This window comes from Pseudonaja textilis, chromosome 4 (genome assembly GCF_049901715.1).
Source record: "Pseudonaja textilis isolate UNSWEBS1 chromosome 4, rPseTex1.2, whole genome shotgun sequence".
Taxonomy (NCBI): domain Eukaryota; kingdom Metazoa; phylum Chordata; class Lepidosauria; order Squamata; family Elapidae; genus Pseudonaja; species Pseudonaja textilis.
The window spans coordinates 56542865-56687043 of NC_141993.1; the positions used below are offsets into that span (position 1 = coordinate 56542865).

A 144179-nucleotide genomic window follows, 5' to 3' on the forward strand; every position below is an offset into this window, starting at 1 on the left:
CATTGCCACCATATCTGTGCAGTAACTTTTGTTTTGTTTTGCTTTGTTTTTACAAACAAAATGGCCTTCTAACTTGGCAACCTAGGTGTTCATTTGCTTGCATGTGCCTTTTGCTATAACTTTCCTTGGCAAAAACTAGTTTATTCTGTGACCTCAAGTTCCCTTCTTCCCCAGCTCTCTGCTTTCATGGATTTTCTTCTTCAAGCTGGATAGGTTTTATTTTTGCTGTTGTAAGGGTAATAAATAAAGAAATGTAGTAAAATATATTATAACCTTAAGTAGAGAGTTACTCTATAGGCATTTCTTATCCTGCTGTTGTAGAAAATATTTCTTTAATCTTTCATGTGTTGTAAAACAAGTAATAACACATGCCTGCAATTAGTTACATTTCTCTCATATGAAGACACATCATATGACACATCATATGAAGACATATCTAAATCAATCTGAATCCATCTGGTTTATGTTTCACCACCCCCCCACCCCCCCACCCCCCGAGAATGAAATTTACCTCTCTGGGAATGCAATCTCCTCCATCCGGAGGAAACTACACCTTTTTGAAGTATGTTGTTAATAGCCTTCTTAAATGGTCAATTGTGATCAATTAGCAGGACAATAGGAGAAGGGATAATGAAAGATAAATAGTGCCAGGAGGACATTTGCCTTTTGCAGGAAAGATGTAAATCTAAGTTAGAGTGTTTTACAGTGCAGTTACTCTACTTGTAAGGATCTTAAAGGTATAGGAAGACTCTACTTGCTGTATAGGCTTTGTAACTTTCCTCACATATCTATCTTGTGTGTATGCAAGGAAAGGTGTTACCCTAACCTTATTGATCAATTTAAGTTAGATGTTGTTCTTTAGAACCTCTGCTTAAGTTCATTTTTGGCACATTGTGATCTTAAGTTATAGCCAAATACACTCTGATTATTGCACCTCTTACTCATACGACTGCATAGCAAAGGTGGTATTCAACCGGTTTGCACCTATTCGGGAGAACCGGTAGTGGTGATTTGGCATGGGTCGCAGAACTGGTGGTGACCCCTGGCTGGCCACGCCCCTGAACCGGGTCACCCGGTCGCCCGCTTGTCTTGGTTGCTCTCCTAGCTTTCCATACCACATGGTGGCCATGGCGCAGCTCGGGTGGATATCCCAGGGCTGCTGCATATGTGCACTGCATGTGCAGCTGCTACACATGCAGTGTGTGCCTGCCCGCCCTCCTGGAGCACGTTTTCTTCCTTCTCCCGGCGGCAGACACGCCTTTTCCAGCCCAGCCCAGCCCAGCCCAGCCAGCCAGCAGGTGGGTGGGCGGATATCCTGGGGCTTCTCACGCCCCCCCTTGTTGCAAATGCCGGAAGCAGCCCCTCAGGCCGGCTGAGCCGGGAGCCACCATTCCCAGGTATCTACTCGCCCATGCTTGGTCAACGCCTCTTCACTTTGCCTGAAGCAGCTGGTCCTGCCCCTCACCCTCCTCTCCCTCACCTGGCCTGAGAAGGTAAGGGCAACAGCAGGGGATAGCGAAGCAGCCGGGTCCCTATCTTCCCCTCTCTCTTCCCCATTCTCTGTGTCTCTGTGTGTGTGCCGGTTGCGAGTGGAGGAGGAGAAGGGTTGCCTGAAGGGACTGGCTGAACAAGGATCACCAGCTGCGCTGGAAGCATCTCATTGATTTCCATTTAATATCACCGGTGCCTCCAGCTGCACAGAGGCAGACGCACGTATGGGCTTGCCATTCCCACATACCCACCCCCATCCGCACGTGGTGACCCTACCCCTCCAATGAGGGAGAAGGCTGCGTTTTTGCTTCAGCCCACCCCCGTCACTGAATTTTGCCGCCTCTTCCTCCTTGGTGGCAACCGATTATGGGACCTCTATTTCCTCAAGTGCCAGCCTCAGTGTTACTCACTGAAAGGGGGGGGGGGGAAACACACACACACAGAGCCAAACCAGCGGCAGTCTCAGTAGTAGTCCTGGTAGCAGCAGCGGTGGTGGTTTCTGGGCAGGACTCACCCTGCCCCCAGCCATCAGCCACCCTGAGCTAAAGAAGCTGGCTGCATCGGGGGAGTCGACCAGCTGAGCGCGCAAAACAAGGAGCCTCAGACAGTTCTCCTTCGTCCTCTTCCCGTCCTCTTTCAGGGGCTTCCCACCCACCGCTCTGCTTGCTGTGTGCGTGGGTCTGGCCAGCTGGTTTTCCTACGCTGTCTTCCCCTCAGCAATTCCATTCAGCACTCGCTTCCTCTCAGCCCTCCACCCCCCCACACACACACCTGCTAAATCCCCCACCCCGCCTCAGGTCATGAAAGAGATGAGTGAAGGAAAAGGGGGTGGGACTGATGCTGCAGAAGACACCACCCGCAAAGGCAGAAAAGGCCTGGAAAGAATGTAAAGAGCTTTTGCGCTCTCTCGCTTCTGAGCCCTATCACCCGCAAATCCCTCCTCCTTGCCTCTTCTTCTTCCCCCAGCCCTGCCAGTGTAGTCTGCAAATCCCCCCCACCTTCCACTCCATGCTGCAAAGCTTGACAGCCCCACAAACGCTGCAGAGCTCCACCTCGCAGCATATTGCAAAGCTCAACCTCTCTCTCACTGCACCACCCCGAACGCCATCGCTCACCGTGCTCCACACGACAACCAGCAGAAAGCAAGTCAATGCAGTTTTCTTCCTCCATCAGGTTAGGGAGAGGAGGGGAAACCTTCCACTTGGGTGGTTCGCGCGCTGTGGAAACTCCTCTGTTCGCTGCTTGCACGAGTGATCGCCAAGCTATTACATCTGACTCACCTCACGGAGGGCTATTCTGCCCGGGTTTCTGCAACTCTGTAGGTAGTTATTCAGCTATAAAATGTACTCTGCCCATGAACAAAGGGCCTGTTTTTATTTATTCTGGGAGTTTTCTATCCTGTTAGAGAAACGTGTCCACGTTTGTCTCTGTGAAAACTAAACCTCCAACTGCTCCACTCAATTCTTCATTTGCCAAAATCTCCTCATTGATAAAATGTTCTCCCTCCTTTCCATTAAGCCCTGCAGAAGCCACTCCAATAATGCTGTTATTAATAACTCAGCTCTATGGAGTGGATCTATCACCCTCCTTGTGGCAACCTATTGCAATGCCATTATCTCTGCTCTCTTTAAGTACCCATTCCTAAAGTGTAAATACCCTGCGGTAAGAGAATAAGCATGCACAGCAGATGTCAAAAAAGGCTCCTGGGTCGTCCCTTTCCATTTCTCTTCCAATGTATGCACATCACCCTCCTCCCGGACCTGCCACAGCCACCAGTTGCAAGACGAGGAGAAGGGTCGCCTGAAGGGACTGTCTGAACAAGGATTGCCACACTGGAAGCGTCCCTTCAGGTGACCTTTCTCCTCATCCTTCTCCTCCTCGCATGTGCATGCCACCCTCCTGGACCCACCATGGCCGCCGGTCACGAGTGGAGGAGGAGAAGGGTTGCCCAAAGGGACTGGCTGAAGAAGGATCGCCAGCCATGCTGGAAGCATCCTTTGAAAGTAGCAAAGAGTGCTTGGCCCAGCCACGGCTTTGAGAGAGAGAGAGAGAGAGACAGACAGACAGACACTGACACAGAGAGAGTGAGAGCGAGAGCGAGAGAGTAGGGAAGAGAGAGGGGAAGATAAGGAGAGGGGCAGAGAGAGAGAGAGATGCAGAGGAGGGAGAGACTCATAGAGAGAGACACACACAGAGAGGGGGAAAAGAGAGAGAGAGAAAGAGAGGGAAAGAGAAAAAGAGGAAATGAGAGAGGAAGGGAGAGAGACAAGAAAGAAAAGAAAGAGAAAAGAGAAAGAAAGAAAAAAGAGAAAGGAAGCAAAAGGAAGAAAAGGGATAGACAAAGAAAGGGAGAGGTGGAAGGAAGGGACAAAAAAGAAAAAGAAAGAAAGAGGGGAGGGAGGGAGGAGACCATGAATGAGATATATGGATGGGTAGATAAATACATGGAAGGAGGGAGGGAGGAGAAAAAAAAGGAGAGGAAGGAAAGACACAAACCCTGGCTTCAGAAGACTCTTTGAAGCACACAGCAATCTAGGGCTGGCCTGCAAGGGATCTCGGAGGTCATCTAGTCCAAACCCCTCCTCCATTCTGTAAGGATCTCCAGCAGAAGATCCTTACAGAATCATAGAATAGCAGGGTTAGAAGTAAGTGTGTGTATGGCTGTCAAAACTCCAAAACAGGTCAAGTAGCTCTGGGGAGATCAGTCATAAATTAGAACACTTGCTAAGCAACTGGCCATTAAGCGAGGACCACTTGTATTTGGTTTGCTGGTCACATGGTCACCTGGCCACGCCCACCCACATGGCCACAAAGACATGCCCACCCAGTCACATGGCTACAAACCCATGCCCATCTGGTCATGTGACCATAAAGCCATGTCCATCTGGTCATGTGACCAAGCCATGCCCACACAGTCACATGACCACCAAGCCACACCCACAAATTAAGCCACACCCACAGAACCGGCAGTTAAAAAAAATTGAATCCACCACTGCTGCATGGCTTTGAAAACCAACAAATTGAGGTTTATTTACACTTTTACACCCGTGTACACAAATGGCTTTTTAAAGGGGGAAGATTCCAAGAATTAGATTTTAGACTAGGTATTTGCTATCCATCCAATAAGGGGTGGGAGGAGACCTGGATGGAGGTCTGCATTGGAAAATAATTAAGGGTTAGACAGTTAGTCACAAAGCCAATAATATGTTGCAAAACCACCACAGGCAAAATGAATTGCTCTGAGAGACATTTATCATTTCTAAGCAGGAAAAGTATGGTGCTCGCCTACAGAGACCAAAAAGAATAAGGCATTTTTAGGGTTTGCTCTTTTTTGGATGACAACCTCTACTATCTATTCATATTTGTTTGCAAGAAAGAAACATCTCATTTCATTCAATTCCATACTTTATAGCCATGATGGCGAACATATGGCATGAGAGCCCCAGCCAAACTTACCGACACTGCGCATGTGTGCACCTCCCAGCTCATGTTTTGCCCATTTAAGGCTGTTTTCATCCTCCCAGAAGCTTGAGGGAAGCTTCTGCAGCCTCGGGAGGCCGAAAAATGGGCCTTCCAGAAATACCAGAAGTGCCTAAATGAGCCCATTTTCAGCCTGCTGAAGGTTCTCTCAAGCCTCCAGGTAGGCGAAAACAGCCTCTCCCGGGCTCCAGAGGCTGAAAACAGGCACTTCCAGTATTTCCGGAAGGCCCGTTTTTTGGGCTCCAGAGGCTGCAGAGGCTTCCCTTGAGCCTCTGGGAGGGTGAAAACAGCCTCAAATGGGCTGAAAATCAGCTGGGAGGCATGCGCATGCACAGTGTAGGTAAGGGGGTGGGGCGGGGGTGTTGCGTGTGCATGCAAAGGGCACACCATCATGCATGCGTGCACTTTTGACACACCACAACAAAAAAGGTTTACCATCATTGCTTTATAGTGTAGGAAGGTACCCCCTCCCCAGATTAAAATATTCCACAAAACAAGAAAAAAGGAGAAAAATTTCCTTAACAAAGGCAGAGAGCCTCAGTCTTTCTTCCACTAAAACTGCCTGCTGGCAAAGCTTAAGGAAACTTAAGTTTCATTCAAAACAATATATACATTGTAAAACCAGACTTGGCTAAAGAGATCTCCAAATATTCAGCAGAATAGGCTAGGAAAGTACACATTTTCATGCAGATGATGACATTAAAAAAAAGGCCAAACTATATAAAAACTCACTAACTCACAACTCCAGTTTGCTGTCTCCAGAAACATTTACAGTTGTCACTGCTGTTATTACGCCAATAAACCTCCTTTCCAATTGTAATTTGCTTAAAAAAAATTTTTTCCCTTTGCCTGAATCTCTATCCTAGTTTGGAATAAGACATGGATTGGCTTTCACCTCAATCAATAGCTTTATATTCAGGTTTCCAAATTACAGTTGCTGAATTCACATTAACAAGGTATGCCCACAAAAATAAAATTTCTTTTTTGAATTTTGGGAATAAACCGGGTTCACATGGAATAAATTGTGGAACCACAAATTACCCCAGCTATTTCAAACTAGTAAGGTATGGTGTGAGCCCAAATAATATTTTTTCTTCTGAGTATTTTTGTCTCTCTCATTTTCTAAGAAAGAAGCAAAATAAAATGAAATTCAGTATTTTCAGTATTCAGTATTTTCATTTTCAGTGAAAATGCTGAAAAGGTTCTTCTGCAGTTGAGCCCAGAAGATGGCACTATGTAACAAATTCTTTTTTCGTTTAATGTATGCAAGATTTTCTAGCTAGTCAAATTCTAAATGAATCATTAACAGACTCTGTATGGAGGAATTAAGAATGCTACTAATTGCCACTTTCTTAAATTTAATCAGATTTTAACTGGAGAGAGACAGAAGAGGTCACTGAATGAGTGTGAGTGTGTGTGTGTGTGTGTGTATACAAATGGCAAATGGCAGTCTATGGCTTATGCCAACTTAAGGCAAGACTAGCTAGCAATAAAAAAATACTGATTCTGTTCATACAGCCACCAAAACAAGTAGGTGGACTTTTTAAGATCCACCTCTCTGAGAAGAAAAACAATTCCTCCTTATCTCTGAACAGCTTGGGCTAATTTCAATGGTGTTGGTTCCTTTCTTGGGCTGCATTAATCAAATCATGTGCCAAATCCAAAAGACACAGGATGATGTAAGTGCTTCTGTTTTATTTTATCCCCATAAAAACATCTTGCTTATTGGTTACAAGGAGGATCTTCTGATATATTTTTAGCACAAAGTGCCATTGCATAACTGACGGTGCAAAAACTGAAACCTGTCGACTGAGATGAAAAACAGATTGAAATATTTATGGATGATGAAAACTGAGTCTGGGGATATTTGCAGAGCTATTTCTCATTACAACACATTAATAAGGGAAAGTCTTAAGTTAATGCAAAGATATGACCTTTTATGTGGATTAGTGACGGATGGGCATTTCTCTTGCATGCAGTGTATTGTCCTTCCCCCCCCCCCCACCCCATCAGCTTTCATCAGACACAGCTAGTAACTGCTTTATTTATTTATTTATTATTTATTATTTATTTATTTATTTATTTATTTCAGGTACTCTATCTAATGCCTATTCTGAGAGAATAGATCCTCATATAGTAACCAAAGGTTTTCTTTGTTTGTTTCTTCTTACTTGGAACTGTCAGTGTTGAAGTCAGGATTTCCATTTCCATACAAGAAAAATGAAAGGAACAATTTCTCTAAATTGGATCATTGTCCTTACGTTAGGGTAGCCACTTTGCCAGCTTCCTTCTGAAAGTGAGGGAAGAGGAAAATTTGCCACTGAAGCAGCACTTTTTTTATTAACTTACATTTATTCTATCTGAGTGATGAGAAAAAAGAAAACCTTGGAGTTGTATGGGTAGTCTTAGAGCTAGTAAAGTATAGTTTACTGAATCTTCAGGATTTTGATTCTGTGTATTTGAACTTGGAACACCACCTCCTTTGGTGACATGAGGAAGATGCAAAATTCTTATCTATTTTTGCCTTTATATTAATATCTTTCATTATATATATGTAAGTGCCCATTTTCCAAAAGGTTATGGGCAGATTATAGGCTGATATTTTTTTTTGGTTTGGCCAAGAGTTACATCATCTTGAATGATATATCGGGGCTATCAAGACTGCCTTCAAAACAGACAGAAAAATAGCAGCCATCCTAAGAAACCCCAAAAATAAAATTGACCTGGAAAACCAAGGCATATATGAAGTCCCTGTGCATCATGCCCGGCCACATACATTGGACAGACCAACAGAAGAATAAGTACCCGCCTGGATGAACCCAAAAATGCAGTAAAAAAGCTGGAACACACTTTCTCACTAGTCCAACACATGAAAGCCACAGGTCATAGCATCGACTCCAATGGCACCAAAATCCTAGCCACTATAGAAAACCCCAGCCACAGAATTATCAGAGAAGCCATAGAGATTGAAAAAAGACCTGAAAGCATGAATAGAAGAGATGACTCCACCAGACTGTCGATTATCTGGAAGCCTGCACTCTCAAACAACAAAAATCTCCACACCACAAGCCAGGCAAACACCTGGGCACAAACAGACTCTCCCTGATACCTCCAACTCAAACACACCCCAACCAGGCACCCAGATGAAACCTAGCTTCCTAATAAATGATAGCCATCCATTTACTCGGAGCCAAGCTGCACTAAAAGCCTCCAATACAGGAAACGCAATGTTGCCAGCCGATCAAGACAAAAAAAGCTACAAAACAGACAGCAGATATTAGAAACATCAATCAAGCAGAACACAGCAAACTCCAAGACCAATAAACACAGACCAAGACTCTCAACCAATCAGGATAGAGAAAAAACCATTCTGGCACAGCAGTAGGCTAGCACCAAATTTAAAACAGAAACGGCTGTGAAAGTCTGACTCACAAATGAACACTAAACAGAAGCCAGATGATGGCAGATGAGATTCTGCCAAAATGTTGCTACAACTTTAAAAGCACAACTATAATGACATGAGAAAATACTCAAACAAATCTGAATACCATACATGCAAGTACACACGAAAACTTAAGAAAAATATATATATATATATACGCATGCATGCATGCATGCATGCATGGATGTATATGCATATGTATATGTATGTATGCATGTATTATATATATACACACACACACACACACACACATACATATACATGCATACATACATACGTACGTACATACATACATACATATATATATATATATGGTCAACTCAAGTATGTATCAACATGTATGTTGGCAAACATATCTAATATTTTCTATTAACTTCACATTCTATTCTATCTATATGTATTCATTTATAAATTTCAGTTGCACAAATAAATTCATCCAGGCACCCAATGATATTGTTGTGCATGACATCTCAGTACAGTCATGTACTGTTTGACCTTAACTGCAGTTTCTATGGGCCTCATGGTAGGCATTTACCAGTACAGAAACAATGTTTAATGTACAATTTAGATCTGTGACAATGGGAGAAATTGGTTAAGACTGGTGTGTGGAACAGGCAGAAAGGATTGTTATCACATTTCAGAACAGTCAGTTATAATTCTTTTTAATCAAATGGGTAACATAATGCAAGTCTTTTGAGCATTCAAACTAGGACATAATCTCTAACCACCTCAGTCTATCAGAATCTCTGACGCCTTTCTCAATCATATCTCCTTAACCTGCAATAAACTTGTTTCCATTGGCACCAAATATAATAATTAAGTGTTAAAAGGGGCTTTTGAGATAAACCTTCAAATCAACAGATTCTTCCTGGAACCCAGATAGAAATTAAAAACTGCAGGCTGGCCCTTTTGTTCTCTTCTGCTTGGCACTGTTTTATGTTTATACTGTTCATCACTTCCCATTCAAAACATATACCAGGGTAGCTGAAATTAAACAATGCAGGTGAAACTCGAAAAATTAGAATATCGTGCAAAAGTTCATTTATTTCAGTAATGCAACTTAAAAGGTGAAACTAATATATGAGATAGACTCATTACAGGCAAAGCAAGATAGTTCATGATTTGTCATAATGTGATGATTATGGCTTACAGCTCATGAAAACCCCAAATCTACAATCTCAGAACATTAGAATATTACATGCAATCAATAAAACAAGGATTGTACAAAGACCAATATCGGACTTATACTCTGAAAAGTATAAGCATTCATATGTACTCAGTACTTGGTTTGGGCCCCTTTTGCAGCAATTACTGCCTCAATGCGGCGTGGAATGGAAACTATCAGCCTGTGGCACTGCTGAGGTGTTATGGAAGAGCAGGATACTTAATAGAGGCCTTCAGCTCTTCTGCATTGTTCGGTCTCATGTCTCTCATCTTTCTCTTGGCAATGCCCCATAGATTCTCTATGGGGTTCGGGTCAGGCGAGTTTGCTGGCCAATCAAGCACAGTAATCCCATGGTCATTGAACCAGGTTTTGGTGCTTTTGGCAGTGTGGGCAGATGCCAAGTCCTGCTGGAAAATGAAGTCAGCATCCCCATAAGCTTGTCTGTGGAAGGAAGCATGAAGTGCTCCAAAACCTCCTAGTAGGCAGCTGCATTGACCCTAGACTTAATGAAGCACAGTGGACCAACACCAGCAGATGACATCGCTCCCCAAATCAACACAAGACTGTGGAAACTTCACACTGGACTTCAACCATCTTGCAGAGTGTGCCACTCCATTCTTCCTCCAGACTCTGGGTCCTTGGTTTCCAAATGAAATGCAAAAGTTGCTCTCATCAGAAAAGAGGACTTTAGACCATTGAGCAACAGACCAGGTCTGTTTTTCTTTAGCCCGGGTAAGACGCTTCTGATGTTTGTTGTTCAGGAGTGGCTTGACAAGAGGAATACGACATTTGAAGCCCATGTCCAGGATCCATCTGTGTGTGGTGGCTCTTGATGCACTGACTCCAGCCTCAGTCCACTCCTTGTGAAAATCCCCAACACTTTTGAATGGCCTTTTCCTGACAATCCTCTCCAGGCTGCGGTCATCCCTGCTGATCGTGCACTCTTTTCTTCCACACTTTTCCCTTCCACATAACTTTCTGTTAATGTACTTCGATACAGCACTTTGGGAACATCCAACTTCTTTTGCAATTACCTTTTGAGGCTTTCCCTCTTTATGGAGGGTGTCAGTGATGGTTTTCTCCACAACTGTCAGGTCAGCAGTCTTTCCCATGATTGTGATTCCTACTGAACCAGACTGAGAGACCATTTAAAGGCTCAGGAACTCTTTGCAGGTGTTATGGCTTAATTAGCTGATTAGAGTGGGACACTTTGAGCCTAGAATATTGAACCTTTTCACAATATTCTAATTTTCTGAGATTGTGGATTTGGGGTTTTCATGAGCTGTAAGCCATAATCATCTCAATTATGACAAATCACAGCTTGAACTATTTTGCTTTGCCTGTAATGAGTCTATCTCATATATTAGTTTCACCTTTTAAGTTGCATTACTGAAATAAATGAACTTTTGCACGATATTCTAATTTTTTGAGTTTCACCAGTAAGTATTGGGAACAGCCATATTTTACCTCTGTTTTTAATTACTTATTTAAAACATTTACAGGTAGTCCTTGACTTACAACAATTCACTTAGTGACTGAAGTTACAATGGCACTAAAAAAAGTGACTTACCGTTTTCCTACTTATGACCATTGCAGCATCCCCATGGTCACATGATTAAAAGTCATATGCTTGGCAACTGACTCATACTTATGACGATTGCAATGTCCTGCAATCATGTGGTACCCTTTCGCGGCATTCTGCCAAGCAAACTCAATGGGGAAGCCAGATTCACTTAAGAACCAGGTTATAACTTAACCACTGCAGTTATTCACTTAACAACTGTGGCAAGAAAAGTCGTAAAATGGGGCAAAATTCACTTAATAAATGTTTCACTAAGCAACAGAAATGTTGAACTCAATTGTGGTAATTAAATCGAGGACTACCTGTACTGACATGAAAGTGGTCCACATCCGAATTTAATTAGAGCTTACTGAATATAAAGCTATGTTTATGCATAGTACTATATGAATGTTGAAAAAGTAATCCCTGCTCTGAGTTCACAGTCAAGGAAGAGAAGGAAAACAGAGGGAAAGCAAAAATATGTTAAAAACAGGAGAAATGTATTGACTAGAGCTGGGGTGTCAAACTTGTGTCAAACTTGGGCTGGATGCGTTACATGTAGGCCATGCCCACCCCAGGTCCACAAAAGCAAAAAACATCACGATATGTCACAATATGTCACGTAATGTGATCAAGTTTGACACCCATGGACTAAAACTTCAGGAAAATAGTGAAACTGATGGATGTTGTGATTTTGGGGGGGTAGGAATGTGGAGAGTATGTTTTTCCTAAAAATGCTTTTCTCTCTACTTCCAATTCCAGGTTGCCAAAGTCTTGCTAGGTGGGACATTCCACTTTACCATCCTTCAGAATCCTGTTCTTCATTTACTTCTTACAATGCCCCCCCCCCCCGCTTCATTAAAGCCAGAAGTTTAAAGAATTTATCAATCAGACATCCCTGTTTTATAATGCCATAGACAATGACAGCCATTATGTCAAGAATCTAATGGCATTTGATTTTGGTTATAATCACAATGGAAACTTTTCAATAGAGAATATTCAATTAATATTCAGTTAGAACCACTGAAGCAGAATTTGATTTAGTTCTCCTCTCAGAATATTTTGCTGAGTCCATGATGATATTGAAGGAAATCTTGTGCTGGGTCTTGGATGATGTCATATCATTCCCCCTTCACTCGCGTCATCACAGTGTCATCACATGACATATCAGGACTTTTTTCCCCTTCACTAAACCAGGTGTGGACGTGGCCAGCATGTGATGCATCTGGCCCATGGGCTGGGAGTTTGACAGCCCTGCTCTTAACCAAAGAGATAATATTATCAAATCTCAGCTTTCAAAAGATTCTGTAGATAAATGAAAGAGCCGGAATAAGCTAGACTGGGAACTCTATATGCGTTTCAACAAGACTTTTTGGGGAAAACATATATTTACATATTGGCAAGGAATGTATCAAGCAGGAAGTGAAGGTATTGCAGAGAAGCAGAAACAGCTGGCAATGATCTGCCTTCAAAACGGTGATAGTGTATCTCCAATAGAAGATTAGAGACCAGGCATTAGTCCCACTGCAATATACCAGTGCAAACATTTTTCGTTGGAACTTGAACTGGATAAGGCAATAAGAAGATGTGCCTGTGCATGGTGACTCCTGCACTTTAGTCACTTCCTGTATAAGAAGTAGTTCCTCAATAAAGTTTTGAAGTTTAGCAAGCCTGCTTATTTCTTCAGACCATAGAAGTGTAGGACAGGTTAAACATGGTAGGACTGATTCCCAATTCATGACACCATCAAGACTGTAGACCTGATCTGAACGAGGAGAAATGACCAGTTAGAAAACATACCCAGTCATAGCATTAAATTTTCTTTTTCTATTATCATGAATCTTTAGTTCCAGATGAGAAAAGATCTCACTTTTCAGGTCTACCCAGCCTGCTTCTCTAAGTTGCCAGCACAATTCCTGAATCCCTAAGGATTTCCTTCTTCATTATAATTACACTTTTAAGTATTGATAGGAGGGGGGAAAAGACAAGCAAAGTTTGGATTGTCACACCAAGCAACAACTGAGATCCCCACATATAACTTACAAATTTATAAAATAAAAGTAAGTATTTTTCCACATACCTAAAAGTCTCTAATGCTGAGCATTGTCACCTAATTTTCTGTGGCTCAGTACTTTACAGAATTTCTCATTATTTGTAGCTGATAATGCCAATATATATTGATCTCTTTACAATCAACAAGAATCCTATAGTTGGAATAATGAGATTGCCGAAACCAACAGATCTATTTTTAAAAAATGATGCTTTGAAGGAAATACCAGTTAAGAGCTCTCAGCTCTAGGTATCTTTTATCACTGTATTGTTTAACATTTGACCAAGGATTTTTCATACATCATCAAAAAAGGATCTTGGAGAATATGGCACAATTGCATTGTATCTGAAATTTGTATAACAAGAAATCAGAAATGATAGCCACATTATTGCGAGCATCAGATAGGGATAACTGCATTAAAGAAACCTAGATTGCTGCTTGTATTAATTAAATTTCAAGAAGAGCCTGAAAAGAAGGCCCATATAACATTTCATCTCATGTAACATTTTACTTTTTCATAGGAAATTACAAGTACAATTTCACATCAAATATTTATTAATATATTTGTTCAGATTTCACTATTTATTTCAAGCCATACCTATGCCATACCATAAAGATATTTATCTGTTCCAAAGCATGCCATATAGTTTGACGAACATCCCCACTATTTTCCTCAGAAGATGGCCTGAACATAAAGCATTAAAGTCCTATTCCATAATGAATGCATGCCTTTGTAACAATTGATGAAAGGCTGTTATTTCATGCATCTAATAGTACACTCTTCATCAGCTTTCTGCTGATTAATATGTTGGACTAGAACTCCCACAATTAAAAATCATAGTACACATTTCATGCTGGCTAGAAATTATGGGAATTGAAATTTGACACACCTAGAAGGTTCCAGTTTTGGGAACATCATAATATCATGCGAACTGCCCTTTCAAAGCCTCATTTACCATTTACACAGAAAAGTAGCTTTTGCCTCCAATCCAGCAGTGTTAACCCTTTGTGCTCCATTCAGTTAATCAGTCCAGAACTGCTGTTCTTCTTCTCTGTTTTTGTCTGTCTCTCTTCAACAACAGAGTTCGACATTACTTTCCCTTTAAATACTCTGTATTTTTTCTTCTGACTATAAAGCAGGTTTGTCTGGAAGAAGCGTGGAATATTTCCTTGATATACAAGGAGGGCTAACAGCATTCCTGCAGGGAAAAAACAGCAACAGGAAAATTTTATCTATTTGATTTGCTGTGATTTATGTCAGAAAAGTATCTTTTTCTCTTTTAAGGCAAGAATGAGTAGGAATCAAGATGGCACAGGTTACAGAACAGTGACATGCTGAATGATGAACTGGAAGATAACCTAACCTAGTCTGCTGCTCATTACAATGGAAGATGCTATCCTAGTATCATTGTTGAAATAAGAGTCGGGTACCAGTTCAGTTTGTTTCTAGACACAGAGTGGAAAGGAGAGTATTTTTTTTCACAGACAATAATGTGTTTAAGCCAGCCTTGGAAAAAATATGAATAAATTTTTTATTCAGCAGGTTCTAACCAGGGAATGCATCTTTTTCTCTTTGTGCAAACTTATACAATTGCCAGCACAGATTCTGCTGAAACCTCAAAGGATTTATTAAAAAGAAAAAGCTAGTAAAAAAAAAAGTCTGCATGGTTGCTTCAAGTATTTTTCTCACACTGGAACAAAAGAAGAGCAAGCCCACAAAAACTCAAATAAGAAAAATGGATTTTTGTTCTGCCATATCCACTTTTTTAAAAAATCTGTATGTTTTCCTTTGGTTCTATGTTTGAAAGTCTTCCTTTAACAGCATTTTAACAATTAAGAAGCAATAATATTTAAAAGGATTATGGGAGCAGAATAATAATACTAATACTTAATTAGCATGTTTCTGCTAATTCAATGGAAAAAAAATGTGATTGTGACCAGGAAATGGAGAAATGGAGAGATGGGAAAAGTAGATCAATCTGCGGGTAAATGTGTTCCCAATTCTGGCAAGGATCCCTGCAGTAAGTTTTCTTTTCATGTTGATAGTTGCGGCTGTTCCATAACTATGCATTTCTATTGGAGCTTAACTTTCACCTTTCACAAGATATGCTGCTATAGAAGGACAGAATTAAGCTTCTGTATGGTTACAATTTAACTTAAAGTTATATATTTAACTTGTTTAATGCAGTACTTTCAATCAATTCAGGACTGGCTTCCAACTATTGCCAGTACCGCAATAATTTTAATTTGTCTTAATGATATCTTATTTTGATTCCAGAATTATCTCCATATTTTTTGTTATTAAAACATATGCCAATTTATTTCCATAAGGGAAAATGGAACTACTTCCTGTTTCCTAGTTAATTAAAATTATTCTTTTTTTCCCCTTAACCTATATAAGCTTTCCTAGGTTGGTGAATAATTTGTTTTCGTTAACCAACATGGATTAAGCAAATCTCAGACAATTGTTAAGCACATCTCTCACCACTCACCCTGTCGGCCATCCCATCCCTGGGACACTCACAAAATATTTAGGAAATCAGCCACTTATCATTGCATCTCTCTCTGCCATTGATCCTGCCATCCTATTGTGATTCTGTAGCATGTTAGCCTTGATTGGCAGCAAGAGGAAGAGGGGGAACTGCAGGAGGGCAGGAACCAATTTAGACATGCCTGCTGACTGCTGGCCAAGACATATCTGGAGCTAAAAACAGCAGAGGTAGCACATTGGAAGATGTAGATACAGATTGAGCCACCCTGGCGATCTGGAAAGCCTGTCTCAGCTTTCAGGAAGCCCAGTGCAGGACATAAGGCTGGAAGGAGAAGGGCGAGGTCAGGGGTCTTGTAGTTTGTTCTGCTCTACTTTGACTTCAAACTGCTTTGATGCACAGAAGCAAGAATACAGAGGAAAGGTGCAGCTCTACCACTATGAGAAGGGGATAAAATGCAACGTGGCCCCAGGTATTCATGCTAGTGGAAGGAAGGAAGATCACCTGGCTGGGCACTATAGCAGGCGGGGCACAATTTCACCACCAGCTTCTCCATTGACTTTGCTTGTTGGAAGCTGACAATAAAGGTAGCAAATCGTGATCACCTGAGTGCAGAATGCTGCAACAGCCGGAACTTTGTGGTTCCGTTGTAAGTACCACTCATTTAGAGCTATTGTAAGTTTGAATATTCACCGAACAAGTGAAATTAAGTGAAGATTACCTGCTTGAAATTGGCTTGAAATTGGCCGTTCCTTCAAATGACCCTTAATATTCTATTACAAGAACTGTTGCAACTCTTAAAGTCTTTGGGAAGAGTCTCACCTGAGATAGGTGCCAGCCAATAAACTTGCATATACTCCAGTAAACTGTTTCCTGAGCAGGAAAAGGTCATAGCAGAGGCCAAGGCGGGGTTAAAAAAGGCACCTGTGACAGGTGCAGCTGCAGCAGAGGAAAAGCAAACAGTTTAATCCATCTATTCTTCTTAGTTTGGCATATGCAGGAACATGTGCCCCAATTAATCAGATTCAATATGTTCAAGTTGGAACAAAAGTTAAAAGACAGGAGGAATCCACCCTAACTACTGAATATTTCCTTCTTTCAGGTGTTTCTTTAAAGGAACAGCGTCTGGTAGCAGTATGTCAGTCTAGAGAAGGGGTATTAAATTTGCGATTACACATTGCCACATGACATATTGCAACATTTTCCCCCTTAGCTAAACCAGGGGTGGGCATGGCCAGTGCATCTGGCCCACAGGCTGCAAGTCTGACACCCCTGATCTAGAGCATCATTTCTCAACCTCAGCAACTTTAAAATGTATGGAATCAACTCCCACAATTCCCCAGTAAACATTCCAGCAATTGAAGTCCATACATCTTAAAATTGCTGAGATTGAGAAGCATTGATCTAGGTGTGTGTGATTTTAACACATCTGCTCTTATTTGGGATTCCCATTTTACCACCACCTGGCAAGAATTCAACAATACAATGGATACTCACGTACATCCCCCTCAAAGAGCAACATCCCAATACTCAGTTGTTTAGCACAAATGCCATCTTATTTTGCATATCTACCAGGAAAATAATTAGAAGCAAATATTTATGATTGCATACATTCAAATTGGATTTAAAAAATGAATAAAATATGTTCAGGTAGCTGGAGGACAACCTTTTAATCTATATTTAGAAAAGCAACCAACCTTAAAAACAAATATCATTTAAATGTTATGTGAAATAAAATATTCATCTAAAAAATATCTCACCTGTCTTGTTTTCTTAATTCTGTGATGTCCTATATATTAAACAATTAAGACTCACTTCCACATTGCTCAGAGTCATACAAATACCATACTGCACATCACACAAAAATTTACAGCAACAATTATTTCCCAGATGCAATACAAAAATTATAGGAGTCATGAGCCCACTTGGTGTCAGGTGCAAGAATCCGGGAATAGGAGTACTACATGTTTATTACATGCTACCTATACAACAAGAATCTGATCTACTAATAGTCAAACCAAATTGGCAGTAGATAAGGTCATAGGAATTCACTCTGTGTGTGTCTCTGACTGTGTGGAGTAGACTTGGGTCTCTGGTAGGAGTGCAGCAGCTCCAAACTGATGGTGTGTTTGATCCCACCTTTGGGCTCAACCCGCTCATTTCTTAACACTTGGCTTAAGATATAGGTTTAAGAGCCTTGTGCATGTTCTCCTATGTGTTTCCAACATTTAATTGATGCTGGAATCGGGCCACATTTCTACAGACATTTGCATGCAGCTCTGCATGTCGGCTTCTTAATCATCTTTGAGAGCTCCCTGACCATGTTCACTTTGCAATACAATTTTTCAACTTCATGATTATCAGGCAAGGGATATAAAATTTTGCAACATATTTTCCTCATATTAAGACTTTGATTGACTTCAAGAGAAGTTTGAAATGAAACGAGGCATTTTGTGAAAATATACGCCTACAGAAAAATCTGTTTACTCTGCCTAGGTAGACCCTTTTTAGCTGCTGATTATTATACCAATATTTTATAACTGGTTGTTAGATTCAATGATTTGTCATCTTAGTCACTGTAAGATCCAGTCAACAATACTCCTCCCCCATTTGTTTGGCCACACTAAACTGTTGGCAGATTAATAAATTAAAAAGCAATCAGCATGCCAGTGAGCTAAAAGTTTAAAGAATTTATTAAGCAAAGAATACCAAAATAAATAACTTTAACTTCAAAGTAGAATATTAATGAAAAGTAGCCATACCCAAAGAAATAAAACACAACACAGTAACATTCAAGAGGAGTGCAAATAGAAACAAAATCTCCCACTCTTAATTTAAGAGTTACAGACATTTCCCAGATAATTCCATCTAGCATATAGCACCTTTGCTAGGTGGTTGTAGAGTGAGGTTCATCTGGAAGGGTGATTTAGCTTTACCTCCTAGATGATCATTTCTATTCAGAAGTGTATTCCCAAATCCTGCTATATGTCCTTAAAAGATTCCATCATCCATGGATAGAGATTGGAAACACACCTGCCCATGCCACTCTAGGTCCCTACACCAGACACCTAACCTCACAATCAAGAATGTAAGATTATACTATTGTTTAAACGTCTTTTATCTCAGTATATAGAGTACATTGTGTCAGTATACTGTGTCTGTGCTATCCCCTACTGCAGATTGTATGTATGAAGGTGTTTGACCCTAGATAAACATATATCCTATCATACTCTAGGGTTCTAGCCTATGAAATCACAGCTCTGCTTTTGAAAATAGATGTTTATTTCCACATTGCTGATTCATCCTATACCTTGCAGTTGCTGATCATTATTATATATTCAAGTTGCAATAAAGGCAAGATAACTTTAGCACCATGAATATTTAGATTATCCTTGTCAACCTGCTACATTACAGAAGGGCTAGAGCTTCAGTTTCCAGAATTTACTTCAGGAAATGCAGTAACCATCATCACTGGAGGGCATCAGTTTGGGGAAAGTTGGACTGAAAACAACTAAACAAGAGAGTCTAAAATGGCATGACAAGCTATCTCTGGAAATCAAGGATCCAAGAAGAGATTGATAGTTATAATAGAGGGATGAGAGGTCTGAACTGAAAATTTAATCAAGGAAATTTAATACATAATTGAAGAAATGCAGAACATTCAGGCAGATGTGGACAACAGCAGTGTAAATAAAAAAGTAGATGACAAAAAGTTTATACCTGAAAGCGGAATCATCACAGCTGGCAGCTTTTGGCAGCCAGGAGATTATTCAATTTTTACTGCTCTTTGATAACAATGTCAAATACAATGTAAATTGATAAATTGAACAAAACAGTGATTATTTAATGCTTTGTTCCTATCAGGCTCTTACTGTCTGTTTTTAATTGAACTGGACCACTTCATTCTTCTAGATTCTGTTTTGTTCTGCCATAAGGACAGAGGGTCAAAAGCAGCAATACTGCATCAATATGAAACCTTAAGAGGATAATTTGGAAGAATACACAATTTTCACTAAGTAGGTCATTATAGTAAAAAAATAATTAGCATTTCTAGTGAATACTTCAAGATTTGTTTCCATTTTTCATCACTTCTGAAGTAGGAAAGGCAAGTTATAATAATCACGTTGATGTACATAGAATGTAAGCACTGAAACATATTAAATTGAATGCCATAGGTATGTAGAAACACTGCAAGTATTAAACAGTTGTTTTAGTTTCTCAATGTACATGAAGGCAAGATTGGATAGCAATCCTTACCTGTATAGGTCAAGGCAGTGATACTGAGAGCCACAATAGGAACTCTGTACATGGGAGAGCAGGTGTGAAGCTTGAGAATAATTAACTGGAAAAGAAAGGAACCCATGGCTTCTACAAAAATGCCCTGGGAGATAGACGTATTGAGAGATGAGCTGCAATCCTGGGCCATTAAGTTCTGGATCATATGGAAGTGAGTAAATTCCTTGGACCAGTACTTCTTGGTAAAAGCACAAGCTGCTTCCATCCCTAGAAACTGAGCCAAAATTTTAACAATACTGCCTACAAAAGAACAATCCAAAGCTAGAAATTCCTGAAGTGAAATTACAGGGTTGGCAGCAGTTCCATCAAAAAAGGCCCCATGAGCTAAGAAGATTACAAATAAGAGAGTCAGGCTCACATCTGGGCCAAAGCCACCACCCCATGGGCCAATCTCCCTTAGCATCTTCAATTCAAGGTAGCAAGCACATATCTGGAAGGAACTGGCCAATTCACCAGCAAGACAAAAATACACCTTAGATGGAAAAATTCTCTTGAAGAATCGCCTAGCAAATTCACAAAGAGTTACAACTGAGAAGAAAAAAATGATTGAGACATTCAGTCCAGACATTCTGAGAAATACACTGGAGAGGTATTAGTTCTAACTCAAAAAAATAATCTTCACTGCATGAAAGAGAGGGGAGGAGAAACTGTTAAGTCTTCCCTTAAAAGCATATTTAAGCAAACGTGGCATAGTTTGATAGGTACCAGGTTAATAGGATCACAGAAATGTCTGGGAAAATGAACGTATTTAGCACCATGAAGAAACTGGCTCAGATAAAGAATGTTGCTCCCTTATCACTTTGCAACTACTCTAACCAGAATTTCACCTTTGCTCTTCTTTTCCAGTAAACTTCACATAAGCCTTTTTCCATCCCTAGAAACCCCACTAAGCCTTTCCCTCTAAGAAAAAGCATTAATAAGCTGCAGCTTGGAATTGGTTCAGAAACCAGTGAAACCAGCAGGTGACTCCCAGGGCAAAGCAGCTGAGATTCTTGAATTCAAAAGCTTACTCTATCTCAATAACTGTCTAGAGAGAATGGCTTTTCCTACTGTTGTTGTCAATTGCCTTCAAGTCAATGTTGCTTCATGGCAGCCCTGAGTCTAGACAGTTGTCTTGAAGTGTTCAATCTTCAGTTATCACATTATCAGAGTGAATAAAACCATTATCATGGTTTTTATTGTTCCAATCATAACATTACAAGTTTTTCCTTCTGCATTTTCCTTCAACTTCAACATATCAAGCATGTTTTTACTAGAGCGATCTTTATCTTTCCATACATCCAAAATGTGAAAGTTATCATCTTTATCATTTGAACTCTTTAAGGCTAAAAACTTAGTTATCCACACTATGCTTCACCAAATTTTCAAAATCAGCCTTTCTCTTCACTTTTCCTATAAGGCTTTAAAATCATCTCCATTGCTATCAATGGATGCTAGTTTAAAGTTTCATTGCTATGGAAGGGAAATTCCAGATTGATTTTATTTATTGTTAGAGTTCACCATCTCGCCAAGATGACACTAAATAGCTTACAGATCTTTCTTGTCACTGTGTTGACTTCTCTACTACAATATTTCCTCAACTTGTTTCAGAACTTAAAATATCCTTAACATCATTCTTCACATAAATTACATATTGTGGGTTATAGGGATGGCCACACTCACTTTGAAGTAGTTCACTTAATTTCTGAATAAAACACTATTTTGGAAAAGATAACCCAAGACCAGAGTCTTGTCCTGCTAATATGGTCTTTCCAATTTATGGCTTAATGTTTTTGAATTTACTGAAACTACTCAATGTAGCTACTTAGCTGCAGTGTAATCCCATAATCTGATAGACAAAACCACATACGTTTTCATACAGATCAGAGCTGCCTGTCTAGTTAGTGCTGTCTTTACTAGCTGAACTAAGCACCTTCTCTTTCCATAGAGATCTTCAGGACCAACCACCACCATGACAGAGTATCAAGTATAACACAATCTCAATGTTCTCCTGGCTTCAGCCATTTTATCAGAGAAACCATGACATGTATTTTGTTTTCCATTTCTTTGTGTAACTATTGATGATGACTACGTTCAGACTGAGAAACAAGTTAATACTGGGTCATAAATACAGGTAGGCCTCAACTTACAACCACAATTGAGCCCAAAATTTATCTTGCTAAGTGAGACAGTTAGGTGAGTTTTGCCCCATTTTACATTTTTACCACAGTTGTTAAGTGAATCACAGCATTTTAAGTTAGTAATATGATTAAGTGAATCTGGCTTCCCCATTGACTTTGCTTATCAGAAGGTTGCAAAAGGTGATTGTGACCCGGAGAGACTGCAACCCTCATAAATGAATCAATTGCAGTGTCTGAACTTGATCATGTGACCATGGAGATGCTGCAATGGATGTGTAAAAATTGTCCTAACTCATTTTTTTCATTGTCATTGTAACTTTGAACAGTCACTATTGTAAATTGAGGGCTACTGTAATTCTACAGCCTTAAGTCAATGATCAGTTTGAGGTACTGTCAATTTCATGTAAAACAGATTAAAAATTATATTTGGCACTGGTAATGGTAGCCAGTCAGGATCCCTATCCACTACCATTTTGTTTTATGTCATCTATATTTTTTGTTTTAAATGCCTCCCAGTCTAAAGTTTCTGAGCTTCTTAAAGTGTAGTTATTAGCATAAAATTAATGACATTAATATTGACCTTGATCAAATTTGTAACAGTATTGCTTTCATTATCAAAAAAAATAAGTGTAGTAAATGTGGTGTCCCACTAGCACTTCTTTCAAAGGTAACAGCAATCCATAATCAGTTCCAGAATCATCTAAAATATTAAATAGGCAGTGATAGTTCATTGGTATAGGAAAATACTGAATTAACATTCAATTAGTATTGTCAGTTATTAGTTGGTTTGTGATCAACAGATTCAGTCGTATTTTTCACTCTTCTAACATGTTTATAGCTGATTTTCTAGAGGAATTAAGCAGACAAAGAATGGTCCAGAAAAAAAGCTCTAATCATTAGCACCAAGATGCTTCAGATGGTGCATTTCCATGGAAGCTTTGAAGATAAATGATAATTACATTGCAAGTATGCTCCAATGAATCACCAAAGCCATACACAAGTAAATACAAATGTTTTCTGATTGATTTATTATTTAATCTAGGTGTTGGGTGAGAAGAAAGAGATCTGGCAATCATTTTAAAAATGTTTATTTCTAGCCCTGAAAGAATCATTAAACACAGGCAATACAGTAGTTAATATTGTGGTAACATTAAATAACAAAATGGGATTAAATTATACAAAACTTGAGGACAATTTAAAAAATTAAAAGCTTGCATTATTTTCATCTCCATCTGACAAGGAAAGGAACAAATAAAGAAATCATTAATTCCAGCTACAAAAACAAATTCTTCAACACTTAATAGAAAAGTTAATTGACTCCAACTGTTCCAGAGTGTGCATATGATGACCATTTAACTGGATGTAATTTCAAATGATGGATGACTCCAACCCAAATCAAACATGCTTCACTTTATGCTAAGTGGGAGGGAGGGAGAATAAGAGCTCATCATTCCAGATAAGCTTGCTTTAATGAAATATGTTCTTTCTCATTACCGTATCACACCATCAAACATACATGACAATCTTGCCTAACATCCAAAAGCTGATTTAGTTACTTGATGAAAATGATGAGTTCTGTTTATGAACTCATACACTCATGAACATTTGTCACCCCAGTTTTAATAATACATAGCTATCCAAAATATCCTCTCTTCAGCAACCTCCACAAAACAGAATTTTGATTTAGAAAATTGCAGGTATTGTGTGCTTTAAAGATGGACAGTTTTAAATTTTAATCTGGTTCAATGTTTTAAATTGACCAAAAATACTTATGTTTCAGAAATATGTACCTCATGACTGAATGAAGCAGCCAATATTTATTCTCTTTATTTCTGAAAATCTGATTAATGTAAATTTTCTACTTCTGTGTCTGAAACAAGTTACAAATGTTCAATCCAAAGTATACAAATTACAAACCAAACATTGTTGCTTTATTTATCTAATGGAATGTTCCCATCAATTCATTTCTATCCTTTTTAATGGAACAATGGGCACAAAAATTAGATGATTATATAAGCTATATATTACATTTTAGGAATATCAAATAGACACAATTTGGAGTACTTGAATACCTTGAGGCAAAGTAATGTGTACAACGTACTTCAATTCCTGTGTTAATTGTAAGAAACTTTGAGTGATTTGAAAAACATTGTTAAAATTCAGTTCATTATTTACTAAAATCCATGTTATTAAGGTGACAATAAAAGTTAAGAATTTTAAGTATTCAGAAAAGAACTACATTTTCATATTATTATAAAAAACACTAAAACATACATATCCACAGAAGCCTTCATTTCTACATATTCCATTGCCAGCAACAGACAAACACCCAATAAAAAATTAAATTAACTGGAAGTTTTAATGTCTTAAAAATTTATCAATATAAGATCAAATTATTTTAACTTCCATATTAACATTGAAAGTCATTTTTAAAAGAAAGAACTGGATTTAAAATACATCTCAGACTAGGATATCACACCTTCTTGGACCAAACCAAAGCATGTTCAAAATATTCTGAAAATAAATAGACTGGTTTGTTACACAATTTTCTGAGTAATACTTCTGACAAGATATGGATGTACAAGTGTCATATTGTTTTAATTGCATTAATAAGGCATTGCTGGTATCAATCAGAAAGCAAAAACGTTCCAAGGTGAATAGGAATTAGAGCCCTTTGTACTACTGTGGATCAAAACCTACAACATGGCCAGCAGCCATTTTACAATACCTTCATCATGATCTTCTGATATGAAAATTATTCACAAATAGAAAAAGGGCTTTAAGCACTGACCATGAGAAAAGTTACAAGAGGCAGCTTTTTAATTAGGGCTTTTAGAAGCTCTCCCAAAAATACTATCTAGGAATGCAAGAAAGCTAGAGCACCAAATTAAACAATGTCTTATATTATTATTTGGCACATTATCATTCAGAAATGTTTTATCAAGGTCACAAAAAATACAGTGATTTTAAATTTGAGCAATGTGAGATTCCAAATCTTGCCCCATTTAACCAGATGTTGGCTTAATTTTATAAATCTAATCAGTTTCTTTTATCATGAGGCACTTTATCTGATTTTCTCCTTAATAGTAAAGTTTTTCAAAAGGAAGAATAACCAAGACAAAGTTTCTTAGTCACTCACAAGACAATTCCAATAATTTTGAACCTAAATTATTCCCTCTCCCATTTTTATCTAAAATAGCACTTCCGGTGTTCTGAGGCTTTAGTCAGCTGAATCGTATAAAAGTCTTGGATCTTTTGCAAATCTTCTGGGTCTTTTATTAGTAGAAATAGTATGAATATATATATATATATATAGAGAGAGAGAGAGAGAGAGAGAGAGAGAGAGAGAGAAAGAGAAAGAGAAAGAAAGAAACCTCTAATACTTAGTCCTGACAATTTCAAATTTGCTTTGAAGAGAAAATGTACAACATATACAAAATGTATTTAATACAAAGAAAGGTAATTTTAAAAATCAGAAGGCACCAACATCCCTTTAAAAAAGTTACCAATCAGCCTATATAGGCAAGGGACAAATGGAAGACAATTCACAGGAGTGGGGTTTTCTCCCCAACCTCAAAGGATGGTTTCATTACTGAAAAGAAAATACTTTTCCCATTACCCAGCAGGCATTTGGCCTCCAACAGCGAGAGGCATCTTTCCCTTATTTTACAAAGTCCATGCACAAATTTCTACATCCAGTTGTGCTGAGCTGCTTTCTTTCCACTCTGTCTTCTGTTCTTTGTTTCAGAACTGTTACGGAATAGTTACAATCCCCAGGTATCTGGATGGTTAACATAAGAAGGCATATACCTAACTGCATATTAAAAGGAGAAAGAGGATCTTTCACATTTCTATCTGTCTTAAGTAACTCAAACGTTCCCATGCTTTGAATTACTGCCTAGCAAAGGAAACCTAAGGTGAAAAAGGGTCAGCACATTACAGTAATACCTCCCTCTAAAAGCTTGAATCAATTATTCAAGTATTGCAAATGTTCAAATCAGAGCACAGATGGGAACTGGTACAGCAAAGTCACTGAAAAACAACTCATTGGCACAGCAAAATATTGAGTTGTCTATAGAAGTGGTAAAAAGGCCAGTGATTCAGTTTATAACTTCTTCAAGACTTGCAGAAAAGTTCACTATTATCACCATTTTTCTTCTCTTTTATCTTAGAGCTGAGGTGAATTTTTTCCCTTCTGCAGACTTTCAACATCTCTAACAAGAGCAACAACTTGTATATTATAGGAAGATTTAAACAAGAAACAAAGCAGACAAACAAACAAAACCAGGAATGATGAAGGTCACAATAGCAATGCTAGCGATTACTCTTCATGGCTTCTTTGGCCGCTAGAATCAATGGTGTCAAACTTGACAAAGGTTTTGCCAGTTTCAAGAAAGGATGCTAATGGAAAGAGAAACAGGAAGTTTTAATGGATAGATATTTCAAAATACCATTTCAAAAGAAACACTTTGAAAACAATCCAAAAATGAAATTATACACAAACATGGTAATGATAAGAATATATTAAAAGAAAGGAGAAGCATGAAACCTTGGGGAAGTTTCAGTACTCAAGACATTAAGTCACAGAAGTAACTCCATAGATGGATATTACAATGAAGGAAAATCCACCATTTCTTTACCAGAATATTTAAATAATTATAATTTTAACTACCTTACTATGCTATGAATAGAGATAATTCTATCCTAAGGAATTCCACTGACGTAAGTGTAGATGTCATCCTTCTATATACAATAGTGACTATTCTTAGCTGTACCTTTACAAGCATCTAGGAAGATTATGTAATTGTCTTCCTTTCTCCCCTTCATGACAATTTTCATGCATTAGCAATGTGAACCCTGCATCTATATGTTAAAGACAGGCTTTTAATTTCAGTTTAAGTTGAAGTGGAAAACGAACAAGTGGAGGTATAGAACATCCTGATACAATCACACAATCTTATAGTACTTAAGCCAGAAGGGTGGGGATTCTGCAATTATCTGTTTTCCACTGGTTTACTATATGGCATTTACTATCTTGATGCATACAAAAGGAATAGAAAGATTCTATCTAAATATCCAAGAATTTTAAGAAAAGCAGTACTTGTTCCCAAGAAATCAGGTTGGGAAATTCCCCTTATTGAATGTACTTTGTTTATATTTAACATTCTTCTTAACTTACAACACTTTAGTTCCTTTACCTGTAGTAGTTCTTTGGCTGATCCTCTTTTCTCTACATCCATTTCCAAACAACTATTTAAAAAGTCACGGAATATTGGAGTCAGCTTCTCTGGGCTCTGCAGCTCTGGGGTGCCATTAGTTGCTATTAAATATAATGCCTGTAAAGAAAAAAACCTTGAGCATTAATAAATCAAAAGCTGATAAAAGGTTTTTTTGTTTTGTTTTTGTCACATACAATTTGAAGAGACATGAAAATTATTCAGTCTTGGTAGTCTGGTAGTCTCCTATGGCAGCGGTCTCCAATCTTGGCCACATTAAGATTTGTGGACTTCAACTCCCAGAATTCTCTAGCCAGCTATACTATGATGCCTGGGGAATTCTGGGAGTTGAAGTCCACAAGTCTTAAAGTGGCCAAGGTTGAATACCCCTGTTCTATCATGTATTTCCCATGTTTAATATATTTCAGAAAATCCTGGTTTTCTTAAAAGCTGACCCTAGCCCTATTTTGGATTTTGGAGGTCACCCAGTACCTTGGAATACTACAACTCTTTTATTCACTCATTACATTCTTTTACACATCCACTCCCCTTGATTCTTTTAAATAGATTAGTCTGAGCCTGTGATATTTGGGAGTTACCTGCGGAAACCACTTTGTGTGTTATGGGAAGGCAGGGCTGTAAGCTAGTAGCTCTGTCCTCATTAGTAATCTATGAAAGTATGGCACAATAACAAGCAAGCTCTATGCCTCAGCTTAACTTAACTTTCTCTAAAAATCGCCAACTCATCTCCATGACCAACTTAATCAGGAAACAGAAAACAAGAAATAAAATGGGTGATCCCATTTAATTTTCTGCCTCTGTCCAACCCATCCCATTCGTTCAAGAAAACATTCTTAGTGAGGGTCATGAGAATAATAACAGTTCTACATCTCTATTCTGCAACTTTTTCAGTTTTTTAAAAATATTTTATCAAAGTTCATGTAATTTGATTGAGATGTGCTATAAAAATAAGAATACATTTTCAGAGAATGGCTAAAATCTATTTAGTCTGTGTTAGACTATAATACTAAATGTCCCTAAGCTTTACTACTAGCAAACTATATGCAAACTTTCCCCTCGTAAGGGATCATACAGTTTTGGTTTTTTTGCTGCATTGTGAGATAAGTTTTGTTATAGTACTTACCCTCAAAGGGTTTTCATTGAGATATGGAGGTTCACCTTCAACCATTTCAATAGCCATAATACCTAAAGACCAGATATCCACCTTAGGACCGTAAGCCTTCCGTGTGACCACTTCAGGAGCCATCCAATATGGTGTTCCAACCATTGTACTACGTTTGCTTTGCTCTGGAGTTATCTGAGCACAAAACCCAAAGTCAGCTGCAGAGGAAAAAGAAAAAAAAGGGGGGGGGAGCAAACATGACTTAAATATATCTCTGAAGTCATTTTTGACATCTTTATCATCCCAATTATCCTGAACAAAGAGCTCTTTTATGCTCAGTCAGGTAGTCCTGCACTTGTAACCACAACTGGGATGAGAATTCCTATTATTAACCACGGGGGGGGGGGGGTTAAGTGAATCACACCCAGTTTTACAATTTTTGCCATGGTTGTTAAGCAAATCATTACAGTTATAAAATGAATCACATGGTCATGTGAATCCAGTGTCCCCATTGACTTTGCTTGTTGGAAGCCAGCTGGGAAGGTCACAAAATGGTGATTATGTAACCCTGGGATGCTGCGACCATCATAAATACATGCTGATTGTCAAGCCCCAAAATTTCTATTATGTGACTGTGGGGATGCTGCAATGATCCTGAGTGCAAAAACCAGTCATAAGTCATCTTCTTCAATGGTACTATAACTCTGAATGACTGCTAAATGAATTGTTGTAAATAGAGGACTACCTGCATTGCTTCTTCAAACACTGAATTTTAAGAGTGAAGACCCCTGAAAACTCTAGGATGGAACAACAGTCATACTATAATATTATGCTTGACCCAACATTAATTTGAAATTAAGAATGTTCCTAATGTTTTGCACATCACATTTAAGCACTCACATTTAAAAAATAAATACTAATATTAAAATAATATGGTGATTTCATTTAGACAGGAAATAGGCAAATTTTGAAAGAAATTTCCAAAAAAAGTACATTATTCTTGTCAAGCAGATTTGATCAAGGTATTGATTTATCCTTAGGAAAAAAGAACCTTATAATATTATGTTTTAGGTGCAAATTGAAAAGGACGGAGCCTTATGCAATTGAGAAGGAACATCACGAAAGGGTTAGAAAGTATAAAAGTGGTGATGATGTTAATAAGCAATACATATTCCAACAGAAATATATTACTTTTTGTTCATTCATGTTTGGGGGTATGTCTGTTTTAATTATGACTTAATCTATACATCAGCTGTAATATAGAATTAAAAACAAATTTTGATGAATTCAATGGAATGGTATGGTCCCTGAAGAATTCCTAAAAATAAAAAAAAAAAGCCAGCATAGAAAGCATAGAAAAACTGCATGTTTCAATCATATAATCAACTTTAGTACATTAACATTTCTTAAATATACATGTAAACAGAAGGGATAGTACAAATTCCAAATTTTATAACTGCAATATGTACTTGCAGTTTATCTTTCCCACAACACTATAATTGTTTGGACTACAAGTTTTGTTTCAGATGCAGCAATATAAAATACTAAAAATGTTCAGAATTCTTATCATTGACCATCCATAACCATGACAACATATATAGTCTAAACTTATCTCTTCAATTTAAATTTTCTGAGTCAAAATTATATATTTTCTTATTTTATAAAAAAAGACTTGATAGGTTTTAAATACTGCTTTTGCTTATTAATATTGCAATGCATTTGTTAAAATGACTGTACCAACACAAATCCTGTTCAGCTTTGTACTTCCTTGTTTTTGAAGCATTGGATGACATTTTAAAATAGGAAGGGAAGGAAATGTCCACAGGACTGGCTGACTGAATCATTTCATTGTTAATCTAATCAAGGTTGCCACCTACTGGCTTAAAAATGAAAACTTAATGGTGATATGAAGTTTAATATTACTTTTATAATGTGAATGCTGGAGCTATCATGTACTTACTCAGCTTAACTGAACCATCCATTCCCAAAAGCACATTGTCACTTTTAATATCTCTGTGAATCACCTGGTTGGCATGTAGGAATTCCAGTGCCTGCAAACACTGTATGAAGATAATTGAAAGGTTTATTGTCTACACAAATTCAAAATTAATATTTGGCTAATTGAGTTATCTCAATAGCTAAACTAGCCTCACTTAAAGACCATAATTGACATCGGCAACTTCACTGCTAAGTGATATGGTCATTAAGTGAAATATCACGCAATCACATCGGACTTATAGCAGTTCCACTGCAGCCATTAAAGGAATTATCCATATTCATTGAGCTATTACTGCAACTTTCAATTTTACTGCCAGATTCTCCATTTGCTTTGCTTTGTCAGAAGTAAATGATCACAAATGCAATCACATTACCTTGGGAGGGCTGCAATGGTTGCAGCTTCAAAGGGTTATTAAACATTGCAGTCATTATCTGTATCCTCCAGAGCCTTTAAGTATTTGACATTTACTTAAGCAAAAAAATAAAAAAAACACAAAAAACCCCAAATGTTTCCAAAAATTCTTACACAATTTCAGAAATTAAATTTGAAATGAAACCACAATTCTTTTTGCTAGGTATTATCCCAGAACATATAAATAAAAATACAGTAAACTTAAACTCAGAGAATATGCAGAAATGGCAAAATTAATACAATATATACATTACAGTAGTTTAACTAAATTTAAATAGGATTGGCTTCCCTATATACCGGTTTCCCCGACAATAAGACCCAGTCTTATTCTCTCTTTGGCTTAAAAATAAGCACTTGGCCTTATTTTGGGGGTGGGTTTTTCTGTTTTACGTGTAGAAAGCGGTGGGGGCTGACAGGAATGGGAGCACAGCTACTGCTAGCCCCACTCTCTCTGACCCACTATCTGCTTGTCCGCTGCGACGGGCTCAGCTGTCGGCATACCCCAGCCTTCACTATGCCAGGCAGCAGGACCCCAGCACAGCGGCCTAGAGTAGCATTGCCAAGAGGGTGAAGAGCCCACGCCAAGGCCAGCAGCAGCATGGGCAGCAACTTAGCCGTTTTTTAAGACTTGTGGATTTCAACTCCCAGAACTCCCTATAGCCCCTGCCCTTTTTCTGCCGATCGTCCTTTTCTTGTGTTAAGACGCGTGGAGGGAGGCATTAAAAGTTAACATTTTGGAAATGTTACCTTCTGAGGTCTCCCAGTGCAATGCTCTGCCGCAGCTTTGGAGCAAGCCTCTCTACCTTCCCTGCGCAGGATTGCAAGACTAGAGGCTTCGGATAAACCATTTTTGGGGTGTGTGTCTGTGCAGGACTCCTCAAGGAAAGGACGATTGACAAGAAAATGGGGGGGGGATTTCCCTGCTGATCGTCCTTTCCTTGGGAGCCCTGCACAGACATCCATCTCAAAAATGCTCCATTCGAAGCCTTGTCTTGCAATCCTGCGCAGGTAAATTGGAGGTTTGCTCTGAAGCTGTGGCAGAAGGTTGAACAGGGAGGCCTCCACAGGTTACACTGAGTTGTACGTCTTGCTCAAGTAAGAGGGGTACAGGCTGGGGGCTTGGCAGCCAGGGAATATGGGGTTTTGAAGTGCAAAGGAGGAAGGGGCAATCTGTCCCTCCCTCCTCCGTCCTGCTGCAGGGCTGCCACAGAGCTCGCACAGGGCAGCACGACTGCTGGCGAAGGGGACCATGGCAGGCCAGCAACGGGAAAGGTGCTCTGGAGATCTGGGCCAAGTTGCCCCACACCATACAGGAGCAGCACAGTCAGGAAGGCGATGAGACCCCACAAGACCAGCAGCAGCAGGTCCAGCAGCTGGACAGAGGCAGCGGGGGAGCTGATTCCAATGTGCTGCACAGCTTTCTGCCTCACTGAAGCATCAGCCCAATCAAGACCTGAGCTCCAGGTCTGCTGGAGCACAAACCATGGTCACCACCTGCTCCAGAGCTACAAGGTGAGCTGTGGGAGAGGGATCCTCGGCTACGAGGTTGCTTGGCACCATGGGCAGGGCTGGGGCTGGCAAGAGTGTGCCAGAAACACCTCCAGGCGCCCAGAGAGTCAGAATGAGAGGCAGCTCTCCATGTACTTTTGTCTGATATGATCAATCTTTTATTAATGTTAGACATTAATTGAGTAACTTTATATATAAAGTTATATATATTGTCAGGATTCCGACAAATTTAAAAACTTAAATTTAAAACTAGAACATACTAAAGAACACAACTTGTTCTAAAGGAGAAATTACACCTCTTAAAAGCATCCACACTTACTAGAAAGTTGGAATGACCGAATTTGATGATGCTATACAATGCTACTTACAAATGGTCCTTGCATTTATGACAGTTGCAGCATCAAATGCAATCATGCAATCACAATCCAGACACTCACTGACTGATTCATGTCTACAATGTTGCAGTGTCCCACCATCATGTGATCAATATATGTGACCTTTACTGCCAGATTTTAACAAGCATAGACAATGAAATATTTGGTAGGAGGTTGCAAATGGAATGACCGAATTTGATGATGCTATACAATGCTACTTACAAATGGTCCTTGCATTTATGACAGTTGCAGCATCAAATGCAATCATGCAATCACAATCCAGACACTCACTGACTGATTCATGTCTACAATGTTGCAGTGTCCCACCATCATGTGATCAATATATGTGACCTTTACTGCCAGATTTTAACAAGCATAGACAATGAAATATTTGGTAGGAGGTTGCAAATGGGGACCAGATAACATTGTGTTTAGTGGCAAGCAGCATGGGATTCACTTAATAATAGCAGCTAGAACTTACTAGCCACGTCGCTAAGCAATGTGGTCACATGATATTACATCACATTGTTTAGCAACCAAAATTCTGGTTCCAATTACTGTTGTTAAGTGAGAATTATGGGAAAGGTGTGAGGACCACCTGCTCAATAAAGATGGTGAAATGCTAACAGGTGAAAAAAAAAGTAATTAAACTCTTTATTTGTCTCAATCTTCTCCAGTAAAACAATAGACTTCATTAGGCACCGTGGAAAGCAGAAGAAGCAAAAATGAAGTTAGAGACTGCCAGAAACACAGTCATGGAGTATCTATTTTCTGTAAATAGTTTAATACTCTAAGGACAAATGAGTTGCATATTATTAAAATCATTAAGATTCCCAAGAAATTCATAAAAAGAGCAAACTGTAAGCACCCTGAATACAACACAATAATTACCAATAGTATGAATTTGTCCTCAACAATCTTGCCAGATTAATCTTTCCTTGTATTTTAAATGAGGTAATTTTCTAACTAAATTTTGGGAGAGCTCTAGAGATAATAAATCTTCCTTTCAGCAAATCATTTGACAAAGTATCCCATGAGATTCTGGTTAATGTGTGCTAGTTATATAAGTCAATTAAATAAGATATATAGCTAGTTTAAAATTTTCATTGTTGGTGAGCTACTAATCCACACTATTATTTACTCCCATTAACACAGAATTGATAGCCAGTTTCTAGATTCAGAAGTTATTTTTTTATCCAAGATATGTTTCCTCAGCATTTACATTCAGGAAATCAATCAATCAATATAATAATTTATATTTCCCAAATAATTAATTGTAATTAAACATATCTCTTCCCTTAATCACCCACCTCTCTACAGACAGCAGCAATCTGCGCCTCATCCATACAAGTCTCTGTAACTACATCGGTAAGGGATCCACCGGCCAGATACTCCATTACAACAAAAAGTTCATCTCCAACCAGGTAACTGAGGACAGAAAATCAACATTAAATTTCAACCCAGTGAAACAATTGTTTGAAGTTAGATTGAGAAAAGAAGCTAAAGTAAATATACAATATAAATTCATTAGTACTGGAGCTATACATTGTGCAAGTCCTGCATTAGTTACCTATTGGCTTCTGAATACAGTTTCAAATACTAGTTTTAACCTAGACTAGACAGGGCATTTATCTATCCTGGGTTGGGGAAAAAGCAACAAAAAGTCAATTATCGCACAAAGGTGGAGAAAAGGATGCAAGATATAAACCCTGGATCTAATACACAGAATGGCCTGGATTACTGGAGTCAACAGCATCCTTGGGAATGGAGAGGTGGTAAAGAGAATGACAAAAACATGATTACACCCTCAAAATGCAAGTTCCACCCTTTCTGTTTGTGTATCATAACAACATATCCATGTATGAAAAGGGTAGATCTTGCAGTGCAGCACTGACAAAAGGAGCAAGAGCCTGAAAATGTCCACAGCTAGAATCTAACTATCATCTTCAAGTAGCTTGATTTTTTTTTAAATTAAGGCTTCTTTGCCTACACTAAAAACAAGTTATCTATGCAAGAAATGACCTTGACTGTTCTACTGTACAGTTCAAAGTTCATTTTGAGAAACCCAGATTGATCTAATGGTTAAGGCACCAGACTAGAAAGCAGGAGACTGTGAGTTTAAGTTTTATCTTAGGCATTTCACTCCAGCTGTTTGACTTGGAGCCAGTCACTCTCTATCAGCCCAATTCATCTCATTCGGTTGTTTTGTGGGGGAAATAGGAGGATGGTTTGTTGGATACATTTGCCGCCTTGACTTATTTGTAAAAATAATAAAGGCAGAATACAAATTACACAAATTAAATAAATAAATACATTTAAGTCAAAGATCAGTATAGAACAAAACAATCAACAAACTGAAACCAACAGGGAAAGTTAGATATAAAAGCTAAAGGATTGGAGCAGAATATTATTACCACTATTATCAGTATAAAATATGCCTGAAGAGCAGGGGTGTCAAGCTAAAGGCATACAGTCTGGATCCAGCCCATGGGTGCTTAGATCTGGCTGGCAGGGCTGCCGTGGAAACAGCAAACAACCGGCCCGCAGTGCCTCTGCCAGCGAAAACAGAGCTTGGGGGGACCTTGAGAGGGTTGCAGGAGGCCAGCACAGCCAAAACGGAGCTCAGGAGCCCATTTTCTCTGGCTCAGTACTCAAGCCACCACAGGCACCCCCGACATGAATGAGGATGAGCTGGCCACCCCCCCTGCCCCCCCCCCAAGTTTGACACCCCTGGTCTAGAGCTAAGAAACAGAATGAAATTTGTTTAAAACTAAAATTATAAGACAGACATGTCTGTGTAATTTAGTGTTATTCAAGGATTAGCCAGATTGCACTATATTGAAGAATGTGGCAGTCAATCATCTTGGATCTTATCTTGTTGACACCATAAAGAGGTCAGCAATCTAGGGAGCTAGAAGTCCCTTTAATCCAAAGAAGAGTTTTTGTATACAGAAGGTTTCAGATAAGGGGAAATTTTAATATTTATGTAAAACTCTTACTATAGTAAAATATGACAATAAATACAATAGTACTTGTATCACAAAGACACAATCTAGCAGCATATGGACTATTTTTGTATCTACTTTCAAGAATGACTTTTCTACTGTTAGTTTCTGACATCCAGTGTGAGAGAAACAAGTATACATATTATACTATTATCTATCTATTTGTCAGTTAATTAGTCAGTCAGTCAATCAGTCACAATATATCTTGGATCTTTCTCTCACATCATAACAGATTTCTTAATATTTTCTAGTCATAAACGTGGAAGGTACCACATCACCTTTTGAAGATGACCTTGTCTGGTCTCAGATACTTTTACTACATCTTGGAAACTTCAATCCTCATAGTACCTTTTGTCAAGGCAGTTAAGTGCCCAGATCATTCAGCTGTTGCCTGATTATCAGTCACATATCTGTGTTAATCCTCTTGCAAATATAATTAATTAATTTTATTAAGTAACTCTTACACATAACAATTATTAAATAAAATAACAGAAATGAAGGCAAGTAAGAATCACCACAAAATCTGGATTCTTCCCTGTCCACTAATCATTACCACCCACAGCCCAGGAAGATTATAATTTAAAACATTATATTATTTTTTGCAATGGATTATATTCTTTGTAACCAACTTTAGAAAAAATTGTGATCCTAGAAGATAGGACACAAATAATTATACTGTATTAATGGTAGCAATAATAGTCTTTTGTAGAAAGTAAGTAATGATTACTGCATAAAAATCTTCATTATCAAAAATTGTTGTTGTTTACTATGGTGACTTGTTTTAAAATACAAGTATAATTGCAAAATAGTACTAACGACTCAAGTAAAATGTTTCTTATTTGGAATTATGAAGTTATATATTAATTTTTATGTATGTCTATAATTTAAGACATATAACATATTGGTATTTCAAGAATGCAAAAACAGACAAAATAAGACATGGCCAAAGCTTTAAATTTTGATCCTGGCTTAAACTTAACTTTCCATTAGCTACATGTTGTACTTAGTTACCTGTCTAGAAAATTGACTATGTTTGGGTTCTTCAACTCTTTCATTACCAAAATTTCATTGATAATCAACTCCTTTTTGGGTTGTTTCTGTAGATTTATTTGTTTTATAGCAACCTGAAAAGTAAAGAAAGAAATCAGAAGCTGATATTCAAATAGAGGCAATTTGTATACAATCTGTGGTTTCTGCATGTTTAAGCTAAATTAATGGAGAAAATCTAGACTAAGTTAAACACAATAACCATTTGGTTCCATCGTGAGGATAGACTGAATAAACTGAAAATTATACCCCTTATAGGCATATAAATACAACCAAAATAAATAATTAGTAATACAAAGAGGGATAAACTTCTCATTTTGAAGTCAATGATTGTAGCCCTGATTCTAGATAAACAAGTCAAACTACAATGAGATTACAATGTCAGAATAGAAAATAATTTTAATAGAACCCTGAGATTCTAGACCTACAGTAGTTACCAACTTTTTCTCATGAACTATGAACTGATCTAAATTGCTCTCATAATTATTAAGAATCAATAACTTTATGCGATATAATTTACTTCTAATTACTGTTGCTGAAACAGAACTGGAAAACCTCCCTTAGCTATTCTAAAAAAGCCAGAAATTTAGCAGTAAATCCCATTTCATCAAGTTTCATTGTATTTTATAAATTTTCACCGAGTTCCACAGTATATCCAAATGAATATCAGCTTTGAATCTGTTCTTACCTCCTGTCCTGTCGCAACATCTATTGCAATGAAAACGGTACCAGAAGCCCTAAGAAAACCAAATATGCAATTAGTTGTAATATTTCAGGTATTTAACATGCATGTGCATGAACAGGCAAAGCTTTGTATTTCCTGGAAGATATCATTGTATTTAAAGACAAATGAGGTGGGATTAAATCATAAACTAATTTACAATAAGATCAATAGTTACACCAAATAACATAGAAAAAACTAAAGCTTTCATTTTACGGAAAGAAAGAATAAAATCACCTGGACAAAATTTATAGCCTGCATATTTGGACTTAGAATAAACTCTCTATTCTTTTCCACAGGAGGGAGAAAAAGCTCATTCTGAAGTTAGACAGGAAAGAAATGATAAGCTGCTTGGAATTTCCTTTTTCATTACGTAAATTGTGTATAGTACAGCACATTAATAATTGTTTTATGGTTTATATTTTGTTGGATATCTGGTTTGATTTATATGCTGATTTTCACTCGTACCAACACATATGTATGTTAAGATAACATAATTTAATTAATTATGCATAGCGTATTTATGAATACTTACCCCTGTCCTATTTTTTCATATCTGGTATATTTTTTCTTGGGATCTCCTATACTAACAATTGTTCCTAAAAGGAAATTATAACATTATAAGTAAACTAAAAATAGTATCAGATCCAAAGCAGTGACACAAACAATATTGATTTGTGATTAAATTAGAAGTCAATATTTTCTCTTGTAATGGCTTGGATTCAAAATTTCTATGTTTAATGAAAACATTCCTGTTTCACATAAAGCACTATTTTTAAATTGTACCAATATATCTCTTTATCTCCAGAACACAAAGGTAGTTCAAAGGCAGGACAACCTCCTCTATTTATTAGCACTAATTCTGCTTTCTTCAATACAGTGGTTATTGAATTCATCCCTTATAATGTATGCAGACAACCAACAGGTCATCTGCAGTCTCACAATTTTTCAGCAAAGCATTAGAAAGCCATTCCTTATCTCTTTTAATGAACAACTGTATCCCAGGAAATAGATCACAATTTTTCCAATTTCACTCAGAAAAATTATCTTGAAAGGAGGGGTAGTCACTGGGAAATGAAGGGAAATAAAATTCCCCAGTACCGAGTAACTCTGATTATCAACATGCCATTTCTAACGATGAAGTTCTGAAATCAGTGTGTCAGGAAATGGATTATGGAAAAAAGCTCTTTTTCTCTATTATTTCAATATGCAAAAGCAAAGACCTAGGTGCATAAGCACTCCCTACTTTACATTGTTTAGCAAGCATTTTTGAATCCAGTGCAGCCCCCAAACCAAGCATTGACTGGACTTCGTTATTTTACAAATATCTTTTTAAGACGATATGCAACATTCAGAAAACAAGTTTTATCTACAATACAATTGACAATGAAGGGAAATGTATATGCTAAGGAAATAATTATTCTAACAAATGAAGTTTATTGTTGTCACTGTTTGATTTTCGAACAGGTGAGGATTATTTTCTTCAGGACCTTTCAATATTCATCAGATACAACATAATTAATACTATTTGCTAAAGCAACTTTCTTTCCATCCAAATGATCTGCAAATGAGGCCTTGTTAGGACTTCAGATTCTGAATTTTAAAGCTGTTCTTCCATTTATTATTTAACACCAATTAACACAACATTCCCAGTGTGTGGTTGCACAAGAAAATCCACTCTGTATTTGTGCAAAAAGTCAAAATCAAACATATACAAAAGGTTAACTCATTAGTTGGCAGCACCCAAACTCTGTTGTTTGGTCTCAAAAAACTAAGTACCATCTGGGGTACTTAAACTGGGGTATCTAAAGTAACATCCCAGAAGGAAGCAGTGCAAAGAAAATTGCCCAGAAAATTACATGGTTGTATTCATGTAGTTACTAGGAATCAATCAACTCATAAAAATTATGCAATATATATTGTTTTGAGATTATCAGTATCTTATTTGTATGACGATCAAATTCCTACTTACGTAATCTTTCTGTGATTTCTTCATCTGACATCTTGTTTTTCTTTTTCTGTTTATCAGCAAATTTAGCACTGTCACTTGCATCGCCAGATGGTGCTGGGATAGGCTCTATTACTGATCGTGTATAAACCTTAACAAACAAGATCATGGTTGTAATCCCATAGTATTTTAACATCTTTTTTTTTTCCAAGTTCAACTACCATATAGCCATCATTGTATAGCTTTGTAACTATTTGAATTTGCAGATTAACACTAAAGTTTGATCTATAATTATTATAAAAATTGGAGCCTTCATTTTCCCCCCAAGAAAGTGTCATGTAATTAATCCAGATTTTAGTCTCTGAATGTGTTCCATGATTCTATATGAAAGATAAAACTAGGGCAACCATTAAACTAGGAAGTTGACAAGCATCCCAGAAGACCAAATCATTTCTATACTGTTGGCAAGAAAGCTGCATGGATTTCTCCACACAGTGACCATGAGTTCAGCTTGATTCTAATATGACTTTGCCTTTTATGAGAATAAAGAAAGATTGCTCTGCATTATCTGGTGCACTGTAACACTACTACAGGTAGTCCTCGACTTACAATCACAACTGGGACTGAAATTTTGGTCGCTCAGCAAGGAGGTCGTTAAATTAGTCATCACATGACTGGACCTGGTTTTACAATCATTTTTACATCTGTCATTAAGTAAATCTCGTGGTTGTTAAGAAAATTCAGCTTCCCTAATTGACTTTGTCTTTCGAGAACTGGCTGGGTAGATCACAAATCACAATCACATGACTACAAGACACTGCAACCATTGTAAATGTGAGACAATTGTCAAATGCCTGAATTACAACCATGTTACGACGAGGGTAATACAATGGTCATAACTTCAAGAGTGGATCAACAATCACTTTTCTTAAAGCCACTGTAAGTTTGGACTGTCATTAAAGAAATTGTTGTAAGTTGAGGAGTTCCTGTCTTTTGCATATTTTGATCTATAAACTATCATCCTCTGTAAATATGGTGGCAATTATTCAAGTTATGTTTTGCCCTTAACAGCCAAATACACTAACAAAGTAAAATCAAATCACTTTTCTGATAACTAATTCAGATGGGGAGTGCTGACCAATACAGAAGAAAATTAAGTTGCTAAGAGACAAAGAGAGATAAGAACTTTTTGGAAGTTTAAAAAATACTGGTTTTAAAACAGAAACAGACCTATTAAGATGGCAACTACATGCAAGAAGTAGGCCTCATTAATCAATACTAATTATGAACCCTTCTCTGAAAGTACTAAACAGTTTTATTTTACTGTAAATCACAGTGAACAATAACATTACAAAAGGAGTCTGGCTAAAAGCAACAGATTTAAGTAACCAAGATCATTTGGTTAGAGAGAGATTTGAACAATACTTCCTCAAATTGTAGAAAAAACTGCAAAAAAACTCTGCTATGCATTAAGTAATGAAAATGAAATAAAACTTCTCACCGATTTTGTATGATCTGGTCTTGGAGCAATAACTGGAGGAATAACTTCCTCTTCCTCTTCCGTTGCTGTTGAAGGCTCTGACCTTTTTGCATTAGGCTATAAATTAGAGATTAAAAAAAAACAAATGTGAAAAATAAGTGAACAGAACTATAAACAATTTATTTATTTATGAGGCCTATTTAAATATTTGTTCATTATAAAAAGTATATGTAGTTGAAAATACTGCATGTAGTCCTCAACTTATATCCACAATTTTGGTTGCTAAGCAAAGTGGCTGTTAATGAATCGTGTCCAAATTTATGGCTTTTTTGCCACCATTGTTAAGCAAATCACAGCAGTTGTTAAACCAATCATGAGCTCATTAAGTGAATCTCAGTTCCCCCATTAACTTTCTCAGAAGCTGGCTGGGAAGGTCATAAATGGTGATCACTTGGTCTCAGAACTGTGCAACTGTCATAAATATGTACAGTTTGCCAAGTGCCTGAATTCTGATCCCATGACCCATGATTATGTCATGGTCATAAGTGTAAGGATTGGTCATAAGTCAGATTTTTCTGTGCTGCTATAACTCTGAACAGTTTATAAATGAATAGTTGTAAGTCAAGGACTACCTTTATATTAGAGTGCAATATACCATTTATTATTCCCATATGAAATGTGGGCACAATATTATTGTTGCACTTCATGCCTGGGTAGAGAGAACACAGAATTCAAGATACATTTATCTAAGTTATGCAATCTATATGCCAAAAACCAATATGCATAATTTATCCAATAAGGACTTGTGAACAAAGGGGCATATGTAAGATGCCACAGAATTTGAACTCCGAAACATCAGTGGCAACTGAAATCTGAAAGAGGAAATTAGGGTACGTGGATTTAAATCATCATGCTGGGCTTTTATTTTTGCAGAAGCTAAAAGCTGATATTGCCACCTATCAAGAAACCATCTAACCTTCCCTTTCCCCAAGTTATCTCTCTCCCTTTCCACTGAGCTTTTGTATGAGGCAACAAGGCAAAACACTGTTCGTACCCTCTACAAAAGATTAATTTATAAAAGAGATCCCACTTTTCTTTTGCTTTTGTTGAATTAATTTGTGAAATTTTAACATATAAAAATAGTTTCTCATCAAATGATCTTGAAAACACTACTGATGAATTGAACCTCTAAAATGAATGAAATTATCTCTGATAACTAAGTAGGATGAAACACAAAATATCTGAAGCCCATTAAAATTACTGTAGAGCAGGCTTTCAATTACATAAAAGGAAACATAATGGAAATGTACTTACTGCTATTGCTCCCGAAAGAAAGCCATCCTTATCTAGAAAAAAATTAATGTGAACAAAAAAATTGAAGTATTAATGCAGAAATGATAACACTCATAAAATGTAGTGAGATGATACACACCTTGTTCCAAAGAGAGTTCTGAACTAATTGAAATAAGGAGCCAAGTCTAGCTTTTAGTTCTATTCCAGTACAATGTGCTTGCAGTAAAAAAAAAGCCCTACTTGATCCAACTATTTTTAAAGAAGCAAAACATCTGAAATATGAGGAATGAAACTCATATTCTCTCTCCTACACTTTTAGAACAATGTATCTAGCAAACTGTTGCCTGAAGAAATCAAACACAAATTCATATTGTTTCCATTTCATGATACTATCGCCTTTAGTCTCCAGGGAAATTAAAAGTATTTCATATTTTATGCACAATTAAAAAGTAAATCTTAGCTGTACTTCAAGTTTATATTTAATGAAGTGCATTTTGGGCTGCCCTTCCTTTGTTAATTGAAAGGACAAAGTTGATCTGCAAACCATGTGCTGTTTCTAAATGTTAGAACTGAGTATGTTTAGCCTACAGAATAAAGGGCTGAACAGAGGTATGTTATCAGTCTTCAAATAACTGAGGAGCTATTACACAAAAAAGGAAGTAAGCTATTCTCCGTTGCCCTAGAATCAGAATCAGACCAGAATTAATCGATTAAAACTCCAAGAAAGAAGATTCAAGTTAGATCTTTACAGACATTTCTTGACCATACAAGTTGCAGCATCAAGTAATGCGTTCTCCTTCACTAGAGATATTCAAAGCCTGGATAGTCAGTGAACTATCTAGTGGAATGTACACTGATCAGGACTCTGGTCTAAATGATGTCTAAGGTCCATTACAATGCTAAGAGTCTATGACAAATCATAGAGTTAAAATCACCCTTAAATCATGCATGGAGCTAGTAACTTTAGTCTTTAGATGGGCAGAGATCCCTACTTTAAATAAAAACAAACTCACATCAGCAATTGGTCTCTTCTTTCTCAAATGCCCTTCCAATTCTTTAAATGGGTAATAATTCATATGCCAATTGCTAAAATCATCTCTCCAAACCAGCTGCACAGTTCTGGCAAAAGATACAGCTAAATTAAAAAATTGCAGACATATGCTACGTTCATTTTCTGAAACACTCACTCCCTAATTATTTCCAAAATGTTAGAAAGCTCTGTTACACATAGATTTGCTCATTTATACCTCAGTTCTTTAATAATGAGTTTAAAGTGCCCTGTGAGTTAGCCCAAAGACATACCTGTAGCAGAAAAACTCAAATATTTCTGTTTTGCTGTGTCTTTAGAATCATAGAATTTCAAAACATCTAATACAGCCTGGGGATTTTTTTTCTGTTCTAATTTTGTGATGTTAGACGTCTGTAGCAGCCTAGCCCACTGCTCTGGCATTCCCTGGGGGAGGGAAATACAAATTCATGTATTTTAACACTGAAATACAGAAATTATTCTATCATATCATATATCATCTCAAATGATAAATCTCCTTGGAATAGTTTACTTGCATAAAGGTACCAAATACATGACTAATCTTTAGGGAAGAGGAAGAAGTATTTACTGAAATGTTTTAGTTTTGAGATATACAGTATTTTAGTTCTGAGATATACTCTTGTAAAAAAAAAGGGTAAGAAGTTTTAAGCATTAATTTCATACTTCCCAGGGCACATTGCATAGAGACAAATTTAATATACTTACAGTGAATTCCCCAGTAACTGCATCAAAGCCAACATGAATAGTATGTTCAAAATCTGATGGGGGAGAAATCTCAGGTCTCTCTTTTTCCTTTTTCCTACTCCCTATCAGGAAAAGAAAGCATATTTAGTTTCAGAATGGAGTCACCCTTTCTGAAGTTCAACTGTTTTGAAGTTTTAATAAACCTGCCGGTAACATTTAAAACATTATATACAGAAAATTGTCATAAATGAACTCACTTTTAATTCTAATATCTATGAATCAAAACATTTTGCTTCAAAAATATAAATGAATTATGCTTGTAGGACCTTAATTTTTTCTATATTTTATTAAGAAATGCAAAAAACAAAGCTTGCATTAAAAAAGCAACCAATGTCACCTGAAATCCTGACAGAAGCTATTAGTTTGTTGAGTGAAATTTGAAATTTGAGTGGGGGGGGGGGGAGACAGACAGGTGGCAATGGAGAGATTTGGTCATGTAAAGACATAGATAGATAGTTCCAGGTTTAGCAAACCTGGAAAGCAACAGCTCTCTCTTTGTAAAACTTTTGCAAGCATTTACTGAAAGCTGTTTACAAACTGAGTGATGAAAGAAGTTGTTATTAAAGCAATAATGCTCACTGGCTACAAAAGACGTGGTTATGCCCAATAATTAAAGATATTGAAATGTCTGTTAAATCTCAAAAATGGTCAAAATTGAGAAGGGGTGTTTCCGTGGGTGTAACTCTTGATGACCAGGGCAGTGACATGGAGGAAAATGGAACAGAAAACAATATGCCATGTGAGTAATCTTCTGGCCCTTACTGCTCTTAGACAGATATTACCGATATCATACATAAGACCTCCAATATTCCAAATAGTCATTCCTGAGACAGTTAAACTCAGACTAGGGAAAAATCCACAGACAAGAATATACTCATAGAACAATCATGTACATTAAAGAATTCAATCTGTATTAATAAAATGCCTTACCAAGGCAACTTCAACCCCTCTCAGTCACATGACTTGGGAATCCTTATTGGCTAATGAAGCAATTTATATGAGGGCTTCAAGGATTCCTGTTTGCAAAAGATTAGAAAACCTTGGGAGAACATGAGGCTTTTAACAAATTTGCCATGAAGCTCATCTGATTTAACACTGCTGAAAGAAATTCTATCTATTTCAAATGATATACTGATGTTTACCAATTAGCCAATTTATTATCTTCATTCTCTACACATTTCTATTGTTTTGTTGACGAAGATTTCATTATATTTATTTTTGTAGATTGTTATTAACATCTAGACTTTCTATATTAAATCGGCAGTCATATACATTTCCTACCTACATGAATACATAAAACATTTTAGGCTCCATCAACAGTGTTTCCAAATCATGGAATTATAGTTCCACTTTATTTTGCACTGATCATATTCTACAAGTATTGCGTCTAGTTAGGCTTAACCCTTGAAGGATTAAGAGATGGGCAAGAATAATGATTAAGGACTAGAAACTAGCCTAGAAAGAACAACTGAAGAAGCTGAACTATTCTAGAGGTTGGGGCCAGTGACAAAAAAGCCATGCTTCCACAGTCCTGTACCAGGAGACAACTGAAGACATATTTATGTACTTCTAAACTACAAATTCCTTGATCATTGCCACTCTAAGAAAATCTAAAAAACAAAAGCAGGACCTATGTAGCCACTGATATTGTTAGGCTGCTAAAATAGATGCACAGAATTGCTCATTTCTGTACAACAGAAAAAAGTATTATTTTTCTAATATAATCCAATATTCCCTTCAGATTTTCACTTGGAAAAAAATAAATATCAACTATTTCACTAATATCATATTATAGGTAATCTTCAACTTATTATCAGTTCAAACTTATGACAGACACCCTCTCCTCAAAAGTTACTTACACTTGGTTTTAAAGTTATGTCCCCTTGCAGTTATTCACCCTTATGATAGATTACAGAGAAACTGCAACAGCCCCCCAACCTATTTCTCCGACCAATTCCGCCCTGTCAGATTCACATAGGCCTTGTGCCTGCTTCCCCTCCAGCTATTCAGGCCAGCTGCAGTGCACCCAAATCTATTGCAACTTGCAGGCTTAGAGTTGTTTCCCACCCAGCCATTCACAGGAGCCTCAGGCCTACACTAGGCATCCAGGACCTCCCTACACAAGGAACCTCATGTCCACTTAATAACTACATCAGGAGACCAGAAGTGAGAGTCACTGAGCGAGGTGATCATGTGGGTGCCTTGCTTAATGACCATCACAACTTGCAACTGTAATGGGCAAATGTCACTAGTGTCATAACTCAAGGACTACCTTTTAATGGCAACTTCCCCTTATTTACTTTTTATTATTTGGAAAGGGAAATTCTTTCCTTCATTTTGAGGAGGCGTTAGTTAGCATTATTTATTTAGCGTATGGGATTGTTACGTTAGCCAGGAGACTACAACGTGCTGCTGCTGATTGCTAGTCCCTTTTGTTCACACTCGCACACTATCCAGAATGCAGCACTAGCTCCACACTCATAAGACTTGACAGCGTTCTGCAGGGTCATCCAGGGCTTTTCTCACCACCAGTATCACCTCACATATGGGCAGGTCAGGCATCAGTTTTATTCATACTGCCACACAAAGCATCGTTTTTTCCTACTGAAGTTTATTTACTCGCATGCTTTTGAACTGCCAGGTTGGCAGAAGGCAAGACAAATAAGGGAAGTTCGCTCTGTCCTGCAGTGCTAGGACTCAAACTGCTGGAGTACAGACTGTCTCCATCGTCATTAAGCCACTGAGCTACCACGCCTCACATTAGCTGGCAAATGAATTCTCACTCTCAGTTTATCTGCCATGCTGATTTAAATCTATTTTAAAAGTCATAAAACTGTTTTCCTGTTAAATACTTAAAACTGTGTATTATGAACACATACATTCACTTCCATGAATATTTGTATCACAAGTAATTTTCAAAAGATCCAGAATGCACTGCAGTAATTTGTTGTATTTGTATCAAGTGCAAAAAGGTTCAATGAAATTCAAATGGAATATTATACAATCAAACAATTGCAACATTTTACCTTTTTCAGTGCCAGAGAAAATGGAGATGATTTTGTTCCTAGGCTTTCTCTCTTCTGGTACTGAAGGCAGAGGTTTCAAGCTATGATTAGCAGATAAAGGATCTTTTCCTCCTGAACTGAAGATGGTACTGCTCATCCGAACAGGTGGAGCTGGTGGCTTGTCTTCGAGTTCTCCGTTGTCAGACATAATTAATGGCTAGATGATACTCTGAAATTAAACAGCAAAAACTTTGTCACCAGATTCCTCAGTGCATTAGAAAGTTTATTTTTATCCCATTTTAATTAAAAAAATACTGAACAGACTAGATATTTATTACTATTGAATCATACATCCCAACGACATGATAGATAATTCAGCTTGACAATATACATTTTAACTGTCCACTATTATAAATTGAAAATTGATAATTCCACAAAACAGCAATTACAGTAACAGAAATATTCCATGTAAAAACAAAAGAAACGGTCTTACATTTTCCAGCTAAACAAGCAGAACTAAAGAAAGAGATAGCTAGATGTTTTTAAAATCAGAAATGCAATGACTAATGACTGAAGCATCATAAAAGCTCTCAAAATAAATAAATAAATACTACAGAATATTTACATCGGGAGCAAGTGATTAATTCCAGGAAAGACCTATATTTATATCAACTAAAAGCCTACCTTGCTGAAATCTAATTAAGTAAACTAACATTCCTTGCCTCCCCTATACCCTTGCTTATAACATATCTGGAAAGGAGGCCTTTTAATTTAAAAAAAAGGCCCCTTATCCCTCATCAATATGATCAAAGTCAGTTAATACAGATTTTAAAGTACGTACAGTAAAAAACATTTAAGTTTCAACCTGAAAAGCTGCTCCTTTGTTATTAAGGCTGGTGAGACATTTAAAAAAAATACAAAGTGGTAACAATTCTTTAAGAAGAAAAGGACAACCTTTTACAGTTCAAGTGACTGTTCATCAATTTCAACTTGATACAACATTCGCCTTGTGTTCCCAATATCAGAAAGCTAAGATTGTCATTTCATTAAATTTACACAAAATATAAATTATTATAATAGGTATAGATTGTCCTTGCTTAATGCCCATTTCTTCAGCAACTGTTCAAACTTGTAACATTGAAAACAAGGAATTTATGACCAATCCTCAAAGTTTCAGCAGCTGCAACCCTCCTGCAGTCATATGAATGAAATTCAGGTCCTCTTGGCCCACCCACCTTTAAAATAGCTTCTTGGCTGCTCACTTACATACTGACATCAGGTACCGGAATCAGCCAGCCCTACCCACTGCTACCTGGTGCACAACAGTATCAGCTGGGCCTCTTCACACTTTCTTTCTGTTGGTGCCGAGATTTCTCTTGCATCCCAGATTCTGGGATGAATCCCAGATTCTCTTGCCTCCATTCATACCCTGGCCAAGGTCTCTTTTAAAAAGAAAGACCCAGCTAGGAGGATCCTTCTTCTGTCTGGTGCAGCTAGGGCCTTTTTTCACCTTCTTACTTGGAAAAAGGCAAGACGTGCAAAAGAAGGCCCCATCTGTATGGACATGTAAGTAGGACCCGCTAGAAGGGTGCAGATAGAATCTTCTTTCATGTGCCTGCCTTCCACAAGGATGAAATTTTGACAGGAGGCAGGTATGGACTCAGGAAGAAGGCCTTGCACAATCAGGAGCTGCCTCATGAAGGCCAGGCATGCCACAAATCAATGTCTTAAGTCCACACTAAGCAATATCTCAGAGTTTTTCTGGGGAAGGTGGCATTTTTCAGATTTAAGACTATACTCAGCCTTATTATGCCAATGCCATAACTACATAATTCCCCTCTTATTATTAAATTATGCTGTAATCTATGATAATCTTAAACTAAGCACAGTGCTTCTCTGAGTCAGCTGTAACTGTGTCTCCTTGTACCAGTTACAACTCTGTTGTAAGGACAACAAAGCTTTCAGCCTCCAGTGCATTTCCATTAGGAAATTCCAACGAAAGTTAGCACTCCAGAGGAGGAGAATCCAGGAGTCCAGGTAATGTTTTTTGTTTCCAGACTCCAGTCAAAATTTTAAATTTTACAGAAAGACTAGTAACCATTTATTACTGTAGCTTCAAATTTACATGATACCGTACTAAACACAGAATTAGGGAATAAGTACACAAATCAATTTGGGATAGGGGAGCTTGCTTGGTTTGAGGAGAATAATTCAAGATGAGAACACCCCACCCCCACTTGTTCTACCCCATTTGTTTGAATCATGACTTGTAGAAATTCTCTTGCTCCCCCCACAGCTTTTTTCCTTCTGTTGGTTTCTCTGGCCAAGTCTCCCCACATACTAACACAAAGTTAGAAAACCAGTGGGATTTATCTGCAGTGGGATTTTTATAAGGTATATTTTATAGATTTTTTTTAAAAAATAAAACATTTTAAATAAAAAATCAACATACTATCAAAATGAGATCATTTTTATTCTTCATGAAGAAAAGCTGACCCATCTGAATTGGTCCTTTCAAAGCCCAATAAGCAATATGGTTTCCGACTATAAATAACACATTCAGCTAACATTGGGCGTATCAATTTTAGTGTAAAAATAGTTTATCTTCAAACAGCTCAACACAAAACATACAATTTATACAAATTTATGAAAATGTTAAAGGCAAAGATGTTCTAATCAAATCTAGCTTGAAGTAAGGAAACATGTTGCATATTAAATGTGAGTCAAATATGGTGACATAATATGTGGTTACTGTAATCCAATCTAAATATAATCAAAATTTATATAAAACATATCTAAAATGAAATTTAATATATTTTCTATTACCGTATCTTATAAGTTCACCTTCAGGAAAGCCATGGCTCTTCCTTCAAGCATTAGGACTAGCAAAACAGTGCAGCCTGGTATATGTGTTTGGTATTGTAAGTTCTTTATGGAAACCTTAGTTGTAGCATTTTGTTATTGTTAACTGTGTCCTGTATTTTCTTATACTGATTTTTAATTAAAGTACATTTTAAAAAGTACTGTATGACAGTTATCCAGAGTTACTTAAGATAAACAACAAAATTAATTTTCTAAATAAATAAATGGACACCTTGGAGTGGTTGGGATATGAATAAACTTAATTAGCCAATATACTATAAAGGTTTTTCTTCTGATTTAGAAGAGGAAACTGTAAAAATGCACAAACTAACTTGTCCTATCCTTATATCAGATAGTAATGAAAAGAAAAGAAAAGCCACAATTTCCTAAATCATTTCTTTACCATAGCTAACATAGGAATAATCATGTAAGTCTCCTAGGATCACCTTATTGGTGAGATGGGTGGCATATAAATTAAATAAATATACCAGCTCTTTACATTTCTGTATTTCAAAATATTTCTGACCTAAAAAATTAGTGAAGGAAATGCTATCTACACAGCCGTCAGGTTCTGGTGAAAAAGCAGGACAGAAATGTAAGGAATAAATACTTATTTCAAAATATCATAAGATGTACTCTTACATCTTCCTTACATCTCTGTACTTTAGAGCCAAAGTGCTTCAGGGAGATATAGACACATATAAAAATCCTGTGAATACCTCCTTAAAGCAAATATATTTTTTCTAGTTTCTCATGGAAGGCTAGAGTTCCAAGGAAAAGGAGTACACTAGATCAGACAAGGTGCTTTAGAATCAATCTTTGTTGGTATTTCCTGAATTCAAGTGAGTATTTCCTGAGATCATACAACTACCATGTAATCTAGGAAAAGGCAGAGCTTACTAATGCAGACATCAAACTATATGGCATGTTCACCCACCCTCACATCAAGAAACCTGGAGAAATGCATTCTAGTTCCACCTTAGGCATGAAAGCCAGTTTGATGACCATGGGCCACAAGCAAACCCTTTTTCATCTTTGGATCTAATGTACTGGACATACCTAATCCACAACCACTCATTTTAAGAAAAGTTTAAAATAAGTTCATTTCTTATTTTAAGTGTATTTAAGTTTATAGGTTTCAATGTAGTAAACCGAAAAAACTGTTTCAGAGTCCTTCTATAACACCGTAAATTCTTTACTAATATTCACAAGAAGAAAATAAATGATCCAATGATTAATTAACTTAGTTTTCCTACTGAATATTGTTCAGCAATATTGCGTGGATTGGGTCTTTTATTTTGATAAAATTACAGTTAAATCTAAAACCAAGCATTTTCTTGCTCATGTTTGAAAAGACAATATTTTTAGAAGACCAAAGATAAATATGAGCTAGTTAAAATGGCTCCAGACAGTAGATAATTAGTACTTAACCTAGGTACACTATCATAAAGCTGATGGCTTGTTATACAAGTGTTTTAAACAAAGGGAAACATTGCCTCCACATAGCAAAAAAACAACCCAGCAGAGCAATGGAAAAGGATAGTAATTCCACACCCTCACACATACATTGTTACTGCCAAAAAATCAAGAACATTCTCCAGGAAGAATGCCAAGGTAAAGCTTTCAAACATGAGTGAGGCAAGGAACTTCAGATATATAAAGGAAGCTGTTTTTTCTCAGTGGCTCGGAAAAAAACCAACTGTTCACTTAGCAAAGTACCACCACAACAGAATTTCACTTTGCAAAGGTTTCTAATATTATTCACAAAATCTACATTACCTTAAGTATTTGGATCAAAGAAAATGATGTAAATAATCCAGCTGAAATTAAATCCTAATGTTTTTCCCCATGGATCAAACTTTGCTCATTATGCTCCATTTGTAATTAAAGATTACAGAATTATGCCAGGTTCTACAGTAATTGTTAAAGCAGTATATCAACCTTTTCTTCCTGGCATTTGAAACTTCAGTAAATGCTCCTCTGCTGACTCAGAGCTATGGAAGAGTACTATAAGCAAATCACTAAATCTGCTCTGGATCTTTCCCTTCTAGAAACAGGTCAGAAATGAGAGGCAAAAAATTATTTTAGGTGAAGCAATTACCTCCAATACCTCTATTTAGAGTTCCAAGGCTATTTGGGAAATTTAAATACTGCAAAAAATTATGGCTTGGCTTCTAACAGAACTGGTTGTTAGTAATTACAACGTGGACTTTCTATCATCATCCAGATGCAATTTAGAACTTTAAAAAGTAGTTACTGCAAGGATGAAAACTCATGGCTCTCCACACATTGCTGAACTACAAATCACTGATGGAGGTTTCTGGGGTACAATTTAACTGATCTGACTGGTTTTGTCCTCTGTTCCAAACAGATTCTTCAATTTCTAATAACTCCCAATATTCATTGCAGTTATGTACTATAAAAACACCTCAAACGCTGAATTAGCAAATACTGAACCACTGCTCCTAGGGAAATATACGGTTAGGTTCCCAGAAGGCTCTAGATTCAACAGTTTTATCAATTAATCAATATAAAGGAGAATATTTGTAGTTCAGGGTTGACATGAGGAGTCCTTGGTGCTTTCTGAGCTTGCTGTTGTTTTCTTGCAGATGTTTTATTACCGAAACTAGATAAGATCATCTGTGCTAGCTTGGGTAGTAAAACATCTTCAAGAAAACAAGCAAGCTCAGAGAGCACCAAGGACTCTTTATAATACAGTAGTGGCCAAAACTATGGAAATCTTTTGGGAAAAGTGTATTTTTGAGGTTTGGTGGATAATAACACCACTTTTTTTGGAGTAGTACCATAAAATTATATATCAATGGAAAGATAATTTAATCAAGAATGTAATGCAATAACTTTTATGAAGGATTTGCTATTAGAATAGCAGTTATAAAGAAGAAAAGTGAAATATGTAGAATAAATGAGATATACAAAAATTATCACCATGTCAGTTAATACTTACAATAGTTGGGTAACCTTTAGCACAAATTATGGCCTTACAACATCTTCCCATGGAGTGAATCAAGTCTTTTAATTCTGCAGCTGTTATAATGTGAAACCAAGATTGAATGATTGTTTCTATTAACTGGGTTTTATTGATCTGGTCGCTTCTGACTAACAAGTTTCTTTAGTCTGCTCCATAGATTTTCAATTGGGTTAAGGTTTGGGCTATTCTCAGGCCATTCCAGTAGTGGAATATGATTATTTTGAAACCACTTTTTGCACACGGCAGCAACATGACATGGAGCTTAATCCTGTTGAAATATAAATGCTTCATTGTCTTGGAAAAGATCATGTGCAGAAGGCTTCAGTTTGGGCTCAAGTATTTCATTAATGTATTTTTGGCCATATTCCCATTTATCACACAAATTCTGCCCACAGTTTTTGATGTCATACAACCCCAGATCATAACATTGACTGGGTGTTTCACGGTACATGTAATGCAATCAAGATGCAAATCTTCTCCGATTCGTCTCCTTATGTATTTTATGCCATCACTACCAAACAGGGAGATTTGATCTCATCACTCCAAATAACACTGTCCTATTGTTCCTCTGTTAAGGTAACATGGGTTTTAGCCCAGTTTAGTCTTTTCAACCTTTGTTTGAGAGACGAGAGTGGCTTTTTTAATGGAATTCTAGATTTTAGGCCAAATTCCTGCATCTGCGCTGAACAGCCTTTGCACACAACTTTATATTGCACTGCGCCATTTCATCTTGTATACACCAGATTATTTTCTTCTGTCACGTAGGCATAGTTTTTTAATTATTCTATCATCACTTGCTGTTTGCACCTTTTTCTGCCTTTACCAGTGTAGTTTTGTAATAACTTAATCTCCTTATACCTCTTCAAAAACTTAGAAATGCCACCTTTGGTTAAGTTTCCACCAATTTTTCTTCTAATTTCTTTATAACTGTAGCCTTGTTCACTTAATAATACTATTTTACATTGTTTTCTGGGCGCCCAATCAACTCTTTGCAACATTACTTTAATTTTATTACGTTTTACAAGCTCACTAAATGAAATAACCCAACCAACTTGATAGCAATCATATAACACACTGACAAATGTCCTCCTCTCAGCTTTAGTACAGGACATCAATAACTGAATCCTGTGATCTGATTGGCTCATTGCCAAAACAAGATGACACCTGATTGGCTCTCAATTCTAAAAGCAACACTCATGCTCATTGGCTACGATCAGATGAAGGAAAGCTACCTGATATCAACCTAACAAGTTGTGCTTCCTTTTTCTGATTATTTGGCTGTAACTTTTCATAGAATACAGATAATTGAACAAACTTTGTTGCATTACATTCGTGATTAAATCTTTCCGTTGAAATTTTATGGTACTGCTCCAAAAAAAGTGGTGTTATTAGCCATATCAAACCTTAAAAATACACTTTTTCCAAAAGGTTTCCACAATTTTGGCCACTAATCTATATAACTTTTGTTTAAAGACAACTTATTTAATATATATTTCAGCATAAAAATGCAAAAATATGATGCCAAATGGACCACCAAAAAATCATTTGTTTAAAGTATGAGAGCTGAAACAAGGAGGAAGAAGAAAACAAGAAGGCATCTTGTTCAACCATGGCTGGGAACACACATGTTGGGTGACTCAAATTTTTCACCACTCTCCACAAATCTGAAAATTGGGGGGAGGGAGGGTGTTAGAAATAATTTTTAGCAAGGGGGCAAATGTGCAAATATGGAATCTATCATTAATTAGTTAATTAATAACCAGCATTAACCTTATATTTTAATCAGTTCAACATTATAGCATGCTAGTAGTTAAAAGCAAATAAATTATCCACACAAGGCTTAATATTATTAGCTATTTTTAGGAGGAAGTACAGCTGTGAAATATTTTTTTTCTCATGGCTGTGGTTTTCTTTACTTTGAAATACTTATGACACTTGATTAAAACAATTTGAATTATGTTCCATTTAATTGAAAATAAAGGTATATAATATGAATGCATGACAATATAGAGAAACCCAATTTGCAACAATTGCACATAATGTAGCTTTATACTTATTCCAAAGTAGCTATTTAAATAGCAAATTTGCTTAACTCTTAATTTCCCCTTTATCTTCCACAGTTATTTGGTTACTGGGCTTCTTCCATGGATTTTTAAAAAATTTAACCATATAAGCTGTCAAATTGATTTGGATTTACATGCTATAACTATATTAATCTCTGAAAGATGGCAACTGGTATGTTAAGTACTGTCAGTTAGGCCCCAACAGCACATCAGAACTGTTCTGACTTCCTGATATAACTGCAGAGATTACAAATTAAAGACAAGCCATCAATAGATGAACAATTAACAATATTTTTCCCACAACAACCATCCTGTGAAGTGGGTTGGGCTGAGAAAGTATGCCTGGTCCAAGTCAGCCAGACAGCTTTGATGCCTAAGGTGGAACTAGAACCAATGTTCTCATGATTTCTAGATCAGCACCTTAACCCTCAAAAATCTTCAATATCATGATTAGTTTCATTCTTTTTTTTGCAACAAATATTTGGGGCAATTTAAAGGTAATGTTTTCCTCCACAAAATACTTAATATATTCATCAGAGCTATACAGCTCTTTTTGACCTAACTACAAAACCCCCTCAAGAGAATACAAATGTTATGTTATCCAAAATTTCTGGCTTATGGCAATAAATTACACATAAAGATGATGGAAGGAAGTTTATTTATTACATTTATATGCTGTACATCTCACTATTCAAATCAAGTCTGAGTGGCACATAAATACTAAAGTTGTTAACAAAATATAGCTATTCATAATATAGAATATAATATAGAATATAGCTATTCATCAATTTTTGAAAATCAACTATATTTTTTCCTGATATCTCCAAGCTATAAATGCTTATATATAGTGTTGTAGGTATAACATTAAGGTATAAATACAGAAGCAATACAAACATGAACAAAACCACAATAAGTAATCCTACAAGGATTATTTAGAATTTGAATACCCTACTTAGAGCTGAATAATACATTCCGAGAGACCAAAATGCATTCAACTATACATTGGAATTTTACACAAAATAAAGTTTTCAAAAATTTGTGGTCAACATTATTATTTACATTGTTATTATATTGGCTAACCATGCAAATATACAACTGTGGTTTTCAGTTTTATACCTCTACAAATATTCAGATATAAAAAACCATAAGTAATGCAGTCAGAAATTAAATTCATTTGTTTCTTCTAATCCACATATATCTTTATTCACATAGATTTTCATTCATGTGTAACTACTCAGCGTTACACAGAATCTAAAGGATCTTTTTGTCCTTCTATGTGTAGGTCTGAGCCACATCATAAAATAATGATGACATCGTGTAACAGATACAGATATGTCTACAGAGAATCTCAAATATCCAGGTCATGGTTGTCGTAAAGGTGCTTTTCAAAAGGTAACTGAAAAACACCTTTGTGATAGATACAGATATGCAAAATATAAGTGCATAGAAAAACAAAGTTGACCCATTTTTTAAAATAGTAGCCATGCAAACTACTTTTCAGTTGTGTTTCAGTACTCTAGAATTCTGACATTTAGTCCTTTCATACATACTTCCTCTCTAATATGCATTCATACATGCTTACATGTCCAATTCATACATCATGCTAAATCACAACTTGTCTTACTATGGTTTATTTAATAATTTGTAATGGCTGGATTCAAACAACATGTTTGTTGTTGTTCAGTCACTAAGTCATATATGACTCTTTGAGACCCCATAGACTACAGCACACCACAGCGCTGCCCCCTCTCCCTGTCCTCCACTATCTCCTGGAATCTGTCCACTGCATCAATGACATTATCCAACCATCTCATCCTCAATAACATGCTCAGTCAAAATCAAATAAACTATATTATGGTGTAATATACTGCATAAATCCAACGATCACAAGACATTAAAAGCATAATTATTTAATTACACAACTCATCACTCACTCATGTAGTAGAATGCATTTATATGAGCATAGCCAATTATGATTTAAACAATGATAAAGTGATTCTGTATAATGTATAAGCAATCATTTGGACAAAACACCTCTGTACAGTATTACATCATAATATTAAGTAATCAGAACGTAACAACTAGAGGAAACATGGGAGACCACATAGTCCAGCCCAATATAGGAATCAATTTCTACAGCATTTGCTGCAAGAACTTTCAAGTCAGAAAGCTGCAGTAGTAAAACAGATTATTATTGTAATACAGGGCTAGGAAAGACTGAGTTCTGGTCTATCATCTGTCAGTCAAAATGTTCTGTTAATATGCAATTTTCTATCTTATTTAGCTAGCTTACAAAGGACAAAAGACTTCTATAATATATTGCATTTGTAAGTTTCAGTAAAACTGTATGCAACTAAAAATAATGTTTAGTAAACTGTTCATTCTTTAATTTTTAACAGTACTCTAAAGATTAAACATTAAAGGTTTAATAACAGCTAAATTAAAATATTATAAACTAAGCTTGAAATAAATATTTTAAGATATCAGGATGGAATTGCACATGCAAATATTTGCTCCTCTCTTTGAACAAATAATGACATATCATCCTTAAATTTATTTCAACATCTTGATCTCCTGTCAGTTAAGCAAAGAAAGAGGAAGAAGGTAAATGAAGCTTTTTCTCATTCCAACACACCCTCCTCTAAGGTGCTCAGGATCTAAAAACACCATACCCAACCTAATCACCTGAAAGAAAGAGCACAACTATGACACTCCCATTTTAAGTATGTTCAGAAATATTCTAAGATCAGGTGTGGATACAAAAAGACTGAGGGTCACTGCCTTCCAATTCTTAAAAACTTGGAATTACGGGTACTCCACTGGATCAAATAATTCTACATTTTGTTTCAAAGATTATCTACATTTTGTTTTGTTTCAAAGCTCACCTATGAGAAAATCAAGAGGACGACAAGAGTGTAATAATCCATTTCTTGCCATTGTTCCACAGGAACAGATATGGAGAGGAATGTTCTTCCTGATACCTCCAACTACCAGGGGTTCTTACTCTTCCTAAGAAATCTGATAACAAAGAGCAGAGCAGGAAGAAACAAGAGACGCTTACCTGCGATCGCCCTCTAGATAAAAAGGCAGGCCTATTCCCCAATCGAAAAGGGCAGGTAAGCGACACGAAGCAGCGGGCGGCTCTTCCTTACAGTACCATTACAATAGCGCTCCTTTGCCCGCCAGCTACAACTACTCTGCGCCACCTGCTTCCGGGGACAAGGGTGAAAGAACCTAACCCGCCCAACCGGCCTCGTTCGGGACCATCTTTGCCCCAAGCCCTTCTCTGAGGAGCAGCCTCCAAAGGCAACGAAGGTTTTCTGTTTGCTTCCAGGGATTAAAAAAACGAGGAAAAGAGACACTCAAGTTTATGAACAGCTCCTTATAAGTAGGAACTAACCCTTCGCCCCTACACGGTCTGTGGTAAAATGCGCCAAAAACTACACCAGCCCGAGCCTTTCAATTGCGAGAGGAGGGAGCAGCCGCGAGACGGGCCGGCTGAGGACTCCCGCAGACACCGCCGCTTTTTCGCCCACCTGCCCGCCCTCAAGGGAAAAGTAGCGACAGCCCCCTCCCTGCAGCGGGCCCACAACTCCACTTCCTCCCGGGCGCGCATAAGGGGAGAGGCAGACTCCGGGAAACCCAGCCTCCGGGCCTGAATATTGCTTAGCGTATGTGTTGTTTGGGTGTTTTTTTTTTCCCCCCTACCAGAAGAGGAAGCTGCGATCCCCCTGCCCTTCCTGCGCGCCAGCCAGGTCTCCGCTCCTCCAGGAAGAACCCGCAGCCACCACGCCGCTCAGACTCACCGGACGGGAGCCAAGCTTCTCGCTACCGGCCTGACCGCTTGGGGCAGGGCGCGGCCTCCTATAATGGCGGGGAGGGCCCACCGGGCGGCCAAGGGAGTAAGCGGAATCGCCGCGCGTGGTCACAGCTCGGGAGAGGAAGAGGCGGAGCCGGGCAGGCGGCTTCAAGCGCTGAGCTCGACGCCCCAGATAGACAGAAAGAAGGAAGGAAGGAGGGAGAGGGGAGGCGTGTGAGTCGCGACGCAGCGCAGTTGCTGAGACTTAGCGGTTCTATTGTTGCATGGAGGGACGGCGGTGTTACTGCACTTCCCACAAGGTATCTGTAAAGACTATTGGCGTGAAAGAAAATTATTGGGTAAGCTGCACAAATACACGGAGAACGTCGAGGAGATGCTGAGATCATCAAGAATGCAAAGTTTCTTCTGTTCGTTCGGTGTGTTAATCTACTGTTTTTATGTAGTTTTAATTTCTGAATTCTTTGTCTTCTGTCGTTTTGAAGTTAGTTTTATTATGGATTATAAAAATATTTCCTGTATAATTATTGCTCAAGAGATTTGTGTGTGATTTTATTGGTATGTATTTATTTCTACTTCTATAATGCCTTTCTTTCCAGAGCCAGCCAAGTTGTAACAAATATAAAAAAATCAGAAATTTAAAAATATCAGTATCAAAATTAAAAACAAAATGCATTTTACAACACAGAACATAAACAAGTAATCTAAAAGACATGGCTGTATTATCCAATTACTTTCCAAAATGTATGCTTATTTTTAAAAATGATTTTAAAATGGCAATTTAATTAAAAAAAAAACCGTATTGCTACTGAAATGTGCCATCTCAAACAAAAAGTTAAAAGCCCAATTATTTTTCTCAGCTAAATTATGATTTCTTTCCTCTTGCACTGGAATTATTCTAGAAGGCTTCTGACTGAATCACCCAATTTTTAGTAAATTTCATTTTGTTTTATATAGTTGGCAATATGCCAATTTAACCCAAAATATTAGAATGGTAAGCATCAGGTTTAACAGTGTGGCTGTCACTGACAATAATCAGATTTTTTGTAGGTAGAAAATATTGCTTCAAAATGAATACAGGTACTCAACTTACGACCACAATTGAGCCCAAAATTTCTATTGCTAAGCAAGCCAGTTAAGTGAGTTTTATCCCATTTTATGATCTTTTTGCCATGGTTATTAAGTGAATCACTGTAATTAAGTGAATCATATGGTCATTAAGTGAATCTGGCTTCCTCCACTGACTTTGCTTGTCGGAAGGTTACAAGTAATGATCACATGGCTTCCCCTCCCCCCACAGTGCAGCTGTTATAAATACATGCCAGTTGTCAAGCTCCCAAATTCAGGTCATGTGACCACGTGAATACTGCAATGGTAAGTGTGAAAAGTAGTCATAAGTCACTTTTCAGTACCGTTGTAACTGAGCAATAACCAAATAAATGGTTGTAAGTTAAGGACTATGTGTATAAATATCAATGTATTAATTTCTAAATATATACTAACATCACCATTAGTGGCTGTGTAAACTGAAATGAATAATAAAGCACAGATAAAAAACCTGGAAATGAATCATCAAATGAAAAGAGAAATAACCAGCAGGCCAAGCCAAAACAGAAGAAATGTTTAGTGAAAAAAATAGTCACCTAAAATCTCATCCCCCATGTTAACTTTTATTGAATCATCCATAAAAATAACATGTCCATTCCCAATACTGTAGATAATCCAAAAGTTGATTGTTATGAAACAAAACATTCAGCATTGCTGACCGTTATAAAAGTCTTTCTGCCTCTTCCTGCTTTTGAGAATTTAAACCAAGTAGCACCTTCATGCTATTTCCTCTTTCATTCCATAGAAGAATTTTAAGTTTATGAAATAATAACATAATTTAGATGTCAAGCAGCTGTCTAGACCTGATGTCTCTGGTCTGGTACTTTCTGCCTACTTTTCCTTCTAACTGCAGTTTAAAATACATAGATTAACGTTTTGAGCACAGAACAGCAAAATCCCCAATCCATTAGAGTACCTAACCTCACCTTTTTTTAAGGACCCAATATTGTGAAATGCTAGATCTGTGGCTCTGAGTACAACTACTATCTTTGTTATTCCCCTATACCTCTGAGTTGAATGGATATTATGAGGTAAAGAAATGTGTATGTTGCCATTTACCAAAGTAACATGGTAAATTGTTGGGAGATAATTTGCCTAGGGTTAAGTTAGTCATTCTTAATTACATCACCACAAGCAAAACTTTTCTTTTGAGTCAAATGGGTTTAGCCAGTTCCTTTAAAACTATGTGGTTTTATTAGAAATATGTCTGCAGGGTTTAATAATGAACAGTTTTTGTGTCAATATAAAACAAATGTGAACAAAACTGAATTCTCTATGAAACTGAGGTTGTACATATGCCTTTCCCTAATTATTGTGCATGCCAACTCTAAAAAAGAAGCATAAGAACTTACAATATTGATATACAGGCAGAGTGCCTGTGAACACAGTCTAAATGTTGTACAGAAGAATTTTTTATAATTGTATATTTACAATTAGAGGAAGATTTATTTTCCTGTAAATACAAGTTTTTATATTTATTTCCAGTAAATTTCAGCCAATAAAATCCTAAAAGATTTTGGATTTATGAGCAGATTTACAACTGATGTTTCCTTAAACGCCTCAATTTCTTATAAGTAGTTAATTCAGTGACAAAAAAAACCCACTCCAAGCAAATACAGAACATTGTTCAAATGGAACTTGAAGTAATGCAGTAGCTGTAGCTCTGCCTCAGTTATCACATAGCATGTTGTACAGAGAACAAAAGACCCAATGTTCAAGCAATTTGTTATTCAGTAATGAAAGATACCACATGACAAGTTTTTAAAAAACTAATGTTTTACAGGGAACTCATTTCAGACAGATTTAGTACATATGAAAAGCAATTAAATTACAGGAATTTAGATTGAAAACTGAAGTATTTGCAAGAACATTTGAAGATATATACTCTTCTGCATAAAAATTTATAAATATTCAGTATTTTTTATAATTCTTACAAATGGCACATGCTAGCAGTATCTCTAGTGATGGACAGTAAATTGAGAACATTTGAAATTGGTCAAATTTTCCACCAATATAGCAAATTTCTATTTCTCTGCATTTTCAAAGCTAATGGTTTAGCATTTTTTTCAGTGCTTGAAAAAGATAAGGTAATGGAAAAGGTTCCCCTCGCATATATGTGCTAGTCGTTTCCAGCTCCAGGGGGCAGTGCTCATCTTCATTACAAAGCCAAAGAACCCGCGCAGTTCGAATACATCTCCATGGTCATGTGGCCGGCATGACAAAACGCCGGAGGCGCATGGAATGCTGCTACCTTCCCACCAATGTGGCTCCTATTATTCTATTTGCATTTTTACATGCTTTCCAACTGCTAGGTTGGCAGAAACTGGGACAAGTCACTCCGTTACATGGTGCTAGGGATTCAAACCACTGAACTGCCACACGTGTTAGCCACTGAGCCACCACATCCCTTTGAAAAAGATACTCCTATCTATATTCACAGACATTAGAACTATGACACTCTATGGAAGCAAATGCAAGACTTTGAAGAAGCAGGATAACAAGACTTTGAATATGGTATTGAACAACATTCTTCAAAAATCAAGTAGTCCTCAACTTACAACCACAATTGAACCCCATATTTCTGTTGCTCAGTGAGACACTTAAGTGTGTTTTACCCCATTTTACGACCTTCCTTGCCAAAATTGTTAAGTGAATCATTGCAGTTATTAAGTTAGTAACACCAGTAAGCCAGTAAACCTGGCTTCCCCACTGATTTTACATGTCAGAAGGTCAGAAAAGGTGATCATGTGGAACATTGCAACCTTCATGATTATGAGTCAATTAAGAAGCATTTGAATTTTGATCAGGAAACCATGGGATGCCGCAACAGTTGCAAATGTGAAAAACAATCAAAATCACTTTTTGCAGTGACCTTGTAAGTTTGAACAGTCACTAAACAAACTGTTGTAAGTCAAGGACTACCTGAACAGCCAAGGAAACAAATGAATAGATCATAGAACAAATCAGCCAGGCTCGAACGACCACGCCCAAATTATATTTTGGTCATATTAATTGAATTTTCCATAAAGTTGGGAAAAGTGGAAGCAAAGAGGATAACTTTATTACAATAGTGATGAATGAGCTATTGAGAGGCCCAAAAGGCCAAGTTGGGAATAACTCATCCTGAAAAAGGGCAAGTTATGTGCCACCAAGTATTAATCCTAGCTTTTGGTACATGATCTAGCTTGCTCTTATCTCTAGTTTGGACAGTTTGACAGCCTTTCCATGATTTCAATAGTAAAAGCTTCTTTAATGTCGCATTGAACAATGAATGGGCCCATATCTGCATAAAGCTGAAAGGATAAAATAAGAACATAGTCCTGTGGTAATAAGTGTTATTGCACAAACCAAGGGAAGATGATATTTGAGTCCAACTGGTACCTGCAGTTCCAATTCTTTACTTAGCTATAAAAAAAAATTGCAAATTAGAAGATCAGTAAGATAACTTTTGTTCAAAACATGTAACTTTTATCACATTTATTTTGAAGCATACCTGAACAACCACTTATGTTTAACTTAAACATTTTAATCTAACAATCATTTTCCATTTTTCAAGAGTTCCTTGCAATAATTTCTCTTATGGTATAAATTTGTATAAAACTATTCAGATACCATTGGCATTGAACTTTATTCTTAAATATGAATGGCTGTACCAGTATTAAGAATTCTGCTCCACAGCAGTAGAATAATTTAGAAGTGTGATTGGATGAAAATATTTATCTTTTTATTTATGGAAGTTATGTTTAATGCTTTAAACAATGTTTCATATTTAAGACTGTTTTCATTAACATTGATGTTATCTACCATAGTCAATTAGTGAAACACCTACTGAATGAATAAATTTAATAATTTTAGCAAAATTTAGACGTATAAGCAACTTTTTTTAATCAGCTAGAACTACATATCAAATGGGACTAGAATAAAATAAACATTTCAAATTAGTTATAGAAGTATATATTTGAAGAAAAACTAAAGCATAGAAGAAATATGAATGTACCATTTTGTATTTCATGTTCTTCCAATGGCATACAGCTAGATTATTCTGGGAACATGGAGCTTCTGTTTCAGTTTCTTTCAGACAGTTCACTGAAAAAACAGCTAAGAGAAGCAAAAACAAAAGATAGTTTAAATGCAGCACTCAGAATAGATTATTTTTTAAGGCTGTAAGCATTACTTTACGAAGGTATCTCCCTAATGCTTCCTTTATTACGTAACATTTTCTCCCCAAGTTTTTATGAATCAACACTTCTGGTTTTAAATTCCTTTTCAATAATGATCACGTACATTTTTGGCAATGGATCATTATTTCTGGACTCTGCAAGACAACAGGGATTTTTCCATTACTTTCTGAGGGTCGGTAATACCGGCAGTGCAGTGGTAATAACGCTTTAAAACAGGTAATGCACTCAGGATCAGGTTTCATATAAACGAGGACAGAAGAATCAGTTGCTAAATATTCAGGAACTTCCAAATCTACTTCATCTGCAATCACCAGTGCCTATGGAAAAAGAACAGGTATATAATGAAAATGAATAATTTATAGTAATAATATGTAATTTATATTAGAATCCTATTTAGGAAATGGTACCATACTGAAAAGTCTCAAAGTCAACCCTATTATTCCTATACAAATAATCTTCAAATTATGACCCACTATTGAACCCAAAATTTCCATTGCAAGGCAGTTGCCCCATTTTAGGATCATTTTTGCCATAGTTAAGTGAATCACATGGTCATTAAGCAAATGTGACTCCCCCCCCCCCTTGGTTTTGCTTGTTGGAAGGCAGCTGAGGTGGTTAAAAATGATGATCACCTGTCGTCATAAATACAAATGAATTGCTAAGTGCCGAAATTCTGATCAAGTGAATATGGGGATGCTGCTACGGATAAATGTGAAAAATGGTCATATGTCACTTTTTTTCAGTACCTTTGTAACTTTAAACAGTCAATAAACAAATGGTTGTATGTTGAGGATTGTCTGTATAAACATCAGTGTTTTTATTTCATCCTCTCCTTAATACAGGTAGTCCTCAACTTACAATCACAATTGAGCACACAATTTCTATTGCTAAGTGAGATAGTTGTTGAGTGAGTTTTGCCCCATTTTATGACCTTTCTTGCCCCAGTTAAGTGAATCACTGCAGTTGTTCAATTAGTAACACAGATGTTATATGAATCTAGTTTTCCCCATTAACTTCATCAGGTTGCAATATGTAATCACATGACCCAAGGTCACTGCAACTGTCATAACTGTCAGTTGCCAAGTGCTTGAATTTTGATCATATGATCATGGAGATTCTGTTACAATCATGTGAAAATCAGTTAATGAGTCCCTTTTTTTCAGTGCCATTGTGCCATTGTAACTTCGAACAGTCACTAAAAAACTGTTATAAATCAAGGATAACTTGTATTGAATAGTTGTGATGATATTTTGTTATAAGCAATAAAATCAATAAAATTGATACCAGGATTGCATCCAATTGCTGAATTACTGCAAATCCTCAATAGTGACAGTAGCTGGCATGAACTTTGATTAAATTCCAAATCCTCAATTCATTATCAAAATGACAAAGTACTATTTTGAAACTACTTTCACTTTCAGAAATCTTTAGGCATAGAAAATGGAGGGGATATTTGAGAATCACTATTGCCTGATGCTTTAATCCCAATTCCAATAATACCAGACAAGAATTACTACTATTAAGATATAGGTACTCTAGCTCTTTTTAGATGAAATTTTTTTCTTCTCAAAAGTGTCAGGATATAGATCTTTCAGACATTAATTTTATGCATTTCTGATTTCAGTTTTTGATCAATTCTGTTTCTGTTAAAAACCATACTTTAAATGCTTAAATTTTCTGTGCTGCTTAAACTGTAACATGTATAGAAGCCATTCCCTTACAAATTTGGTCGAGAATGAAAAAGACCTGTTAATTTTGCCATTACTGCACATTCTCTAAGGTTAAATTCCCAGCCTTGTACCATTGGTAATATATCTCTTTTCCAGTGTTGTGTTAAGTTTGTCCTTGAATGTGTATCTCAGTAAATTGTGATTTCCCCCTTTTTTAATCTCTTAGTTTTCTTTTAAATTATAAATTGTGACTGTTTCTTTGAATTTTGCATCTATTTTATCATCCTAACAAAACAGATTTTACATAAAATCAAGATCTCTCTTGAGTTCTGTAACATAATTTGATGTATTTCTCGATCAATGCCTTTCTTATATAATTTTTATTCTCTCTCCTTTTTTATGGAATTAACAAAATAGTGGGACCTGTACAGTTGGTCCAGAGAATGAAAAAAGACCTTTAAAATTCATTTTTTCTTACTAAAAATAATTTTTTAAAAAATACATTTTCTTGAGTTAATTTTTCATCAGTGGCATAGATAGTGCTAATTGTACATCTTTTATAAATTGTTTGCCCACTTTTTGACATATTTTTGCATCTGTTATTTTTTTGCTTGCTTTTTCTTTTTAAAAAATTATTAAAAGTAATTTTAAAATGCCCATTTAACTATATTGTTTTTTACTTGTTGAGACTTTACCTTCAGTATATTTTCAGATATATAATTGAATTCTTCCTAATCTGACTTTTTCTGATAAAGCTATCCAAAGTACTACATTGTTGATAAACATGATGGGTAAAGGAACCAAAAAATAATATAAAATATTTTTATGCATTAGAAAAAAAGAATGTAAAAAGAAAAGAGTGCTGAAAATGTATTTTTCCCAAAACTTCATAAAAAGCATAAAAAATAACATTTTGTTCTACCTTTCAACATTTCCATAAATAGTATCATACCTCAGTGAGATTATGCTGTTGTAAAGATTTCAATTCATAGGGATCCACATATAATCCTCTTGGAAGATGTACTTTAATTGCCAGCCTGCAGCTTTCAAGACCTTTATCAACTGTACCCAAATCTACCCTAATCAAGAGATCTCTACCGTAAAGAAGAAAACAAAGAAAAATAATTTTAATAGATTTATGGAGAATATAAAGCATCTCCAAACATACCAGTTATATATCTCTGTATAAAGAGTTTTAAATATTGCAAATGTGCAATTGTAAATTTAATCAGGTTTTTTTCTTTAAAAAATGGTATGTATTGTTTTAATGTAAACAGCCTCAAGTTACCTTTGGCTAGATGGGTGACATATGTTTAATAACTTTAATAATTTAGAGATAACACTAAGCCTCACTGAAATTTAATGAATTCACTTCTTCATAACAATGCTTTCATTCATTATTGTCTAAACTCACATCACAGAATTTAATGTAAATGATTGGACCTAAAGCTGAGATTGTTGCAGCCCAATTAATTTTGCATTACTTTAATGTAACTACTACATAACTAACATGTAGACTGAGCTCCATACATATCCATTCAACTAAGCAGAATGAATTTAAATATTACCAATTAACTCACCTCATTCCATACGTGCCAGAAATATTTCAACAACATTCAGTTGCTCATTTAACTGTTTATTAAAAGTACACATGCTCTTCCACCCAAAACCATGCTTAGATAACAAAAGAAAAATTCCTCAGAATTTTAAGCATACAGGTTTAAAATGTAATTGAATTCATAGAATTAAAATATTAAAAATTAATTCAAAGAAACTGTTCCCAATCATGTAAAAGCTGTTTTAACAGCCAAGTAAGTTGTGTGTCCCATCTACCGTAAAAAAACTGAATAAAAATGTATTTGCTTATCACATATAATTAGAAAAGTGATGGATTCCAGCCTTACTGAAACATTGTTAAAAGACACTGATCAATATCTAATTATCATAACTGACCTATGAAAGCCATATTTCAAAAGCTGTTGCGAGATCTCAGGACATGTGTTCTGTGCATCTATTAAAACCAGAAATTAAAACCAGAAATGCCTTTACTATTTTTAACAATAGATGATCATTTGTAAACAACATAATACAGAATTATAACACTTTCAAAATTTCAATGTTCTTGTCCTTAATCCAGAACAGAAATTAAATTATTGATATTGTGATAAATATAAAAAGACTTATTTCTTGAAACATGGCAGACAACAATCTTTTAACTCAGTGGTTGCAAATTGTTTTAGTCCATCCTACCGCAGAATGCAAAAATATTGTGTCCCCAAATTTCCAGCGGCCCCAACTTCCAATATAAATTAGAAGCTTTCTGACTGCATTGTCACATACTTCCCACAAGAAGATAAGCTTTGCTCCATTCCTTTCAATATTGTATAGAACAGAACAGGAGACATACTTAGAGGGCTCCATTGTTGAGGTAGCTATTCTTATTCAAATTGTAACTTACATAAAAATTCAGGCATTATACATAGACTAAAAAATTTCAGAAAGAAGAGAATATCCCAGTTAAAAGAACACATTTTTCTTCTACTGGCACATTTCAAATTAAACCTGCAAGACAAAAAAAATCACATTATAACAAATGTACAGAATATTTTTATAGTAGATTATTTTGTTACATAACTATGCAAATGACAGTAATAATTAATTCCATGTAAGGTAAGTCCTTAATTTCTATAGCTCTTCCTGTCTACTGGCCTTATAAAGCTTCAAAAATGTCCAGTACAGGCATTCTCTGGTGATAGGATTTTAAAGTTATAAACTGCTTGTGTGCATCTCAGTATACATACATTTATGGCATCTCAGACTATATATGAAACCATTTCTTATGTATAAATACATCACAATTCAATCATGTGCTCTTCATTTGTATATATGCAATAAAAATGCTTTTGAATTTGGAGACTTTTACTTGTATCTCAAAAACGCTGATACAACTCTTATGTTTGAGCAGTACAAAATCCATTTAAATCAAAAGTTGCTTTATACAAAATAAACCTATTCTGCTAAGGACATTTTTATCAATAAAATAGATTTGTCATAAAAGTTGGTTGTGTCTAATCAACACTAACTGTATTTGAAAAATCAAAAATGTGGGTAATACATGGAACAAGGCTTAGATAGTACTTGGATGAGAAAATACCAAGGATCCCAGACTGTAGACTATGCCAGAAGTTTTTTAAAAATCCCAAAAGACAATGATAACCCATCTACATACAGTCCATCACGTGTGAGTTGAGTGGTCATATAAACCTGCTTAATAAATATTGCTGCCAAAACACTATAGACATGTCCATATTACCAGAAGGCAAACTCAACTCAAGGTGAGCTTTTACTAGTACATATTTTCCAAAGGAAGAATGGCCATGCATCCTTCCATAGATTATTTTCCCAACTATTTATATGCACATCAAATAATCAAACTGAAACTATCAATAGTGTTATTGCCCAGCAGAAAAGTTCCTACTTGAGAATCCGAAAGGTTGCAGTTGCGAAAATCAGGACATTTGTTAATACTGAGGAAACTATGAAAAACTGAGTTCATGTGATATGAAGCATAAACCAGGCAACTACCTTTCATTTCTTGGGTTTTAGTTAGATGTGCATCCCAACAGCTTTCAACAGCTCCTCCTATTTTTCCTATAAGAATAATTCTTATAGAAGAAAATATTTGTAGAGACTGGAGTCCTTGGTGCTCCCTGAGATTGGCTGTTTGTTTGCAGATGTTTTATTACCCAACTAGATAACATCAGTGCTAATCAGTGTGAAGTTTGCTTCTTTGGATCTAATAGCATGTCCTGACAGTGTTGGTGGGGGTGTTGTTTTCTCCTTGCTGGTTTCTTGATTAGGGTATTGTTTTCTGCTTGAATGTTTATCCGGCACTGATTCCTGCTTATCTGGGTACTGGTGGGGATGTGTCTGTTGATGTCCAATTTGTCTGCAAGCCAAGCTTCCAGGAATACTCTAGCAGTTTTGGATTTGGTTTGTTCTAAGATGCCCAGTTTCCCAGTTGAAACTGTGGCTGAGCCTGTACCTGAGTTTAAGAAGTTTTCATGTGTCTTTTGACATAGAATTTACACACATTCAAAAGAGACAACACAGAAGAAAACAAAAAAGATCGGAACATGCCCATCAACCAGGCAAGGGCAAGCTACTTTATAAAGAAGGAACAAATCCCACACTGACTAGCATTGATGTTATGTATTTGGATAGTCTGCAAGCAAACAACCAAACTTCACAATAACTCTGTGAGTGACAGCCAAAAGTCACTTAATTTCTATGACAGAGTCCACTAGAATCTGGTCTTCCTGGTGTCGGTGCAACACTATACCAGACACGCTACCGTGAACCTATCAAATGCGAACTTTATGGCTCAGTAAGCGAACTAACTCAGGTTAATTGTTAATCCATGATAAATTGGATAACATAAATTTAACATAAATTGTTAATCCATGATAAACATCCAGGGGAAAGTCTGAAATGCGACCAAACCCACAGAGAATAATTGCCACAAGCACAGCACAGTATCGAAATAGACACCTAATTTATTAGTCTGCACAATTCCCGACTAACCTGCCGTGTCTAAGGTGCTCAGCCTGTGCCTTTAGTCCCTCCGACAAGTGAGGGAAGAGGCAGTGGAGGGAAAGCACTTTATCTACCCTTTCCTTTTCAGTAAAAGAATAACGCAAGCCCGACATTACTGTACAATCCTCCCTACTTCTTACAGGCGCTCTCCCTTCCCTTTACAACTAAGTCCCCTCCTTAGGACTGTCCCACCTCCGCCAGATTGAAAAACATACAGCATATAAAAAAAAGATCTGCTGTAATTTTTGTCTCCCGCTACCCGAGTAACCCCCGGAGAACTGAAAAGGGCAAAAGCGGCTTTTAAAGAAGATTCCAGGTGGCGTCACAAATCTTTGCAAGTTTCCCTTCGTTACAGGCCAATTCTTAGACAGCAATGCCGAGGACCAGATGCGACAGCTACGCCCTGCTGCATTTTAAAGTGATGGCGGAAGAAATTGCTCTAAGCAACGGGAGAGAAAAGGAAGAGCGGTGTGCGGTGGGCTGAGATAACTGCTGCATCTTTTAAGGGCTAGCAGGTTTTGCTACTTTGAGTTAACACACACGCAGAGAGAGAGAGAGAGAGAGAGAATGTTGGATAACGCTATTAAGACCAACCCAAAGGACACAAACTGCTAATGATATACGAGCTTTTTCAACATTACAGAATCTCTTCTGTGTCTGAAGAGTTCTGGAGTGCAAAAACCCGCGCGCTCTTTCACACCGTTGAGGTGATCCGCATTAAAGTAGGAGGAAACGGCTATCATTTGGGTTCCTAAAGGTTCGCGACTCGAGTCTCAAAGTTAAACTCCTCCGCCCAAACGCGGAAGTGGTGTTCCTAACGTGAAAAGAGACGCTGCGTGCCTCCAACAACCTGCAAACGAATTTCTATAGCGTCATTTGCTCCTCCCAGCGGCGATTTTTGGTACGGGGTGGTGGTGGTTAATCTTCGGTTTCGGCGCCTCTTCACAAGGAGCTCCGCATCCCTAAACGGTTCCAGAAAGCAGAGCGAGAGATTTCAATCCGCGGGGGCGGCTGCAGCGGAAGCCGGGCTGAGCTACGGTAAGATCGGCGAGTCAACCGCGCCAAGAGTGGAACACGCTGCTTTTATCTGCCTTGAACAGCGCCTTCCTTCCAGTAGGCAACCGCCGGGTGTCCAGCGCGGATCTGGCTGGCTGGACAGCAGCTTCTCGCTGCGAGGCATCCTGTCCTACCCTCTCCTTTCTTGCGCCCCTCGGCCGCCAGCTCGCCCTCCCTCGTCACTACGGAAGAAGAGCAGGCCGGAGTTTTAATTAATAACCTGACCATAGGGCAGAAAAATTGCAACTTCCAGCAGTGCTGGATGAGACCCCCGCGGGAAGCCCTCTGCTTGCCGGCCTGGCCCCTTAACTTCCCGACGAACGCTGCTACGTGGAACGCTCCAGTAAACCGCCAAAAAGTCGCGCGGTATTCCTCTTAGGTGCAGCGCTGCCTTATCCCGGGAATAGTTTTCTCAGAGGAAAACGAAATGGCTGGGATCTGTCCTTGCTGAGCTTTACAGCAGAAGCTGGGATGTCTTATGTTGCCAAAAAGTGTGGCATCCAGTTACAGCCTCCATCTATTGTCTTGATCTATGAAGATCAGGTTAAGAAGAATCTGCGCAAGCGCATCATGCCTGTCCGGAATTTTACCAAATTCTCAGGTACAATATGATATATTTCAAACTTATCACTGGTATTTTCTCATACACATATCGTGTTCTGTGCCCATTTTTTCTGCATTTTTTCATTGACTTCCCATATTTTGGTCACTTCATTTTATAAATTTGATTTTATTATCTATATAAGAGACATGTGTATTAAGACAGTAAGAATGTACATAGTATGACCCCATTTCTAAAACAAATTAGCCGTTTAAATTCGTAGAGCATTAGGACTGACCTAGCTTGATCTCAATACATCTGGGCCATTAATTCTAAAGGTTTGGGAACAATTTAGAAAGGTGCTTCATGGAACAACTACCTGAATTTGTTGCTCAAGACTTTGGCAAGTCTTTTCAAAGCCGCAGGGCTGTTGCTGTAACAACTTCCCATGGGCCTGTTCCCAATTTTGACATCTTTGCTTTACAAAACATTGAGTATTTACAAAACATTGAAATAATTCCAGAATTCCAGAATTTATGTTGTATCAATGTAGATCTTAAAGTATGCTGCCATGGCCATGTATTATATCCAGGGGTGGGATTCAATTTTTTTAACAACCAATTCTGTGGGCGTGGCTTAGTTGGTGGGTGTAGCTTGGTAATGTGACTGGCTGGGCATGGCCAACTCAACATCAAGGCACGGATCTCCTCGCCTGGCCTCTCATGACTGGGGATGCTGCAATAGTAGTAAGTGTAAAAAATGGTTATGTCACTTTTTTCAGTGCCATTGTAACTTTGAATGGTCACTCCACACAAGCAAAGTACCAGCAAAGGAGGGGAAAAAACTCCAAAGAAGTTCCAGAGTCAGGAAGTCTAGTCCTGCCAAGAATGTAATAAGGGTTAACGGAGAGGCAGTTTCTGTAAGCAATACCAGAATGTTTCCTTCCTGCCTTCCTTACAGGATTAGGCCAGTAATTTCTTCTAACAACAGGTTCTCCGAACTGCTTAGAATGTTAACAACCGGTTCTAGCGAATAGGTGCGAACCTGTAGAATCCCACCCCTGGTTATATCTTATAAACACAAATGTTGAGAGGGAAATAGGCTTCAAGTTTGTTTTATTTAAAACCTTTCTAATGCACATTTCCAAAATTACTTTAGAGATTTTTAGAAGTATAATCATTATTTTGACCTTTCATATAGATTGCAGCAGAGTGGCAGAGCAGCTGAAGAATAATCCTCGGCACAAAACATATTTAGAAGGGGTATCCTTGGAGCAGCTAAAAAAGTTACACCACTTGTTGAGATGCCATCTGCAAGGACAAACTTTGAGTCAGAGTTTGAAACAAGTTGAGCAGAATGAAACAGTTGATCCAGAAGAGGACCTAAATAAACTGAATGATGAAGAGCTAGCACAAAAGAAAAGAATTATGGATGAGTTGTTTGAAAAGAACAGAAAAAGAAAAGAGGACCCAGGTTTTATCTACAATGTAGAGGTGGAATTTCCACAAGATAAGGAGCTTGAAGCTTGTGAGTGGGATACAGATACAGAGGATGAATTTTAATGCAAAACTAAGCTTATGGGGATTTTCAGGGACTGTTAATAAATTATATATACTTTCTGCTTTAGTAACAATATTTGACTAAAGTTATCAATAAACGATAGCATTGTGTACTGTCAAAATGATTGACATGTTTTTCTTTCCTTGGCATTTAAAATACTCTGAAATATTCATATTAAAATTGTATGCAAAAATGTGTGTATAGAGTATGAATGTCTTGAGTAGAAAATATGTATTGGTTCTTGTATTGATACAGGAAATATCCATTAAATAAGCATTGACTTAAATAAAATTTATGCAGACAAAGGGGCCAGAATAGCAGCTGCCATTTTCTACATTGCAGAAGCACAAAATGGCACCAACTATATACATGTAAATTGGCATAGTGCATGATCTAATACAATATTCCGGAAATGGAGGTTTGTTTAACCCAGGAACTAAGCAAAATTGCTGAAAACAAAAGGAGATGCAGCACTAGAGAACCAACTACATGAAAGCACGTCTCCTGCAAGCATTCATATTCAAAATAGACATGTTTGCAGAAGGTGTGTGAATTGCATCAATGGGGTAAAACTTATTTGGCAAGATCTATTGTGAGAACTCCAGATTTAAAAAGGCTTCCTCAACCAGGAATTTTCTAAATAAAGGAAATGTCTAAAGTAAATATTCAGAAGAACTAAAATCAGTTTTTTTTTATTAAAAAAATAGTTCATTCTTAAACCCAATTCTTCCACCTCCCGCATAAATTTCTGCATTTGAAATTCCATTTGTGACATAGATATTCAGTAAGTTTGGGGCAGATTCCAATTCTTCATCTACACCTTGAAGAAGAAGCAACCCATTTCAGGAAATATAGGATTCTTGAATTAGAATTTTCACTTCAAAAAAGGAGATCTCATTAAAGCATTATTGGACCCCAATAGCAACTTTTGAAGGATTGTTTTGGTATTTTAGAAGCAATTTCCATTACTAAAATTATATTCATGTCAGCTGGAAGGAAAAAACATTTTTAGTTGTTTGCCCTAGCAGTTCCCTATGTTGGCAGAAATGAAATGAGAACATCCACCAACTTCCTTCTGTCATGTGAATACTCAGGTTAGCTGCTAGATGGTCAAAGATATTCATTATGACACAGGAAACTAGTATATATGCATAAACTATTTTGTGGTGGGAAAGACAAGTGCTTTTCATTCTCAAATAATTTACATTGGGATTACAAATACTGTATTTAGATGGAAGAAACTAATTTTAAGAACCAAAAATTTGATCAATAGAATTCTCAGCCATCTTACATTAACAGTTTTTTTAATGACTTGTTATAACTGAACGGATCCTATTCAGGGGTGGGATTCAAAAATCCCAGCAACCAGTTTATTGCCCAGTTGCTGGGAGGGCATGACCATGGTGGGCGTGGCCTACCAGAACTTCTGGGAAGACCGTTTTGCATCTTCCCCAAGGTCCAGAGGCTTCACTCAAGCATCTAGGAGGGCGAAAATGGCCTCTCCCGAGGTCCATAGGCCCTCTGGAAGCCGGAAACAGTCATGTTTCCGGATTTCTGAAAGGCCCACTTTTCACCCTCCCAGAGTCTCCAGGCAGATCCTGCACTTACCTGCATCCAAAACGGGCTGCATGTAGACTCCGGGGAGGGGACAAGTAGGCAGGGCCAGCCGGTCGATTCAACTACCAGTTTGGTGAACCTGATGTAAATTTAACATCTGATTCTCCCGAACCAGTCCTAACCAGCTGAATTCCACCCCTGATCCTATTCAAGAGAAGAATTGGGATTTAAATATTATGTGCATATGTATTTAAATATATATCTTTGCAGGTTATTAATGTAGGTATTTAGCAAATGTCTTGTCAGTAATAATATGTATTCAAGATTTATTTATTTTTAATCCAGCATTTGTTCTCCAGAGGGCAGTATTTTCTCATTAAAAAATCTTGTTTGGGGAAAAATTTTGCACTTAAAAGAATTTCTGTTATTTATAAAAACGGTTTGCGATATAGAGTAATTTGGGAATAGGTTGTATTATTCTTAATATATTCTGATGTCTAAAAAAATAGAAATGAATAGTGACATTTTCTTGATCTGACAAAATATTTTTTCTAAGAAATATCAGCAATTCCTGATATTACAAAATATAATTTAGTTGATCAGCCCCTGTTTAATGCAAGAAACCTGGGTGATGAAGCATCTTTTACAAAATGGATCTCCGATAAAACATATGCTTTAATCTTCAACTGAAATTTATCTTAAATTTATTTTTTTCTGCAGATTTGACTGCATTTTCTCCCATTTGGAATAAAGCAAGATTTAACACTATCATTATTATTTTTATTATTATTATTATTATTATTATTATTATCTACATGAAGCACTGGACAATATGTATACTGGTTCCAAGTGAGGTGTTAGATATATGGTGATGGTAATCAGATATATAACTCCCTACAGTACCCTCTAGATGGTTCCTTCTCTGACAGCCTTCACTGAAGTAGTGAAGACAGCACTTTTTTTGCAGAACTTTTAATTCATTGTAAAGATTGTTGCTGGACAATGGGTATTTCAATCATTTTATTAATCATATTTGAGCTAGGTACGTCTGTAATTGATTCTGATGACTTTTTGTAAACTTGTAAACAGGAGACTTGGAATACAGCAATAATTAAAGTACATAGATTACTGGAAATACTTTTTAAAAAGTTGAAGAAAACTACAACTTTATTCAGGGAATTGTGGGGATTAATGGGATTTATGTCAAGTTGGTCCTGCTTTTAAGTGCTTAAAAGTTTAATTTTATAACAGTATTATCCTTGAAACACAAAGTCTATATGCAATCATATAAAATCATACTTTGTTTAATTATGTTTCATTGAATAAGCCACAACTGAATGCTTTGCACATAATTTGCGAACTACAGTGACTGAGTAAATTAAGCCAACATCCAAGCAAATCAATTTATGATTAACGCACAATTAAGTCCAGCTACAATATGTATTATATGTTTTTCTTCCTTAGTACTGGACTGTCATATATTCTAGAAATACAGTACATAAAACAATAGTAACACTATGGTAGAAAGCAGCTATAGCATTTAAGAAAGACCGAAGACAAAAGCCACTGAGAACAAAAACATTGTTGCGATCTGGAAACAGCCCTTTGAGGTTAGCCAAATGCAAAAAGGGCAAGTTTAGTTTGGTGAATGTTATCTCGGTACAAAACACTCTTGAACAGTTACCCTATTTCTCCAGCAATACAGCCTCCCCCAATAGGAAGTCCCAGCATGTTTTATAGGCATGAAATGAAATTAAGCCCCTCCCCCCAAATTAAGGCTTATATTAAAACATGAGAAATGGGGGGGGATGGTGAGGGGGCTTGCCGTTAGGAAGTACTTTTGTTTCACACCCAGATATGGTGCTGCCTGCGTTGATCCCGATATGAAGTGCCCCACCAACGCCGAGGTCAACATCCAAGCCGTCGCTGCCCGCCCGAAGATGCAGGGGGGGGAATTAAGTCACCCCCAAAAAGACGGCCTAGCCATTTTTTCGGGGCTCACAAAAAAAAAAAAGACCCAGCCTTATTATATGAGAAACACGGTATGTACCAGTGTAGTCTGTTCTTAAAACTAAAGATCTGTGGCAAAAGACAAGGGATATAAAGTGTTAAGAGTGCTAGGCATTAATGCACAAGACTCAAATGATACAAATCAAATGTGATAATGCAAATAAACCCATCCCATCTCTGGAATAAGAAGGATTCATTCTCATTTTTGCCACAAATGGGCTGCGTAGAAAGTATGTGAACGCACACAACCTCATAATAATGATTGTGGTGAATGCTATGTTTTTTGTACAGCTTTGTGAAGAATTTGAAATCTAAGTGGTGTTCTGTTCCATTAAATACACCTATTGTTTCTTGTGAAGTATCCTCTGCTCACTGCTGAAAATTGGCTATAAAGACTTCATGGAATATATTTAATTGAATTAATTGTACTGTAGCATACTTCTATAAGTACAGTTTCCAATAATAGTAATCTAAGACTTTAAAAAGCTAATTGGATTAGCAAAAGTATAATACTACATTATAGATATGTTTGCAGAAGTCGTATAATACTATCCAGCCATTCTTTACCCACCATCCTTGATTTTATAATATTCTTATTAGGTAAATACCTTTATAATTTCTGTAATATCCCACTCCTCAATTATCATATCACACCATTAGCTTTGATTCTTCTCCAATACTCAGAACTAAAGTTGATTTTATTCGAACCAAAAGCAACCAGTTAATCTTTCTTGTTCCTATATATGGCATAACAAATTAGCATATCTGTTTTACAAGAAAAAAACCCAGCATTATTCTTCTGAAGAAAAATCAATACTTTTCAGTTGCATTATTTCACAGTTACTAAGAAATGGGTAAAGTCAAGAAAAAAACCCAAATTGTTCTCTTCCTTATACTGGGATTTATTTCTTAGTAATGAGAAACATGACCCCAGATTTCAGAAATAAAAGATGAACTAAGATGCATCTACGCATCTTCCGGATATGTATTCATCAGAGTAAGAGCTGAGGTTTACTCAGCATGTGGTTTTCCTGCAAGGAAATCTCTACCACAGGAAAGCCTCAAACATTCAACATAAATTCACATTTACTGAAAGCTTATTTGCTTTCCTCAGACAATGGCAGTTTAATATTTTGCCACTACATCAACTGCTGGCATTACAGCTCAATAGGAAAAGTCTCACAGAAAACATATACTGTAAATCTATCTGTTCTTCATTTGATAATCTTCATAAGGCAAACTTTGCACTTCTTTGAAAATTGTTGTTTTGTCAGTAAGAATTCAGGTCACCCAAATGAACCCATTTGGCTATATAGATGACAGTATTTTTCAGCTGGGACAAACTTTACTATAAGCAGTTCAGTCATATTTTTCTTGACTACCCTGTAGTTCAGTTGCTGCATCATATTTATTTATTTTATGTAACCCCCTAAATCACGCACATGAATCTAGGCAGCTGACAATAAAATAGATAAAACACATAATATAAAAATTAAAAACACAGCAACCAAGCAATACAAATGATCATCAACAGGTGCAGAGGTGTTCCAGTGCACCTCCTGCAAGTTGCACTCTCCCAGTCACTTCAGCAGCTGTCGTGCGGCACTCTGCTGTGCCGCACAAAGCAGCTGTGCTTCAAAATCAGAGGATAAAGGTGAGTATGGGAGCCTGGATGGGTGGGTGGGCCCAACAGCAGTGAGGCAGAGAGAACTGGCTTGGTCTTCACTGCTCATTGCCGCTACCGGCTCGGCAGAACCAGGCAGAACCAGTAGAATACCACCACTGATGTAAACCATTAGTACAAGTTACAGCTTATTAGAACAAAATATGTGACTGCAAATGTAACTTTCTAAGCATATTATTGAGTACTATTAGATTAGATTGTTTCTTTCTGCCACCAAATTTCAGTATGGGCTGTGTTTCTTATGCTTGCTCTTTAGCATCGGAAGAATTTTTTCCCTGTAAATTAAAAAGATGATGATAAAAGTAAACAGCAGGGTCAAACAGGTAGGAAGAATAAGCACCAGATACAACAAAGCCATGTTAATTGTTAGCCACCTACAGTCTTGATGAACTGATTCAGGTATATTTGTTGCACTGATGAATCTGGAGGAGTAATTACAAGTGATGTCAGTCATGTCTCCAATGTGTATGGTTCTATGGCTTTGCAGAGTATCCCACCAACCCATTTTGCAACAGTCATAAGGATTCTCACTGAGGTAAATCACACGCAAACTCTTTCCAAGTTGCTTTTCCATGAAGTATTGAGGTAGGGTATGGTAGAAATTCATCCTGAGATCTAGAGTATAAAGTTTAAGGTCTATTAAGGATTCTGGGAAGTATGCCAAACTGTTTCCAGACAGATCCAAATTTACCAGTTTCTGAAATGCAGAAAAGTCCATCTCTGTGCCTGTAGCAGAGAGGCCAGTATTTCTAAGATAGAGTACCTGTATGGATGACGCGATATCTTTCAGAGTTCTCAAACCACTAAGAAGCAACCTAGGATTATTAGAAAGATCTAAATATGTAAGGGAAGTCCCCTTAAAGAAATGGCAGGACAACGTGCTTAGGTTACAGCCAGACAATACAAGATTCCTTAAAGAATTAGCATAAGTAAACGTTACACAATCAGAGCTTGTAGCACTATATGGATAACAGATTTGGATTGGGTTTTTACTGATGTCAATTGTAGTGATTTTTCTTACATGAATGAAGAATTGATATGGCAAGCCATGTAGATTGTTGGTGCTAAGATTAAACTTTCTGAGGTTGGTTAAGCTGCCTTCAGAACCCAAATTCATCTGTAGCTTTGAAAGCAGGTTGTGGCTGAAATCCAAGTCAATCAGAGTACTTAGAATTTCCCTGTGCTCTATGTTCAGTGTCTTTAAGCAGTTGTGACTGAGGTTCAGATAAAGAAGGGAAATTAACCCTTTAAAAAAGTGATCTGGAAAATAAGATAACTCATTCCAGCTCATATCCAGAAATGTTAAAGAAGAGAGATTGCCATGATTGTTTTCTTCCCAAAGTTCTTGGCTGGTGATGTTAATGATATTGCCATCTAGGAATAGTAGCTGAACTGAGCTGTTTGAATTATTGAAAAATTTGCCATAGAAATTAATGTGGTTGTGTGTCAGCAGCAGAGTCTGCAATTTATTTAAGTTGGGCAGTAGTGGGAAGAACAGAAGCTGGTTGTAGGAAAGATCTAGTGTTTCCAGTTCAAAAGAAGCATTATTTTCTGCAGACAAGAACCATTCAATGTGATTATTGCTAACATTTAACATCCGAAGTTGGATCAGATCAAACTGCACAATGCAAGGTATGTTGTTGTAGGCCAGGTTAAGCTGTTGCAGAGCTGGCATGTTTTCAAACGCTCCAGCCTCAATTTCAAAGATATAGTTCTGCTGTAAATCCAGATATTGCAGATTGGGCAGATTTCTGAAGTGATAGTCATCTAACCTCATGATGACATTCCTTGCTAAAGACAAGGATTCTAGAGAAGACAAATGCTGAATCAATCTGCCCATCATAAGCTCAGTAAGCTGGTTTCCGGAGAGGTCCAGTTTTCTCAGGTAAGTCAACGTACATAAAGCAGATGCTGTTACAGAATAATTGAGGAAGAGGAAATTGTCTGACACAGTTAGCAGACTAAGATTCCTAATGCCAAGAAATGCCCCAGGTTCGATGAGCTCCAACCTATTTGCATGCAGACTGAGGTTCTGTAGGACATGATATTGTATGAATGATGCATTTGAAAGAGTTTGTAGACTGTTGGCATCCAGGAAGAGTTCCTCTATCCCAGCAGGCAAGTCTTCTAGGACAGAACTCAGCCTCCTCCCATTGCAATCTGCACTTCTCTTTTTCTGTAGCAAGAAACATACAGGAAATGATGATGTCAGATACTAAAGATATGCTATATTATACCATACTATGATGCCATATACATACTTAAGTAGAATTAAATTTAGAGGAAAATATATTTAATTTGATCTCACCTGTTGAGTTCCTACATAGAGATGAAGATGATGATAATTATAATAATAATATTTGTGATACATTTTTAAATATTCAGTTGGCCGAGTTTCACATTTAATAAATAAAAGAAATAATAATAATATCTATAATAACAATAATATTTATAATAAGAATATAGTAATTTTTCCATATTGTTCAAGGTTGATTGGCTGTTCAAAATATAGTTTACAGTTTACAATAAGGGGTAATATGCTGAATGAAGCCTGCCATATTACCCCATACTGTAAACTGTAAAATGTTTTTTGAACAGCTAAGGAACCATGAACAATGTAGAAAAATTACTGTATTATTATTATAGATTATTATAATTATCATCATCATCATCATTATTTTTATATTAGAGCACCAGTTTGGTCTAGGGTTAAGGCACTAGGATGGAAACAAGGAGACTGAGTTCTATTCCAGCCTTAGATATAAAAACCAGATGGGTGACTTTGGGCAAGTCGCTCTGTCTTCACCTAACCTATGTCACAAGGTAGTTATTGTATGTTGTGGGGAGAAGGTATTAGCTATGGTTGTGCAATTTTGAGTTACTTTTATAAAATATAAAAGGCAGTTGCTAAATGAGGGCTACCTGTAGAAGCAACAGGAAGTGTTTCTGGCTAGGAAGTTCACCATGAGATAAATTATTTGTGTGTGTGTGTAGTTTATTTATTATTTACACACACACACACACACACACACACACACACACACACACAAAATAATAAATTTATCTCATGGTGAACTTCCTAGCCAGAAAACACTTCCTGGCCTTTTGCTTCTACAGGTAGCCCTCATTTAGCAACTGCCTTGTACAAAGATCATTCTTAGTTAAAATGGTGATAAAAATTTCACTTTGAAACCAGTCCTCTCATTTACAACTTTTGAAAGTCTGCAAAGCAAAAGAAAGATGAAATAAGATCATAAGTACAGTCACAGTTTCATTTAGAGACTGCCTCGCTTAACAATTGACTTTCTGGTCCCAACTGTGATTGATAAACAAGAACTATCTGTATTACCATATTGTTACTAGTATTATGTTCCATGTGACATTTTTGTATGGATTTCACTATAGAAAAGTATGTCCACAAGTAGTTGACTAGATGCAGCTTCAAGGCATGGTTTAATTGATTTTCCAGTACATTGCCAATTGTTGAATTTTGTGATCTTTTCCAATTCCATAATTCTATGATTCTTTTAGAACAAGAGATAGTTTCTGCGTGAACTGGATGAGATGATGGTGCTCACGCAGAAAAGTAACAGGAAGTATAAAAAAAGTACTAAGATGGACCAAATTTTGCTGGACGATATAAAAGTGGATGGCAACTCTATAACTTCAAATAATTATATATAATGAGGTGCTATGCGTATTGTGTTTTATGCCTGGATTCACCTGGAACTAAATCCTTGTCTAGATGAGTTTTCAGTTGTTGTGCCTCTATATACATGAAAAGGAGTGTGTGATTTTATTTAGAGGATAAAAATAATAGTTGTAAATATGCATTTGTTACATATTGTGAATAAGCAGCCCCAGGAATTCTAAAATACCCCCTTTAAAATGCTCTGTGTGATACTACTGTAGCAAATGAAATCAAATGTTGATTTTGTGAGATAATGCTCAATATATAGCATAGCGTATCTGATTTGATAAGAATGTATGTGTTGTGTGTTTGTGTGTGTGTGTGTGTGTGTGTGTGTATTTTCTATGCCTTAACTATAAAACCTTGACATTGCATGCTTATGTAAGTAATCATGATTTTTGTGGGTTTTTTGCATATCAACATCTATAGCAGGGTAACTCAAGGAAAACTGCTAATAAATGTGACAAGAAATCATTGTACTTTGTTTTTTCAAACTTTTCCACCTGTAACTATTTTCCATGATAGCAATTAATGACTTTACAATTGTTGCTTAATTCAATTTCCCAGTACAATAATTATCATGGGAAAGTGACTAGTAACTATTCAGTCATAGATTCTCCTTTTATGTATACAGTAGTAGTGTACTTTGCCATCCAAACCTTAGTTCAGCATATTGGGACCCTTCACCGTATAGTACATGCAACCATTCCACCAGTAGTAGGTAAGTTATAGGAACAGAAAAAAGAATGTGAGCGTTGACTGATTGGCCCCATCCACATTAACTATTCATGAGAGTTGGCTAAATTGGGGTGGATCAGGGACTCAATTAGTATGTTATATTATATTAAGCTCTCCTTACATTATAATATGAACACATACATTAGAATTTTTTTAAAAAGTATCTCAGATTAAAATATATTTTTGGAAATGCACTCTTATTATAAGAAAGCAGCAATATCAGCTGCTTCTCTATTGGACTAGGATGATGAGGAAAAAACAATAATCTCAAAGGTGCTTTTTCAAAAAGCAACTGGACTTGGTTTGTTTTCCTTGAAGATGTTTCGTTTCTCATTCAAGAAGCCTCTTCAGTTGTATAAATCAGTTATAAATCCTTCCATTCAGCCAGAACTGAAGAAGCTTCTTGGATGAGAAATGAAACGCCTTCAAAATCCAGTTGCCTTTTTAAAAAGCATCTTTGCGACAATCATGACCAGAATGACTGAGAATTTCCATAGATAATGATGGATCTATGTAACTAAAAGAAATAGGGAACCAGATGCCTTTCAGATTTTGGTTGAAATACCTATTTTAAATCACCTTTCCCTTCTCTGTACCCCGCTCAAAAATATAAAATTCAAATCATAAAGAAATGAATTGTAGTTTTAGAGAACATCTGCAAAATGAAAAGATAAATAAAACAGTTGAACATTTAATATGGTAGGTTAATTTTTTGATTCTTCTTAGCATTTGGATCAAACCCTTGGAACTAATGTGCTGCTGCAGCCACTAGCATTTAAATAAATAATCTCTCTTCTTCCCATTTTTTTCAAGAAATCCCAAAGTTATTTCATGTTTGCAGAAGACTCACTAGTTTGCAAATACTATGATAGGTTGTGGGTTCTGTTGCCCATCCTGTATCCAGAAAAGCTATGCATATGGAGATAGTCACAGCAATTAATGCCATTTCAACAGGACTCCTGCAAAGAGAGAAAAATTAAAATAATAAAATAAAATTAGGAGATTTGGATTGTTTTTTCTTATTTATAGAGTTGGGTTGCCCACCAGTTCCAAACTTTGTTCAAACGTATTCAGACAAAAGGAATATTCATATTCATATCTGTTTACTTACAAATATTTCTTAGGTTTTCATTGTGAATATTTTTTTTCTTTGCAAAATACATGTCAGCTCCCATAGGCACCTCTACAATTCTGCTGTGGTTTGCATTCATATATAAAATGTGAAGATCTATTCATTTATTTTATTTATATCCCATCTTTTATGTAGAACTTAAGGTGGCATACATGATGCTCCCTCCTTCTATTTTTCCCACAAAGGCAACCCTGTGAGGTAGTCTGGATTAAGAGATAGTGACTGTAGTCACCCAACTACAGTTGCTTCTGTGCCTTAGAATTTGCAATCTCCTGGTTTCTAATCCAGCACCTTAACTACTACATTAAACTAGCTCTTTATGAGTTTTAAGAATTAAAGGAGGTTTGAAAAAGTTTCTCCTTTTCAATATCGATCTGCTTAAGACTTCCCTAATATAGGCAATGTCCTTATGGGTCAGAGGTGGTATTCAGCAAGTTCTGACCAGTTCTGGAGAACCGGTAGCAAAATTTTTGAGTAGTTCAGAGAACTAGCAAATACCACCTCTGACTGGAGATTTTACAGTATCCTTCCCATGCCACGCCCCCAAGCCACACCCACAGAACTGGTAGTAAAAAAAAATGAATCCCACCACTGTTATGGATGGACTTTAACTTCCAGAACTCTGCAGCCACTGTCACCATTGCTCATGTTTCTGAGTGTTGAAGTTTATACATCTGTGGATGGCTGGTCTACATACAGGTAGGTCTCAACTTACAGGCTTTCAACCATTCATTTAGTGACTGCTGGAAGTTACAATGGCACTGAAAAAAGGGACTTATGACCATTTTTCACACTTATGACCATTGCAGCATTCCCACAATACTGATTAAAATCCGGATGCTTGGCAATTGGCATGTATTTATGATGGCTGCAGTATCCCAGGATGATGTCATCACCTTTTGATATCTTCTGACAAGCAAAGTCAATGGGGAAGCTAGATTCACTTAACAGCTATGTTACTAATTTAACAACTGCAGTGATTCACTTAACAACTATGGCAAATAGGTTGTAAAATGGGGCAAAACTCACTTAACAACTGTCTGAAACTTGGGGCTCAGTTATGGTTGTAAGATGAGAACAATCTGTACTTGCTTATTTTACGTTATTATCACTTCTGATGAAACAGATTTGTAAAATCTTTTGCTGAAAGTAAAAGTGAGAAATACACCTATAATAATAACTGAAAAATATCTGCCTCTGTATGACATTTTTAGCCAAAATATGTGATGCCAGAGATTTATAAAAAAACTAAATTTGTTCTTTTCATTGGAGGATATTGTAGAGACAGAGCTTTGGTTGCTGGAGGAGGCAGGGGGAAAATAAACAAGTTTTTCTCTGTCATTTCTGAATCAAAATTCCCCTATTTCTTAAATTATTTTAACCATTTTATCTTTTTCTCCTATCTTTTTCAGCTACAGAACACTGAAATGTTGAGAACATGTGGTCATTCTTTCATAAAAAGATTTCTGAAAAGCCCTATCCATTCACAAAATGGCTTCTGCAAAGGGCATGATCAATTATATATCATCAGTTTGTTAGAGTGACACCTGTCTCTTCACAAGATGCTATAAACTGTCCTTTTTCTAGGCTGGTGAGTTTTTCTTTTCCTTTCTACTAGTGGCCAGCAAAGTAAACTCCCATCCTGCTTGTTTATGCTTTTTTCTTAGCTATTGTGTTTGTTTGTTTGAGTGAGTGATATTCGCATCTTTCATTTAGGGGTTCAAGGAAATGTTCATTGTGTTTCCTCTTTCTGTTTTTCCACCCAATGACATTGTGAGATAGGCTAGGCTGAAAGTAAGTGACTGGCCAAGGTTTTTGTTTCAGACTTTATCTGCCATGCATCCTGCATTCCTCAATTAATTCTTCTACATTTGATTCTTATAAATTACTCAGAGAAGCCAACATATCCCACTTCAGAATAAATTTGATTTTCTTGATTCCCAAGAACAATTCAGGGACCCAACTAAGTAACCTGCAGAACAACTTTTAATGATAAAATGAATATATATATATATATATATATATATATATATATATATATATATATATATATATATATACACACACACACACACACACACACACACACACACACAATTTGTAGAGTAGATATTAGGAATGAATTAACAATAACTAGGGAAATGTTCATCATTATCACAATCATGGAATTTTTTACTGACTGCAAATGATAGCAGTATAGTTCAATACTTTAACATGTATCATAATGTAACACGTTGTTTTTAATTGTTATTGGAAAGCCCTATGTAAAGCAAAAAGTTAAGATAAACTATGCAGGATTAACTCACCGTTTGGAGTAACGTATTCAATTCTGGGAAGTTCATTCTGTACCAACACTTGTCTTGTTACCTCACAGTATTTCTCAAAAAGATAACGATAATACAGTTAGCTGTTTGCACTCACTTAAGATCAGATTAATATAGTTTTTGCGGAAGAAAATAACGGAAACTAAAGTCACATGGATCACAAAGCAAGTTGCAAGTTGCTTCACTCAACCTCCCCCACCCAAGCTCAGCAGTTGCACATGGAAAGTTTGTGCGTATGCAAGTCACTTGAAAATGAGAAGGAACTAAGCAGAAGGGAAATGAAAGGAAGGAAATTATACAGGGTAAATTTGAAGCTATTTCTTGAATTTTACTGATTCTAGTCACATCAGAGCTCAGGTTTTTTTTAAAAAATCTCAACAGATTAAGATTCCTGGTGCAACCTAAATATTAATAAATTAATATTAAGAAATAACATTATTGACTATTTCTAGTTTCACACTACACGACTGCTATCACTTTCTGCAAACTAAAGCAATGTTAGATTACAAATATGTACTTCAACTATGTCAGTACAATTACAAAATTCCCTTTAGATATATCAGCCTACAGGTGCATTGCTTAGATAAGTTGAATTAAAGTTATTTGTCATCTTCCAACTGAGATAACTATGCTGGCTGGACTTGATTAGCGCAAAATTCTGGAGAACCCAAGAAAGGCAATCAAGTTCAAGAAAGGCCAGAAGACTCTAGCCTTAGTAGAAGGCTCATATGAATAATACATCTGTAATAATTAACTGATGGGAAATGACATCTCGTATCATTTTATAAATGACTGTAAGGCACTGCTATTTCCATTTGAAATCAAATTCTGAAAAATATGATGAGGGTGAAATTTTGTTAACAGTTCCAAGAAATTTATTAGATGGTATTTTCAGGAGATTGCCTTACTTTAGCACAAAAGGAACTGCTTATAATCAAATACTTTTGGTAATGCCATCCAGCAATGTAATAGCTATTCGATCTGTCTGTCTCTTTCTGTAGGCCCATAAATCATTCCTTGTTTTCAATGGCTAGATTTGCATGCTGCATTAAGCCACGATTTGCTCAATTAACTGCATAATCATATTAAACAATAAGTTGTGATTTAGACACCAAAGTAACTGGATAGCATAATATATTAATTAAAACCAACTGAAACAAATTAAGATACTGAATTTTTTGTAAAGCCAGAACTAGAAAAATCATTGTTTTTGAGAAAACTAATTTTATCAAAATATTGTTACTGAGTCACAGTGATTTTATTGATTTTATTTTATTTGGAAATTAATATGCTTTCCCACATACCTATCATATATAAACTCTGGACAGCTAACAATGATCCAATATAATAAAATCTCTATACACCAAATAGAAAGCCAAAATTTTAAAAATCATTATACATTAACAAAGGCACCATATAGCAAACCACATCAATATTAACCTCACCTGCCATTCTGGGCAGTGGTGGGATTCAAATTTTTTTACTACTGGTTCTGTGGGTGTGGCTTAGTGGGCGTGGTGGGGGAGGATACTGTAAAATCTCCAGTCAGAGGTAATATTTGCTGGTTTTCCAAACTACTCAAAATTTACGTTACCGGCACTCCAGAACTGGTCAGAACCTGCTGAATACCACCTCTGATCCTGGGCCCACCATTGGTGGGTGGGGCAAGTCAGGTCTTGATAGCCTTGCAGAAAATCAGGAGATTTGAGGGGGGGGGAGGCTTCAGAATTTTGCAGAGAGATGTATGTGTGCATGTTTTTCCATAGGACATGCTTTATGATTCTTCAGTCCCACAAGACTATGTAGTTATCAGACAAATTTGCTCTGTCAGATCTGGTGAGATTGGCAAAGAACCATGGTCCAACAAGTAAGTTGATCCTATGCCATGAAGGGCTACAGAAGTTATAACAGCATCTTGAATTGCACTCAGAAGTGTATTGGAAACCAATGCAACTTATGCAATAGTGATGTAACCTGGGCAGGCCTCAATGTGCCCAAAATTGAGTGTGCCACTACATTCTGGACCAAGTGAAGCTGAGAATTTCTATTGAGAATCATACAAACAGATTTTTAAATCTCTTTTTCCACCAAAAATATATTTTCAAGTGCTGCATCTGATGGTTTTGCCAAATAAAAAAGTCTTTAACTGTTAACCACTGTGTGAACCCTAATATTTTCAGTCAACATATATTACCAGATATTACCTTTCAGGTGTGTTTGACTACCAACTTCATTAAACTCCAACCAATTAATACTATTGGGAATTTTGGCAAAGCCCAAAATTACTATGCAGCATAATTTCCTGAATGTCACTCACTTAAGCACTGTAAGACTTGAAATTCATGTACAGTATATGTTTAAAGAGAGCTAGTAGTCTTCTAGACAAAACAAAAACTACACTGGTGCTTTTAAAATAGTAGGCAACACTTTTTTCCAGTTTTGTGTAATATTTCATTTCTTTCTTTTCTTTTTCCAAAGCAGCCCATATTATCTCAAATTACCACACCCCAAATTTTTATGGAGAGAATGCCAAATAGTTATTGGCTCTCAGCAATTGTCTTCTCCTTTGTCTGGCTCATCAAAACAAATGCCATAAGAGCTTTATGAGAACTTTAAGAATTCAAACTCTGAACTGGAACTGCAGATGTGGCTTTCTGACTGCTAAAATAAATCTCGTGTTCACTGTAACACTTGAAGAGGATAAACAAAGTGCAGATGAAGAATAAAAGCCATCAGTGTGTGTGCGGGGGTGGGTGGGGGGTGGACCCAGTCATTCTGTACATGCAAAACAACACAATGCAGCTTTTCGGCAAAAAAAATCGCAAGCCAGCTGACTATGCATACTAGGTGTGGACTATCCAGCTTAGATATAAGGGAGCAGTGATTTATCCCTTAGCTGACAAGGCCTGATGTGATCTGCAGCTGCAGCACTTGAACTCCCTATTTTCCCATGCTGTGACGCCTTGGAAGGCACACATCCTAGCCCAGAGTTAGCTCAAGAGCCCTTAAAGAAAGGTATCTGGAACTGTGTCACATTCCTACTCCTGCATTTGTCTTGGGTGCACCCTGGTCCCAGGGCTTGGTCCTTGCTCAGTAGGGTAAAGTAGCAGAGCATCTGATCACCTGATGCTCAATACCCAAGAGCAAGGTACTGGAGAGGGCAATTCTTTCAGTGAGCTATCTGGCTCAGGGAGAATCATTGAAAATCTAATTCCTATAAGAATCAAGAAAGCCCATATGAAGAAAACTTGGGTGTAATCCTTACCGTTTCCAAAGTCATTCTACGACATGATGGGGCTGATCTTCGGAAAGTTACTATGTTTACTTAATTGAAGGAAAACTACTGTATTTAAAGGGCCATTCTAGGACTGAGCCACAGCACAGAGAAGAAAGTTTAGCAAATGGTTCTGCAAAAAAATGTTGCAGTTTATTCTGATATTTGAATAAGGAGTCTTCAGGTTCCTGGAATCCACATTATCCTTAACATGCTATTATACACCCCCTAAATACCACAAGTTTCATTTTATTTTCCATCAGTCACCAAACTTTCTATTGTTAATGAGAATTCTAATCAAATAAGTATATTCTGGGGGAAAACCTGATCTGAGATAACAACCTTAAATTAACCTTAACTTTTTTTTTTAGTCTTGATAATGTAAAGACAATTACTGAAATTTGCTGCAAGAGTTTTGTTCTTCTTAAATTTTCTAGTGAAAAGAGCAGTTGAAAATTGTTTCAAAAACAATTAAAACAGGAAGTTTAAAACAAAAATAGCACCAAAAGAAACTTAGGGAAATACGGAGTTTTCCATTATATATATATTACATTCATCATAAAAAGGGCCAGAACTGCTTATTTAGGGTTGTTTAAATTTAAATTCTGATCACAATTTAAGTTATAGTTCAGAATAACTTGAATGGCCATCCCGTGGGTTGCATTCATCCCATTATGTCCCACTTGCAACCTATTAAATTTCTTGACTTTGCTTGTTAAGAGTTTGCAAAAGCTGATCACATGACCCCAGGACACTTCAACAGTCATAAATATGAACCAGTTGTCAGGCAGCTGAATTTTGATCATGTGACCATGGGCATGCTGCAATGGTCATCAGTGTGAGAAACGGTCATAAGTCACTTTTTCAATGCTGTTGCAACTAAATGAACTGCTATAAGTTGAGGACTACCTGTATAAAGGTTCCTCACAAGGTTAAGCTCTCTACCAGAATCTGAACTACTAATGATCAAAGCAAATTGGCAGTAGATAAAAATCAATGGAATTTGGGAGGGGCGGTGGGGGGGCTGGACTTAGATCTCTTGTGGGTGTGAAGGGCTCGGGACTGATCAAAGGTTTGACCCTCCCCTTAAGCTCAGCCTGGTGATCTCCTACACCATCCGAACCCAAATATTTGTAACTGTCATTTTCTGGTTTTCAAAATGTAGGCAGTAGTCAGAGAATATAAGTTTAAGATATGTATCTAGTATTATGAAATCGCAATACTATTAGATTATTCTGAGAATTGATTACTATCCTCCTTTCCCCAAATGTTAGAATAGTGAAGTTTCAGTGGCCTCCACATTTATATTGTAATATTTTGATATTAATGTATTTCCTAAATACTGTCAAAGCAAATTTAAAAAATGAAACTGAGCAGATGTGGACATAGATTAATCAGAAATTTGAAAGGATGTATCTGCTGAAATATATAATCCCTAACATGCATTTTACCTTTCAATCTTCATAGACACATTATGGTGTTTCTGGAAGGAGGCGTGAAATTTCTTACTACTGGTACGTTACACACAGTGGTGGGATTCAAAAACTTTTGCTACCGGTTCTGTGGGCGTGGCTTGGTGGGCATGGCCATGTGACTGGGTGGATGTGGGGTGTTTTGGTTTTTTTTGCAGCCCCCATCTGTTTTTGGCAGCTTCTTAGCCACAGAGGAGTCTCTGGGGGGGAGGGCGTTTTTGCTCCCCTTAGGCTCCTCTGGGGCTCAGGAAGAAAAGGAACAGAGCATGAGCACAATTTTGATTTTTTATTTGGTGCTGATGCTCAGAACAAACAGCACTGAAAAAACAGTTGTAGATAGGAATCTTTTCTCCCTTCCAAATGGTGAAGGATACAACACTGATCTTCAAGGACAAGAACTCTGTGCCCAGAGTAGCTGAATCTCTGCCAGCACCTGCTTCTCTCTTCAGTCCAGAACGGTTCGATTTTAACCTTCACTCATTCCCAAATAAGGTGGCAAATGAGCAATGCTCCTTAGCGTAAGTATGTTTATATGGAGTATATATCTGTATATAGTTTCTCCACCTAGTATATTTTCCCTCTTTGCTGTTGCAGGAAGTCCCCAAATTTTTGAATGCCCTTATTGTGGCAAGAGCTTTTGTTTCTGCCTACTTCTAAAGCTGAACACTGAATTACTTATTAAAAAGTTCCTCCATTTTCCCTGCCACTTTCTAACTCATGGTTTGCCTTTCTGTCATTTTCTTTTTAACTGAAACAATTGTGCTACATAAAGTCCTTTCTCATTAAATGATGTGCTACATTCTTTTGGGAGTTGTTTGTTAATCTTCCTCCCCCCAAAACCAAATTACCTCCTCTTGATGAGAGCTAGAAAATGCTTATTTTTCAATCATGGCTATTTTACTTAGGAACACTCTCCCTTTAGAAGTTATGCTGGCCCCCATGGTGATTGTCTTCTGGAACGTTGTGAAGACAGTATTTTTCCAGAGGTGGTATTTAGGTACTGATTAAATCCTGTCTGGAAGCAGTTTATATTTGTTAATTAAAGTATTAGTGGAATGTTTCATTTAATGAAGTTTATGTTGATCTAATATTGTAAGTTTAAAAAAAATTAAAAATAAAAAAGTATGACTTATCTTCACACTTAGGACCCTTGTAGGATCCCTAGAGGGACATAATCAAAATTTGGATGCTTGGCAATCGGCATCTGTTATTGATGGTTGCAATGTCCAGGGGTTACATCATCCCAACTGTCCTTCGTTTGCTGGCTGCTGGTAAGGAAGTTTTTTTGGTTTTGGTTTTATCCTTAACTTTTTTTTATTATCTCTTCTGAATGGTGTAAAAGCATGATTTATCTCTGCATATTAATAGGTTATTTATCTGAATGTCCAGTTTCCAGGAATTCCATAGCTTTTGGGAATTTAGTTTGGTCTAGAATGCTGTTTCCCAGCTGAAACTATGGTTGAGTCAGTCCGAGTTGTGTTAAGATTGAGTTTTTGTTGTGACTTCTGACTGTTATTGTAAACTATGTATATCCTGTATACTATATGCTACTATATATACTGTATATACAGTAAGATCCTGTATCTACACAGGGAGCAAATCCCACACTTTCTAGTGCTGCTGTTATCTAGTTAGATAAAGAATTGACTGAAAGCAACCAAATTCATACAACTCCAAGGATTCCATAGTTTAATCCTGAGCTACATATATACTACCCAAAAGATGCTGTGCTTGTCCTTCTGAAAAGTCTGAAACACTTCTGAATCATTTTGGAAGAGTGCAGAACCTTAACAATTATATTGGAAGAGTGCAGAACCTTAGCAAGTAGATTTCAAAATTGATGATAATCAAGTACATTTGGCACAAGCTGTTTTTAACCATTTCTCCATTAAAAATTTGCTAGAAGATACCACTTTCCGTGTTGTCTGAAAGCATTTGTTGTACCTACACCACATTGTTCTATATTTGTGACTTAGTTGGCTTTTCTGTGATATACTGCTGTCCCCTGCTGTTAGAAATTTAGGAGGACTTCTTCACAGTACTCAGATCAGAAAAAAAGCAGTTTGAGTCTAAAGAAATATTACAATTATTCTCTTAGCAGCATACAAAGGATCACAATTTTAATAAAATCTTCTTGTTCGATAGCTAGTTTCCATCTTTGTATTGTTACTTTCTGATTCCAAATCTTCATAAGTAGTCTATTTAGTTTTCTTTGATGAAACATCATTGCTTATTTTCAAATAGCTTAGCACACTAAAAGCAGACATTCCAGTAAGCTTATACGTCCACTAACTGAAAAAGCCTCTGCCAACCTACATTCTGCACCTACTTTTAAAGTACTTTTCTAACTTGTACCATCAACTGAAGAATGTTAGAATTCTACTTGGGTAACATTTTAATTTCGTTAAATATATTTTATATAATATTTTTATTATATTTGAAATATTTTACAGGTATTCAAAAAACAGAACAGTTCCCAGGTGAATTACATTTACTGTCTTTTATTTCTACTAATTAAACAATATTATTTTAGATCAGGACAGACAACCTGTGCCTCCGAGCACAGATTGTATCTCCAGAAAATGGGCATGAGTTTCAGACAATATAGGTGTCTTAAGCAATGCAAAGCTGTCATAAAATTATTTCAAATATACCCCCCCCCAATCCCAACCCCATCATTAAAAAATATGACTGAATTTTCAATACTGCCTACTTCATTTGTGTCAGTGTCAACACCAACTCCCCTCTTGGTTGGCACAAAGGAGGATGCTGCAGTTTCCAGATTGAAAAAGATTGAAAAATCAAACCATGCATGCACAATTTTTTTGGGATAACCAATTTTGTGGGCCTTATGAAACAGATCAAAAGTATAAGTGGGTAGGGCATATGAGATCAATATCAGTAATAACTAAGAATTCATGAATGCATCTGCTTATGTAGCTTTAGCAAGTGTCACTGTCTAGCTGAAAGTCTCGGAAGCAAAGCAGGTGCAGATGGTCTATGATTTACAACCATTTTACTGACCAAAGTTACAGTGGCACCCAGTCACTCCACCTATTTACAACTGTCACCATTTACAACCCCATTGTCGTGTGATTAAAATTTGGGCACTTGGCAACCAGGGTGTATTTGTGACAATTGCAGTCTCCCAATCAACATAACTAATTGTGGCCTTTCAAGATGGCTTCCAACAAGCAAAATCAATGAGAGGAGCCAGATTGAACTAACAACCACAATTCAATTAACTGCAGTGATTCACTTAACAGTCATGGCAAAAAGGTCATAAATGTATGAGTCACTCAACCATCTCTTTGCTTACCAACTGAAATTCTAGTCTAATTTGTGGTCATAACTCGAAGTAGTCACCTATAACAGATAGAGTATTCAAGCCAGATTTTGGCAGTGATCTATTATTTGGATCGTACTATTTGTGAAAGCTATTTAATTTGCATTATCCAAAAACTTTCAGGGAGCAATTGTAGGGGGAGTGGGGGGAAACAACACTAGAATAATTATGGTTTTGAATGTAAACCTAAGAAATTAAGTTTTGCTTTGACTTGTAAACATTAAACTAAATTTTGTAAGACAGCGCTGAACTTAACAAATGTAAACTCAGCCTTCCATCCTTCTGAGGTTAGTAAAATGAGGATGCAGATTGTTGGAGGTAATATGCTGACTCTGTAAACTCTGAAAACCACTTAGAGAGGGTCTTATAAATCTAACTCCTAATACTATTGCTATTAGGTATGTTCACTGCCTGAGTTACATATAAAGAAATAAAAGCAGGACTTCCGGTTTGAGCTTCTTCAGCGACAGACCGAAACCTCGTCTCTGCGAGGCTTTGATCCGTGCTCGCCGCTGGAGCGCCCCGAGCCAGCTAGTTTCGGGGCTAAGCCACCCCGTAGAGGTGGTGAAGAGGGGGGAGACTGCCAGCAGGGTTGAGGAGAGCCGCATCTCTCCTCCCCAACTGGCCATTACTTCCTTTCCCGAAGGTGGTTGCAGCGGTGGTCAGAAATGGCCACCACAAAGAAGAACTCGACCGGAAAAGAATGTGCAGAAGGAAGATAAGAAGAGAAAGTTTTGGTTGATCGGGTCAAACAGCAAAAGCAACAAATAAGGTACCCTGGAATTGAAACTGTTAAAAAACAATAAAATTGTTCCCTAAGAAGATTTTTAAGCTGCGAAGGAGAGAAAAAAGGGAAAAGATTTGGTTTTCTCCTTTTCGTATACTGACAGCTAAGAGACTTAAGCAAGAAATTGGAAAAAAATCCACTTTGACGTCAATAGGCATTTAATGCTGAAAATAAAAAGTCAAAGGGATAATAAAGATTTCTGGATAATTAAAAGCTTTTGAAAACAGGAAAGGGGAGAGGAAGAATAAAAGGGCAGGATCTGGAAGGGAGGAGACTGCCTGGAATTAAAAAAGAACTTACAGCAAAATCTCAACAAGACTTCCAAAAGATACATTCTAACTGAAATATCGCAACAAAACCCCCAGAAGAGAAAGTCGAAAAAGAAATAAGAAGATATAACTCGGGACTATCTGGATTACTTGATGATTTCTGGATTCTTGGTTATTGTTTTGAATGACTAAAATCAATCGGGTGGTTGTTTAAAACTTTTTAAAATGGCTCCACTTTTAGAAGAACTGAAAATGGAACTTAAAAAGTACAAAGAAGATGCACAAGAAGGGAGAGGTTCTTTTGGCTTCGTATTTCAGTTTTTAGAAATGGAGATTTGGAATTATGAGAAACAACAAGAAATGCCTGCAGAACAAGAAGATTGCAACAAAGAAGAAGCCATCTTTAATGAACAAGTAATCTTAGATGGGGGAAAAAAAGGAAAGGGGAGAAAGAGAATGGAAAGTTTAAGATTGGGAAAAACAACTCCAAAAAAAAAATAGAGTGAAAAATAAGTATAAAATCAGAAAGCAACAGAAGAGGGAAATGCAGAAGAGAGAATTAGAACTAGAGAGACAAGGGGGTAAAAAGGGGAGGGAGAAGATGAGAGGGAAGAAAGAAAGGAAAAGAAGTTATAAAGGACAGAAGCAAAATATAGAGAAACAGGTCTATTTAGAGATAATGGGTGAAAACTTAATGGAAAAAGGGATTCTGCAAAGGTACATATGATAGTATGGTTATATTAGAAGCAGAAATGATTTTAGAAAATATGAAACAATGTATGATTAAAATGTCTGATAAAATAGCTATCGTAATTCAGTGGAATGCTTGTCAATAAATAAATGTAACAAAAGGTATATTTAATGATTTATAAAACATATGTGAAGAGAAATAAGGGAAAAATTAATTATGGAGATTATATGTGTTTTTAAGGAAGTATGATATTTAATTGAAAAGAAGTGTTAAATATGTTATGGTTTTAATTATTATTAATGATAGAACTGAACTGGAATGGAATGAGGGTTTATAATTACATATATTTACAATCTTTCTTTTTTTTTTAAAGAATATAGTATGTATTATAAGAATGTGCCAAACAGAATTCGATTGGAAGTTATGTATTATGAACTTAAAGTCATGAACTTAAAGTATATATTGAAATTTAAATAAGAGTGGAATGGATGTAATTAAAAGATATAAAGGTGTCATACTCCAATTAGTAACTACAGGAGAAAATTTGTTTAATGAGAAAAGACAATATGAAATTGAAATAGAACAGACAAAAGTATAAATATAATGATTTGAATTGAGATGAGATAATCAAAATAAAATTGGGAAATTTAAAAGGGGAAAAACTATACAGAAAATGTAAAATAGTAATAAGATATGGAATAGAATACAAAAAGGAGCATGAAATTGAGTTTTGTGTCTGTATAAAGAAGTTCAACCCGGGACCATGCTATTTTCAAAAAAGATGTTTTACTTGTATTTTGTGTGTGAAAACCCAAATAAAACTTTATTTAAAAAAAAGAAATAAAAGCAGGATAAAAATCTAATAAATACATAATATACCAAACATCATGGACTTGGTGTATTCATGGTGTACTCAACTATAAAACACAATACACAAAAGTAACACTTTCATATTTTAGCAATTTATTTCAGTATTTTGTACAGCTTGAAATTGGTCTTCGGGTAATAAGTTATAAGAATTCTATATACATAGGTTAATAATTCCTTGGGACAGATGGGAACAATTTGCAAAAGTGTTATGCAACATGTATTAGAAAGAAGGAAAGACATCCTATATTAACAGGGAAGAAGTTTCTTTAAAGAATCTGCAAAACTCAAAGATTTGGAATAGAAAGTTCCAAAAACTTTAACACCTCCAAAAGGACATGATCTGGAGGGGAACAGATCATTCTGGTATTCAAATATTACCAAATTTGTGAATTTTGCACATCCCTGAAACCTTATAAACGACAGATTATTCTTTGTATATAAGAACAGAGAAAAATCTATCCAAGATTGCACAGAGACAATTAACTTAATGAAAGTTTTATTTTTATATCAGCCCATGCCAGAGTTTTACTTACCATAGTGATGCATTTACAGAACTGTATAAATAAACTGTTTCTGGAAATCCCGTTTTATTCCCATTTTATTCATGACTTCTTAGTACCACATGTTAAAAGTCATTTCAGTCTTGTTCTGACTTTTCTGTAGAAACATGCCAGGAATGAACTTTTTCTATTCAGTGAAATCCTACATATATAGAACAAACATTTTAAGAACATTAATCCACACATGCTGCTTTCAAACACAGCTTAGTGGTATTGGAGCATGAATGGATAAAGGGAAAAGAAGGGAGCCAAACCCAAATAGGTCAGAACATGCAAACACTGAATTCTCTTAGTAAAGTCTTTCTCCTTTTAAAATTTCCTTTTCTCCTTTTCTTAAATTGTAAGTAGCTTATAATGATTGGGAGTCTCTTCTTAATTAGCCTAATGCAATCACCATCGCTGTCTTGTGCCTTTATAAAAAGAAAAGCTGATAAAAAAAGAGATATATTCCAGAACAATTAACCAACATCTTTTTGCCACAGACTTTATTTGCCAAGGTGAAGGACAGATATCAAGCTGGTTAAGCCAAGAAAAACAACAGAAATGAAAAAGACAAACATGTCTATAGCTACTGCCAAGTATTGGGAATCAGATGCTGGCTTAAATACTACCATTCCAAACTTTGTATGGAGTAAATGTACTTTCCAGCCATAGGTTAGAAGCCTTTTAAAAATATATATAAAACTTGTATTTAGCAGCACCCATAGAACTCAATCAGCCTTTCCTGGCTTGAACAAAAATAAAAAAATATCTTTAATTTTTTTTTTCATATTTAAGGAATTGTCTGATGTTTGCAAGACCACATATTTTAGATTATGTAGAAAACAATGTAAACAATATTTATTTCCTCCCAAATGTCACAATTCTATGCATATGTGGAAAAAACTTTGAATATCATCTGATATGCTTTTGAAAGAAATATGCATAGGATTGCACTGAAAGTGTTTTATCAATATCTTTAAATAAATAGATTTATAAACAAAATAACATTTAGTACCAACAGTTGGCCTGTGGAATTACAAAGTTAAAAAATAAATTGTGCAGGCAATGGATACCAGGGAATGGCAAAGATCTAGGATAATCTGGGGAAAAACTATTGTGAGAAAGGACAATCATTCTATCATCCACAAGTTCTTCCACCACAAAAAATTCATTAACTTTTTACAAATTCTTTTCAGCCTTTGTAATAAATTTTAACAAAAGTAAATCCATCCATACTGAAATTTGACTATCAGGAATGGAATCCCTGTTTTAATTTCAGTTTATTTAATTTAAGGAATTGAATATTTTGAAATGGCCACTATTTGGAAATACTTTGAAAACCTAATTTTTCAAAATACATTAGAAATAAATTTTACCCTTCCATGTATATACTATTCTATTGATCAACCTCAACCATTATTTAATAAGCATACATTGCTCCTTTTGCCAAAAGAGATGTGGCACAACAAAACAGAAATGCACTTGTCAAATTCCTAGACAAAGATTGACATTTGACATGTAGTGGTTTTTCCATTTAAGAAATTACATACTGGTTAGCAAACCTTTCTTTCATTCAATTTTTAGTTTCTATACAAACAATTTTTAAAATACACTTCAGTATAGCTGCACAATATAGCTCTGGAAAACTGATCTCCAGAATCAGTGCTTCCCAGCACAATCAAAATATATTAAATAAAATCCAATAAGTTTATTACCTTTGGTAAAACACACTGGATTAAAAGTTGGAAAAAAACAAATCGCTCTCAAAATGGAAACCTTTTCCACAGAACACATTACTCTCACATATTAGATAACTTCCTCAGTTACTTCTATGAAACAATTCCTTACGTATATACAGGATTCCATATTGCCACTCTTGGTACAAAATCCAATGCAACATGCTTGTGGTTAACTGCCTCTTTAACTGTAAACCCCCCCACCCTGAGGAATTTTTCTGGTCCGGCAGAAAAAGGAAATGTCAGCGCATTCTGTTAAGAACAGTTGGTCTTTTTAAGCACAAGTTTTGGTTTCTTGAGCACACATCCATGTATTTTCCTCATGCTGTCCTGTTAACCAATATGCAGGTTTCTCCACATTGTCCACTTGATTTTCATGTTCTTGCTAAAAAAACAAAAACAAAGTAAAACAACACAAAATATCATCCATCTAAAGGTTTTCCTAGATAAACTAACGTCACCTCAGTGTTGCCATATACAGCAGACACTGCTGGATACAGACATGTCTTTGGCAGTCCTCGAAATGCAACTCCTAAGAACTCATAGCCTCTCTCAAAAGCCAAGGTTTTGTCTTCCATATCCAGGATAACACGAATTCTCTCACCTATCTGTAAACAAAAAGAGGAAAGATTGAGGGAAGATGGCAAATGACAAGAAAAAAAACTAACATCAATAAATACAGTTAGGTACTTTGGACATAAATTTTAAACGTTAATAGTACACTAAGGTACAGCCATTTTTATGTAGTGCATGGTGCTTTAAATGATTACACTGGCTTAACTACAGATACTTTTTTTGGAATAAATTTTACTAAACAAGAGGGACTGAAATAACTTCAGAAAATTTTAACTTAAAACAAAATTCATTCAAAACATTGCCTAAGATTTCCTGAAGGCTCAGCTCATCAAAATTTAAGAAAACCTTTTTGTTTATTAAAGTTTATTTATTTATTTATATTTATTTAACAAAATAGCTGCTCATCTTCTAATCAACTCTGGGTAGCTTCCAATTTGGAACCAACAGTCCATTTCTTGTTGAGCAAGCAATGCTTGTCAGGGGAAAGGATTCTTTTTGCTCCTTCCCATGTCCACACAGAGCCTCAGAATCTTTTCCAAAGTTAAGGTATCCCCTAAAGCAGATCTTTAGCATGCAAGGGAATGGAGTATGAGAAAATATGGAATTAAGCATGGCAGAATAGGAAAAAATGAAGTTAATTGCAGAAAAAAATAATCTGTCTATACACTGATGTAGCCCTTTCAAAACACATCAAATTTCACTTACTTGATATTTTGGGGCATTGTTGCACTGTGGAAAACTGCCGTTAACTTCTCCATTATGTAATAAATTATTGTCCACTAAATTCCAGCCCCAGCTCTGGTCATCACTCCCCAGGAGGGCCACATAACCTTGACACTGCATGGGAGCTCTTTTTGTAGCAATTCCAATTACTGCCACTGTACCAAGAGGACCTTCCCACCAGACTTCCCAAGCATGACGGCCTTCACTGAAGCCAATCTTGGTCCTTGCTCCATCGGTACTCTGAGCAATGGGATTCCGGTGCAAAGTAAATCCATTCTTCTTAATATAAACATTTCTGGAACAATCATTGGTGCTGAAAGCATGCTGAAAGGAACGTACCTAAAAAAAAGTGTTTAAAAAAATATAGGCAAGTTGAGAAGGTCTTTCAAGCTAAACAAGACTGTTAATTATTCAAATGCTTATATTCACTCTTGAATATTTTATTTTTCTATCACTGCAATAGAGACGAAGACTTAACACTTAAAAACTATGGTCATAAGACAGAGAAAAGGTTCTGAAGTACAACTTGCAGATGTGAGATAAGAAATTAGAAAGCATCGCCACAAAAAAGCCTAAATTGTTCAAACATTAGTTGGCGACATTATATTTGGTTTTTGCTGCATATGCAGCATTAGCACAAATAGCCCAATCATTGAAGACTACATTAGAAATAGATTGTGAATATCACGTTGTAATGAGCTACTTGTAAGTTTGCAGTGTCACTCTGAGAGGAGAGTAACTAAAAATTCATCAGTACCAGAACACGTGCAACAATTAGTTCTCAGTGAAGTGTGGAAAACTTAAAGATGTGTTTTACTCTACCACTACTCTATAAAAGACAATAAAACAAAATTTAGTACGTGTCACAATTCCACATCCTCAGTCTAACTGTACGAAGAGGAGCAGGAGCCTGACTCAGCCTTTCAGGAACAGTTAAGCAGAGAAAGGAAAGGTTAGGAATCATTTTACAGTGGCTCTCCTTTCCAGTTCTGCTAGTGGATGACTTTTGCATATGAGACAGTACCTGGCTCATTTTCCTGTTATTCTTTATTTCAGTCCATTTATTTTAATTATTTACAACATTTTTACTTGGTTCTTCAGAAATAGCTTGCCAAAGTGGTTTATATAATATTAAAACAAGGCAAATGTCTTTTTGCAGGTATATGACCTACGAAAGATATACATCTTAAGATATGTGTAAAGTGATAAAGGTGTAGGACTTATGAAAGAAGATAAGGAGCAAACCTACAAAGGGTTTAAAATGAGAAATTCTCAAAAAGCCGGGGGATCACAGAGGAGAAAGGGCTCAAAGTTCCAGTTCTTCCATGAACTCCTCCTGCTTCGGTAGGATGAAATTTGCTGCCTAAGCTTGAGGCAGCGGGAACAGTGTCCAATACAAAAGACAACTAGGCCACATCTACACAACATGTGGATAAGGAGGAACGGTTACCCCACTACTGCGATGCAACGCTCAGCAAAAAAAAAAACCCGAAAGCGGGTGAAAGTATATATGACAACTCTGGAATCCGCGGCCACTCTCGGGGTTGAACAAAGCAGCCTATCAGAGTATCTCTGAGCAAGCGAGGGAATGAATCTCCTCTCCTGCCTTACCGACAGTCCCGTGAGCTCAGCCCCCCGCCCCAAACCACCGAGGCCCCTGCGAGGCGTGTGTCTCCCCATGCTGACCCCCCACCCCATCCTCAGCATCCGAAAGGCTAGAAATGGAGCCGGGAAGCTGCACCGGACTTGACGAGAGCGCGGATTGGCGAGAGAGGCTGCCTCTTCGGCCACCCCCACCCCCTACCCCCACCTTCAGTGTGCCTGCGCACGAACACGGAACGGAGCGCGCTGAAGCGTCGCCCTACAGGCTCGCCTGACCTTGCCCTTGTAGGTGGGCACGTTGCAGAGGATATCGGTGCGTAGCGCCTCCTCGGCCAGGCTGCGAGCCGCCAGGCTGCGCCACACCTCGCTGTTCTCGTCGCCGTGCAAAACGCGGTACCACAGCTTACACACCAACGCGCAGCTCCGTAGCTCCCGGAGGTCCAAGTAGGAGAAGACGAACTCGAGTACCCTACCGGGAAGCCGCCAACCCCCCGCAGCAGCGGCGGCTGAGTTCGACGGGCCGCCGCTGCCGGCAGCCGCCGCCATAGCCTCAGGCGATTGACCACCGGCCTTCGCGTTCTGCGCGCGCACGCCTTCCAAACCGACCGGCCCGGCCCAGGCGAAGGCGGATAGAAACCGCGAGCCTACCAGCAAACCAGAGAGCCAATCCGGCGCGCGCCGTCGGCTGCAAAAGTAGGAGGTGCTACCCTGCCAACGAACTCCTCGCCTGTTGCCGGCAAAGAGAGGCGGAAATGAGCTCTTTTGTTTGATAGAGCTTGCTATATGGAGGCGTCAGGAACGTCTGCGCCTGATCTTACATTTCCGAGTACGGCAGAGGCAAGAACAATCTAGGGACCTCTGTTGAAGCTGGCTTCTCGGACAACGAACCTTTTACTTATTTTATTTTAATGTCATGCGGTATGGAGCAGGGCCTTGAACGTGAGCCGGCCATTTTGGTTGAGGGCATTGCTGAGCATGAGAAAGAGGATGCTGTCCTAAACGCATGCGCAAAAACTTCATCTGTCAAGGGGGAATGCTAAACAGACCCAGCAGCTTTTCTTTGCCGGAAGACAGTTTGCGATCAGGAGAAATTGGTTCTTTGCTTTGAGGTAATGCAAGTATCGAGTGAAGTAGGAAAGTGGTGGATGGGTTAAGGTCGCCGATTTGCTATACACGTATTTGGAAGACCATATATGTATTTATTGAACGGCCTATCTCAAACAGGTATTGTGTTTATACACACTACTATTTACATTGTGCCCAATGATTAAGTTTACATTGGAAAATATTAGTGTTGATTGATTGTGATTGCAAGAGCATTATATTTAAGGGTCAGTATACTGGAATTTAGATGTTTAAGTGTTCAAACCAGTAGGTGCTTTACTTGAGTAAGTTAATCTAAAAAGAACACAATCCAATCACCTTTTGATTTCTCAATATATATCAAAACAAAATGTTACCCTGCTGATCCAATTTTTTTTTCAGTCTGCCTTGAGATATGGCAAAAAAGTGGACCAATGGACATTCTTCTTCAGTACTTAGCTTAAATGTGAGCAAAGACGGTCTATTGGCTTCAGGAGCAGAAGGAGGAGAGCTCACAATTTGGAATGCTGAAGGAAATCCACTGGAATGTGTACAACTTCAAAAAGCAGAGGATGTCACTAGCATTGTATTTTCTCCCACTTGTTCTAGAAGACTCTATGTTTCTCATGGGGAAATTATTAGCATGCTGGATACCAGGTGTCTCAAGGAGCCAGTTGAATGTTTCCACGTAAATGAGGAAGAGATCAACTGTCTTTCAGTAAACGAAACAGACAGCTTCTTGGCTGCTGCAGATGATTCTGGAGCCATAAAGATAATTGACTTACAAAGCAAGAAATTGAGTCGCTGCCTGCAACGACATTCAAATATTTGTGCATCTACTGCATTTCGACCCCAGAGGCCACAAAGCCTTCTTTCATGTGGCCTGGATATGAAGGTGATCAACTGTAGATGAAAGCTTACTATATATCATTGATTTGATAGGTATAAAGATATGATATATATCAGTTGAGCCTTAGAGTCTGATAATTATAGCAATTGTCAATTGCCATAATTGTTCCAAAATGGATTGTTTTCTATAGAGGTATAGAATAGGTCAACTGAATCAGATTTTTTTAAAATTCTTTCTAAAAGTTACGTAATTTGCTCATAATCTTATCATCAGCTGCACAATTAAATCTAATGCTGAAGTAGTGAGTGCAATATCAGAATTGTTTCCCAACTGAAACCTTACTTTGATTGATGCAGAAGATAGAAATTGATTAAGGCTGAGAGGTAAGGAAAGAAAAGGATTTATACACAATGGTAAATTGCTACCAACAAAACAGACATTATTGCTAGATGAGATTACTTTTTGATTTATCGTTTGGAACAGATATAGAGAGAATGGAAAACTCCAAATGAATGAATGAATAAAAACCAACTAAGTTACTATTAGATTGAGATTAGATCTTATCAAGAACCATCTGTAATAAACTTGATGAAAAAATTATGCAGTTAAGACTTATCTTCTACCGTAGTAGTTGTATCTCTTATAAAAATAGTTTTTACATATTTTGCTATCTAAATAATATACTAGAGTAGCAGTTTAATTTTCATTTATTATAATTGCATCTATCTCAATTGAAGAGACTTTTGGTGATTATAACAATTAAGAGCAGACAATACAACCATAAAAAACAAAATAAATTACACCACTAAGAAACCTTCCAATTATCATAAGCTCTCTAAAATATTTTTTCCAGAACAAAACTATAGAAGCCAACTTAATTTCTGGTAGGGTCTATTTTATAACATTTATGATGCCCCTGAAAAGCAGCATCTACAAGTTTGTCCCATGGATTTTAAACATTTTCATAGCTTATGTGTAACCTCTGTGCTGGAAAAATTATAATTTAAGCATAAAATAGCTTGATCAACTTGGCAGATATAAGACCTCTAGTAAATACAGTAAAAACATTTTTGGTATAAAATGAATATATTTTTTAAAAATTTAAGAGTCCCTTTGAAACAGTTTATACATTTCAAAAATAATGAAATGAGAGTAATTCTATATTAGATATAATTTAAGTCAACATATGCTTTTGATCTATAAACTAAAGCATAATTTATGTGAGCTGCATCACTTTCGTATTCTGGGGAACATGACAGTATAAATGAAAGTTTACATTTACATGACTTCTATATTAAGAAATCTTAATTATTATTTTTGTTTTGTTTTGTTTATAGATTATAATGTGGAACTTGCAAAAAACTCGCCCACAATGGATAATGAATCTGCAAGAAGAAGCAGTTGAGCAAGGGATTGGCCAATTCGTTAACCCACCACTGGTTCATTCATTGTCTGTTTCTACTTGTGGCAATGTTTTTGGCTGCGGAGCTGAAGATGGTAAAATCAGAATCTTTCGAGTAACAGGTTCCAAATTTGAACAGGAAGTAACATTTAAAGGTCATTTATTAGGAGTGTCACAGATTTTCTTTCTGCCAGAAATGTATTGCTTTATTACAGGGGGAAATGATGGCAAAGTGTTATTGTGGGATGTTAGCCGTGAAATTGGAAAACTGAAAAGTCCAAACAAGGCAGTTCACAAAAAGAAAAATGCCATCAAGAAAGCTAACAAAATGGACCCAGAATACACAAATGATTGTCTATCGATTTCACCCAAACTGACCATTGAACATGGAGAGAAAGTGAACTGGGTTTCATATATGTCAATTAATGGTTCTAAGAAAATATTGGTTGCTGACCAAAGTAGTGATATATCCGTGTATCCTATTTCTTGAACCTTTCATATATATTAAGTAAGCAGTCAGTCTCTGGTACAGTATTTTGAATCTACTAATTTTCTAATGCTATTATTCCTACTACCTCCCATAAATAAGCCAATTCTACGTGCTGCTAAAAATTATTTTGGTAGTTCATATATATAGTACCACTTTTGGAATAACTAATTGGTGTGACTTTACTGGTAAGCTTGCAGTAAAAGTTTTATGTGTGTGTATGTGTGTGTGTGAATAAAGAACTGGGTTTTAAAACACAAGAAAAATAAAAACTTGTCTGTTTTAATCTATATTCTTATAAATTCTACTGTCAGAAATAGATTTTTAAAATAACAGAATAACAGAGTTGGAAGGGACTTCGGATGTCTTCTAGTCCAAGCCCCTGCTCAAGCAGGAGACCTTATACCATTTCAAACAAGTGACTGCCCAGTCTCTTCTTAAAAACCTCTTGTGTTGAAACACGCACTACTTCTGAAGGAAACCTGTTCTACTGGTTAATTGTTCTCACTGTTAGGAAATTTCTCCTAAGTTCTAGGTTGCTTCTCTCCTTGATTAGTTTCCATCCATGTTTCTTGTCTTGCCTTCTGGTGCTTTGGAAAATAGGTCGACCCCCCTCTTTGTGGCAGTCTCTCAGATAAGAAACATTGCTATAATATGATTGATCCGTAGTCTTTCTTTTCACTGAAGTAGTCGTACCCAATTCCTGCAACCGTTCTTCATATGTTTTATCCTCCAGGTCCCTACTCATCTTTTTACTCTTCTCTGCATTCTTATGGTTAAATAAAAACTGAGGTGATAAATGGCTTGAAGCAGTTGAACAAGTTTTGTAAATATCTCCCATTAGTGTTTTGGAGGATCAGCAGCAAATTCAGGCAATTGTAGGTTGTTCAGTCCAGAATAAGGCTTCTATTGCAGTATTCATGCAACCTGGCTCTTTTAATTGCTGACCAGTTGTTTTTATCAAAAAGTCCGGTATATGGGATCTGACATTTCATTTGCTGTACTAATAGCTGACATCAGGTAATTCAAGATCATTAATGTTCAACTTTATATCTCTGGTATAGATGGGGAATTGTTATTGTTTGAAGAAAAACAATGAAAATGAAGTGTATTTTTTCTTAAATAATTTATAAAGTAGAAAACTATATTTTATTTAAAATAATCCAATTACACACACCACACACACACACACACACACACCAATTGTCATAGATGCCATTGGTGCAATCCCAAAACAACTGGAGCACCACTTGAATCTGATTGGTATTGACAAATTCGCCATCAGTCAATTGCAAAAAGCAGCTCTACTTGGAACAGCTTACATTCTGTGATGATACCTCTAATAGCATAAAACATCCACATCTGCCTATCCCAGGTTCTTCGGAAGGATAAAAATGCCAAATCCAGCATGAATGTCTTGCTGAGTGTGGGACAAACTATACATCCATCCATCTATCCATCCATAAGAAATTAACCTTTTGTAAGGTATTTTGTTAGGACATAGCCCCGAAAACTAGCTTGTGCTTTAAATAGTACATGTAAAAATAAATGTGAACCATCACATGATAATTTTAAGGAAGACCTTAGCTGTTTTATTTTAAACATTTCCTGCCTTTAAGAAATGGTTGTTTCCCCTGCTCATAAATGCTTAGAACATATACAATGGTAAGAATTAAAGTCATCTGTACAAACTGATAAGTGAACAAATAATAAAGAAGGGAAAATACATAATGAAAAAAACCTCAGCAAATTTTGTAATGTGGCGTAGCAGGGTAGGATTCCGTTTGCCTATTCCTGGGAACATAGCTTGGTTATCTGAGTCCTCTACCAACAAGTAAACATTTGTATTATTTAAAGCAGGGGACCAATGAAATCAGTGAATACAATACAATACTAGAAATAAAAGGTATAATACTAAATATCAAAGATGCCTCCATTTATAATTATTATTTTTGTATTGTATTGTTTTTCCACCTCCTACTAGAGCATGTTTTACATGGATATAGAGTGACTTTCAAGTATTGCTGAGCTACATCTTTCAGAGTCCTTAGCTTATGCTGGAAATTGAATCCAGCAATGTTTGAGTTTCTGGATTTTTTGCAGGCAGGTTGGACTTACACTATAAGTATTGGATGAGGCCTATGAAACAAATGACTCATTTGTTTAATTGGATGCTCTTTATCTAGTTTTAGAGCTTGTATGAAAAACAATTTTAGGTGATATTTATGAAGGAATATTGAAAATTCAAAGGATACAAAAAAATTTAAGCACCACTGTTAAGATCTAGATCCAGATTCATTAGATCTGAATACAATATTACAAAATACCCTAAAAAGAGCTTGTTTAGCACCATTGATAACATCTTGATTAAAAAGAAGATTTTGGTTGGAACAAGAACCCTGAACTCAATTATTGCTGATCCCAGAATCCCAGCCAGCATACCACTAAATGAGTATTGGTGCGGTTTGCAATTCAGCAACTTGTGCGCTGCCAAAAGTTTCAAAGCACTAGAAATTTACTATATTATAAATTGATATGAATCTAAAATTAATGGTTAATTACAGCAATCCTATATGTGACATGAGCCAATTCATAGAATTCATTATGATTTCCTTTCATGGATCCATATGATGTTTCTAGACTTAATGTATGTTTGCTTGAAACTAAGAAGGAAAAATATACTCTAATTACCATGCTGTAGTTCAGGGGTGTCCAACCTTGGCAACTTTAAGACTTGTGGACTTCAACTCCCAGAATTCCTCAGCCATCAGCTGGCTGAGGAATTCTGGGAGTTGAAGTCCACAAGTCTTAATGTTGCCAAGGTTGGACACCCCTGCTGTAGTTTAATAAACATTGTGCTTGTGAGTACAGTATGTGTTAATGTTCTATATTTGGATTTCCTAGCTATAAAAAGCTTTAAGAGAAAACTGACCTTCAGCACCAGTTGGATTACTGGGTATATCACTGCTGTCCGTTGCAAAACAGAAGTCAAGAGACAGTTGAAACATACGTCCCTTATTCCTGAAGATGGCCAAAAAGTCTTTATCTCTGTGTGTCCTGAACAAGACATTAAACAGGTCGCAAGGGGGAGTGGGGGGGAGTTGACTTTTTCTGGAAAGGTTTGGGAAGGGTCTTGGAACTGCTTATTTCATATCTTAAATATCTCTTCTGAATATTATTCCCCTGACCTGTTCTGCTTCTTAAATCTCCATAATGTCTCAGATAAAAGAAATGTAATTTTGTACTTGAAATTATTCTTTTTTAAAAAAGTGGTGACTTACAAAGGATCAGGGACCAGGGTGGATGATGGAAAATGCCTATTTTAAAATAGAAACTGAATCTTTCTATTATGCATTGTTTTATTTATTCAGGAATACCAAAATAATTTGAAACATAAACTAATTAGCAGCATTTCACTTATTTCATCTTTATTCTGGAGAAGGATTTTTAAAAATAGCTGCTCAGTAATTTAGCATTTTGGGACAGCAATGTTAAACATGGGACATTATACATAACTGAAATGATTGCATTATCTGCTTGTACATTGTGGCAATTCTATAGAGTAGAATAATTATTTTTATAATGAACACTGGAGAAAAAGAATTGACTGGCTTGTGATTTAGTTATAAACTATATGTTTATACAGCTGGTCGATCAATATGGATTAAATTGTATTTTTAGGAAAATAAATGTACCAAGATATCATTTTACTACATAAAGCTGAAAAGAAATTGACTTTCCCAAAGAGTTACTAAAATTTTCAGAAAGATTTCATTATATGTATATTTTAAAAAAAAATCCAAAAGAAACAATGAAGTAGAATAGATTGTTGGTTCTACATGGGGAAAAGATTGCAAGTAAAATGAAGCGTTATAACAACATCATATATAGACCATTATGCATAGAAGCTTAAGAATCTAAGTTCCAAACTCATATAGCAGTCCATCAAGTATAAATCATCTATTATAAAAGAGCTCTCTAGGTCAAACTTGAATTACATTCTTTACAATGGTCAGGTCTTGATTCTAATTTCCTTTGGCTTTTGAATCTTACCAGAACTGAGAATAAGCTGCAAACTATAAAGTCACAATATATTGTATTAGATTCTGGCATTCAGAAATTATCAGAGAAATTTGACTTTTGGAATATGGTTCTAGAGCAAGATGAGATGTGGACGTCACTGCTAGAAGACAAGTAAGAAAAAAGAAAGCATTGGTTACTAATAAAAACTTTGGACTAATATAATGGCTGTCTGGTAATGGTATCACAAGTGTTCTTTTGGGTTAACAAACATGTAACTAACAATAACAGTTAATAGACTATTAACAAATGAATAGATTATTATTTTAAGTACCTTTTCCCAACTTTGTGCCCTTCCAATATGCTGCACTAACTTCAAACTCTCTTGGAAGCATGGTTGGCATCTGGGACTTCTCATACTGAGTGGAAATTCTCTCAGTTGTAATCTAAAACATCTAGAATACACAAGGGTGTGAATAATGCTAGCTTTAAGACTTAACAGAATGGCTTAAAAACATCAACAACTTTGTTTCCATTATGAAATGTTTATTCCAAACAGTTTAGTTCTGGAGCATTACCCAAATCTTGAAAAGAAAATTGAATTTTACATGCCTATTTTAAATAAATATTACTTTAAATGTTGGGAATTATATTAAATTAATAGAACCGTAGATATGTGGCTGAATTCCACTTTGATAGACCTTATTAAATATAAATATTACAGCTTTAGGCTGCAACCCTAAAGACACATCTGGAAGTAATTTTCATCTAAACGGCACTTACTTTGAAATGGAAATAATTTGTGGGCTTATTGATATAAATGGTAAAGGTAAATCATTTTTTTAAACATCTTTTTGCAGATTTAATTCTGTGGAGATAAACCTTTTCTATAGCTATATCTGTGAAACTATTCAGTGCCTACATTCTCAAGTGGTAGAAAGCATTCCTGATCTCGCCAGAGTATTGCCTACACTATCTTCTGTTCTGAGGAGGAAAGATAAAAACAAAAGAATTAAGTCAGCATGGGAATCGGCATTGGAGATATTGGGACTCCAAGAAGAAGATGTTAAAGTATTCTGTACATTTTTCATTACCTACAGCCAGGATGCAAATTACTTCCCTGATAAACTAAGGCAAGATTATACCCAAGACATCCAATCTGTTGTAAACAAAGTGGTGAATAATCAAGTCCTTCATCATAGCTTGTTGTGTGCTATTAATGTAGTGGAAAACAAGAAAGTTTAAAGATATATCTAAACTGCAAATATATTCTGAAACAATATTTTTTCCTCCAGAAATACATGAAACAGTCTTGTATAAGGGAAAATATTTAATTCAAATAGATTGAAAGATGTAAAATTTCTCAGTTTATGTATAATTGGGGCAAGCAATATTGGCCTACTTTACAAAGCTGTGGAACAGATTATGTAGATAATGTTTGTGAAGTGTGAACACCAGAAAGTACAATGTAAGTGCTAGACATTTCCACTTTGTGTAAACCTCTTTTAAAATATTTCCATTAGTTATTTACACCAAGACAAATTCCTTGTGTGTCCAATCACACTTGGCCAATAAAGTTATTCTATTCTATTCTATTCTATTCTATTCTATTCTATTCTATTCTATTCTATTCAGCAGAGGGAGACTGTAGTTACCATATATTTCATTTTGTTGTTTCCAATGTTAAATATGTCTAATTCTCAAATAGATGGAAATTATTTATTTATTTATTGATACCTAAGACCTAGTCTTGTGGATCTAGTATATTACATGTAACTTTTTGTGGCGCAAATCTATGAGTTTCTATCTGATGTAGCATGCTGCCAAATATTCAACTGAATAGAATAGAATAGAAAAGAATAGAATAGAACAGAACAGAATAGAATAGAATAGAATAGAATAGAATAGAATAGAATAGAATACTTTATTGGCCAAGTGTGATTGGACACAAAGATTTGTCTTGGTGTAAATACTCTCAGTATACATAAAGAAAAGATACATTTGTTAAGAATCAAGAATCATAATGTACAACACTTAATGGTAGTCATAGGGTACAATCAACAATCAAATCATATTAGGAAACAGTCAATATAAATCGTAAGGATACAACCGACAAAGTTATGGTCCTACAATCACAAGTGGGAGGGGATGGGTGATAAGGAGTGATGAGAAGATTAACAGTAATAGTAGTGCAGACTTTGTAAATAGTTGAACAGTGTTGAGGGAATTATTTGTTTAGCAGAACTGTTCTTGTGTCTAGTTCTGGTGTGCAGTGCTCTATAGCATCATTTTGAGGAAAGGAGTTGAAACAGTTTATGTCCGGGATCTGAAGGGTCTGTAAATATTTTCACAACCCTCTTTTTGATTCATGCAATATTACAGGTCTTCGATTGAAGGCAGGTGGGTAGTAATTATTTTTTCTGCAGTCCTAATTATCCTCTGAAGTCTGTGTCTGTCCTGTTGGGTTGCAGAATCAAACCAGACAGTTATAGAGGTGCAGATGATAGACTCAGTAATTCCTCTGTAGAACTGTTATCAGTAGCTCCTTGGGCAGTTTGAGCTTTCTGAGTTGGTGCAGAAAGAACATTCTTTGTTGTGAAATATCACTATCAAATGGCCATACTTGGTACGTAGAAGATTGAGAAAGTAGGAGTGTGTCCGAAAGATGATGGGAAACTATCCAATTGGAAATAAAAACCAGAATTGCTCTCTGATCACTAAAAAGATTCCAAAGAGGAAATCTCAAAAATTCCCCACTGAATTGACAGTGGATTCATATTTGAATGACAAAAGAAGAACTTTTGTGCAAACAGAAAACATGAACAATATACAAAACCAGATTTATGAATGATATAAACAGGAAAAAGAAGATAGGTATCTTGCTTTGAAAATTCAGAAGAAAATAGACAGAGAACAGAAAACAAGCAAATTGCAAAAAAGCTCCCCTGATAAGTATCATTTGCACCCTACAACATCTAAGGTAGTTGGGAAATACTCAGCTGTTTATAGCCTGTACATGAGTTTTTAAAAATTGTTTTCCAATTTCTTGAAAACTTTGGTAAGATATCTCATCATTCAGAATGTTTAGAAAGGCTGCAGCATCAAAAAGATGCAGGATGAAGTACTGATGTTTACCGTTGCAATGAATTGTGCCTTCCTTTAGAAAGCTCCATCCTATTTGTGTTTTGTTCAGCTTTATAAAAATGATATTTTTTGTTGTAGCTGGGTTCAATAAATCATTCAAAAGATAATCTGAAGGATTTATCTAAAAGTGAAAGTGCAATAAGTGAATAAAATAATTATTTTTCAAACCTACATTTAATATTCTTAACTATCTTTTTGGGGTTTTCATTTTTTGAATTGTTCTTTATTGCCATTATTGCATTCTGAAGAAAAAAATTGAATTGTCATTAGGTGCTTGTATTGATTTTCAAGCTAGTATTTGTGTATATTTCTTGAAATCCTCTGTTTTTTGGTCAATTTGTCTGAAATTCTTTGGTCATTTTTTTAGAACTAAAACACTTGAAATACTTGCATATATTATGGCTCATGCCTGCTTATTTTTAATTCCTAGAATCAGTATAGTTATGGATAAAAGCCATCATCTGAATTTATCAGTAATGTTCTCAGCATGAAATCATTTTACTCAGGAGGGACTGATTTTTTTGAAAAACTTGGAAGTTGCAATTGTTATCAAAAAGTTCTGCCAGTGATAATTTCAGTATGAGTTGATCATTTTACAAGACAAAAGTAATTTCCAGAAATTCTTACAGTATGGAAATACATAAATCAAAACACATGAATCTTAAAGTCTAGAAGATATAATCAAGTATATGTCAAGTATTTAATCTGAAGTATTGATTTAGTTCTCTTCCATAGATTGGAGAAGTTTAAATGCTCTCAGGCATTTAAACTGGCCATTTCACTGGCCAGAAACGTTTACACTAACAGTAGGATAATTTCTTAATCCTTCCTGCTTTTGTAGCAGTTCTTGATCCAAGTTGTTTCAAATACAAGTATCGTTTTCCTGTGTTGCACAGGATAGGCGGGACGGTATTCCTTTTTTAAACGGCTGTTTCCAATTCGTAAATTCTGCAATTTGCGCTCAGTTTTTCACCTCTCGCCATCAAACGGAATGACGCAGTTGGGAAGATCCCGGAGCTACACAATTAGGTTTCTTCGGTTTATATTTATTGCATTTGCAGCAATTGTCCCATAAGGTAAGGGGGAAATTTCTTTGCGTCAAGGGGAAGAACTTTGCAAAATTTTTGACAGGAGGCGTGAAAGAGGGCTAGAACGGAATTCCTCCGGCCACTAGAGGACAGTAATTGAAGTCTCCGATATCATTTCGAGAAGGACGACACACTTTCTCCTTTACATCATTACGTTTGATATTGAAATTGAAAGCGCGCAAAAGAATTGTGGCGCGGTAAATCTGCGCCGGCGCAATAGGACTGGCAAGCCGTGAGTGTTATTGATGTGATAGAGGTGGCAAGATGGCGGCGCTTAGGGCTTCTGCCGCCGCGTCAGTGTTGAAATATTGAAACAGTTACTCCTTATCACGGGTGAGGCGTGCGAAAACACGGCATAGGTTTATGAGGTTTGAGTCCGGTGCAGCTAAATGGGGGAAGGGGCAAGTGGCGCGGGGTCCAAAACGTTGTCTTCAAGGGACTTGGCGGGAGATAAAGGGGAAGGGACTCCGGTAGGCCGGCGCGGGAATGGGGGAAAAGAAGCCAAGGTGGCACCGAAAAAGAAATGTAACGGAGCGAACCGAAAGAGAGAGAACTTCGAGGAGGGAATGCTTCGAAGGAATTATACGGAAATTGGCTTCGAACAAGCAAAGTCAATGGGGGAAGCCAGATTCAATTTGAACATTATTCCCCTTCCACAAATGCCAATGTTGAAAATAAACCTTTAGTGTCATTGCAGTTGATTGTAATTCATCTGTAGTTTCTATAATAACATTTCAATATTCCATTTACCCAGTATTTGCACTTCTATCTGGAATTGATGTCTACTTTTTTCTTTTGCATTATTTGGTTTCCATAAAATTTTTCCTCTCATTTACTCTATTAAACAATATGGAACTGCATACTACCTGCATATATTGTTAGATACAAATGCTCTCGCATCCAGCCTAAAGATAAAGGTTTCTCCTTTCCACTCCTGTCCAGCTCTAGGGGCTGATGCTCATTTCTGTTTTATAATTGAGGAAGCCAGCATTGTCTGAATAGCAACAGCACTTAGACTTATATACTGCCCATAGAGCCTTAGGGCGCTCTCTGAGTGGTTTACAACACTGTCATCCTGGGTCCTCATTTTACTGACCTTAGGAGGATGGAAAGCTAGGTCAACCATGAGTCACGGTCAAGATAAAATTCTAGGCTGTGGGCAGAATTAACCTACAATACTGTATTCTAACTACTGTGGCTCCATGGTCATAAGTTTATCATGACTACGCTGAAGAACACTTACCTTCCCACTAAATTCTATTCGTTGCATGCTTTCAAACTACTAGGTTGACAGGAGCTGGGGCAAGTAATGGCAGTTTCTGCTACTGCTTGGTCTCGAACCCAGGCTGTCAACTTTCCAGCTGACAAGCTCAGTGTCTAACTGCTGACCCATCACGCTCCCATACATCCAATCTAGAAGCATTGAAAAATTGTTTTAGTTGAGAACTGCAGAAATGAAACTGATACCGCTAGAATTCCTAACAATGCTTGCTGCTCATTAACAAAGAGGCATTTGAAATAACTGCTAGTTTATGTGCTTTCCAGTGAATGTATACTGGTTTAATTTAAGAACTAATTTTTACATTTTGCAAGTAATTATAGTCAGGTTGATTCTTCCCTTTCCTTTTTAGAGATTCTTCAGATTTATTAAAATTAAAATGTGCAAACATCCGGAATTGTGTCTTGTTTGTGACATAAAATGGTAAAAACTAGGTCTAGACCAGGAGTCAAACTCCAGGCTCTCGGGCTGGATCCAACCTGCAGGGTGCTTAAATCCGGCCCACAGTGCCTCTGGCTGCAAAAATGGGTCTTGTGCAGTCCCCCTGCACCTCGTTTTCACTTTCTATGGCCTCCTGCAGCAGTCTGCCAGCTGAAAGTAGGCCCAAAACAGGCTAAAAATGGGCCAAAAACAAGCTAAAAATGAGCCAAAAATGGGGCACATGGCCCTTTTTCGGCCTGCAGAGTGCTGCAGGAGGCCGGGGAGGATGAAAACTAGATGCAAAGGGGCCACACACGGACCTCTGCCCTGTTTTGGCCAGCAGAGGGGAACTACAATGCTGATCCGACCCTCGAAGAAATCCAGTTTGACACCCCTGGTCCAGACAGTTGAGAATTTTTTCTTTTTGTGTAATCACAAGAATAATTTCCATTGCATGGTTTCAATATAGGTTTGAAGAACAGACCTTCCTCTTGCCTGAGTAATACTGATGTTTTCAAACTATTATGTACTTTTTGTCTTTATAGAGATGAAAGCACCTATTCCTCAAAAACAAGAAATTGTGGTAGAACCCGGACCCTTATTTGGTGGTAAGGGTTTTTTTATGTTTACATTTCCATTCACTTTGCCATTCATTCATCCATTGTGGGAATCTATAGAGCTTCTTTCATCTGTGCTTACAAAACTCCTGTTAGTATGTTGATACAGAATGTAGACAGCACACTTTTAAGTAGTTGAAATTCAGATCAACTTGGGCCGATCCTTCCACCTGATCTGGCTTCTTGCTTAATTTGATGTTCCATTGAAAACTCTACAATAAGTATTGAGTCCAGGATTTTTTTTAAAAATCCTCCCATATTGACCTTGTCAGTAGTGGTGTTTGCAATCCTTGCTTAATGTTCCACTAACAAGAGAGGCACAAGTACACAGCTTCTGCCTGTGAAATGAGCCTTCGGTTGGGGATGGGCCATCTGGAGAGCTTTCCCATATTTTTGCTCTGAGAAGAAAGTAGAATGCACTAAGGCTAGTGGTCGTTTCCTCTTGTTCCCTCAGTTACATGATGAGGCTTTTAATCTAAATGTTCTGCATGCCACCGTATTTATCTGCCCTTGTACCTCTTAAGCAAATGCTGAACTAGGAAATCAGACACGTATAACATGAGCTTCAAGTTAGAGACAAGCAGAATGTATGAAAATTAGTAATGAATCACAATTTCTGTCTAAAAAATTAGTTCCACCCACATAACAGTTCATTTTCTGAAAATATTTTCAATTAGTATCAGATGACTTTAGTTCAATTTAGAATAGTCTGTACTGGCAAAACTGCTTTTAATTAGGCTATAAGGAAATAATCGGGTAACTGTCTTTTTCTTTAAAAAAAGTAGTTGATACAATTGAATTACATAATTGTGAAGCAATATCTTATAACTTCTGTAGTTTTAAGTATCCAGAAATACCGCAGGGGAATAGGAAGTTGCATTGGGAAACAATGTATTTGCCTAATTTAGTACTGCCTAATAATAATGTAATATGTGAGGACATTCCTTACTCATAATTCATACATTCGTTTTTATGCTTTTTCTATAGAATAGTATTGTACTATACTTTTAGTAATAAAGTTTAGGTATCAGGTAACATTCATAGATTGTATGAAAAATGATCTAACGTACACAATGCTACCTTTTTACTGATCTTAAACAAATAATGTACTACATATTTTTTGCAGATGCTGATGATGTAGTAACAAAATAATTTTCCTTCCTGGATTGAACATGCCAAAAGTATCAGAGACCCCATTTTCCTTGTCTGACTGCCATTGTAATATTTGCATGGATATTTTTGTGGAACCAGTCACACTACCATGCCACCATACTCTTTGTAATGCCTGTTTTCAACTTACTGTGGAAAAAGCAAGTTTGTGTTGCCCTTTTTGTCGTCGGCGTGTCTCATCTTGGGCACGATATAACACTCGCAATAACACTCTTATTAACTTGGAATTATGGGAAAAAATTAAGAAACATTTTCCAGAAGAGTGCCAACGCAGAATTAATGGACAGGACCTAGAAAATTATTGTAAGTAAAACATTGCACTAGCTTGGTTCACATATAGGCCTGCCTTTGGTGTTCATAAGTTTATTGTAAATTTTTTAAGGAAAAAAAGCAAGAAAATTTGATACTTAATAATTCACTTGGTGGTCTCCTTTAACTTTAAGAATATAACTGATAAGAGTGATACATTTCTAAGGTCATAGATTACTCTTCTTTGTGGAGTATGGGCAAATAGATTAGTGCAGTATAGGTTTTTAGATTTGTTGAATTATTTGTTAAACTAAAATAATTTAGTGATACAAATATAAGTCACCATTGTTAAAGGTCAAATCTTTTTGTTTTTCCTGGATAAATGTCCAGTGAAGCTTTATTTTTATTTTTTTTTATATACTGTATATATTAGACATACTAAATTGCAAAGAACCCAGGTTGATTGAAAAGGATTGTATTTAAGTGCATGGTTTCATATATATATTATGTTAAATTGCAACTTGTATTCTTAATTGTATCATAATAACCATATTTTGTCTCGTCTCTGCTTTGTTTTCTGGTCTAGTGCATATGCCGCAACCAATACACTGCTTAAGTAAGCCTGGAGAATTAAAGAAAGAATATGAAGCTGAGATCACTAAGGTAAAGTAGAAAGTTGAATGGCAGTTTTGCATAATAGGCAGTTTTGCAAGGGATCATAAAATCCTGAGTAAGACCAGGATTGAGATTGTTTTGGGGCACTAAATGCTTACTCACTAAGCCAAGCCAAAATATAGAAGTATTGAAATAAAAAAATGAAAATGCTCAATCTATAAAATAAAAGAACGTTAAAAATAATGATAAATTTTTTAAATAAAAGTTTTATTTAAGTTTTCACAAAACATACAAATACAAATAAAATATCTTTTTTTGAAAACAACATAACCTCGGGTTATCACTTCTCCATACAGACATAAACTCAATACATACTTATCTTATACATTCTAATCCATATCTTATAACTATTTTTGCAATTTTTTCAATAGCTTTTCCCTTTCTTTACTTCCTATAGCCTTATTTTAAATTGTCTCATTCCTTTCTTAATTCAATTGCATATCTTTTTCTAATTTTTAAAATCTTTCTAAACAATGTTTTTATACTTTCGTCTGTTCTGTTTAAAATTTCATATTATCTTTTCTCATAAAACAAATTTTCCTCTGTAATTACTAGACTGAAAAGATACCTTTGTATCTTTTTTCAAATCTTGTTTAAAAATTTAATAATTATAAATTATTAATGATAAATAATGATAAATTTTGGGGTTAGGTGGAAGCAGAACGCCGTGCTCTTGAGCAAGAAGAGAGCAAAGCAAGTGAAGAATATATTCAAAGACTACTTGCAGAAGAGAAAGAAGAGCAAAGGTTAACAGAAGAAAAGAAAAAAAAGATAGCAGACCAGTTGCTATTAGATGAAATGTTGGCCCAAGAACTGAGTTTAAATTTGGTAAGTTTAACCAAAATGACAGCTAAATAGGCTTAGTTAAATCTTCCTGTTTTCTTAAATGGCATTTTGAATATTAGCATTGAAAGAGTACTTAATCGGAAGCTTTTTCATTTTTCTTCTGTAATCAAGATAGATGTAAAAAATGCTATCAGATTGTTAAAAGATTTACTTTTTTACTATCTGTAGCAGATTATCAATTAGATTTCTATCCTGACTTTCATTTAGGAGCGTACGTTGACATATAAGGCACTCCCCCCATTTTTTTTCCCTACAGCAGCAATTTGGGAGCTTGGAAAGGGTGAATGCTCCAGATTTACCCACTGAGGATCTGTACTGAAGGTGGATTAGAACCTGAGTCTCCCTGGTGCCAATCCAATGCCTGACCATTACTGTTCACTGAGAACAGGGTGTATAAAAAAAATCAGGCCCCATAAACGATTTATTATATAAAATTACACTGAACATTTGAATTTTTTGTAATTTTCTTCTAAACATTTCCTTGTTCGACACATGACTATTTTCTCTGATGCTTCAAATTCTAACACAAAAGTCTCCTTTAGATCATGTCTTGACCTATGGAGTCTGGCTTTTGGTACACCAAGTGTGTGTGTGTGTGTGTGTTGTGTGTCTTAAAATTTTAGTTAACTTCTTAAATAACTAGCATACAATCCTAGCTGATCTGATATAATTTGGATATATTAAATTAATACTACCTATTTGGGATATAAATGACTATGCTTATTTTATTTTTCATTACGATTGCTGTTTCCAATTAAGAAATTATTTATTCATTAGAAGTTGAGAACACCCCATTCCAAAAGTAATTATAAAAGAAAAATATGAACATTCAGACAAAGGCACATAAATAGTTTGCTGTACAACAAATGTCGTCCTTCCTTAAACCTGGATTAAGTTAGATAAAAGCCAATATAATTTCCAATTGACAATCTGTCACATAAATTGGTGGGTGATGCGACTATGATAGTATTTTGGTACAGTAGGCAGGAAAGCACTGTTGATACAAAAAAGACATTTTCTGTGTTGAGCCTGAATACATATGTATACAGGGGATGGGAGTTGGTTTTTATTTTTTATTTTGTTTTTTTTGTTTTGTTTTTTCCCCCAAATTTTGTTCTATTATACTTTACTAATTTATTTGATTCTTTTTGTTCGTTTTTTATTTTTTGCTTTAAATATGGTTTTACATTGGGTAAGTCACCTCGAGTCGCCATGGGCAAATAGGTGACAATATAAATTGAACGAATGAATGAATGAATAAATGAATAAATAAATTTCTTAAAATGTAGGATGAATTGTGCACATCACCACTGGAGTATTTGTAAAGCAGCTTAATATGGTGTTAAAATCAGATGGTGACAGTCGCATTCTCAGTCCCATTCTATTTCACAGGCTTGTTGTGGGAAAAATTGATAGAAGTATCAGGTATGTTCACTGCCTTGGATTATATATTAAAAGATCAGGAAAATAATAATAAATAGCAATAGGCATACCATATTTTTTGGTGTGTAAGACACACTTCCCTCCCCCCAAAAGTGGATGGAAATGTCTCCGTATTATACAGCAAATGTTGCCGAAGCCACACCCACCCTTTGGCTCCCCTCTGCTTTCCAGCAATTTGCCTCCTTGCAGCAAACAGCGAGTCAGCTTCAGCACAGCCTGATTAGCACAAGCAGCTGATTGTCAGTTGGATCAGCTGTTTCAGGCTGCAGGGATTCCAGAGCCTATTGCTGCCTCTGTGTGCCCCATTTTTGGCCTCTGCATCCCATTTTCAGCCTCTGCATGCCCTGTTTTTGGCCCATTCCAGGCAGCAGGGATCAGAACTGGCAGAAAAAGGGACACGCAGAGGTTGTAATGGGATGTGGAAGCCAAAAATGAGGGGCGCGGAGGCGGAAATAGGCAATGGCGATCCCTGCAGCCTGAAACAGCTGGTTGACGGGAGGCAGATCCAACTGACAATCAGCTGCTGGTGCTTAATCAGACTTCGCTGAAGCTGACGAGGCTGTTTGCTGCAAGGAGACAAATTGCTGGGAGGCAGAGGCAAAAAAAAAAAAATTCTTGTTTTCCTTCCCAAAAGCTAGGTGCGTCTTATACTTCAGAGTATCTTATAGTCCAAAAATACAGTACTTTTTATTATGTGTTTTTTTTTTTTTTTTTTGGCACTGAAGAACAGATCTGTTGAAGAGTCTGTTAAAAGCAGTCCGGTACCTGGCCCGTCCCCTTCTGATTGCTGCAAAACATCGAAAACCAAATCAAGCAATTATGGTGATATTAAGAAGTAAGTAAAATTCGGTTACATAGTCAAAGTTAGATTAGTACAGTATATGCAGATTTGTATCGTATAAATAGAGAAATTTGTCATAAGAGTTTATAGGTTTTTTTTTTACAACTGATATTTCATTTTTTTGAAAACTTCTCAAAAAAGTTTCAGAAAGATGCATTAATTTTGGCAGGCAGCAAATTCTTTCATTTCAATACATACTTTAAAAAATTCTAAAAAACACTTTGGATTATGTGGTAATATAGTATAAAATATATTCTGGATATCCCAGAGGTGCTTTTTGAAAAGGCAACTGGACTTTGTTTTTCTTAGAAAAACAAAGTTCAGTTGCCTATTCAAAAAGCATCTTTGGGACAACAATGACCTGGATGACAGAATTTCCATAGATGTTCTGGATATCCATATAATTAAGTCCTAATAAAACTTTATTTGGGAAGATAGAACCTAATTTACTAGGCAAATCATGTTCATAAAGCAAAGAGCTATTATCATAGTTTACATTATTAATTACCGTTCAAGTTTAGATATAACATTACACTGTGATTACAGAAACCAGAGCTGCTGGTTTTATTGCAGCTCTGCTGGAAGAGAAAGGGAAAGAGTTGCTAATAACCTCGTTTGTGTAACAGTAAATCATAATTTAGGTCTGCAGTGATTGTTGAGTTGTCTAATTTTATCTAATTGTCTAATTTTAACTCTTAGCAACAAATTTAATTTTAACTCTTGAGGTGGGTTCTGAGCCTAAGACAGGACCAATAGGTCTTCCCACTACTAGTTCTGTGCTTTAATCACTAGGTCAAATTGTCTTTCACTTTTAAATTAGCCATTTTATTGACTGATTTATAATAATTAGACAGTTGAGCTTTAATACCTTATGAAACAGTATTGTGCTAGAACCTGTTTATAAACATTGCAACTACCGGTATATGTTTTGCTTTATAAAGTCTGAATTAGTGCTACTGAAGGATGAGAAGCAAAATGTTTAGAATAACCTGAGGATAACAAGTTCTCATTTATTTAAGAGATGTACCCTAATCCATTCCATAATATGCGCTCATAATAGGCTTTAAACATCACCACCTTGAACTCACTTTATTTGTGAGTTATTTGTGAAACATCAGCACCTTGAACATCTTTCTTTATTACTTTAGTCATATTTATTCAATTTCTATCCTATCCTTTCATCCAAGAACGATCCTTAGACAGCAAACAATTTTTAAAAATGTTCAACCAATTATAGAAATAAAATACTAAAAATAAGTAAATTGTATCTGGATAACTTTTTGGAGAGTAGAGCAGGAACAAGTCACAGTTCCTAAATGCATATACAGAAATTCAGACTAACCCAGTGAAAAGAAGTAGAGGCTTAGGATTACATATTATATCCGCTTTTCTGAGAAATGAAGTAAAACCTATGCTACGTTATATTCAAAAGTAAATATAACATATAGCTTGTTATTTGCAAGCTATAAAAGCTTCATTTATCTATTTTCTTTTGTGTTGTTTTTAAGGTATTTATCTCCAAAGTCTTGTGGTTTCTTTCCCCCAAAGTTGCTATTAGGAGAATTAAAAAAAGAAAACATTGACTCTCTTTCTGAGGTAGGTACATGTATTGGCATTTCTATATAACACTATATAATTATAGAAGTTAAATTCTATATAATATAGAATATATTTCTATATAATACTATATAGATTGAAATAGCAATAGCACTTAGACTTATATACGACTTCACAGTGCTTTACAGCCCTCTCTAAGTGGTTTAAAGAGTCGGTATATTGCCCCCAATCCAGGTCCTTGTTTTCCGACCTTGGAAAGATGGAAGGCTGAGTCAACCTTGAGCTGGTGAGACTCGAACTGCCAAACTGCAGATAGCCTGCAGTCAGCAGAAATACTCTGCGGTAATGCATTCTTACTACTGTACCACCACTGGTCATTAATATACATTGTTATATGATATTATATAGATACTATATACATTTCTATATAACTCTCTTTTTCCCTCCCTTTCTCTCTCTCCCGAGGAAAGTTTTAATTCTCTGAAATTTTTACCTGAAAGTCAAGTACCATCAAATTTTTAATGTTCCAATGTTTCATGATCATAGTCATCAAAAATCATTTTTTTTCCTATACAAAAAAGTGCATGATGGATATTTTGACCTTTGTTTTTTTTTCCAGGAAAGCATTAAACCTAAAACTCACTTTACTTTGGAAGATGACAAAATAAAAGATGATATAACCATACTATCTCCAGAGACAATCGGAGAAGGAAAAATGCCTAAAGATTTCCCTTTAGAATCAACAGACTCTTATTTAAATATATGTACTACATCTGAATTCAACTGTCATGGCTCTGAATTGTCATCTTCTTCCAGGAGTCAGTCAGAGGAATGTGTTACTAATAGAGAGGACCATGAAGCTGATTTTTTCTCAATGAGCAGTGGTTCCAGTAACAATGACTTTGGAAATAAAAATTTTACAGAAAGTACATGCTTGCTGAAACTTCACAAAAATGACAGCAATGAAGAAATCCTTATTTCTTTGACATCTAGTACTCAACTGGACAGCAAAGATACAACCTGTGAAGAAACAATGGTAATGGGAAACTATCTAATTAAAAATAAAAACCAGAATTGCTCATTGATCACTAAAGAGATTCCAAAGAGAAAATCTCAAGAATCTCCCACCGATCGGACAGGGGATTCATATTTGAATGACAAAAGAAGAAGAACTTTTGTACAAACAGAAGGGAAAGAGATGGCCGATATACAAAAGCAGATATATTTGGAGGAGCAGCTTTACAAACGATATAAACAGGAAGAAGAAGATAGGTGTCTGGCTTTGAAAATTCAGAAGGAAATGGACAGAGAACTGAAAACACTAAATCGCAAAAAAGGCTCCCCTGATGAGTATCATTTGCGTCCTACACCATCTAAGGCAGCTGGAAAATCCCCAGCTGTTGGGAAGCACTGCAAACTCTTAAAGGCTTCAAACAGCCAGACAGAAATAAATCGACCCAAACCACAGAGACGTTCCCACAGTGAGAATGAGAAGACCTCTAGCAAACATCAGACAAAACCATCTGTGAAAAATAGAAATCTGAGTTGTGAACTCCGCTCTGATTTAAAGGATGTAGAGTTGCCAATCAAACAAAGGACGATTATCCAGATGTTTAAGAAATCTGCAACAAATTGAAACATTTCACCCAAACCACTGTATATTAATAGAAAATTTTGAAAAAGCTACTCTGAAAAACTGGCATATATTTATCTCATCTAGTATTAGCTGTTTCCAGAATTAATGTGTTACTTGTTCCAGAAACAGTAGCATCTGTTCTGTGCCTTTTTCTTTGAATTCTTGTGTCTATTCTTTAATATATAGATGGTATCAATTACTCTCAATTTTAAGTTGTACTGAATAATAGTTGCTGAGTTGTCATAACCATGCCACTGTTGTCTGTGATAAATGCCAGTGATAAATGCCATCTTTAAGACAGACATATCATAAGATACATTCTTATTTTTCTCTTTGCTGGAATTGTATTTTTGCCTTACTAGTAATGTGGCTTATGGATTTCACAAGACAACAAATCAATTTTCATTGGAATGATTTTGGAATTTTAAATTTGATATTTTGTAGAAGTATAAGAGGCACCAAAGATATTCAATAAGTAAATCACAATTATTTTCAGTTCTTGAAAACTTTGGTAAGATATCTCAGCATTCAGAATGTTTAGAAAAAATAGTAACAATAACAAAAAAATGCAGGCTAAAGTACTGATGTTTACTGTTGCAGTCAATTGTGTCTTTAGAAATCTCCATCCCATTTGTTTTTTGTTCAGCTTTATAAAAATGGAAATTTTTGTTGTAGCTAGACAAATATATATATATAAATAATCTGAAGGATTTACTTAAAAGTGACAATATAATAAGCAAATAAAATAATTATTTTTGAAACATTACATTTAGAATTCTTTTCTATCTTTTTGGGGTTTTCATTTTTTGAATTGTTCTCGACTGCCATTATTGCATTCTGGGGGAAAATGGATTAGGTGCTTATACCCAAGCTAATATTGGTATATTTCTCAAAATCCTCTGGTTTTGGGTCAATTTATCTGAAACCTCTCAGTCATCTTTTTAAAACTAAAATCATTTGAAACTCTTGCATACATCATGGCATGTGCCTGTGCATTTTTAATTCTTAGAATGAATATAGTTATGGATAAAAGCCATAGTCTGAATTTATGTTCTCAGCATGAAATCACATTTTTACTCACAATCAAAAAGTACCACCAATGATAATTTCAAGATGCTGGGACCATAATTTTATATGGCAAAACTAGCTTCCAGAGATTCTTGCAGTACGGAAATACATAAAATACATGAAAAGCTGTGTAAAAGATGTAATTGATAAGAGTATATGTCAAGTGCTTGGTTCTTTCCTATAGATTGGAGGAGTAAAATGTTCTCAGGCAGCTCATTCACTTTTACACTAATAGGATGTGTTCTTGATTCCTCCTGCTTTTATAGTAGTTGTTATAAAAAACAATAGTTATTGTTTTCCTTTGTTGCACAGGATAGGTAAGCCTGATACTCTGTTTTCCTACTGGCAAACTACTGTTTTCTGCATTAGAATTCTATGGAGCTTCGTTTAATAAGTCCTCGTATTTGCGCTCCAGTTCACGTCTCGCCATCAAGCGGAATGGCGCAGTTGGGAAGACCCCGACGATACACACTTAGGTTTCTTTGGTTAGGTTAATTGCATTTGTAGCAATAAGGTAAGGAGGAAATCTCTTGGGACAAGGCGAAGAAATCTGCAAAATTTTTGAGAGGAGGCTTGAGACAATTGTCAATCGCCGGGACGGAATTCCTCCGGCCACTAGAGGACAGCAATTGAAGTCTCCGATACCATTTCGAGAAGGATGAAACGATTTTTCCTCCTTTACGTCACGCTCTTCATTACGCTTGATATTGAAATTGAAAGCGCGCAAGGGAATTGGGGCGCGGTAAATCTGCGCCTGCGCACTAAGACCGGCAGGTGGCGAGTGTTGTTCGGTGATAGAGGCGGCAAGATGGCGGCGCCCGGGGGCTCTGCTGCCGCCTCAGTGTTGAAGGGGTTAATTCAGCAATTCACCGCCATCACGGGTGAGGCGCGCGAAAACACGGGATAGATTTAAGAGGTTTGAGTCCGGTGCAGCTAAATGGGGGAAGGGGCTTGTGGAGCGGGGTCCGAAACGTTGTCTTCAAGGGACTTGGCGGGAGATAAAGGGGAAGGGACTCCGGTAGGCCGGCGCGGGAATGGGGGGAAAGAAGCCAAGGTGGCACCGAAAAGGAACGCAACGGAGCGAACCGAAAAAGAGAGAACTTCGAGGAGGCAATGCTTCGAAGGAATTGTACGGAAATTCTTTTGTTGGAGTGAAATAAGACCAGTTCTCCCCTTCGCTTCGGCGACCACAGTGTGATATTTTCCAGGAAGAACCAGACTTGTGGTTTGCTGGCTCTGTTTATGGTAGACGAAGAAATAGATGGTAGTTCCGTCCCTCGAAATACCAGTCTGTTTCATGCTCAAACTGCGAGAAGACGAAAAGGGATCGTCATCCGCCTTACCTGGGTGTCTGTAATGTAAATTTAAAGTCGGAAAAAAATAGAAATCAGCAGAGGTAATAAGTCCAGCCAAATTCCCATTTTAAAGGGCCGGTGGGAACGTTCTGGCCTCGGGGGTTAGAATTGTAAAAATAAAATATTCCCGAGGAATTTTTGCGTTTATATTTAATCTCCGTTCTGATTATATGAAGGTCCCAAAGCATGGATATTACTAGAAAACAACTGTTGGGTGTGGGGAAAAACAGTTGTCCTGAGGGATGGAGGAGAATCCTTAATATCTAATATTCTGTTTTGAACAGCAGCAGATCCATGCCAAATGTCTAATCATTCTAGAATTAAAAGAAAGGACTGATTGTCCTTTCTTGTTTGCTATTTAATCAAAAGGTGGTGCCTCTAAAAAAAGCAGTTTCATTCAGTAAGGATTACAAGCCTTCATGGACAAATGCTTGACGAGATACCCAATCCTTTTTAAATCCTATTCAGTTTATTAAAAATATGGCATGACGCTTTCCAGAAATGTATTTTCTTGACTGAATTCTGAATGTAAGTGATGTTCAAACGCTTCAGTCAGATTTCAGAAAGGAGCTTGGTTTAGGATTGGAGTGCATGCAGAATTTCTAGACCCAGTGCCTAATACCTTTGTTGGAATAGAAAATATTATTTGGTGAAGTACTGGAGAACTAGTAGTCACTATTGACCTGAGGAAAATAGGAGGAAGGAGAATTGTGTGTGTTCGCTCCCTTGAGTTAGAAGTCTAATTTTTTCTATAAAGAGTTTTATGTGTTATTAGTGAATATAAAAAGTCCCATTCGTTTAAGCCTTTCTGAACTAACTGAAGGCTGGAATGATATCTATACTGATAGTTGAGAGTAAATTCCATTAAGCTTGGTAGAATCTATTATTGAATTAGCATGCATAGGAGTGCTCCGTGAAGATTACAGGTTAAGACCACAATTGAGCCCAAAATTTCTGTTGTTAAGAGAGACATTTGTTAAGTCGATTTTGCCCCATTTTACAATCTTTCTTGCCACAATTCACTGCAGTTGTTAAGTTAGTAACACAAGTTAAGTGAATCTGGCTTCTCCACTGACTTTGCTTATCAGAAGGTTGCAAAAGGGGATCGGATACTGCAACTGTCACAAATATTAATCAGTTGCCAAGCCTCTAAATTTTGATCACATGACCATCGGGATGCTGTAATGGTTGTAAGTGTGAAAAACAGTCATAACTTACTTTTTTCAATGCTGTTGTAACTTTGAACAGTCACTAAATGAACTGTTGTAAGTCAATTACCTGTATATGGACAGTTTTATTGGTGCTGTAAAACATATTCCAAAAAAACTGTTACATGTTTTAGAAGCTTTCATTGTATTTTATTTCTGTTGCATTCAACTCAGTTCCAGTTGAAATCTTTTTTTCTATGTATTACTGTTATCCTGTTATTTCTGAGAAAAAATGTACTGCACTAAGTTTAACTGCAGTAGTTTCTGGAAAAGGAAATAACATGAAGTTAAATAGTTAATATTTCAGATATAATTTAATATAGATGTAGAGGCCCTTGTATATTGTTTTCCAATAATTTATAATCGTTGTGGTGATGTTTTGTTGAGAAAGAAGGAAAGCTAAATGTAAGAAGCCTTTTTTAAACAAACCAAAGCAAAAACACAAAGTTTTCCAGGTGTTTTATACTACAGTTCCAATCAGTCAAAGCCAGCATGCTTCATGGCAAGTGATTGTAAGAGGTGTAGTCCACGAACTGAAGGGTACCCTACAGCAATGATGGTGAACCTTTTTGTTGTGTGCCGAAAGCGCGTGCGTGCCAGCACCTACAATGCAATGTGCCCCCCCTGTGCATGTACGAACAACACTCCCGCCCTGTTCCCTTACCTGCACTGCACATGCGCGTACCTCCCAGCTGATTGTTTTGGCCTGTTTGAGGCCGTTTTCGCCCTCCCAGAGGCTCGAGGGAAGCCTCTGCAGCCTCGGGAGACCGAAAAATGGGCCTTACGGAAATACCGGAAGTGCCCGTTTTCAACCTCCGGAGGGCCTCTGGAGCCCAGGGAGGCTGTTTTCGCCCTCCCTGAGGCTTGAGGGAAACCTCTGGAAGCTCGGGAGGCTGAAAATGGGCCCATTGAGGCACTTTTGGTATTTCCAGAAGGCCCATTTTGCAGCCTCTCAAGGCTGCAAAGGCTTCCCTCGAACCTCCGGGAAGGCAAAAACAGCCTCAAATGTGCCAAAAATCAGCTGGGAGGCATGCGCATGCTCAGTGCAGGTAAGTTTGGCTGGGGCTCCTGTGCCCGCACAAATGGCTCTGTGTGCCACCTGTGGCAAGCTTGCCATAGGTTTGCCATCACAGCCCTATAGTCTACCCTTTTGGGGTATAGTTGGATCAAAGGGAATAGAATTATAGTTGATGGTTTTAACACTTCCCCCCAAGCTATTATCAATAATTATTACTGTTGTTTAATTGTACTGAGACCTCTTTTTTCATTCTTTAAAAATATGGTATGAAGATTAAGCCTGGTCAAACTTTGAAGCAGATAAAACTCCTCAAACTTCTTGTGTGTTTCTGGTTGCTTCAGAATTAAGATAATATGAGACATGCATATACTCCAGAGTCCTCCATAGATGCAGTCGTGTCGGGGTGGGGTGGGGTGCGGAAGTGTTTCCAGGTTGAAAGGATTAGATTGTTCTCCTTGGACTAAATGTCATAGGAATACTCCATTGAATACTCCAAAGGATGTGTGAGAGGAGATAATGACAGAGTATACTAAAATCTGGCAAAGAAAATTGTATTGAAATGGTTTTATTATTGGTAAACTACACACACACACACACACACACACACACACACACACACACTTTTCATCATGCAAAAAAGGGAAAATTATAGAATTAAGATGGCCCATATTCTAGACTGGCCTCAGACACAGAAACTAGTAAGTGACCTTAGGCCATGGTCTCTCAGCCCTAGTTGAAAAACTTCTCAGAAAAATCTAGCCAAACCACCTCAATATTATTTCCAAGAAAATTGTAGGATGTCTTCATAAATCATTAAGAATACAAAAGCAACAAAACAGAATAAAGTATTTACATGGCTGGATTGTCTAGTTTTAATATATAAAATATTTAGTCTATTGGAAAAATACATTATATACACTTTATTAATATATTTTTTCTCTTTCTTTTAAAGCTTTTGTTGAAACTTAATACAGTTTTCATTGTGTCATAGGTGCCAGTGAAAGTGCAGGCAAACATATGCTTGAAGCATGTAACAATAATCTGGAAATGGCTGTAACTATGTTCCTTGATGGTGGAGGAATTGCTGAAGAACCCAGCACTAGTTCTGCAAGTGTATCAAATCTGCGACCACATACAGAGTACGTAAAGAGGATAATTAAATTAGCTTTGAAATTTGTACGTATATTTCAGATATTTTTGCTTTTAAGTTCTTAGTTTTTCTTATGCAGCTGCTTCTATTGTTGCTCTGGGTATTTACTTAATCATCAAAACTTTTAAAGCACAGGTCCTTTGTGAGACTTGTATTACCACTGCTAATTAATAAAATTAACAGAGACCAGTATAATGATTCCAGCATAATGATTCAGGCAACATCTTTCTAGTTTATCTGGATTCTTTTGAATTTTCAGAGACTAAGGAACAAAATAAACCTGCAGCATAAATTCTGCTATTCCCCACTTGACTGATTTATATGGCTGGGTGGGATATGTGTGGATGGATCTGAGAGGTAGATGATACTTTACTGCAGACAAGATTGATGCCTTTAGTCTTGAAGGAAGCAGTATTGTGTCTCCTTCTAAAATGACCATTTCTTGATCCAATTGTGTGATACAGCTACTGGCTGAACTCCGATGTTCTCCTCTCTTGGGAAGGTTTTGGAGAAAGTACTAAATCTTCAGTTTCACAGATCCTTATAGGAAATAGAATTTATTGGGTCTTTTGGGGCGGGTTTCAAATCAAGGCATGGAATATTAAATAGTTTATTTAATATTTTCTTATGTAAGTAATTTTTTATGGAATTGGTGAAGTACAAATAAAAAACTTAATTATGGAATTGCATTCTATATAAATTTCTTTTTTTCTTGCTAATTTGTGCTTGACTTATCTTTTATGTTCTTCATACCTATATTGAAACATTGGCAATGTTTCCCTTTGCACGAATACCAATCTTGGAAACTAGACCTTCAGTGTCATTGCAGTTGATTGTAGTTCATCTATATTTTGTATAATAACACTCCAATATTCCATTTGCCCAGTATCTGCACTACCATCTAGAATTGATATTTTGCCTCCTTTTGGGGGATTATTTTGTTTCCATAAAATTTCTCCTCCTTCATTTGCTCTATTAAACAATACTCAATTGCATAGCACCTGCAAATACTATTAGACACAAAAAGCTCTCACATCCAGTCTAAACGGAAAGTTTTCCCCTTTCCAGTCTTGTCTGACTCTGTGGGGACAGAGTTTATCTCCATTTCTTAGCCTACGGTACCAGCGGTGTCCAAACGACGGACAAGTAATGGCAGGGCAGGTCTTGGACTTGGGCTGTCAGCTTTTCAGTGTCTTTAACCATTGAGCATCACTCCCCCATGCATCCAGTCTAGAAGGATTGAAAAATTGTTTTAGTTGAAAACTGTAGAAATGAAGCTGACACCACTGGAATTCCTAACAATTGCTTATTGCTCATTTGTCAAGAGGCATTTGGAATAATTGCTAGTTTATGTGCTTTCCAAGGAATATATACTGGTTTAATTTAAGAACTAATTTTAATATTTTTCAACCAATTGTAGTCAGGTTGACTCTTCACTTACCTTTTTAATAAAGATTTATTAAAATGAAAGTGTGCAAACAGGTCAGAAATTTTGTCTTGTTCCTGACATAAAATGGTAAAGATTAGGTCCAGATATTTGAACACTTTTTCCTTTTGTGTAATCATAAGATAATTTCCATACATTCTTTTCTTATTCCTCATAATAGTTTGAATGCCATTGCATGGTTTCAATATAGGTACGAAGAACAGATTTTCCTCTTGCCTAAGTAATACTGACATTTTCAAGCTATTATGTGCTTTTTGTCTTCATAGAGATGAAGTGAGGGCACCTATTCCTCAAAAACAAGAAATTCTGGTAGAACCCGAACCCTTATTTGGTGGTAAGCTTCTTTTTTATGTTTACATTTGGTCTTCAAAGAATGAACAGAAATTCTACGTTGTCCTTACAATGAAGATGGTGAGATCTTATAGTATGAAAAATATGCATAACAGACAACTTTTTTTAAATACCCACTAAAATAGTCTGACATTATTTTTATTAGTTCATTCCTGTTACTGCTTTTATTTTGTAAATAAAAAACTGAGGTAGAGGAGTATTAATATCACTATAATAATTCCTAATAAGATTCTGTTTAAGAAGATATATATTTCTGTTATGTACAGTAGATTTTTCTCTGGATTTGGAAATGACAGTGTATATGTCCTGAAAGTATGGTAATTCAGCCTGGAAAATTTGGGAGTCTTTGTGTTTATTATCATAAGTGAGTCTTGGATTTGTTTATTTTTTTTAAAAAAAATCTGATTATGCTACACTAGATTATGACCCAACAAAGTAATAGGTTATACCTTCGTGCAGTCAGACACAAAATAGCTTGTCATAATAGAATGGATTTTATAATTATATCTGTTTTGAACATGTATCTCTTGGTACGTAAAATCTATGATACATGCTATGCTCTATTAATACAGAAAGCATGGGGATAAAAAGTCCTGGCATCTTTCCACCAGAGTGATTAGGAAAGAGCCACCTATCTTTTGGTTTATTCTTTTCAGGAGTGCATTGTAATAGGAGGTTGGGTAGAATGATTATATATTCTTCTTTTTCAAAAGTATCACAAATTCATTATGTCTCATTCACTCATGCTCACCATTTCTTGTTGCTTATACATATTTCCTCCACCATCACCACTCTTAAGTACATAGTATTTTTTTTGTTTGTTTAAGAAGCCCTGTCTTCTTTATCAAACAATTAGACCGTAACAGAATCTTCATTGCAGTCACTTACTTGCTTCATGATGACCCTCAAAGAAAGGATGTTCTTTGTACCAGAATGGGTTCTAATCTCAAGCTGTCATAAATTCTGTTTATTAGTTGGCCACAGAGACAAAATAGGGATTTTTCTAATGTACAGTCTCCTTGGTGCCTGGGGAGCTCTTCCCAACTGCGTGGCACCTGGGTACACAATTACTCTATAAGAAGATATGTTTGCAACTGATAACTTCCTTTGTCCTGTAACAGCCCAACTGATTTCGCCCTCTTTCAAATCATTACAGTTGAGATACAAATAATCATTAATTTTCAATAACATTTGCAACAACCAACATACTAACCAAATCCAAGGCCAGAAGTATGGCACTGCTATTACAAGCAATCCTCCTCAGTCCCCAGTTGCAACTACCTATCATCTTTCCAACATAAATTCCAGCTCATAGGGCTTCCACAATGAGCACATTCTCACAGCAACAGGGCTAGGAGCCTTTCTACTGCCAGTCTTGTCTCCCAGCTAGAGATAGCTCTGTTCAAAGTCCATAGCTCACCCCATTGGAGTTATTTGTGTTTTAGTTGGCACAGTGATGACTCTTGTAAGAGCCTCTCGATTACCAGGCCCCACAATGCTCCAGACTGGTCAGCAATGTACCCAAGGCTTTTTATAAAGCCAAGAGTTCTCTAGCCCTCTCCAGTGGTCTCCTCAATATGGCATGTTTTCTTCTTTGTCCCAACCCAAGTACAGCCATGCAGCAATCACTATTTCATCTTCTGAATCCCCAAAGTAGAAAAATTGGCAGAATTTCTACCTCTGGCTCCCCACTGACAGTTTAAAAGCTATAAGAACATTATTGTGGCTGCTGTTCTACCCTGGGGATGATTTTGAAATTCCAAGGATGGCCACATCCTTTCTTTTCTCTAGGAACAGTAATTTCACAACAAAATGCAGAGTGCTTCACTGTGCAAGAGATTTAACTTTTGGATGAAGTCATCCATGCACCATGTTGCTTCAAATCCAGAAGATCAGTCAAATGGTTATGGGAGCCACAACATTGAACATACAGCTCAGTGCAGCAGGTCCAATGTAGAATCAGCTTACTAGGCTTCAGGCATTCTTTTGGCCGAATTCAGAAGCAAACTCCAACTAACCAAATCTTGAGATTAAAGGTTCGTTCTCCAAGCATGTAGGTTGATTTCCAAATGTTTTGTTACCAGGCTAGGTTACATCTTCTGGGGAGTTTAGGGGATGTCAGTGTCAGTGTTCTGTTTATAAGGGCTTCAGGTGTGGGTATGTCAAATGAGGGTCCTGTGACAGGTCAGCTGTGAATCATCAATGAGTCTTGTGATGGGTCTTGTGATAAGGAGATTACCTCAGGTCAGTGTTGTCGGGAGGTGAACTGCTGATGGGGGGGAATTGCATGGGTTGGTTGAGGGTCGATGCTGTCTCTGGTTGTGCGGTTGATTTGGATTCTGAGGTAATTTCCAATTTTGAATGGAAGATTTAACCAAATCTTCCATTTAAGAAACAGAACACCAGCATAAAAAATGGATTGTTCCCCATTGCGGCTTCTTTTTCCACATTGTTGTTTTCCACCATATACTGAACCTATCCCAAGTGATTTGAATTCTTTCTGAATATGTTGTACCTATCCATTCTAATCATTTTCACAAGTTGCCTTTCTGCAACTTACATTAATGTTGGTGAGAATGATAGGAATCATATTGCTACATGTATTATTTTCCATCAGACTTGAATCTAAAAAAATGACTGCAAAAACTAGTCTGTAAGAGACTAGTTAAGAACAGTTCTTTTGTCTTGCCAATTGGTCAAAATGTCTATTTTAATCCACTTTTGTCTGTGGCATGGTCTCACTGTGGATTTCTATAAAGCAATAGTATGTTAACTGATTATTTTCATTATCATTCCAGACACAGAGGTTACCATTTTTATAGTAGCTACTACTGGTATTTAGATGTTTCCTTTGTACTACCCTTTTCTGATCAGTTACTGTCCTAGGAGACTCCATAAGTGAAGTTTGTATTTTTTCTGCCAGAATGCAACTTAGCACTTTCTCATTTTGAGCCACATTAAAATATTAAATAAGTGTAAAGATTCACTTGAAGATCTTCATTTAACCCATTGTTTTCACCAGGCCAATTACATAATATTATAAGGAAACTTGGCTATCTTCCTGTTCATTGCTAACTCCTAATTGCCCAGAAATAAATATAAAAATACTCCACCAGATCTGATCCCTATGGGATCCCATTGAATATTTGCCCAACTTGAAAATTAACTATTTAGTCCAACTATTTCATATTTTGGGGCAGTTTCTGCACCCTGAAAACACCTGACTATTTGCAGTTTTCTACTTTATTAGGTCGTTTTGAAAAGTCTAAATAGATAGCATCAGCTGAATCATTTTTGTGCAATTTAAATGAGCCAAATATCAACTTCTTCCTATGTTAATGGGTCTCCACAATATCTATCCTTTGAATATATACACTGCTCAATAAAATAAAGGGAACACAAAAATAAGACATCCTATGGGAACATTCTAATTATTTAATGTTTTATAAAATATAAGTGAAGAGAAATGGGGGGGAAATTAATTATGGAAAGCTTATAAGTGTTCCCAAGGAAGTATGATATTTAATTGAAAAGAAATGTTAAAGATGTTAAGATTTTAATGAATATTAATGATAGAACTGAATTGGAATGGAATGAGTGTTTTAATTACATATATTTATAATCTCTCTTTAAGAATGTACCAAGCAGAATTCGATTGGAAGTTATGTATTATATTGAATGTTATAACCTTAAGGTATACATTGAAGCTTAAATAAGAGTTGAATGGATAAAATGAAAAGATATAAAGGTGTCATACTCCAATTAGTAAGTACAGGAGAAAATTTGTTTAATGAGAGAAGATAATATGAAATTGAAACAGGACAGACAAAAGTATAAATATAATTATTTGAATTGAGATGAGATAATCAAAATAAAATTGAGAAAATTAACAGAGGGGAAAAACTATGTAGAAAATGTAAAACAGGAATAAGATATGGAATAGAACACAAAAATGAGCATGAAATTGAGTTTGTGTCTGTATGAAGTGTAACCCGGGACCATGCTATTTTCAAAAAAATATGTTTTATTTGTATTAAGGTTTTTTTGTATGTGAAAACCCAAATAAAACCTTCAAAAAAAAAAGACATCCTAGATCTGAATGAATGAAATATTCTTATTAAATACTTCGTTAATTTCATAGTTGAATGTGCTGACAACAAAATCATACAATAATTATCAATGGAAATCAAATTTAGCAACCCATGGAGGTCTGGATTTGGAGTTACACTCAAAATTAAAGTGGAAAAAAAACATTACAGGCTGATCCAACTTGGATGTAATGTCCTTAAAACAAGTCAAAATGAGGCTCAGTAGTGTGTGTGGCCTCCACGTGCCTGTATGACCTCCCTACAATGCCTGGGCATGCTCCTGATGAGGTGGCGGATGGTCTCCTGAGGGATCTCCTCCCACACCTGGACTAAAGCATCCCCCAACTCCTGGACAGTCTGTTGGTGGATGGAGCGAGACATGTTGTCCAAGATGTGCTCAATTGGATTCAGGTCTGGGGAACAAGCGGGCCAGTCCAAAGCATCAATGCTTTCGTCTTGCAGGAACTTCTGACACACTCCAGCCACATGAGGTCTAGCATTGTCTTGCATTAGGAGGAACCCAGGGCCAACCACACCAGCATATGGTCTGACAAGGGGTCTGAGGATCTCATCTCGGTACCTAATGGCAGTCAGGCTACCTCTGGCGAGCACATGGAGGACATGGCCCCCTAAAGAAATGCCACCCCACACCATTACTGACCCACTGCCAAACTGGTCATGCTGGAGGATGTTGCAGGCAGCAGAACATTCTCCATGGCGTCTCCAGACCCTGTCATGTCTGTCACATGTGCTCAGTGTGAACCTTTCATCTGTGAAGAGCACAGGGTGCCAGTGGCGAATTTGCTGATCTTGGTGTTCTCTGGCAAATGCCAAATGTCCTGCACGGAGTTGTGCTGACATCGGGCCCTCATACCACCCTCATGGAGTCCTTTTCTGACCGTTTGAGCAGCCACATGCACATTTGTGGCCTGCTGGAGGTCATTTTGCAGTGCTCTGGCAGTGTTCCTCCTGTCCCTCCTTGTACATAGGTGGAGGTAGTGGTCCTGATGCTGGGTTGTTGCCCTCCTAAGGCCTCCTCCATGTCTCCTGATGTACTGGCCTGTCTCCTGGTAGTGCCTCCATGCTCTGGATACTATGCTGAATGACATAGCAAACCTTCTTGCCACAGCTCACATTGATGTGTCATCCTGGATGAGCTGCACTACCTGAGCCACTTGTGTGGCTTGTAGACTCCGTCTCATGCTACCACTAGAGTGAAAGCACCGCCAGCATTCAAAAGTGACCAAACCATCAGCCAGAAAGCATAGGAACTGAGAAGTGGTCTGTGGTCACCACCTGCAGAACCACTCCTTTATTGGGGATGTCTTGCTAACTGCCTATGCTTTCCACCTGTTGTCTATTCCATTTGCAGAACAGCATGTGAAATTGATTGTCAATCAGTGTTGCTACCTAAGTGGACAGTTTGATTTCACAGAAGTGTGATTGACTTGGAGTTACATTGTGTTGTTTAAGTGTTCCCTTTATTTTTTTGAGCAGTGTACTATAAAGTTCCAGCAGCATTAATGAGGCTTATTTCTGAATTGACAGGTATAAAATTAAGCGACTAGTCAGTTATTTAGGCATACATACATTTAGAATGTAAAATCTGTTCATATCTACAAGGGCAAGTGAATTGAAATGAAGAAATATTTCTGTGACCAAATCTGAGAGAGTTACAGTAGATTTTTAACTTTTATATGACTATCAAGTTTTTACTGTGACGCTGATGGTTTTTCTAAGGTAATTATGCATTAGTAAACATGTTATAATGGTATTAATATAAATAATGTCTGCCATTGATAAAATGAATAGTGAAACAGTCTCAAGATTTGTTCTCAAGCTCTGGAGTATTCCTACAGCAAAGATTGTAGAAATATACTCTTCCACTGACTTGGCCTAGAGGTGGAGCTGTTGCCTCACAATCAGGAGGCTCTGACTTCGATCCTAGGTAGAAGCTAATATTTGGAATAGACTGTCCTGCTCAAGCAGAGGGTTGGACTAGATGACCTCCAAGGTCCCTTCCAACTCCATTATTCTATGCCTATGTCCAAGATCCCTCCTAACCCTTATGTTCCGTGACTCAAAGATAATAGCATTTCACTAAGAAATTTGAGCAGGACTGCTTTGGATAGTATGGCTGATGGAACAATAGAAGAGAACAAAAGCAATCATGGGTCAGATAATATGTTCTGTAAGTTATAATTACATCACAAACCAGCCGTTCTTAATACCTTCCTTATATTTATGTGGCCTGCACATTGCAGATTTTGATTCGGTTGTGACAATTGGTTTACTTTAGTTGCCCTTTAATTTTACTTTTGGCTTGCCATTGTATGGATACCAATGGATATTGCCGTTCCAGTCTTTCTGATTTTAAACTTTTTGAGTGGGTAGAGGGACAAATTTAATTTATTTTGAGTCCATAAACTGCTTTAAAAGCATTAAGATAGAATAGCAACCTGTAAATATTTTGTCTTCAAATATACATTAAGATAAGCATGCAGGAACTGGAAACATAAGATCTAATGAATTCATGTATGAAAGTAGTATGATGCATTATTGGTGTCCTAGAATTTGTTTACATCCTTTACTATAGATATGTACCACAAATCCACAATGTGGCTGTATAATAAGATTTTATTATTAATCTGTTTATTAAATTCTGTTCCTATTAAGCACCAAAAAGACGTAGACCAGCTCGTTCAATATTTGATGGCTTTCGGGATTTCCAGACAGAAACTAGTAGGTATCTGTGGATAATTATATTCATAACTTTTTTTTTATGGTTTATGTCCAAGGGTAACAGTATAGGCTCTTTAGAACTTTTAGTAATGGTTCTACAGTAGAGTTCAAACAATTTCGTTTTGCATTATAAGAATTTTGCAATACTAGCAAGGAAAAAAAAATCAAAGCCATTGCTATATTCACACAGTAAATGCTTTATATTTCCATATGTGCAAGACATTGTTTTCCAAGGAAGATACAGTTTTTGAAGTACGAATAATCTCTTTGTCAGCATAAGAAAATGTAGGTGCAGTCAGAAAAATCCCAGTTCATTTCAGGGATTAAAAGCTAGAATGGCAAGTAAAAAAAAAAAGCAGCAGTGGCAAGCCAATTTGATATTACAGTCAGAAAACTGGGTGAACTCACCAGATATTGAGCCCTTTCTCCTTACCTTAGTTTTTATTATGATTAGGATTTGAAAACTAGTTTAATTGCAGTAACTAATGTATTCATGGGATTCCACATTGGAAAAATAATTTCTCAGATTGAAAAAAGGGCTGGAGTTATTGATGCGTGCCATCATCATTACAAAAGCAACATGCTTCCAGCAACCTTTCCATCCACTTCATTGCAACAGCACAAATACATCATGAACAAGAATAAGCTGAGAATTTAATTCAGTAATGATCAGAATCTTTAATCCAGTTCTTTCAGAGGTTTCATTACATTGATATGAGTTCAAAAGCATCATTACATTGATGTGAATAATTTTGCAATCAATTTGGTTAATTTTATTTAAATTATGAGATAATTTTACTATTTCTGTTATATAAAAAATGCATTTACTAATGTTGAGTAGCACATTTACCCCGCTTTTCATTAATACAAAAAAATGTGTCCTTTGGATTCAGTGTAAAGGAAGAATCAAGTCATCAATTATTCCATGCATATAAAACAAGTCATGCCTGAGAAAAGTGGTTTTGTTCACTGAATGCCTTTGTTTTTTGACATTCAACCATATGGATAGAAACTTCATTTAAATATATTTGAAAACTGATTTTTCTGTTTTTTTCTCTATATTTAATGTCCAGTATTACCAGCATTCAACACTCTAATAGTGTTTTTGATTGTTTTGCTATTACTGTTAAACAATTGAGAATGTAATTAAGTGATGGAAGAAATAGTAACAATACATATTGGATAATAAGAGCAAGTTCACAAATAATAATGAATCATTATAGTAGGAAACATGCAGTCATAGTTATGGTATGATATTATATAACCTGGAATTGATTGAATGCTAGTGGAACACTAGACCTAATGGGAGAAGATATATGAAATATAAGGGAACTATGATGTACAAAAGATCCATTCATCCACACTAACTGAGAAATGGCTAGTTACCCAGTGTTTCAACATAGCAATGAGGAAGCTGCTCTCATAACTTGAAGTAGATCAACTACATGTTACAACCCAGACTTAAGAAGAACTGGAAGAACAAATGGATGTGCAGCCAACACCTGAAGTTGGATCGCCACTGCCACTCCCTCCATTATAGAGCACAACAGATAATATGAGGCATAAGATCACAGATAAAGTAACTATAGTTAACCCTTGGGACTGGTTACCAAGGCTCAGTGGAGAAGTACCATCTGATAGTATCCTAGAAGACTCCCTCATAACAATCTCTGTTATCACCATAACTGAAACCAATACATTAGTATAGAATTTAGTACTGTAATCCTTGAGATACTTAGTTACACAATTAAGGAGAATGGTGCCTGCAGCTGTGGAAAATGAGATTAGAAGCTATATTCAAGGCAATTTGGCAAGAGATTAGTCAGTTGGTAGAAATACAAAAAGGTGTGAACATTCAGCCTGTGAAGCACCTCCAGCCATCAAATGATTGTGACCTTTAGAGCAGGTCACAGCATTCCACATGACTGAGATTGATAATGTATTTTGCTGCTTTCTGGCATTTTTTGTCAATTTCATACTATTGACCACTGCAAAAAAGATAATGACTTTTTATCAGATTTCCAGTTCCAATTGCACATATAGTTCAGACTGATGAGATGAAACTATCTGAGTCACATAGCAGATATAGAGACTAGCTACAAGTACCTTAGTATCCTGCAGTCACTTGGGAACCACAATGAAGAGGCAAGGAAGATAGCAGCATCCAAATACCACCAAAGGATTAGACAGGTCTTAAAGAGCCAGCTTAATGGAAAGAATAAGATCCATCCCATCAACATGCATGCCCTGCGAATATAATAAATTGGCCAAAGGCGGATATGGAGACTGCTGATGTGAATACCCAGAAGCTCTTCACGATGTATGGAGGTTTCCAGTCCAAGTCCATTACCCAGGGAATGCACACCAGCTGGAAAAAGGGCAGGCGGGGTCTGGTGAATGTCAGAACTATTGTCCTGGATGAAACTCGGAGCATCCAGGAGTACATCACTAAGATGGCACCCAAACATCAGCTGCTGAGAAAATGAGGCGGCAGCAGCAAACATAGGAGGAAGATCAAGGAGAGGAAGTGCCATAGTAAGATAAGACTCTGCATAGGATATACTATAGACCAGGGGTGTCAAACTCACGTAGTCATGGCAGCATCACAGAACGTATTGGGACTTTTCCCCCTTCGCTAAACAGGTGTGAGCATGGCCAGCGTGTGATGCATCCGGCCCATAGGCCAGGAATTTGACAGCCATGCTGTAGACAAATACCTGAGGTGACAGACATTGGGTAATCCTACCAGTGGCTGGAAAGGGCTGTACTAAAGGCAGCAATGAGGCACTGATCATAGCAGCACAAGAACAGGCATTAAGTACCAGATCTATAGAAGCAGCGGTATACCAAACCAGACAGGATATGATGTGCAAGTAATGTAGAACGCTTCAGACACAGTCTTAATATATAGCGGCAGGTTATCCAATGTAAGCAGAAACACCATATACTATATGGCACAACCAAGTAGTTGGCACTGTATACAGAAATATCTGCACAGTGAATGGGCTAAACCATCCCAAGTCCATTCCAGATTTTATATGTAGATAAAAGGTGCACATGAAGAAGGGCAAGAATTTGATGAAAGGAGTAAAAACTGGATACTATAGAGATTTACTATTCATACCTAACTTTTTGGAAACCAATATTTTAATTACTATATATTTTTAAAAAGAGCTGGTTAATTATTAACACATTGCATTGATATTAAAGGAAGGGAACAAAACAGTCTTTGCCAGGAGACCAAAAACTATAATTCTGTAATATTTAAATATTCTGTATTTAAATCACAAATTTAGAATTTATTTATTTATTTAGGAGATTTATATTGCCACCTACTTGCACATGGCAACAAAAGGTAGCTTACAAGAATATAAAAACATATAAAAACAAAACTAATAAAAGAGAGAATCATACATAATAAAATAACACCATGCCCTGGCAACAACACATCATAGGAGCCATTGAATGGTCTCCATCCTACTCTGCAATGCCTTATGTTTTATTACTGAACCTGATGATAATGATAGATAGACAGACAGACAGACAGATAACCAAAAGTGACGAACATACATACATAATCCTGTTTTCTATTTTCCCCACAACTGTGAGGTAGGTAAGTTGGGCTGAGAGAGAGTGACTAGCCTAGGGCCAGATTGTCACACTGTCAGCTTTCAGGCAAAAAATGTATAACCATGTAATGGCTCTTACTAAAAGATATTTAGTAGAAAGCTGATTCAGGCTAATCACATTAGTACAGTCACATTGCACTTGATGAAAGTAACTGAATCTGCTCTTGTGAATATTTTGTCTTCTTTGTTTTTCTTTGGGGCTGTACAGTTCGGCAGGAGCAAGAATTGAGAAATGGAGGAGCCATAGATAAAAAGCTCACTACCCTTGCAGATCTCTTCAGGCCTCCAATTGATCTGATGCATAAAGGAAGCTTTGAAACAGTAGGTCATTTTGATGCATTGAATTTTGGATTGGCTTTGGTATAGCTGTGCATGTGCATGTGTAAACAGTCATATCATGATAATGTGTATAAATAATTCCAGCAATCTGCCTTTTTTATTACTGCAATATAAGAAGTTGCTTCTAATTAATAACATCATTTGAAGAAGTATCTTTTGATTATATCCATTAGTCCATTACTGTGTTCCCTCATTAAGAAGTATTCAAATGGAAGTTAGTGATTAAGAAATAGATTTGAATAATATGAAATTAAATGATGATTTTCTAATGACAAGCTATATACATAAACTAAGGATTGGTCTTTATTTCTGAGTTTAAAAATCTAATCAATCATTTCCTATAATTCTTGTAGAAAGAATTATAATTTAATACTACATTATTGTATTCTACTATATTGTTGTATATTACACTAATGCAATTTGAATTATAATTCAAAAATATACCACATTGTCTCCTTTACATTAAAAATTAAGAGCTCTAGTATGACATGATT

At 36.6% G+C, this 144179-nt stretch overlaps 10 protein-coding genes and 1 pseudogene across 17 annotated transcripts in view; 6 read left to right on the forward strand and 5 right to left on the reverse strand.

The window, feature by feature from the left end:
• The first annotated feature begins 11892 nt into the window (after positions 1–11892).
• Positions 11893–12743, forward strand: LOC113436932 (galactose-3-O-sulfotransferase 2-like; annotated as a pseudogene).
• Positions 12744–13575: 832 nt separating this feature from the next.
• LOC113436797 (aquaporin-12-like) lies at positions 13576–20583 on the reverse strand. Its single transcript, XM_026701414.2, has 3 exons — positions 19936–20583; positions 16501–16617; positions 13576–14388 (listed from the first exon to the last, which is right to left on the reverse strand). The coding sequence occupies exons 1-3, from the start codon at positions 20540–20542 to the stop codon at positions 14207–14209; spliced, it is 906 nt and encodes a 301-aa protein (XP_026557199.1). The 5' UTR covers positions 20543–20583; the 3' UTR covers positions 13576–14206.
• A 2583-nt stretch (positions 20584–23166) lies between these two features.
• PAK2 (p21 (RAC1) activated kinase 2) lies at positions 23167–58876 on the reverse strand. Of its 2 annotated transcripts, none has more exons than XM_026701413.2 (15): positions 58738–58876; positions 47039–47246; positions 43974–44074; positions 43523–43673; positions 42242–42273; positions 40949–41044; positions 39472–39598; positions 38035–38098; positions 37467–37515; positions 36743–36855; positions 34037–34154; positions 30394–30493; positions 28455–28651; positions 27293–27430; positions 23167–26495 (listed from the first exon to the last, which is right to left on the reverse strand). In XM_026701413.2, exons 2-15 carry the CDS (start codon positions 47223–47225, stop codon positions 26409–26411), a joined length of 1560 nt encoding a protein of 519 aa, XP_026557198.1. In that variant the 5' UTR covers positions 47226–47246; positions 58738–58876; the 3' UTR covers positions 23167–26408. The 2 variants fall into 2 exon arrangements, with proteins under 2 accessions (XP_026557198.1, XP_026557197.1); XM_026701412.2 differs by having other exon boundaries at positions 58640–58872.
• Positions 58877–61026: 2150 nt separating this feature from the next.
• Positions 61027–71134, reverse strand: PIGX (phosphatidylinositol glycan anchor biosynthesis class X). Of its 2 annotated transcripts, none has more exons than XM_087933118.1 (7): positions 71003–71134; positions 68165–68268; positions 67660–67717; positions 66659–66800; positions 64140–64353; positions 63853–63953; positions 61027–63260 (listed from the first exon to the last, which is right to left on the reverse strand). In XM_087933118.1, the coding sequence occupies exons 2-7, from the start codon at positions 68235–68237 to the stop codon at positions 63105–63107; spliced, it is 744 nt and encodes a 247-aa protein (XP_087789244.1). In that variant the 5' UTR covers positions 68238–68268; positions 71003–71134; the 3' UTR covers positions 61027–63104. The 2 variants fall into 2 exon arrangements, with proteins under 2 accessions (XP_087789244.1, XP_026557200.2); XM_026701415.2 differs by lacking the exon at positions 71003–71134 and adding an exon at positions 70291–70460.
• On the forward strand, positions 71121–73580 carry CEP19 (centrosomal protein 19). Its single transcript, XM_026701419.2, has 2 exons — positions 71121–71959; positions 73100–73580. The coding sequence occupies exons 1-2, from the start codon at positions 71830–71832 to the stop codon at positions 73459–73461; spliced, it is 492 nt and encodes a 163-aa protein (XP_026557204.1). The 5' UTR covers positions 71121–71829; the 3' UTR covers positions 73462–73580.
• A 4835-nt stretch (positions 73581–78415) lies between these two features.
• Positions 78416–86739, reverse strand: NRROS (negative regulator of reactive oxygen species). The gene is made up of 3 exons (XM_026701411.2): positions 86578–86739; positions 83990–84098; positions 78416–80886 (listed from the first exon to the last, which is right to left on the reverse strand). Exons 2-3 carry the CDS (start codon positions 84083–84085, stop codon positions 78931–78933), a joined length of 2052 nt encoding a protein of 683 aa, XP_026557196.1. The 5' UTR covers positions 84086–84098; positions 86578–86739; the 3' UTR covers positions 78416–78930.
• A 10638-nt stretch (positions 86740–97377) lies between these two features.
• On the reverse strand, positions 97378–103066 carry FBXO45 (F-box protein 45). Of its 2 annotated transcripts, XM_026701428.2 has the most exons (4): positions 102760–103066; positions 100864–101220; positions 100044–100190; positions 97378–99967 (listed from the first exon to the last, which is right to left on the reverse strand). In XM_026701428.2, exons 1-4 carry the CDS (start codon positions 103027–103029, stop codon positions 99857–99859), a joined length of 885 nt encoding a protein of 294 aa, XP_026557213.1. In that variant the 5' UTR covers positions 103030–103066; the 3' UTR covers positions 97378–99856. The 2 variants fall into 2 exon arrangements, with proteins under 2 accessions (XP_026557213.1, XP_087789246.1); XM_087933120.1 differs by having other exon boundaries at positions 99855–100190.
• WDR53 (WD repeat domain 53) lies at positions 102578–106577 on the forward strand. 2 transcript variants are annotated; one of them, XM_026701427.2, is made up of 3 exons: positions 102578–103592; positions 103969–104461; positions 105754–106577. In XM_026701427.2, exons 2-3 carry the CDS (start codon positions 103982–103984, stop codon positions 106306–106308), a joined length of 1035 nt encoding a protein of 344 aa, XP_026557212.2. In that variant the 5' UTR covers positions 102578–103592; positions 103969–103981; the 3' UTR covers positions 106309–106577. The 2 variants fall into 2 exon arrangements, with proteins under 2 accessions (XP_026557212.2, XP_087789245.1); XM_087933119.1 differs by having other exon boundaries at positions 102732–103707.
• A 2508-nt stretch (positions 106578–109085) lies between these two features.
• Positions 109086–113640, forward strand: SMCO1 (single-pass membrane protein with coiled-coil domains 1). Its single transcript, XM_026701430.2, has 3 exons — positions 109086–109382; positions 110362–110499; positions 111186–113640. Exons 1-3 carry the CDS (start codon positions 109333–109335, stop codon positions 111568–111570), a joined length of 573 nt encoding a protein of 190 aa, XP_026557215.1. The 5' UTR covers positions 109086–109332; the 3' UTR covers positions 111571–113640.
• Positions 113641–114791: 1151 nt separating this feature from the next.
• RNF168 (ring finger protein 168) lies at positions 114792–126056 on the forward strand. 2 transcript variants are annotated; one of them, XM_087933122.1, is made up of 8 exons: positions 114792–114890; positions 116726–116864; positions 118000–118346; positions 118879–118955; positions 119619–119795; positions 121982–122091; positions 123606–123693; positions 124274–126056. In XM_087933122.1, the coding sequence occupies exons 3-8, from the start codon at positions 118046–118048 to the stop codon at positions 125288–125290; spliced, it is 1770 nt and encodes a 589-aa protein (XP_087789248.1). In that variant the 5' UTR covers positions 114792–114890; positions 116726–116864; positions 118000–118045; the 3' UTR covers positions 125291–126056. The 2 variants fall into 2 exon arrangements, with proteins under 2 accessions (XP_087789248.1, XP_026557205.1); XM_026701420.2 differs by having other exon boundaries at positions 116802–116864.
• Positions 126057–127103: 1047 nt separating this feature from the next.
• Positions 127104–144179, forward strand: part of UBXN7 (UBX domain protein 7) — a 32249-nt gene continuing 15173 nt past the window's right edge. Inside the window, exons 1-5 of one of the 3 annotated variants that reach the window (XM_026701423.2) lie at positions 127104–127239; positions 130931–131078; positions 132803–132870; positions 139652–139717; positions 143555–143667. In XM_026701423.2, the coding sequence (XP_026557208.1) occupies positions 127167–127239; positions 130931–131078; positions 132803–132870; positions 139652–139717; positions 143555–143667 (468 nt within the window). In that variant the 5' untranslated portion in view covers positions 127104–127166. Of the gene's footprint in view, positions 127755–130930; positions 131079–132802; positions 132871–139651; positions 139718–143554; positions 143668–144179 lie in introns of all 3 variants that reach the window. The other 2 variants (XM_026701424.2, XM_026701425.2) reach the window with 2 other exon arrangements.

Coding starts and splice junctions, on each gene's coding strand:
- FBXO45 (XM_026701428.2), bottom strand. CDS start 103,029: ATGGCGGCGGCTGCCGGCAGCGGCGGCCCGTCGAACTCAGCCGCCGCT. Junction 100,191..100,863: donor ACAATGCCCCAAAATATCAA/GTAAGTGAAATT, acceptor TTTTGTTTACAG/ATAGGTGAGAGAATTCGTGT. Junction 99,968..100,043: donor CTGTATATGGCAACACTGAG/GTGACGTTAGTT, acceptor TTGTTTTTTTAG/CAAGAACATGAAAATCAAGT.
- LOC113436797 (XM_026701414.2), bottom strand. CDS start 20,542: ATGTCTGGACTGAATGTCTCAATCATTTTTTTCTTCTCAGTTGTAACT. Junction 16,618..19,935: donor CACTGCCTTGACCTATACAG/GTAAGGATTGCT, acceptor CCTCTGCTGCAG/CTGCACCTGTCACAGGTGCC. Junction 14,389..16,500: donor TTGGCTGGCACCTATCTCAG/GTGAGACTCTTC, acceptor TTTTCCCTGCAG/GAATGCTGTTAGCCCTCCTT.
- CEP19 (XM_026701419.2), top strand. CDS start 71,830: ATGTCTTATGTTGCCAAAAAGTGTGGCATCCAGTTACAGCCTCCATCT. Junction 71,960..73,099: donor GAATTTTACCAAATTCTCAG/GTACAATATGAT, acceptor CCTTTCATATAG/ATTGCAGCAGAGTGGCAGAG.
- RNF168 (XM_087933122.1), top strand. CDS start 118,046: ATGCCAAAAGTATCAGAGACCCCATTTTCCTTGTCTGACTGCCATTGT. Junction 118,347..118,878: donor ACAGGACCTAGAAAATTATT/GTAAGTAAAACA, acceptor TTTCTGGTCTAG/TGCATATGCCGCAACCAATA. Junction 123,694..124,273: donor ACATTGACTCTCTTTCTGAG/GTAGGTACATGT, acceptor TTTTTTTTCCAG/GAAAGCATTAAACCTAAAAC.
- NRROS (XM_026701411.2), bottom strand. CDS start 84,085: ATGGCATTAATTGCTGTGACTATCTCCATATGCATAGCTTTTCTGGAT. Junction 80,887..83,989: donor ATCATAGTATTTGCAAACTA/GTGAGTCTTCTG, acceptor TTCTTGCTACAG/AAAAAGAGAAGTGCAGATTG.
- WDR53 (XM_026701427.2), top strand. CDS start 103,982: ATGGCAAAAAAGTGGACCAATGGACATTCTTCTTCAGTACTTAGCTTA. Junction 104,462..105,753: donor CATGTGGCCTGGATATGAAG/GTGATCAACTGT, acceptor TTTTGTTTATAG/ATTATAATGTGGAACTTGCA.
- SMCO1 (XM_026701430.2), top strand. CDS start 109,333: ATGGCCAAAAAGTCTTTATCTCTGTGTGTCCTGAACAAGACATTAAAC. Junction 109,383..110,361: donor CTGAACAAGACATTAAACAG/GTCGCAAGGGGG, acceptor GAATCTTACCAG/AACTGAGAATAAGCTGCAAA. Junction 110,500..111,185: donor ACGTCACTGCTAGAAGACAA/GTAAGAAAAAAG, acceptor ATCTTTTTGCAG/ATTTAATTCTGTGGAGATAA.
- PAK2 (XM_026701413.2), bottom strand. CDS start 47,225: ATGTCTGACAACGGAGAACTCGAAGACAAGCCACCAGCTCCACCTGTT. Junction 41,045..42,241: donor TTCTTTCGGGAGCAATAGCA/GTAAGTACATTT, acceptor TCTAATTTATAG/CCTAATGCAAAAAGGTCAGA. Junction 38,099..39,471: donor AGAAATCACAGAAAGATTAC/GTAAGTAGGAAT, acceptor ATTTCCTTTTAG/GAACAATTGTTAGTATAGGA.
- PIGX (XM_026701415.2), bottom strand. CDS start 70,415: ATGTCGGGCTTGCGTTATTCTTTTACTGAAAAGGAAAGGGTAGATAAA. Junction 67,718..68,164: donor TATAATGCCTGAATTTTTAT/GTAAGTTACAAT, acceptor TGGTTTTAATAG/ATGCACAGAACACATGTCCT. Junction 64,354..66,658: donor AACAGCATAATCTCACTGAG/GTATGATACTAT, acceptor CTTTTTCCATAG/GCACTGGTGATTGCAGATGA.